This window comes from Pithys albifrons, chromosome 27 (genome assembly GCF_047495875.1).
Source record: "Pithys albifrons albifrons isolate INPA30051 chromosome 27, PitAlb_v1, whole genome shotgun sequence".
Lineage (NCBI taxonomy): Eukaryota > Metazoa > Chordata > Aves > Passeriformes > Thamnophilidae > Pithys > Pithys albifrons.
Window position 1 is genome coordinate 4,854,867 of NC_092484.1, and position 133,521 is coordinate 4,988,387.

General features: G+C 60.7%; 10 protein-coding genes across 19 annotated transcripts in view; 6 read left to right on the forward strand and 4 right to left on the reverse strand.

Annotated features, from left to right (window-relative positions):
* The window catches only part of GIPC3 (GIPC PDZ domain containing family member 3), a 2,429-nt gene extending 759 nt beyond the window's left edge, over window positions 1-1,670 (reverse strand). Inside the window, exons 1-3 of the mRNA XM_071578105.1 lie at window positions 1,413-1,670; window positions 803-988; window positions 318-498 (exon numbers count right to left, since the gene is read on the reverse strand). Coding sequence (XP_071434206.1) covers window positions 318-498; window positions 803-988; window positions 1,413-1,670 — 625 coding nt within the window. The remainder of the gene's footprint in view (window positions 1-317; window positions 499-802; window positions 989-1,412) is intronic.
* A 303-nt stretch (window positions 1,671-1,973) lies between these two features.
* HMG20B (high mobility group 20B) lies at window positions 1,974-10,240 on the reverse strand. Of its 3 annotated transcripts, none has more exons than XM_071577915.1 (10): window positions 10,217-10,240; window positions 8,366-8,438; window positions 6,077-6,182; window positions 5,645-5,848; window positions 5,275-5,395; window positions 5,124-5,170; window positions 4,791-4,866; window positions 4,397-4,612; window positions 3,788-3,920; window positions 1,974-3,174 (listed from the first exon to the last, which is right to left on the reverse strand). In XM_071577915.1, exons 2-10 carry the CDS (start codon window positions 8,401-8,403, stop codon window positions 3,162-3,164), a joined length of 954 nt encoding a protein of 317 aa, XP_071434016.1. In that variant the 5' UTR covers window positions 8,404-8,438; window positions 10,217-10,240; the 3' UTR covers window positions 1,974-3,161. The 3 variants fall into 3 exon arrangements, with proteins under 3 accessions (XP_071434016.1, XP_071434017.1, XP_071434015.1); XM_071577916.1 differs by lacking the exon at window positions 10,217-10,240 and adding an exon at window positions 10,105-10,173; XM_071577914.1 differs by lacking the exon at window positions 10,217-10,240 and adding an exon at window positions 8,966-9,068.
* A 1,961-nt stretch (window positions 10,241-12,201) lies between these two features.
* Window positions 12,202-23,758, forward strand: MFSD12 (major facilitator superfamily domain containing 12). Of its 2 annotated transcripts, none has more exons than XM_071578008.1 (10): window positions 12,202-12,574; window positions 18,144-18,354; window positions 19,208-19,331; window positions 19,540-19,737; window positions 20,000-20,092; window positions 20,177-20,269; window positions 21,230-21,400; window positions 21,683-21,772; window positions 22,426-22,556; window positions 23,161-23,758. In XM_071578008.1, the coding sequence occupies exons 1-10, from the start codon at window positions 12,295-12,297 to the stop codon at window positions 23,222-23,224; spliced, it is 1,455 nt and encodes a 484-aa protein (XP_071434109.1). In that variant the 5' UTR covers window positions 12,202-12,294; the 3' UTR covers window positions 23,225-23,758. The 2 variants fall into 2 exon arrangements, with proteins under 2 accessions (XP_071434109.1, XP_071434108.1); XM_071578007.1 differs by having other exon boundaries at window positions 12,206-12,574; window positions 21,678-21,772.
* A 105-nt stretch (window positions 23,759-23,863) lies between these two features.
* On the forward strand, window positions 23,864-30,553 carry LOC139683084 (GRAM domain-containing protein 2B-like). Its single transcript, XM_071577837.1, has 13 exons — window positions 23,864-24,020; window positions 26,849-27,432; window positions 27,875-28,020; window positions 28,119-28,194; window positions 28,333-28,506; window positions 28,604-28,702; window positions 28,830-28,901; window positions 28,974-29,033; window positions 29,309-29,372; window positions 29,473-29,577; window positions 29,709-29,811; window positions 30,018-30,125; window positions 30,197-30,553. Exons 1-13 carry the CDS (start codon window positions 23,864-23,866, stop codon window positions 30,210-30,212), a joined length of 1,764 nt encoding a protein of 587 aa, XP_071433938.1. The 3' UTR covers window positions 30,213-30,553.
* A 1,324-nt stretch (window positions 30,554-31,877) lies between these two features.
* On the reverse strand, window positions 31,878-56,314 carry FZR1 (fizzy and cell division cycle 20 related 1). The gene is made up of 14 exons (XM_071578297.1): window positions 56,225-56,314; window positions 44,687-44,824; window positions 44,190-44,315; window positions 43,899-43,962; window positions 43,012-43,139; window positions 42,370-42,452; window positions 41,774-41,957; window positions 41,530-41,595; window positions 40,992-41,094; window positions 39,548-39,732; window positions 38,084-38,317; window positions 37,268-37,372; window positions 35,940-36,032; window positions 31,878-34,829 (listed from the first exon to the last, which is right to left on the reverse strand). Exons 2-14 carry the CDS (start codon window positions 44,753-44,755, stop codon window positions 34,788-34,790), a joined length of 1,482 nt encoding a protein of 493 aa, XP_071434398.1. The 5' UTR covers window positions 44,756-44,824; window positions 56,225-56,314; the 3' UTR covers window positions 31,878-34,787.
* Window positions 56,315-60,042: 3,728 nt separating this feature from the next.
* LOC139683301 (uncharacterized) lies at window positions 60,043-63,083 on the forward strand. Its single transcript, XM_071578298.1, has 2 exons — window positions 60,043-60,389; window positions 61,766-63,083. The coding sequence occupies exons 1-2, from the start codon at window positions 60,204-60,206 to the stop codon at window positions 62,882-62,884; spliced, it is 1,305 nt and encodes a 434-aa protein (XP_071434399.1). The 5' UTR covers window positions 60,043-60,203; the 3' UTR covers window positions 62,885-63,083.
* Window positions 63,084-64,133: 1,050 nt separating this feature from the next.
* DOHH (deoxyhypusine hydroxylase) lies at window positions 64,134-68,391 on the forward strand. Of its 2 annotated transcripts, none has more exons than XM_071578300.1 (5): window positions 64,134-64,167; window positions 64,466-64,796; window positions 66,045-66,121; window positions 66,289-66,526; window positions 67,264-68,391. In XM_071578300.1, exons 2-5 carry the CDS (start codon window positions 64,523-64,525, stop codon window positions 67,578-67,580), a joined length of 906 nt encoding a protein of 301 aa, XP_071434401.1. In that variant the 5' UTR covers window positions 64,134-64,167; window positions 64,466-64,522; the 3' UTR covers window positions 67,581-68,391. The 2 variants fall into 2 exon arrangements, with proteins under 2 accessions (XP_071434401.1, XP_071434400.1); XM_071578299.1 differs by having other exon boundaries at window positions 64,142-64,182.
* A 1,634-nt stretch (window positions 68,392-70,025) lies between these two features.
* SMIM44 (small integral membrane protein 44) lies at window positions 70,026-70,853 on the forward strand. The gene is made up of 2 exons (XM_071578304.1): window positions 70,026-70,510; window positions 70,627-70,853. The coding sequence occupies exons 1-2, from the start codon at window positions 70,270-70,272 to the stop codon at window positions 70,842-70,844; spliced, it is 459 nt and encodes a 152-aa protein (XP_071434405.1). The 5' UTR covers window positions 70,026-70,269; the 3' UTR covers window positions 70,845-70,853.
* A 1,275-nt stretch (window positions 70,854-72,128) lies between these two features.
* On the forward strand, window positions 72,129-73,638 carry SMIM24 (small integral membrane protein 24). Of its 2 annotated transcripts, none has more exons than XM_071578301.1 (4): window positions 72,129-72,345; window positions 72,769-72,889; window positions 72,998-73,036; window positions 73,236-73,638. In XM_071578301.1, the coding sequence occupies exons 1-4, from the start codon at window positions 72,129-72,131 to the stop codon at window positions 73,324-73,326; spliced, it is 468 nt and encodes a 155-aa protein (XP_071434402.1). In that variant the 3' UTR covers window positions 73,327-73,638. The 2 variants fall into 2 exon arrangements, with proteins under 2 accessions (XP_071434402.1, XP_071434403.1); XM_071578302.1 differs by having other exon boundaries at window positions 72,772-72,889.
* A 675-nt stretch (window positions 73,639-74,313) lies between these two features.
* On the reverse strand, window positions 74,314-121,042 carry NFIC (nuclear factor I C). 5 transcript variants are annotated; one of them, XM_071578292.1, is made up of 11 exons: window positions 120,464-121,042; window positions 101,391-101,922; window positions 91,370-91,441; window positions 90,812-90,886; window positions 90,553-90,676; window positions 89,869-89,993; window positions 87,874-88,002; window positions 87,579-87,763; window positions 84,507-84,666; window positions 82,834-82,919; window positions 74,314-80,365 (listed from the first exon to the last, which is right to left on the reverse strand). In XM_071578292.1, the coding sequence occupies exons 1-11, from the start codon at window positions 120,464-120,466 to the stop codon at window positions 80,348-80,350; spliced, it is 1,509 nt and encodes a 502-aa protein (XP_071434393.1). In that variant the 5' UTR covers window positions 120,467-121,042; the 3' UTR covers window positions 74,314-80,347. The 5 variants fall into 5 exon arrangements, with proteins under 5 accessions (XP_071434393.1, XP_071434392.1, XP_071434394.1 ...); XM_071578291.1 differs by lacking the exon at window positions 120,464-121,042 and adding an exon at window positions 118,278-119,001; XM_071578293.1 differs by lacking the exons at window positions 82,834-82,919; window positions 120,464-121,042 and adding an exon at window positions 118,278-119,002.
* Between the last annotated feature and the right edge of the window lie 12,479 nt (window positions 121,043-133,521).

Sequence of the window (133,521 nt, forward strand, 5' to 3'; positions counted from 1 at the left end):
TGTGAGGGACACCCAGGGGTACAGGGCTCGTAGGTACAGGATGCTCATGGATGCCCAGGACAGGGCACACAGAGGAACGGGGGTGCCCATGGGGAGTATGGAGCAGGTGTGGGGGACCCCAAGGAGTGTCTACACGGGTGCCATGGTGGGTGCCCCGGGGTACACAGAGGGGTGCAGGTTAGGGGTGTATATGGAGGGGAGTGGACCCTGGGAGGCACTCGGTCCCTGGGGAGGAGGCTGCAGGGCCACAGGGGCTGGGAACAATCCCAGGGGTTCTCCAGTTCCCAGCACAAGAACAGGGGTGCTCCCCGACTCACCAAAGGCCTTCTTGGGCTGCACCAGGCGGAGGGTGAAGGGCTGAGCCCGCGGCAGCTCCCGCAGCATCCGTGCGACCTCGTAGTGCCGGCAGCCCACGATGGTGTGGTCGTTGATGGCCTCGATGCTGTCCCCCACACACACCGTCTGCAGCCGGTTGATGATGCTCCCCTCCTTGATCCTCTGGGGGTGGGGGGACAGGGGCACACAGCAACAAGGTGGCACAGCAGGACAGTCAGGCACAGCCCCCATTCCACCCCCCACACAAACACCTCCGTGGTCCAATGGCCTTTAGTTTCCAGGTCAGGCAGGGAGGGTCCCCCCAAACCTCCCCATGGAAGGGGAGACTCCCAGAGCCAAGATGGACCCAGAGGGGAGTCAGGGAGGAGCCTGGTCCCAGGGAGGGGGTGCAGCAGGGATGTCACCAGCAGGGCCACCGCCCCCAGGGCTGCCCTGGCCCCGGCCCAGCCCCTGGGGGGAGGTTCACCTTGATGAAGGCATAGCCGGCCCCGTTGTCCGTGATGGTGAGGCCAAGTGCATCCTCTGTCTTGGTCACCTCCACCTCCTTGGTCTCGCCCCGGACATGGGCGAAGATGAAATCCTCCAGGCCGATCTGCCCCCCCAGCAGCTTCTGCATGTCCACTTTGTGCGTGTTGAGCGTGCAGAAGAGGATCTGCCCAGGGAACCCCATCAGCAGGGCTGGGGATGCCCCAGCAGGGCAGGGCAGGGCAGAGGGGCCGTGGCAGGAGCCAGCCGTGGCAGGGTACACTCAGGTCTGGGCACAGCTAGAAGGACCAGCCTGCCAAGGGATACCACGCTGCCCCCTCCCCATGCGCTTTCCCACAGCTCCAGGCAGCTGGAATCAACCAGGGAACAGGCAGCCCCAGCTCCCTGCCCAGTTGCAGGAGGAAAACGGAGGCACAGGACCCCCCAGATCCCTCCCCAGAGGAGCCAATAGAGCTCAGAGACTAAAACACTCTTCCAGAACATTTCCAAGCAGCTGGGGACTTGTGGGAGTGCAGGCCACAGACCGTGACGCAGGGCTGGTGTCCCCTCCTTGGGCACAAAGCCCCCTCCCCGGTGCTGCAGCCCCTCACCTCGGTGGGCGAGATGTCGAAGACCTCGGCGATTTTGGCGTAGAGCTCCTTGACGTTGGTGAAGCCCTCGATGCGCCCCGTGGGGCTGCCGTGGGCCAGCTGCGTGTGGAACACCAGCCTGGGGCGGGCCCGGGGCGCCCGGGGGGCCGCGGGACCCTCGGCGGGGGGCGGCTCGTGGGTCCCTGGCTCCTGCCCCACACCGTTCTCCGTGGGGCCCCCCTCGGGGGGCTGCCGGCCGTGCCTGCCCACCCGCTGCATCCCGCCGGCACCGCTGAATTATGGATGGGGCTGGCTCCCCGCCGGCCGTAAGGCGATCCCCGCGCCCGGGAACCTGAGCTGGGGGGGCAGGTCACCCGCGGGGATCGGGTGAGCTCTGCCACGTAGGAAGGGCCCTGGCCAGGGGGCAGGTGGGAGAGCAGAGCCAGTGCCCTCACACCCTCCCTGGCTGGCCCTGGGCTGATGGGCTCAGGGCCGCCACAGTGACCCATTCCTGCACCCCTGGGATTAGATCCAGGATCAGCTCCAGAGTCCCCTTTGAACATAAACACACAGAGGTCAGAGTGGGTTTCTCCCATGTTTATTTGCTCCCATCTCCATCCCAAGCCCAGTGGCACCAGGAGATGGCAAACCAGAGACGCAGCTACAGAGCGCAGGCCTGGCAGGTGAGAGAGGGGGTGAGGCACCCCAGCCCCTCGTTAGACCCAGGGCCAGGCCCATATAGTGCTAAATAAGAAAATAAGACACTCTCTAATTACAGTATGAGATTAGTGACAGGCAGCCCCGGCCCCAGTACAGCATGGCCAGATGTGGCTGCCAGCACAGTGGTCCCACAAGAGCAGCGGGGGCCCAGGCAGGGGGTGGGGGCAGGGGCAAGAGCTGAAACCCAGTGCAGCACACCCAGGGCCCTGCTACAGGAAGGGATCAGTCCCAGCTCCCCAGCAAGGGGGTTGCCACCCCAGGTCGGGGTGGATCCCACCCAGCTCTCCCTTCCCAGGTTCCCTGCCAGGGGAAAGGGTCAGACCCAGCTCCCCCAGCCCAGGGCTCCCCACTGCAGGAAGGGATCGGTCCCAGTTTCCCCCAGCATGAAGCATTTTATTGCCTTCAGGAGCTCCCTGCCTGGTCCCCAGAGGTGGGGGGAAAAGAGAGGGGCCAGGCAGGGTGACAGGGACAGTGGCTAAAGGCACCCAGGGGGACAATCAAATAAAGGCAGAGGTGGGGGGAAAGTGCTGCCCCCTTCCCACTGGTGGATGGGACCAAGGCGTTCCTGGGCTGGCCTGGAGCCAGGAGGCAGCACAAACTCCAGGGGAGTCTCAGTCACCCCCCCTCTGCCTCTCCAGGGACTGCTGGTCACCCCACACTTCCCCACCATCACCACAGCCCCGGGTCACCCTCAAGAGGCTGCTGGCACCATCTCTGCCCCCATCAGGCTCAGGGGAGCTTCTGGCTGAGCAAGGTAGAGCTGGGGGGCTCTGGGGAGAGTAGGGGGTGCTCACCCCTGACCCCTCACCCAGCACTGCACTGGGTGGGCACTCAGCCCTGTCATCACTTGTCTCCCAAAGCTCGAGGTCCCCAGAGCTGGCACAGCCACAGGGTCGGGCACTTGGGGCTGGGGGGTCCTGGCTCACGCCGAAAGGTGCGAGGGGTGGGGGGGGAAGCAGCCAGACTGCGGGCAGAGACTGTCCCTTGCATGAGCTCCAAGGGACAGGGACAGGGTCCAGCCAGCCCCAGGCTCCGGAGGGACTGGTCCTCTCACAAATGTTCACTGAGGAGGGAGGAAAACACAAAATGGTTTGGGTTGGAGGAGACCTCAAAGCTCATCTCATTTCACCCCCGAGCCATGGGCAGGGACACCTTCCACTAGCCCAGGTTGCTCCAAGCCCTGTCCAACCTTGCCTTGGACACTTCCAGGGATGGGGCAGCCACAGCTGCTCTGGGTAAACCTGTGCCAGGGCCTGCCCACCCTCACAGGAAAGAATTCCTTCCCAATATTCCATCTAAGCCTGCCCTTTCGCAGTGGGAAGCCATTTCCCCTTGCCCTGTCCATCCCTTGTCCAAAGTCCCACTCCAGCAATCTTGCAGCCCCTTTAGGCACTGGAAAGGGCTCTAAGTTGTCCCCAGAGCCTTCTCCTCTCCAGGTAAACACCCCCAGCTCTCCCAGCCTGGCTCCAGAGGAGAGGGGCTCCAGCCCTGGGAGCATCTCCGTGGCCTCCTCTGGACTTGCTCCAGCAGCTCCATGTCTTTGAATGAGGGCATACATGCTGACCTCAAGGACTGGGCTTCCCTCTCCCACAGCTCCCCAGAGCTGCTCCAAGCCCCTCCCTGCCCACTCATTCCCCCTGCCCCAGACAGGTCCGTGGTCCCAGCCCTGCGCTCACCTGGCGATCCGGGACAGGATCTCCTTGACGCGCAGCACCAGTGGCTCGTGCTGCAGGGGGTTGCTCTCGATGGCACTGTGCAGTTTGGCCATGTAGAAGTCCAGGGTGCTCAGCGTGGGGGTCTCCCCGGTGCCTGTGAGGTGACAGTCTGGTGAGCAGGTCCCCACCCAGTCCCGGCCATGTGCTGGTGACTGGGGAAGCGACCCCAGCACCAGCTGCCACCTCCTGCCATGGGACAGAGTCTGCACCAGAACCAGTCCAGGAGCAGGTGGATTTGGGCCAATTTGGGGCACAGCTGTGTGTGGTTCTAGAGGAGGATGGCTCCCAGCCTGCCCTTCTCCAGGGAGTCTCCAAGTGCTGCAGGATCCCACCCCAGCATCAGATGGGCACTTGTCCCCACCCTGCTGCCCCACAGTGCCCCTCTGCATGTGATGGGGGACCCCACAGTGCCCCTCCACCTGGGCGGGGGTCCCAGCAGCTGGGGGGGGGGGGGCTATGGTGCCCCTCTGCCCAGGCAGGGATTCCAGCAGCCAGGGAGAGTCCCAGGGTGCCCCACTGCCCCAGCAGAGAGTCCCAGCACTGGGGAGCCCCGTGGTGCCCCCAGCTCACCGGGGATGGGGAGGGAGGAAAAGCTGGTGGTCAGGGCCTGCCGCACGGACTGGAGCTGCTGCTGCAGCGCCAGGGTCTGCCGCTCCTCCTGTGCCAGCTCCTGCTCCAGCTTCTCCTTGGCACAGTTCATGCTCTCCGTGTGCTTCTGCAGGATGGCGTTCTGCTCCTCGAACTCTGTGTTCATCTTCCGCAGGCGCCGCAGCTCGGCCTCCCGCGCTGCCGGGACAGAGCCGTGTCAGCAGGGAGGGACCTCAACTGCCCCTCATCCCAACCCCTTCCCAGGCCCCATCTCTGAGGGGCTCAGTGCCACCAATGCCCACGGTCCAGCCAGGACCTGGTCCCTCCACCCATCCTCACCGGGACCCCCCACAGCCCAGATCTCACAGCCTCTCACCTTTGTTTTGGTCCAAGAACTCCTCAGTGAAAATGGGCACGTCGAAGGTGGAGAAGGTGTCACTGCACTCACCAGCCTGAGGGATAGGAGCGAGGGGTCAGGCAGGGCTGAGGCCCCCAGAGGGGACCCCAACACCTTGGGGCATATGGGGGGCACCAGAATGGAAGTAACAGGTGGCCCTGCCTGGGCACATGGGGAAGGAGGATGGTTACGCTCTGCCTTCACAGCCCCAAGCCCCGCTCTGCCCACCCACCCCTCCAGCCAGCCCAGGTCCCTGGACTGAGCCCAGCAGTGCAAGGTTTCCCCACACAAGTAGACCTGTTAGGGCCTCACCTTGTGCCCATTGAGTAGGGTGTTCACAGCAGCACAGCCCGTGTCCTCTGCAAGGGAGAAGGGGGGGGTCATCCCAGAAGCCAGACCCTGTCCCCAGCAGGCTCCAGCAGTGCCTGGCAGGATCCTGACAGACCCTGTTCCCACAACCCACCTTTTTTGATCTTCTTCTCTTGGATCTTCTCTGTGCACATCTTGTAGGCCTCTGACTGCTGGTATTCCCTCAGCTCCTTCATGTACTGCTGCTTTTCCCGCTCTGCCTCATCCAGGTACCGCTGTGGTGACAGAGGGGCCTCAGCCCAGCCCAGCCCTGGGAGCTGCTGACCCCTCCCAGCCCAGCTCCCGCTGCCCGGCACCGGGACCGGCTCCCGCTGCCCGGCACCGGGACCGGCTCCCGCTGCCCGGCACCGGGGCCGGCTCCCGCTGCCCGGCACCGGGGCCGGCTCCAGCCCTGGAGGGAGCCAAGAGGTTTGGGGCACAGGTTGTGGAGCTCCTCAGCCCAGGGGTCTCTCCTGGGGCTGTACCTGCTTCTCAGAGAGCTGCAGTTTGCTCCACTCCGCTCCCAGCATCTTGGTGATCTCCGGGAAGGGCAGGTCGGGATGCTGCATGCGGATCTGCTCGCGTCGCTCGTTCAGGAAGCGCACGTAGCCCGTCACGGGGGCTTTGGGGCCATTGGGAAGGATCTTCTTCCTCTTCTTGCCCTTGGGCCAGCCCCTCTTCTTCACCGGCTGGCACCCAGGGGTTGGGGACAGAGGGGTCAGAGGACACGGTGCCAGTGGGTCACGGGAGCAGGCCCAGGCCCACCTGGCCCCACTGGCCCTCAAGGGAAGGGCTGGGCCCTTCCTCGGCCCATTTCCCAGGCTGCTGCAGGGCATGTGGACGGACAGGGACAGCCCCACACCTCAAATCCCACTTTCAGGGACCCCACGGGCAGGGACATGGGCTCCAGGGCTCACCTCCTCCTCGCCATGTGGCTTCTCACCGCCCATCCGTGCTGACTCCCCTTTCTCCTGCTTGATGGCCACCAGGAAGTTCCCATGCTGAGCCTTGCCCGTGGCATGTCTGCAGGCAGAGAGCACTGTCAGAGAGGGCTGGGACACCACCAGGACCAATGGTGACACCCCCCACAGCAGCACAGCCTCCTGCCACCAGATCCCCCAGTTTCCCCCACCCAAACATCCCCCAACTCAGCACTGGCCCTGGAGCCCTTGTTCCCATGAGGGGAAGCCACAGCAGAGTGATGGGGTCAGAGCAGAGCCCAGCAGCAGCAGAGCAGGGCAGTCCTGGGCACAATAAAGTTGCCCCAAGATCCAGTGGCAGGATCCTGGGACCTGTCAGGGACATTTGGAAAGGAGCTGAGAGGCGCCAGTGCTGCTCTTAGGAGCAGGTAGCAGTGATGATCATGTCCCTGCCCCTATCCCCGAGGCCTGGGACACACCTCAACGGGAAGCCCCAAGGGGCAGGAACCCACTGATCCTCCTCTGCAAGGGAGGAGGAGCCGCAGGGTTTCGGATCTCAGCTCCAGGAGCACCACCTGGCAGCATCACCCACACCCAAGGAGCCCTGGAGGCAGAGGGTGAGGGCAGGGCATCGGCTCGACCTGCTCTGGCCGGTTCCTGCTGCCTGTGACACCACCCAACATCCCAACGGCTGCACCAGGGGCCCCTCCTGCTCCCCAGGGCTTTAGGGATCCACAGCTGTCCAGGCAGAGCCTCCCTGCCCTGCTGAGCACCCACAGGGCCCACACCAGGGGGACACAGCCTGTCCCACCACAGCATCACCCTGGGGCTCCCCAGACCCTCCATCCCACAGCCCTGTCCACTCACTCCAAGGCAACTCCTGCTCTGTTGGAAACGTCTCCACCATGTCAGGGGAGCCACAAAGGGCTCCAGAGTGGCACCAAAGAGCACCCACTTGGGTTCCATTCAAACCCCCAGACCTGGGAATCAGCACAAGTCCTAGCAAGGACAGTGTGTACCAAAACACAGAGCAATCCTGACCCACTCAGGATGCACCCTGGAATTTCCCTTGTGTTTGTCATACGCTCCATGCCTGGAGTAAACCCAAATTCCCCAGAGATCCCAACCCAATGCTACCCACTTGTCATCTGTCTGAGCCACCCCTGCAGTTAATTTAAGGGGACCCTTCTGTGAGCCCCTGGGACACTGTACCAGTCCTTGGGGACAAAGAGGGGGCCCAGCACGAGTTCCTCCTATTGGGCTCAGAGCTCAACCAGTGTCCTGCACCCCACACTCACACAAAACCCTAGAGGAAGGTGTGAGACCCCCTCTTCTCCCATCTTCTGGGAGAAAAAGAGCCCCCCAGGGCTGTGCAGGGGCACAGCCAGCCTTAAGTTCGAACAGCAAAGTTCCCAGTGATGCCACAGCACCATCGAGCCCAGTCAGGAATGCACCAAGTCCCAGGGCCAGACAGATCCCTGCCCCCCCCTCCCTGTGATATGGATTCTTCTCATGCCTAAGGATGCTTTAAAAAATAAAGTTATTTCAGGCAAGATTCCTCTTGGCCTGGTTTGCTCTGGCATCCACCTCCCTTACCTGTCCCCACCCCAAAGGGCCAAGGCCAGCTCAGGAGAGCACAAACCCCATGGGAATTCAGCCCCTGATCTCCCAAGATGCTTAGAATAACAGAATTCTGGAATATCCTGAGCAGGAAGGGATGCCCAAGGACCATCCAGTCCAAATCCAGGCCCTGCATAGACACCCCAACAAGAGTGTTGTCCAAACACTCCTGGAGCTCTGGCAGCCTTGGGGCTGTGCCCACTGCCCTGGGGAGCCTGGTCAGTGCCCACCACCCTCTGGGGGAAGAACCTTTCCCTGAGATCCATCCCAACCCCCTGGCACAGCTCCAGCCATTCCCTGGGTCCTGTCCCTGCTCCCAGAGCAGAGCTCAGTGCCTGCCCCTCCACCTCCCCTCAGGAGGAGCTGCAGCCCCCGAGGAGTCTCCCATCAGTGTCCTCTGGCCCAGCTGCACAAGCCCAGTGCCCTCAGCTGCTCCTCAGACCCTTCCCCATCTCCATGTCCCTCCTTTAGAACTTTCTGACATTGTGGCCCCCAAGTTGCCCCCAGCACTCGAGGTGAGGCCACCCCAGAGCAGAGCAGGACAATCCACTTCCCAGCACATGCAGACCACCCCCCAAGGCTTGCAAATCAGGGTTCTTCTGCCACTCTTTCACGAGGGACAGCAACACAGGACAAGGGGACAGAGGGCAGCAGGGTGGCACTTACAGCACAGTGGCGGGCGGCTGCTTGGCGCTGTGGGCCATGGGTGGGGGTCTCACTGCTCCCCTCGGTCAGCACCCTGCGGGACAGAGCCCAGCTGGCACCGTGCCATGGGGCTGTGGGTGCTCTGGTGGGGTGGACCAGTGATTCCCATTGGTCTCCCCACTGCTGAAGCTCCCCCTTGGAGAAGTCTCTCCCATGGAGAAAACACAGGACCCTCCCCAGCAAATGGCACCTCCTCGCCAGCCAGCCCCTCACTGCCCTCCCAGGGGAGCCTCCTGACCCCCGGGCCCAGCACTCGCTCCAGCGCCTCCCACTGAACCCACCGCCCTCCTGGGGTTCCACCACAACCCCCTCCCCGCGATTCCCAGCGCCCCCCGGTGCCTCCCCGTACCCAGACCCTTCCGAATGCCCCCCCTTAGTGCGCCCCCCCTGCAGCCCCTCCGTGATCCCCAGAGCTCGCCAGGCCCCCGCAGGGCGCCCTCCCCTCGGGATCCCACCTCAGCCCCCCCAGCGGCTCCCCCACTCCCCGATCCCCTCTCTGGGCCCCTCAGCCCCAACAGATTCAACCCCACAACACCCCGGACTCCCCAGTGCCCCTCTCACCGGAGCCCACACCGCTCCCACCGCAGACCCCCGAGGCTCGCACGCCCACCCCCCTCAGACCCCTCACAGTGCCCCACACACCTCCCAGCCCCTCACAGCCCCACACAGCCCCTCACACACCTCCCAGCCCCTCACAGCCGCTCATAAGCCCCTCACACACCTCCCAGTCCCTCCCAGCCCCTCACAAACCCCTCATAGCCCCACACAGCCCCTCACAGCCGCTCATAAGCCCCTCACAGCCCCTCACACACCTCCCAGTCCCTCCCAGCCCCTCACAAACCCCTCACAGCCCCACACAGCCCCTCACAAACCCCTCACAGCCCCACACAGCCCCTCACACACCTCAAAGCCGCTCATAAGCCCCTCACAGCCCCACACACACCTCCCAGCCCCTCAAAGCCCCTCACAGCCCCACACACACCTCCCAGCCCCTCAAAGCCCCTCACAGCCCCACACACACCTCCCAGCCCCTCAAAGCCCCTCACAGCCCCACACACACCTCCCAGCCCCTCCCAGCCGCTCATAAGCCCCTCACACACCTCACAGTCCCTCCCAGCCCCTCACAAACCCCTCATAGCCCCACACAGCCCCTCACACACCTCACAGCCGCTCACAAACCCCTCATAGCCCCACACAGCCCCTCACACCCTCTGAGAGACCCCTCACAGCCCCACACAGCCCCTCACACACCTCACAGTCCCTCCCAGCCCCTCACAAACCCCTCACAGCCCCACACAGCCCCTCATACACCTCCCAGTCCCTCCCAGCCCCTCACAAACCCCTCATAGCCCCACACAGCCCCTCACACACCTCCCAGTCCCTCCCAGCCCCTCACAGCCCCACACAGCCCCTCACACACCTCCCAGTCCCTCCCAGCCCCTCACAAACCCCTCACAGCCCCTCACACACCTCCCAGTCCCTCCCAGCCCCTCACAAACCCCTCACAGCCCCACACAGCCCCTCACACACCTCACAGCCGCTCACAAACCCCTCATAGCCCCACACAGCCCCTCACACACCTCCCAGCCCCTCCCAGCCGCTCATAAGCCCCTCACAGCCCCACAGAGCCCCTCACACACCTCCCAGCCCCTCCCAGCCGCTCATAAGCCCCTCACAGCCCCACATAGCCCCTCACACACCTCACAGCCGCTCATAAGCCCCTCACAGCCCCACATAGCCCCTCACACAGCCCCCTCATAGCCCCTCACAGACCCCTCACACCCCACCCCTCCCCATCGCCCCCGCCCGGACCCGCCGCCGCTCCTTGGCCACGCCCCTCTATTATTATGCAAATGAGGCCCTGCAGCGCCGCTCTCGATTGGCCGCGCGCCTTCGGCCCGCCCAGCGCTGCCTCTCGCGGATTGGCCGGAGGGCGGTGACGTCTTGGGGAAGCGGCGGTAAAGGGGCGGGGCCGGCCGGCGCGGCGCGCGCGCGCGGCGGGACACTCCTCGACCAATCAGCAACGGGCGTGGAGACAAGGAAGTGTGTGCGGAGGGCGGTGCCTTAAAGGGGCAACGTCGAAGTGCCACTCAGGGCCCACGACCCGCCGTGGACGGCGCCTTAAAGGGGCAACGGCGAGGGGGCGTCCCACCAGCCCCGGCCCCCGACCCTGCCCCAGTGACCCCAGTGTCCTCCCACTGCTCCCAGTAACCCCAGCGCCCACCTGCGAGAGACTGCAGGAAAACTCCCCCACCGCCCCCCACCGCCCCCCACAGCCCCAGTACCCCACGGGTGCTCCCAGTGGTCCCAGCACTCACCTTTGGGGTCCCAGTGGCCCTGAACGCCCCCACCACCACTCTCAGTGACCCCAGTGCCCACCAAGCAGGGGGTGTCCGTGACACCAGTAATCACCCCAGAGTCCCAGTGACCCCCGTACTCCCTCCACACTGCTCCCGGTCACCCCAGTGCAGCCCATACTGGTCCCATCACTCCATTACCTACACAAGAGGAGACGCCAGTCACCCCGGGAGCTCCAGGCTGCTCCCAGTGACGCCCAGTGCTCAACCAGCTGGGCATCCCTATGATGCCTGTAGTCAACCCAGACTCCCAGAGATTCCAGTACTCCTCCCAACAGGGTCCCAGTGACCCCAATACTGCTCATACTGGTCCCAGTCACTCCAATACTTACTCAAGAGGAGGTCTCAGTTGCTCCAGTGTCCCCACACTGCTCCCAGTATTCACCCAAAGGATGGAGTCACACAACTCCAGTAGCTACCCCAGAGTCCCAGTGACCCCAGCACTCCCCCCGCACTGTGCCCAGTCACCTCAGTGCTGCCCATAATGGTCCCAGACACCCCACAACCCAGAAGGTCCCAGTCACCCAAGCACCCCCACACCACTCCCAGTGACCCCAGTATCCACCCAAGCAGGGGGGCCCCATGACATCAGTAGTCAACCCAGCACCCCAGTGACCCCAGTACCCCCCCACTGGTTCCAGTGCCCAGCAGCAGCAGCCCCACAGCCCCTGTACCCTCACCCTTACAGTCTCACATACCCCACTTGGGTGCATAGTGGGATACGGGGATTACTGGGAGCAGTGTGGTGATGCACTGGGGTCACTGGAACTCGGGTATGACTACTGGCATCATGGGGATTACTGGGAGCAGTGGTGATCTACTGGGGTCACTGGAACTCTGGGGTGAATATTGGCATCATAGGGACCCCCTGCTGGGGTAGGTACTGGGATTACTGGGAGCAGTGCAGGGGTACTGGAGTGACTGGGACCTCTCCCTGTGTAGACACTGGAGTGACTGGGATCATTATGGACCATGCTGGGATGACTCAGGCTGGTGTGGTGGTACTGGGGTGACTGGACTGTCACAGGCAGTACTGGGGTCAATGAGAGCAGAGTGGGTGTAGTACTGGGGTCACTGGGACTGCTCTGGGCAGCAGAGGGAGCAGCGTGGGGACAGGACAGGGGGCACTGGGAGCTGTGTGGGGGTCCTGGTGTGACTGGGACTGCCATGGACAGCACTGGTGTGACTGGGAGCAGTGTGGGGGCAGCACTGGTGTGTGGGGATACTGGTGTGACTGGGAGTGTCATGGGCAGCACTGGTGTGACTGGGAGCAGTGTGGGGGTATTGATGTAACTGGGACTGTCACGAGCAGCACTGGTGTGACTGGGAGCGCCCCCGCACCCCCTTCCCCGCCCAGGAGGTGGTGACCTCGCACGCGGCGGGGGGCGGTCACCGTCCCCTCCTTGTCCCTCCCGGTCCCTCCTTGTCCCTCCCATCCCCTCCTTGTCCCTCCCATCCCTCCTGTCCCTCCGCCCCTCCCGCCGCTGCCCAGTCGGTCCCGGGGCCGGTCCGCGCTGTCGGGGCGCTGGGGCCATGGCGGATGCCCCGCAGGGCCCGGCGCTGCCGCTGCCGCTGCGGGCCCGGCTCAGCTTCGCGTGCGGGCACTTCCTGAACGACGCGTGCTCTGCGCTCTGGTTCACGTACCTGCTGCCCTTCCTGCACGCCGTGCTGGGCTACGGGCACGGCGCGGCGGGCGCGCTGCTGCTGGCGGGGCAGGCGGCGGACGGGCTCTGCACGCCCCTGCTCGGCTTCGAGGCAGACCGAGCCCGCGGCTGCGGCCGCTGCGGGCGCAGGAAGGGCTGGCACCTGGCCGGTGGGTGCGGGGGGCACGGGGAATGGGGGGGACAGGGGACACCTGGCTGGGAGATGCGGGGGACAGGGGCGACAGGGGGTATTGGGGTGACAGGGGACACCTGGCCGGTGTTTCGGGGGACACGGAGACACGGGGTGATAGGGGGGACAGGAAGGGACAGGTGACACCAGGCTAGGAGATGCAGGGGACAGGAGGGGACAGGGGATAGGGGGGGACAGGGGACATCTGGCTGGGGGATGCGGCGGACAGGAGGGGACAGGGAGGGACAGGGGACACCTGGCCAAGGGACAGGAGGGGACAGGGGACACCAGGCTAGAAGATGCGGGGGACAGGAGGGGACAGGGAGGGACAGGGGACACCTGGCCAAGGGACAGGAGGGGACAGGGAGGGACAGGGGACATCTGGCTGGGGCATGCGGGGCACCGGGAGTGCAGAGAGGGCAGGGGAGAGAGAATACGCCTGGAGGGGATAGGGAGGACGGGGGAGAGAGGGGACATCTGGCCGGGGTGTGCAGGGAACCGGGGGAAGAAGGGAGAGAGGGGGCACCTGTGTGGAGGGTGCAGAGGACGGGGGGACTGAAGGGAGCAGAGGAGGTGCTGGGTAGAGCAGGGTGAGAGGAACTAGGAGAACCTTTCTGGGGTGGCCAAGGTAGAGGGGCATGATCTGGGAAGCCTTTCTGGGGTGTCTGTGTTGGGTGACATCCAGCAGAGCCTTTCTGGGGTGCTCTGAGTGGGGTTGACCTGGTGGAGCCTTTCTGGAAAGACTCCAAGTCTAAGTGGAAAGGGATGGCCCCAAGGAAGCTTTTGTGGGGTGCCCTGGGTGGAGATGGGTGGCCCTGGGGGAGTGTTTTGGGGTGTCTTTGTTGGGGAACATCCAGCGGTGCCTTTCTGGGATGCTCTGAGTGAAAGGAATGGCCCCAGGGGACCATTCCTGAGATGCTCTGGGTGGAGAGGGATAACGACTGAGGAGGCTTTCTGGGGAGCCTGGGATGGAAATGAGTGGCCCTATGAAGACTTTCTAGGGTGACTGTGTTGGTGGTCACCCAGGTGAGCATTTCTTGGATACTCTTAAGTGGAAAGGAATGGCCTCAGGGGAGCCTTTCTGGGATGCTCTGAGTGAAGAGGGATGGCCCTGGGGTGCTCTGTGGTGGAGGACACCTGGGGGAGTCTTTCTGGGTTGCCCTGGGTGGAGATGTGTGGCCCTAGGGGAGCCTTTTTGGGGTGTCTGAGTTGGGAGACGCCTGAGGGAGCATTTCTGGGATGCTCTAAGTGAAGTGAAATGGCCTCGGGGGAGCCTTTCAGGAGTGCTCCAGGTGTAGATGAGTGGCTCTGGAGGAGCCCTTGTGGGGTGTCAGTGTTGGGAGACATCCAGATGAGCCTTTCTGGGATCCCTCCTAAGTGGAAAGGAATGGAGTCTTTTTGGGGTGCCCTGAGGGAGGTGCACCGAGGGTGCCTATCTAAGGTGTCAGGTGAAAATGGGTAGCACTGGGGTGCTCTGGAACAGGTGTGACCCTGTGTAGGCTTTCTGGGGTGGAGGGGGGTGGCCCTGCAGGGGCTCTGCATGTAGAGGGGAGCTGGGGAGTGCTCTACTGGGGTGGGGGGTCACCCTGCTGGAGTGCCAGGGTTTGGAGAGGGATGGCTTTCTGGGATGCTCTCAGTGGAGAGGGATGTGTCCAGGGGAGGCTTTCTGGGGAGCCTGGGGTGCAGATGGGTGGCCCTGGGAAGGCTGGGGTGCTCTGAGTGGGGTGGGAGACACACAGAGTGCCTTTCTGGCATGCGCTAAGTGGAGAAGGATGGCTCTGGTGGGTGCTTTTTGGGGTGATCTGGGGGGAACTGAGGGTGCTTTTCCTGGGTGCAGATGGGTGGTCCTGGGGGAGCCTTTCTGGAGAAGGGGAACAAGACCCTTTCTGGGGTGCTCTGGGTGAGGGGGATCAGGGGTGCCTGTCTGAGGTGAGGGCTGGGCAGCCCCCTCCCTGGAAGGGGAACAGCCTGTGTCACAGTGAGGTGGGGATGGGGTCCCCCCCAGCTGGAGAGGGACAAGCCCTGGCGGTGAGCGGAATTGGGTGCCCTGGGGTGGAAGGGAGCAGCCTCCACATGGAAGGGGGGCTGCCCTGGGGGTCTTTGGGGTGCCCTGTGTGGAGGGTGAAGGTGCCTTGGTGCAGCAGCAGTGCCCTGGGTGAGAGCTGGGTGCCCTGTGAGGAGGGGCAGCCTGAGAGGTGCCTTTCTGGAGTGCCCACATGAAGGGTGAGGTGGGAATGGGGGTGCTCTGTGTGTAGGGGACAGCAGGATGCTCCGGCATCCCCCAGGCATGGATGACTGAGCCTGGATGGGGAAGGGGCACTGTGGTGTCCCTATCCTGTCTGGGCACTGTCCCAGCCCAGGGGTGGCTGCTGCCTCTGCAGGGCTCCCCAGGGTCCCTTGGTCTGTGTCTGTGTGGGTGGCAGCGAGTTGGGCTCAGAGCCTCGTGCTCAGTGCTCGGAACAAAAACAGGACTGACAGTAAAGTCTGGGCCTTCCCAGGAGCCCAGGTGTTTCCTGGACAGCTCTCAGTGTCCCCAGGGATGACCCTTGGCTGTGCTGGGCTGGGCACTGGGAGTCCAGCCCGCAGGGTGCACAAGAGGCACCAGCTCATGGGAATTGTGAATTGGGAATCGTTTGGCAGGCTCTTGTCTTGCTGGAATCAAAAAAATGCAACAGAGTGCAGGGGCTGGTGAAGACCCATGTGTCAGGGTTTCTCTCTGAGGGGACAGTGTGACCTGGAAGGGGGTCCTTGGTCCCTCTCTGAGGGGACAGCATGGCCTGGAGAGGGGTCTTTGGTGCTGTGACCAGCGCAGGACCCTGTCCTGTCCCTGCTGGGCTGGCACTGGGGACAGGGTAGTTGGTGGAAGGAAAGGCCAGTGATGAAGATCCTCCAGTAACACGTGAGCACTGGCTCGCCCGGAGCAGAGGGAGGACGGTTGTAGTGTGGGTGCTCTTATCTTGATCCCAAATTTATCTTGACCAACTGCTTTGTGCAACCCAACGGGCAGCCTGATAAGGCGGCCGAGCTCCCTGGAGTTCACTTGGCGAGTCAGAGAGGGTGTTTGGGGAGGCAGCTTCATGCCTGCCCCCTGTTAGCTGGATCAGCGCCCTCGATGTAGGGAAGTGGCCGCAGCTCCAGCACCCCGCTCTCCCTCTGGCTGCTGCCCAGCGAGCACACAGGGGAAGTCCTGACTCAGGCCTTGCAGGGGGTGCCGCTGCCCCAGCACCCACTCCTGGGAGCAGAGCACCCTGCCCAGCCCAGGGCAGGCTGGAGCGGGGATGGAAACTGAAAGGAGAGACGGAAAACGAAAGCAGGGATGGAGGCTGGAGCAGGAGTGGAGGCTGATTCCTAGGCCAGAGCGTGGGTTGTTCCCCAGGTGGGGGCTCTGTCCGCCTTGGCTGCCCCCGGGGCGGGCAGACCCGCCGGGACCGGCGGGGCCGGGGCCGCCCGGGTCGGTTCCCTCGGTCACACTGTGGCGGGGAATGCTGTGTGGGAGCGCAGTGTCTCGTCCGGTGGCAAACCCGTGCTCAGATCAGAGGAAATGTTGTGAAACCGCAGTCTCGGGGTGGGGGAGACACCACGAGTTGCTATCGGTGGCATCTCCCCGCGGCGGCCGCGGCGTGGGGTGTCCCTGCCGGAGCCCTGCCCGCTCGGCGGCTCTTTTGTGGGGTCCGGCTTCCTCCCGCAGTGGGCAGGAAGGCCGAGCGGCTCCTTTGCTGCCTGTCTGAGCCGGCCCCAAAATCCCTGCCCCGGGCGCCCGTGGTTGGCATTCCCGTGATGCGGCCCCGGGGGCCGGAGGTGAGAGTCGGGACTTTCTGCCTGTCCGGGGCGCTGCAGGGATGGGCAGGGGCGGCTTGGAGCGCTCCCATGGCCCCTCTTGGGGGAGCAGGGGGTCCCCAGGCTCCTCTGTCTCACAGTACAGCCACAGCTGTTCGAGTGGGGTGCAGCCCATGCCAGAGGGGCACCGCTCTGTGGGGTGACCCAGCCTGCCCGGTGGGGCCATAAAAGAGGAGGGGGTGACACTCCTGTGTGTGTGCTGGTGACAGTGGCTCATGGGTGGGCACGGGAGCTGCCCGTTGGGTTGCAGAAAGCCGTTGGTCAAGATAACAGCCATGGAAGCTGTAGCAGCTGGGGACCCACAGCCTCTGCCCCAGTGCTCCCCTAGGAACATGGACATGGCCCTCACAGCCCTTGAGGGACTGCAGAGTGTGTGTGACCCTGCGAGGCCCTGGAACCCCCATCCCCCAGCTGAGCTTGGCTAAAACCAACAGTCCTGTCCAGTAGCTGGGCTGGTTTGAACTTTCTTGGACTTTCCTATGCCTGTGGCTTTTCTGGGGCAGAGGTACCACATGTGTCCAAGGCCCCCCTCCTTTGGGACCTCCTGGAGCACCAAAGCTGGCTGTGAACACCCAGCAGCCCTCTCGGCCCTTGCTGGGATGGATGGAGCTGGGCTGGGATTGCACTGCTGACCTTGCTTTGTCCTGGCCCTGCATGGCCATGTGGGAGTGAGGAGGAAGAGGAATTGCTCCTCATGGGTGAGAGGAAGAGACGTCACTTGTGACTCATGAGAAAGAGGAGGGTCTTGCAAAGTCCCTTGGAGAGGAGACTCTGGGGACCTGGCAAAGTAGCTACGGGTTTCCCTCCACTGCAGGAACAGGTTCCTGTGGCTCTTCAACAGCACCTGGTGCAGCCAGGGACATGTAGGACAGGGCACAGGGACACGTGGGACAGGGCACAGGGACACGTGGGACAGGGCACAGGGACATGTAGGACAGGGCACAGGGACATGTAGGACAGGGCACAGGGACATGTGGGACAGGCAAAGGGCTGGTTCTGCATCAGTGTCTGGGGGACCACGGAGCCACTTGGCAGATCAGCTCTATAACTTTGGGAAGTGGAGGGAGAGGCCAGGCTGGCCTGTCCCACGCAGCGTCCCCACACGGCGTCCCCACACCGTCCCACTGCAACAAGAGGAGCCTGGCTCTGCTGTCCCTGACTCAGCAGGGCTTTCCCATGGCTCAGAGTCCCCTGTGGTTCCGCGTCACCTGTCACACTGAAGGTGACAGATATCTGTGTGGCTCCCTGTGCTAGCCCCATGGGAGAGGGGAGGTGGGGACAGCTGGGCTGGCTGTGCCCATGGGACACCCAGAGCCCTCCCAGCCCTGGGGGGCCATATCACTGCCAGCAGGCAACAGGGAGGGGTGTCCCTGGGCTGGTTATCTGCACCTAGGGACGGACGGGGAAAGCTCTTGGTGGCTGTGGGTGTGACAGTCAGGGGCTGTCCTGCTGTTCTGAGGGGACACAGTGGGTGCTGTGCGGGGAGTGGGGACCTGTGCTGGGTGTGAGAGGGAAGGACATTCCCTGGTCAGGGTGAGGGGGTGTCTGGGGGTCCACGTGTGTGTCACCTGCCTGGGGGAAGGGGCCCACCTCCCTCCCCAGCTCCAGGATGGAACCTGTCCTGGAGAGGGCTGGCTGTGTCACTCTGGCCTTGTCTGAGCCACTGGGGTTCCAGGGGCAGCTGGACATGTAACCTCTCACTCTCTCCCCAGGCACCACCTGCGTCCTTGTGTCCTTCCCCTTTGTGTTCAGCCCCTGCCTGGCCTGCAGGGAGGGCACTCCACAGTGGGCAGCCTTCATCTACTACCTCCCCTTCATTGTCATCTTCCAGTTCGGCTGGGCGGCCACACAGGTGTCCCACCTGGCCCTCATCCCTGAGCTGGTGAGCAGTGACCATGAGAAGGTGGAGCTCACAGCCTTCAGGTGAGCACAGCCACACCTGGGGGTCCCCTGGGAACCACGTGGCTCACTCCAGGTCGCATCACACTGGGGTGTTCTGGCACATCAGAGCCCTTGGCACGGCAAGATAAGGGCTGGGCATGTGGGTGTCCTGTGGGGTGTGCCATGGGACACTGGTGTCCTGGGTTGTTAGCTCAAGGAGGCACTGTCTTGATGCCAAGGGTGTTGGTGACACAGCCTGTGGGACACTGCCCTGGGCTGGGAACATTGCTCCTTTGGGGCTGGTGCTCACAGGGAAGGGACTGTCACCCCCTGGATGCCCTTGGGGAGAGCTGGGCACAGCTATGGGGGCTGTCCCATAGGTGGGATGTCCCCAGGACCAGGTGGGCAATGCATCTGGCTCCCTGCATGGAGCCACTTCTCTGGCAGGATCAGGATATGGGATGGGGTGTTTATCCCATGGAGCAGATGAGCAAGGAGGATGTGGGGCAGCACTGGGATAACTCTGGGGTCCAGGGGTCTGGCTCTGGGGGCACTGGGTCAGGCAACACGTGGCATCCTTGGGGCAGAGGTGAGCTGTGGCTGGAGAGGAACAGGCTGATCCATAGGGATGTTGGTTTCCTCCCAGTCATGCCCTGAGGGTTGGACTGGCCATGTTGGGAGTGGCACCAGTAAAGCTGATGCCTGGGCAGGTGCTTTGTGCCCTTGGAGGTGTTACCTCAGCCATGGCAGGGACTGTAGCACACCTGGCTGAGAGGGTAGTGATGGACTGAGGTGTCCCACTGTGCTGTCCCCATGCTTATCCCTCCCCATCCCCCCGAGGTGCTGTCCCTGTCCTTGTCCCTCCACATGTCCCTGAGGTTTCCTTCCCCCTCAGGTATGCCTTCACCGTCATGGCCAACATCACTGTGTATGCCCTCACCTGGCTCCTGCTGAACTTCCAGAGGGACCAGCCTGACCATATGGAACACCTGGGCCCCCAGGATGTCCCTGTGTTTCGGGTGAGTGGCCGGGCACAGTCCCTGGGGTTCCCTCTTCCCATTGCTCAGCTGGGGAGGTCCTGCAGGGGGCGAGAGGGCAGTGCCCTGACCTCCCTGACTACACTGGGAAAGGGCCACACTGAGCCCTCCCTGGGATACCCTCCAGCCTGCAGGGGGCTGATGATGGGCCAGCCCCCCCTTGCTATGCTCACCTCCTCTGCCTCACCAGAACCTGGCCCTCATTGTGGTGGGGCTGGGGGCCATGTCCTCCCTCATCTTCCACCTGGGCACCAAGGAGAAGCCATACCCAGCGGGTGTGCTGCCCGAGCCAGAGGAGACCAGTCCCCTGCTGCAGAAGGAGCCCCTGGGCCCCCCACGCCCACTGCTGCTCTGGAAGGACTGGCTGCTGGAGCCCTCCTTCTACCAGGTATGGCTGGGAAGGGCTCACCTGTCCCAGGGCTCACCTGTCCCAGGGTGCTGCCCTGCCTCGGCACCCTGAGCATCCTCCAGCTGTGGGATGTGCCCAGGGGTGGGTGAGGGTGAAGAGAGGGGCTGTACTGGGCACCCACCGTGTCAGAGGGGGGCTGTGCCCTGCTGGGTGGGCACCTGTGCTGTGACAGCTGGGCAGGGGAGGTGCCTCCCCACAGGCTGAGCAGGACTGCCATGTCCCTGTCCCTGTCCCCTCACAGGTGGCAGTGCTCTACATGTTCACCCGCCTCATTGTCAACCTGTCCCAGACCTACATCGCCATGTATTTGACCAACTCACTGCTGCTCTCCAAGGTGGGCACAGGGTGGGTCTGTGGGCACATGGGCAGGGTCCTGGTGGCACAGAGTTCATCTCCTCCCTGTCCTCAATCCTTGCAGAAATTCATCGCCACCATCCCCCTGGTCATGTATGTCAGCGGGTTCCTTTCCTCCTTCCTCATGAAGCCCGTGAACAAGTGCATCGGTCGGAATGTGAGTCTGGGGAGTGTTGGGGAACTCAAGATATTGGAGTTAAACCCCGGGAGAGGCCCAGGGGCAGGATCCTGACTGTGGGCAGAGCACCTGGCACTTCTGAGCTGGAGTGTGGGGACCCCTCATGTACCCTCTGCCAGCAACCCCCACTGCACTGTGGGTCCCTCTGGGTCTGGGGTGGTGGGCAGGTGTGGGGGGATGGGTCCCTCTGGGTCTGGGGATGGTGGGCAGGTGTGGGGGGATGGGTCCCTCTGGATCTAGGGGTGGTGGACGGGCAAGTGTGGGGGGACGGGTCCCTCTGGGTCTGGGGATGGTGGGCAGGTGTGGGGGGATGGGTCCCTCTGGGTCTGGGGTGGTGGGCAGGTGTGGGGGGATGGGTCCCTCTGGGTCTGGGGTGGTGGGCAGGTGTGGGGGGATGGGTCCCTCTGGGTCTGGGGTGGTGGGCAGGTGTGGGGGGATGGGTCCCTCTGGGTCTGGGGTGGTGGGCAGGTGTGGAGGTGAGGGCCTGTCCTGCACATCATGGGGGCTGGGGAAGGCAATGCTGGTCCAGAGTCACCCTGTGCTGTGCAGTCCTGACCAAGCTGGAGAGCACTGTGGTGCCCAGGAGGGGGGACAGAAGGGGTCTGGCTGTGTCACCCTGGGTGAGCACAGGGTCTTCAGTGCCAGCAGGAAGGAGCTGCCCCCACAGTGTCCCCTCCATGCTGTTGGGTGCCAGTGGAGTGTCTCCCTGCCCTCATGAACACCCTGTCCACAGCCCTCCAGCTGCAGAACAGCCTAGAGCACAGCAAAGTGCTGCTTTTGGGGGCTCCTTGTTTAAATCCAGCTGGGACACAGCCAGGGCTGCCCCTTGTGGGTCCTGGGGAGTGCTGGCCCTCGCGCCCTCCCTGCTTGCCCCCCTTGCTGGGTGCCAGCTGAGCTGGAGGCTGAACTCTCTTTTCCCTCTGCCCCTCCCTGTCTCAGCTGACCTACTTTGTGGGCATCCTGGTGGTCCTGGCCTTCGCCTCCTGGGTGGCACTGGACAGGCCGATGGGAGCCAAGATCTATGGCATGGCTGTGCTGCTCGGGGCTGGCTCTGCCACCATCCTGGTCACCTCCCTGTCCATGACAGCAGATCTCATCGGCACTAACACGGTATGGCCACTCCTCCTGGTGGGATGGGCCGGGGTCCATCCCAGCCTACGGGCTGGGGTGGGCACTGGCTCAGGGTCAGGGGATGGAGAAGCTGGGAGGGGGCTCTGCTGTGGGGTGTGGGAGCCGTTTGCCCAAGACCCTGTGCCTGGCTCTGCTGCAGTGTGTGCTCTGCCCAAGAGAGGGCACAAGGCTCCGGCTGACAGTGCCCTCGGGGTTGTGTGGCACAGCATGGCACAGCTCAGCACAGCACCTGATGAGGTTCCCTGTCCTCCTGCAGCACAGCAGTGCATTTGTCTATGGTGCCATGAGCTTCACAGACAAGATGGCCAATGGTGTGGCTGTGATGGTGATCCAGAACCTGCACCCCTGCCCGTAAGTGTCTCTGTGGGGCAGGGACCTCCATTGCCTGGGGGCCAGCTGGAGCAAGAGGCATGGGTGGGAACCAGCTCTGATTTTTAGAATCATAGGATGATTTGGGTTGGAATGGACCTTAAAGCTCATCCAGTTTCACCCCCTGCCATGGGCAGGGACACCTTCCACCAGCCTGGGTTGCTCCAAGCCGTGTCCAACCTGGCCTTGGACACTTCCAGGGATGGGGCAGCCACAGCTGCTCTGGGCAACCTGTACCAGGGCCTGCCCACCCTCACAGGGACAAATTTCTCCCCAATATCCCATGTAACCCTGCCCTCTGGCAGACAGAAGCTGTTCCTCCTTGTCATGTCCCTCCAGGCCCTTATCCAAAGTTCCTCTCCAGCTCTCTTGGAGAGAGAATAGCAGAAGCACCTGAAGGTCTAAGCGCATCCTGGAGCCTTCTCTTCTCCAGTACTCACTTGTCTCAAACCCATCTGCACATCCTCTCCTGGCCCTGGACAGACCCCAGGCCGCACTCTGGGGATCTCAATGTCTGGGTTGCCACCTTCTCTCCTTGCCCCTGGGGCTTTTCCCTCAGGTCCCAGTGTGAGCAAGTCCTGCCTCCCAGGAGGTGGGACTGCTGTCCCCCAGCCCTGTCCCCACTGTCCCCACAGGACCGAGCTGTGCTGCCTGGCCTGCGTTGGCTTCTACCGCTGGGTGATGGTGCTGGTGACCGGCGGCATCGCCGTGGCCGCCGTGGCCACGCTCTGCTGCATCATGGTGTGGCCCATCCGCATCCGCTACCGTGAGTGGGGCCGGGGCCCCGGGGGTCTGGCAGGGGCACTGGGAGCCTCGTGGCCAGTGCCAGCCTGGGCTACAGACAGAGTGTCTTTGCAGATGGCCCCAGTTGTGATCACCCTGTTGTGACCGGGCTGGCTGCGGCCACGCTCGCAGGGGGACCCTCCTGGTAGGACATGGGGCAGGGCCACTGCCCCGCTGCTGCTGCCCCAGAGCGGGGGCTGTGCCTGCTTGCTGTGCCCTCCTCGGGGACAGAACCCCCAGCTCGGCAGGACCCCCCGGCCCGGCCCAGCCATGGCCACGCTGGGCCCCAAGGGGCAGGGGGGGACAGCTCTGCTGCTGGCAGCAAATGTGGGACATGGGGCTGGGGGACCTTTGCCAGGCCAGGGCCCCTGGCACCGGTGATGCTGCCAGCTCTGCCCTGCTGGGTGCCAGTGCCTTGCTCTGGGGTGGGGGGACAGGACAGACCCCTCGTGCTGCTTGAGGACATGCCCCGTCAGGCCACCAGTGCCCCTGGCAGGAGAGTCCAGGGGGCCAGGCCAGCACGTGGCAGGTCACCCTGTGCTGCTGTGGCTCCTGACCTGTGCCTTTCCTCCCGTCTGTCCCTGCAGGCGCTGTCGGGCTGCGGGGGTTGAGCGGGGCCGGGACCCCCGACGGTGGGACCGGGAGCGCTGAGGGAGGAGCCCAGGGCGGCACCGTCAACTGAGTGGGGCCACGTCCTCAGGGCCACCACGTCCTCGACCACCTTGTCCTTGGCCACCACGTCCTCAGGGCCACGTCCTCGGCCACTGCGTCCTTGGCCACTGCCGTGCCACACTCTGAGCCCAGAGGGTGCCCACACTGGGGGGCACCAGGCTCTGGGGAGGGGGGTGACCCCTGCCCTGTCTCCTTGCACTGGACTTGTGTCTCCCACCCTGGACTTGTATTCCCACCCTGGACTCGTGTCCCCACCCCGGTTCCCCGGACCAATGAAGGATGTCTCCAGTGCAGGGTGTCCCCAGTGCAGGGTGTCCCCATTCAGGGTGTCCCCGTGCAGGGTGGCCCCGTGCAGGGTGTCCCCATTCAGGGTGGCCCCGTGCAGGACCCTCCTGTCCCCACACACTGAACACTAGAAGGGCTCGACTGGGCTGGGGCCCGGCGCGAGGTTTTATCCTGCTTTTGTAAGGTCAGTACGTACAATGGCACTTTATAAAGGAGGAAAAAAGGAGAGAAACCTCAACAACAGCAGCGCCGACGCCTCTGGGGGTGGGCTCGGCCCGGGGTGCGGGGCCCCCAGCAGGGGCAGGAGCGGCTTTGGGGTCCGGCCGGTGCGAGATGGCCGCCCTCAACAACCATGGCGGCGCGCCCGCACACAAGATGGCGGCCGCGGAGCGGCGCCGGACACACAGGATTGGCTCCTGTGCGGGCGGCCCGCCCCCCTCGGGGGCAGAACAGCCAATGAGGACCGTCCTTGGGGCGGGGGACGGGGCGTGTGTGTGCCCGTGTGTGTGTTCATGTGTGCCCGTGTGTGTGTTCATGTGTGCCCGTGTGTGTTCATGTGTGCCCGTGTGTGTGTGTTCATGTGTGCCCGTGTGTGTGTGTTCATGTGTGCCCGTGTGTGTGTGTTCATGTGTGCCCGTGTGTGTTCATGTGTGCCCGTGTGTGTTCACGTGTGTGTTCATGTGTGCCCGTGTGTGTGTTCATGTGTGCCCGTGTGTGTGTGTTCATGTGTGCCCGTGTGTGTTCATGTGTGCCCGTGTGTGTGTGTTCATGTGTGTTCGTGTGTGTTCATGTGTGCCCGTGTGTGTGTGCGTGCCCATAAACGTGTCCATGTATGTGTCCATATACGTGTGTGTCTGTCCCTGTATGTGTGTGCCCATGTGTGTGTGTGTGTGCCCATGTATGTGTGTGTGCACATGTGTGTGTGTGCACGTGTGTGTGCCCATGTATGTGTGTGCACATGTGTGTGTGTGCACATGTATGTGTGTGCCCGTGTGTGTGTGCACACATGTATGTGTGTGTGCCCATGTATGTGTGCACATGTACGTGTGTGTGCACATGTATGTGTGTGTGTGCCCATGTGTGTGTGTGCACATGTATGTGTGTGTGCACATGTGTGTGTGTGTGCCCGTGTGTGTGTGTGCACATGTGTGTGTGTGTGCCCGTGTGTGTGTGTGTGCCCATGTGTGTGTGTGTGCGCACATGTATGTGTATGTGTGTGCCCATGTGTGTGTGTGCACGTGTGTGTGTGTGTGCACGTGTGTGTGTGTGTGTGCCCTTACATGTCTGTGTGTCCATTATGTGTGTATGTTCCCGTATCTGTGTTCACATGCCCATACGTGTGTGCAGGGATGTGATGTGTGTGCAAACTGTTGGCAGGGGCTTCTGGGGGGGTCTGTACCCAGATCCCTGTGATTGTTTGTGTTGGAAGGACCTCAAAGCTCATCCAGTGCCACCCCCTGCCATGGACAGGGACACCTTCCACCAGCCCAGGGTGCTCCCAGCCCTGTCCAACCTGGCCTTGGACACTTCCAGGGATGGGGCAGCCACAGCTGCCCTGGGCAATCTGTGCCAGGGCCTGCCCATGCTCCCACCAAAGAATTTCTTCCCAATATCCCATCCTATCCCTGCCCTCTAGAAATGGGAAGCCATTCCCCTTGTCCTGTCCCTCCAGGCTCTTGTCCCAAGTTCCTCTCCAGCTCTCCTGGAGCCCCTTTAGGCACTGGAAGGGGCTCAAAGGACTCCTTGGATCCTTCTCCAGGTGAACACCCCCAGCTCTCTCCACAGCTCAGATTCTCCATGGCCATGTACCAGGGCTGGGTCTGTCATGGAGCCCCTGCCATGAGGGATGGGGGTTGTGTGTGTGGTGGGTGTCAGTGTGTGTGTGTGTGGTGTTGGTGTGTGGTGGGTGTCAGTGTGTGTGTGTGTGTGTGTGGTGTTGGTGTGTGGTGGGTGTCAGTGTGTGTGTGTGTGGTGTTGGTGTGTGTGGGGACTGTCAGTGTGTGTGTGTGTGGTGTTGGTGTGTGGTGGGTGTCAGTGTGTGTGTGTGTGTGGTGTTGGTGTGTGGTGGGTGTGGTGTTGGTGTGTGGTGGGTGTCAGTGTGTGTGTGTGTGTGTGGTGTTGGTGTGTGGTGGGTGTCAGTGTGTGTGTGTGGTGTTGGTGTGTGTGGGGACTGTCAGTGTGTGTGTGGTGTTGGTGTGTGGTGGGTGTCAGTGTGTGTGTGTGGTGTTGGTGTGTGTGGGGACTGTCAGTGTGTGTGTGGTGTTGGTGTGTGGTGGGTGTCACTGTGTGTGTGTGTGTGGTGTTGGTGTGTGTGTGTGTGTGTGGTGTTGGTGTGTGGTGGGTGTCACTGTGTGTGTGTGTGGTGTTGGTGTGTGTGTGTGTGTGTGGTGTTGGTGTGTGGTGGGTGTCAGTGTGTGTGTGTGTGTGTGGTGTTGGTGTGTGGTGGGTGTCAGTGTGTGTGTGTGTGTGTGGTGTTGGTGTGTGGTGGGTGTCAGTGTGTGTGTGTGTGTGTGGTGTTGGTGTGTGGTGGGTGTCAGTGTGTGTGTGTGTGGTGTTGGTGTGTGGTGGGTGTCAGTGTGTGTGTGTGTGGTGTTGGTGTGTGGTGGGTGTCACTGTGTGTGTGTGTGGTGTTGGTGTGTGGTGGGTGTCACTGTGTGCACACCAGGACACGTGTGTGGGTGAGTGGGGGGTGAGCAGTCTGTGCGCAGGGGCTGGGGGGTGACAGGGTGTGTACTGGTGACACACCGTGTGTGGGGCACAGAGCAGGGGCCCGGGGGACAAAAGGGGGTGCGGGGTCAGCCCCCCCGGCCACGCTGTCACCTCCCCCGGCCGTGCCGGGGCCATCCCTGGTTTATGGCAGTTCCCGCAGCCTGCTGGGTTGTGGGAAGGGCGTTTCCAGCCCCGGTCCAGAGAGCAGGGGCTGAGCAGGGCTGGGTCCCACGGCCTTGACATCTGCCCCAGTGCCCGAGGGCAGGGGGTGAGGGGTCTGCTCAGCACCCCCGGCCCCGTCCCACCCCTTCCCACTTTCACGAGGGGTCACCTGTCCCACAGCAGAGATCCCCGGGGCGAGGGGCACACCTGCCCAGCAGCACTGCCTGGGGCTGAGGGTCAGGGAGCGGGCACCGGGTGAGCGATGTGTGGGATGCCACAGGACTGCAGGGTGTCCATAGGATCGCAAAATGCCGTAGGATTGCAGGGTGCCACAGCACTGCCGGCTGTGCTGCACCGACTGTCTGCACTGCCCGGAACGGGGGATGCGTTTGCAGCTCGTTGTGGGTCAGCTGAGACCCTTCCTAAACCCCCCTTGCCTCTCCCAAGGGCTGCGGTCACAGGGATGCCTGCGGAGCTCTCACCCACGGGGTCCCCACTCGGGACACAGGGGACAGCCGGGACACAGGGGACAGACAGTGGACACGGGACAGCCAGCCCGGGGGGAGCTCCCACACCCTCCCCAGCCGGGGTCCTGCCCCGCGCCGCTCCCTGGTCTGGGTACCCCCCGGGTGGGCAAAGCTCCAGCTGCGGGGAGAGAACCCTCAGTGCCCCTTCCCACCTCTCCGGCTGCCCGTGGGGCTGCCACCCACCGCCGGGGGGTCTCCGTGCAGGAGGCCCCGGGGTGCGGGGACAGGCGGACAGGGTGGTGGGCCAGGTCCCGCTGTCCCCCGGGAGCCGGGCTGGGGCTTACCCCGTGCAGCCCCGGGGTGCTCCGGGCTGGGGCTGCCCCGACCGCTCCCTCCGAACCCGCCGCGGCCGCCCGGCCCCGCCCGCTGCCCTTCCTCGGGAGGAGGAGGAGGAGGAGGAGGAGGAGACGGCAGTGGCCGCGGAGCAGGAACAGCGCTGGAAGGAGCGGGAGCGGGACAGCCCCGACGGGACGGGACGGGGGTGCTGGCAGTGCCCACCAGCAGGTACCAAGTGGGGCGGGCACGGGGTGCCCGGGACGGGACTCTGCGGCCGCGCGTGGGTCCGGGACCGGAGTCGTCTGCCCGTCCCCTCCGGAGCCAGCCCGGCCACGCACACCCCGCACTCAGCACCAGCCGTGACCCAGGGCCGGGACCCCCCGTGCCGGGGGTCACAAAACCCTGTCATCTCCCGGTCTAGGGGTGACAACCCCCGGCACAGGTGTCACCATTCCCAGCAGCTCCCGGTCCGGGGGTCACCAACCCCGTCACCCACGGTCCCCGCTGCCCACGCGAGTCGCAGTTGGCACTTGCCACCGTGGAGCGGGCCAGGGGCTCCTGCGACAGGGTGGGCTCTGCTGTCCCGGTCCCAGCAGGGCCTGAGCGCCGTCCCCGTGTCCTCCCCGGCGGAGGGACAGGCTGGTGACACTGGGAGCTGTTGTGTTGCAAGGACCGTCCACAACCTGCCCCTCTGCCCGAGCTCTCGGGCTCGTCCCTCATGCCCGGGAAGCTGCGGCGCAGCGCCCGGGCGGAGAAGCCGTGGCAGAGCCTGGAGGAGAGGGGAAGCTCCCAGCTGGGGCAGCCCAAGCTCACCAGGTGGGTGCCGCACCTCACAGGGTGCACCTGCACCCCAGCCCGCACCTCCCACCAGGGCTGTGCCCTCGGGGTCGCCTCCACCTGCTGCTTCCTTCCAGATCCAGGACCTATGACCCCTCCTGCAAGGACACAGAGCAGGCGGCCACAGGCGGGCAGGGACCCCCGTCCCCCGCGGTGAGTCTCAGGGTGCAGGGGCCGAGGGTGGGCACCCCAGCCCCGGGGCCGTGGTGTCGGCAGGGGTGGTGACAGAGCAGGGGGCTGTGGGATGCCCTTGAGCACCCCGCCATGCCGGCCCTGCCCTCCGACCTGCAGCTGAGCAAGCAGGACAGCAGCTACCGCCGCGCGTTCGGGGAGCTCGCCGAGGGGGACGCGCTGCTGGGCTGCTTCTCCTGCGCCTGGCAGAGAGAGGTGCCCTACCACGGCCGCCTCTACGTGTCCTCCCGCCACGTCTTCTTCCATTCCAGCCTCCTGCTCAAGGACATCAAGGTGGGCTGGGGTTGGGTGCGGGGCTGTGGCGGGAGCACGAGTGACAGCTGGGGACACGATGATACTGGTGACACTGCCTGTCCACCCCCCGGCACAGGCCGTGGTCCCCGTCGCCTCCATCTCAGCCCTCAAAAAGACCAACACGGCGCTGCTGGTGCCCAACGCGCTGAGCATCCGCACGGCCAAGGGGGAGAAGGTGAGAGCGGGGGCCGTGCTGGCGGCAGCTCCGCCCGGGGCTGTTTGGGATGTCCCTGCCCCCCTGGGCTCTGGGCTGGGGCCGAGGGAGCAGCTCCAGTGCAAAGCCCCTTCCCTCTCCTGGGCAGTTCCTTTTCGTGTCACTGCGCCAGCGAGAGACGACGTACCAGCTCTTGAGGTCGGTCTGCAAACACCTACAGGTACGCGGGGCTGGATGGGGGGGAGCTCCATCCATCCACTGCAGGGCACCTCCCTTCATCTCTCTTGTACAGGACAGCGGCCAGAGCCCTCGGGACTCTGTGAGCAGCGAGGAAACCCTTAGGAAGCCTCTGGTAAGGCCAGGGAACTGTGGGCAGGAGGATGCAGCAGAGGGAGGGGTGGTCCTGGCCCCCTGGCTGGGGTGGGCTGGGTGCAGTGGACCCTCAAAAGGCTTTTGGGGACAAACATGGAGTGGCAAAGCTCAGCTCAGGGCAGTGCAGACCCCGGGACCCTCAGGGCTCCCTGCTCATGGGTGTCATAGGTCCCATCAGGTCCTGCCCATGTCCCCATGGCTGTGAGGTGGGTGCCTTGGGGACACACACTATGAGGGGCCTTGGTCCTCTTCCAGATCTCGAGCCAGTTGGACCCAGAGCAGAGCACCCTGGAGCCCAACAGCCTCCATGATTCCCTGGGTGAGTCCCCCGGTGCATCCTCTGTATGGTCACAGCCCTGCATGTGTCCTTGCCCACATCCCACATGGGGCACTCATGAATATCTCCTGGTCACCTACAGATGAGCCGAGCCCAAGGCCAAGGCAAGCAGAGGAGGAGGAGGAGGCCCTGCTGGCTCCCAGCAGCAGTGAAGGGGTGCCCTTGGCAGGGACACGCAGCCTCTGGGGTGGGTCAGGGTGCTCGGGCAGCCTCTGGGGTGGGTCAGGGTGCTCGGGTAGGGAGGTGCTGCTGGGACTTCAGCTCTAGCAGAGCTCACCGTGGGTTCTCGGTGGCACTGACACTGCCTTGTCCTGGCAGGGGGACCCCACACCGCACTCTGGGCCTGGGGCACTGCACTCTGGTCCTGGATGACCCCCGAGCGAAGCCCTCTCAACATCATCATCATCATCTACCTGCTGCTGTGAGTCCCCAGGACATGTTCCCACACCCTGGAGCTTCAGGACACCCCATGTCCTCATCCCCCCTGGCAGCCCAGAGTCCCCCCACTCCCCTCTTGGGCACCATCCCCAGGGCAAGCACACGGGAGCCTGTCTGTGGCACTGCTGGAGCCCTGTGCCCCCTGCAGTGCTGCCCCCCCGCCCCGGGTGACACTGGCCTGTCCCCCAGCTTGGTGGCCCTGCTGGTGTCCTCGGGGTACATCGGGCTGCGCATCGTGGAGCTGGAGCAGCAGTTGGCGTTCACCGTGGCTCGGCCACAACTCAACCTGTCACAGCAGTGAGTGGCAGGGGCTGGGGGGCCACTGTCCTCAGCAGAGACACCCCGCTCACCTGCCTCCCCCTGCCCAGGTACAAGACAACATGAGGCCAGTGAGGACCTGGACATCATGGGGGCCCCACCCAGGGGGCTCAGGGGCTGCTCCGAGCCCTTCCTCGGCCTCTTGGGTGGCTCCAACACCAAGTGCCTTCCAGCCCCCCACGATGCCTGGGAGGCCCACACGGGGTGTGGGGCTCCATCTTGCTCCGCCTGTGCCTCCCACCCTGAGCAGCAGCAGGAGAGACCCAGAGAGCTCCTGGGGGGGGATGAAGAGCAGCATTTGTGACAGTGCTGGGGTCGGCACCCAGCCCACCCCAAGGGGTGGCAGGCAGAGGGGCCTGGGCCCTGGCAATGCAGGGGCAAGGAGAATAAACTACTTTATTAATAAAAATTAATAAACCCTTTATTAATATTTATTATCTGCTGGGCCAGATGCCAAAGAACAAGCATCACTCAGTCCCTGCACCACCCCTGCTCCCCAGAATGGGCCAGGACCAGTGGCTCTGACTGGTGTGGAGAGGCAGCTCCAGGTGTTGCTCTCCCAGGGAGCAGCAGAAGCCCCTGAGCAGCCCCTGGGGGCTCTGGCTGCAGGTGACAATGGGGGACAGAGAAAGGGGGTGGTGCAGGTGCAGCAGGGAGCCCCAGGGCCCTGCAGTCTGCCAGCACCTGACTCTTACGCTGCCTTTTCCCCAGGACAGGGCTCACCTGCCAGAGGAAGGGGCTGCAGCAGGGGCAGTGGGGACAACAGGGGCCCATTGAGCCCCTTCCCACAGGCACTGGGGGTGGGAGCAGAGCTGGGGAGCACAGCAGGACCTGCACCCCACAGCAGGATGCACCAAAGCCCTGGAGCTTGATCCCCTTCTGGGCCAGAAGGCGTCTTGGGCCTTCCCCAAACCACCAGGTGGGCAAAGGTACCAACAGCTCCTCCTCCCACGGTTCTCCTTAGCGTTCCCTGGGCCATCCCCCACCATGCCCCCAGCCCAGCTCCATGCCTGGGGGTACCAGTGGTGAGCGATGCCAAGGACAGGGGTGTGTGCCAGGGGTTCTCCCCTTCTCGTCCTGCTGTGCAGCTCTGCCCCACAGCATCCAGCCCGAGGGGGGTCTGCCTGCAGCAGTGGGACCCAGCCCGGCACTCACCATGTTAAGACACTGATCACTGGGCAGAGGGAGCTGTCAGGGCTTCATGTCCCCCCCAGAGCAGCCCCTCAAGACTGGAGCAGGTCAGGGGACACAGATGGGTGCACAGGGCTGCACCCCACAGGACAGGTGTCCCCTGTCCATAGGGCTCCAGGGCAGGGGGAGGGGGTGCCTGCTCCTCCAGTCGAGGATCCCACCTGCAGAGGCAGCAGAACCCTTGTCTCAATGGTCTACAGGACTGAGGGGCTCTGTGTCCCCAGCCTCCCTGCAGCCACCCCCTGGCAACTGCCTCACACTGAGGGGGGGTCCATGAGGGGCTGTACCAGGGCAGAGGCCCCTTTTCCTTCTTCCTGCCCTGCCAAGAGGCATAAGGCTGCGCAGGGACAGAGGGTGCTGTGCCTCTCCCCTTTCCCAGCAGCAGGAAAACAAACAGGAGTGGGCAGCTGGGAGCAATAAACCCCAGGTGAGAGCTGTGCCGAGGAAGTTGGTACCTGCAGAACTGGGGGCAGCTGTGGAGACCCAGGGACTCACTGCACCCCTCACTGTGGAGAATCAAAGTGGAGCCACAGAGCCCAATCCCAATAAATTCACAACCTGTTTAATGCCAGTTCGATTGCTTTACATGGAAAAGTTACACAGCACTCCATGGGTTTTTTTCCCACCATATGACACCTGGGATACAAAAATGCCACCAGGCTACACACTCTGTCACCAGCTCTGGGAGAACCCTGTGCCCAGGTCAGTGCTCACAGATCACACACTGACACACCACCCTCAGCTCTGCCCTTCTCCCTATTGAACCCTCAGCCAGTGACAGTGTCAGTGTCACCTTGAGACACAGGCACGCACACACCCACCTCCACACAGACACAACTGGGACTCCATCCTGCCCCAGCTGCTGGAGCAGGGCAGGGAAGGCTCTGACAGCCAGGTCAGGGTGAGCAGCCCACTCTCACCGTGCTCTGAGTCCAACACATGTGGGCAGAGAACAGCCCTGCTCTGGGAATCACCAGCCCTCCCTGCCAAGCACACTGAGAGAAGCCACCATGAGCCAACCTGCTCACAAGACAGAGCAAAGTGAGAGGTGGAAGCAAGACATAGTTTTGGAAAGACCTTGGCAAGAGAGGACAGTGTGGGGGACAGAGTGATGAGGGGGTGTCCCTACCCTGCAGCATCCTGGGGCACAGCTGGGAGCACTGGGCAGTGGCTGCAGTGCCCACCTGGAACTGCCCCCCACCCCCAGCAGCTCCTGAGACTACTTAAGGACACTCACACATCATGGGGTGAGAGGCAAAGGAATCTGTGCAGGAGCCCTGGAACACTGGGAAGCCCCACCACAGCCACCCTGTGGTCCAGCTGGGAGTCCAACTCCCTCCTGCTCCAGAACAGGCCCAAACCAGGCTCAGGCCTCGTGTGTGCCCCCATCCCATGCTACTACTCCCTCCCACAGGAGAAAGCAGTGTGTCCTGGGGGTCTGCATAGTGGGATATAGGCAGGGGAATATCCACAAGAGACAGGAAAATCCACAGCACAGCCCACAGCCCCATCTCCCGGTGATGACACCCACTACAGACCACCTCTTGCTGCACGTGGCCATTTGCTTCAAACCCATTCCCCAACTTGATGATCAGACTCAATTTAACACTTCCTGGGTGCTTTGGGATGCTCTTAACCCAGAGTGACATGGAAAAGTGACTGTGAATGCAACAAGCAACACAAGAGAGGCTGGGTGGGGAGACTTCATGCCAAACCCCACATTCCACAGCCAGACCTACACTAAAGCAGTTGTGTTTAAACTGTGTTTCAGAAATTCCATGGAAAATCTATTATGGTGGCAAGTGAGACTAAGATGACCAAGTGGCTTGTGGGCCTGGGAGACTCAGAGCTGCCAGGCTGTATGGAGTGGGGAGTTCCCAGCACACCAGCTCCTCACCAGTGCCTCCTAGTAGCTGCAACATGGGGGCAACACACAGAGCCTGACCCAGGCACTGGTGGGATTGGCATGTGTGGTCAAGGCTGTAGTGAACAGGCTACACCAGCCTTCCAACACCTTGGCTCATCCAGGGGATGCCGGTGGTACCAGGGAGAGGCAATCCTATTCCTATTGCCTGGGTTTAGGAAAAGAAGGAAAGGGAGGAAAACCAACAAAGAGAGAAAAGCATTACCTATGCAATTTACACAGAGAGGGCAAGGTCTATATACACAGCCAGGGAATTCCACATGGGAACAGGAAGCAGTGCTGGGAAAGGGCAGGGCAGGCACAGGCACAGGTCAGACAGCACAGGCTGTGCAGCCTCACAGCTTCTCTTAAATTAAAAACACCACACACACACACACACACACACGAGTGTTTGTGTCACACCCCTCAGCTCCAACACCAGCTGAACTCTCACCCCACACAACCTAAACCCCCAAACTACACACCAAACCCAACAGAAGGGCCCTTGGAGATAATGAAAAGCAACACTGTAGCCTTGCTTTAGGAGAACTCCCCTTCCAGCCAGAAGAGACCCTGCTCACCCCAAAAATGAGAGATCCTCAGGAGCTGTTTTGGCCTCAAACACATCCCAACTGCTTCTGGCCTCAGGGAGACTCTGGAGCAAGGTGTTTGCCCAGTGGCACCAGGGGAAGCTCCACATGCACGGGGGGATTGGGTGGGTTTCTTTATTTTTATAAAGTCCTTGTTTCTCCTCTCTGGTAACTCACAGGATCAGCCCAGAACATGCAACAACAACTGCAGAACTTCCTGAATCTGTTTCCTCGAAGGCAAAGCTTTTCCAAGTCTCCTCCAAAGTTTAGAGCCCCGAAATGTATTTGTTCAGAGGCAGCTGTCAAGTGTGCCACAAAAATCAAGCTGTCTTATGGGAATGTCAAGTACTACAGTACCTGTTTGGGTGGGAAAAAAAAGAAGAAAAGGAAAAATAGGCAGTTCTCCAGTTTCTTCCTGGAATGGGGATGCCAGGCTATGAACAAAGCCCTTCGATGCCCAGCCTGGCGCTGTGTCCCCTCGCACCAGCAGTACTGGCCCAGTCTGGCTGGCTCCTGCCTCCAGAGATGTCACTTGAGGACAGAGGGACCCAGAGCAGCATGTCAAATCCCTTCCCTTCATTGGCAAGGATATGCTCCTCTTCCCCAGGAGGGACACCAGGGCAGTGGGGATGGCCTCAATCCAGTCTCAAAGGTCCATGTCACACAAGTCCTCCCCAGTACGTCCAGAGGGCTGGAGGATGCTGAGTTAACATTTCTCTTGTACCCGTTTCCTTTTATGAAGGATGAATCCACAAACCTTTGGCAGTTCCCTCCCCTCCCCACCCCATCCCAAATACTGCCCAGTGTGGGTCACAAGCACATATTTAATGAGCTGGGTCCTCCTCCAGTCCCACATCACTCTGTCCCCTCGGTGGGCTCCAGGGGTCCATGCACACCGAGGGAGTGGTCTGATCCTGGAATGTCAGGCTGTAGGTTCCTGGGGCACAGGGAGAGGGTTTATCGTATCCTGGTGAAGAGGTTGAGCACAGACACAGATTCCTGAGAAGATAAAGCAGCTGTCACTCCATGTGCCTTTGGCTTGGTTTGTTTTTAATCTGCTGAGGTATCTCTAGCTCAGGGCATGATTCCAGCTCAACATCCAAAGTCCATCACCATAAATATTCCCATGGGTTTCTTCCAACTGATAACAAGGACCATGGCACGAAAGGGTGCCATTCCCACAGTTCTGCAGGTGGCTGTACCCCTGAGCAGGCAGAACTGGGTGTCCCCCAGCAGCAGTGCCAGCTGCCTCCAACCCCATCCTCCAGATCCCTCTGCCAGAAAAGCTCTTGGAGCACTGGGCGCAACCTGCCCTTGGTGCTGGTGAACTGTCATTGGCAGCATCCATGACCTCATTTCCATCCAAGCCCATTTTAAGCAGTTTTGTAAGGAGACAGAGGCTAAGCACCAAACGGTTTGGATTTGGAAGAGACCTTAAAGCTCATCTCATTCAAACCCCCTGCCATGGGCAGGGGCACTTCACTAGCCGAGGCTGCTCCAGGCCTTGTCCCACCTGGCCTTGGACACTTTCAGGGATGGGGCAGCCACAGCTTCTCTGGGCAACCTGTGCCAGGGCCTGCCCACCCTCACAGGAAAGAGTTTTTTCCAAATACCTAATCTAGACCTGCCCTCTGGCAGCAGGAAGCCATCCTCCCTTGTCCTGTCCCTCCAGACCCTTGTCCAGAGTCCCTCTCCAGCTCTCCTGAAACCCCTTTAGGCACTGGAATGGGTTCTAAGGTCTCTCCAGAGCCTTCTCTTATCCAGACTGAACATCCCCAGGTCCCCCAGCCTGCTGTCACGCCCTGAGGGCTCAGTTCACAGCCAGACACCAGCAGGAAGATGGACTCAGGGTGAGCCCCCGGAATGCTGCTCTGCTCAGCAGCCCTGGACCAGCCCAGACAGGGATTTTCTGTCACACTGCCCTGGGCACACAGGGCAACCTTTCACTTTATCTGATGACAAATCCATTAAATCTCAGCAAAGTTTAACCCTCCACTGCCTCCAACCCTTGATCTACAGGACACAGTGGAGGGATCAGAGGGAAGGCAGCAGAGCAGAGCCAGGTGCCTGAGCTGCCCCCCAGCAGCTGCCCCCACAGCGCGGCCTTACCTTTGTCGAGCGAGTTTTGCTGAAGACGTTCCAGAAGCGCAGGGTCTCGTCCCCAGCTCCTGTGACAATGGCCTCCCCGTCAGGGGACATCGCCTGCAGCCAAGACAACAACCTTTTACCATCTGCCACACTTTTGAGGCTGAAAACAAATCTCCATTGGAATGCAGGGGAGAGATTTAACTCTCCTTCCTACTTGGCTGGCAGTGACAAGTCAAACAACTACCTCTGCTCCCACGTGCCTCATCCAGCCTCAGGTGCAATTTGGGCACTTGCACTTTACTGGTGCAGCCATGGAACACAAGGAGGGACTATCATGGAAAGGGTTCTTGTGTTAAGAAATCCAAGCCATGTGTAACTGAGGCTATTCTTCCCATGATTATCAACATGCCTTAAGGGAGGAAGTGTGACATGACTGGATTTGCTGGCTGTATTGGTCTCTCACACTGGAATCCACCTCCCAAAACAGCTTCAGGATTTGTCAGCTCTGCTGTGAACTGCTGAAAGCCCAAAGTAACAGTAAGAGAGCAGGTATGAGATCGGTGAGGATTATCTGCACCAAATGTTTAGTGACAAACTGGGAGGGCTGAAAGCAGCAAATTCTTCCCCTGCTGACAGTCTCCAGTGAAAAGGTGTGAAAGTCTTCAGGGGACAAGGAGAAATGCTTGTGTTTCACAGAGTCATGGAATCCCAGAATGGTCTGGGTTGGAAGAGACCTTAAAGCTCACCTCGTCCCACCCCCTTTCCATGGGCAGTGACACCTCCCACCAGCCCAGGGTGCTCCAAGAGCTGTTCAACCTGGCCTTGGACACTTCCAGGGATGGGGCAGCCACAGCTTCTCTGCCCAGCCTGTGCCAGGGCCTGCCCACTCTCACAGGGATGAATTTTTAACTAATATCTAATCTAGACCTGCCCTCTGGCAGTGGGAAGCCATTCCCCCTTGTCCTGTCCCTCCAGGCCCTTGTCCTAAGTCTCTCTTCAGCACGCCTGGAGCCCCTTTAGGCACTGGAATGGGTTCTAAGCTTTCTCTGGAGCTTCCTCTTCTCCAGGCTCAAAAGAGTTTTCTCACAGAAAAGCTCAGACATTTCCTCTGAAGAGTTTGGCAGGCTCAGCTATCATTAACAAAGCCTCACATTTCCCTAATAGCAAATCAAAGCATCCCTTGCAGGCACAGAAAGCAGCCACAGAGCATTTTCCACTGCTTATGGGCAGTGTTTACATCCTCACACAGACACCAGGCAGCTTATGGTGCCACTGGCACTGCTGCTGTGGGTCCATCTCAGCACACCTGCAGTCAGGTGAGTACCTAGAGAGACGTGGCCATCACTCACCAGATACAGGACTCGGTAGGAGTGCCCCGTGAGCTTTGCTACTTGAGTTAACGAGGGGTATTTCCAGACAAGGATCTGGTTCTGTGAGTATCCATGAGTGCTAACCTGAAAGGGGAGAGGGAAACATGCATCACAGAACCATGGAATCATTTAAGGTTGGAAAATACCTTTAGGATCAAATCCAACCATCAGCTCAGCACCACCACCATGTTCTCCACTAATCCATGTCCCCAAGTGCCGCTTCCACACATTTTTTGAACACTCCGGGGATGGTGACTCCAACACTGCCCTGCAAAGCCTGTGCCAGGGCTGCACAGCCCTTTCTGTGAAAATGTTCTCCCCGATATCCAACCTAAACCTCCCCTGGCACAACTTGAGGCAGTTTCCTCTTGTCTTGTCCCTTGCTCCCTAGGAGCAGAGTCTGACCCCCATCTGGTTCCACTCTCCTGTCAGGGAGTTTGGGAGAGCAAGAAGGACCCCCCTGAGCTTCCTTTACTCCAGGATGAGCCCCACCAGCTCCTTCAGCCACTCCTGGTGCACCAGACCCTTCCCCAGCTCTGTTCCCTTCTGTGGACACCCTCCAGCCCCTCCATGTCTTTCATGTCATGAGGGGCCCAGAACTGACCCCAGGATTTGAGGTGGTGTCTCAGCAGTGCCCAGCACAGGGGGACAGTCACTGCTCTGGTCTACTGGCCACACTGTGGCTGGTACAAGCCAGGTGCCTTTGGCCTTCTTGCCCATATGGGCACACCTGGCTGGTGTTCAGCCACACTGCACAACATGGGACAGCTCAGCAGAAGCACAGGGAAAACTCACCAGCTCGTTGGCGTGTTTGGACCAGGCCAGGTTGCACACCTGGGACCCCGTGTCGATGCACTGCAGGGGCTGCCCCGTGAGCGTGTTCCAGAAGCGGATGCAGCGGTCGGCTGTGCCCCCGCCCGAGGCCAGCAGCCCGTGCTGGTGTGGGGACCAGGCGATGGCTTTGACTGCTGCCAGATGCTCCGTGTATTGTTGGACAGGGCTCAGGCTGGAGTGATTCCAGACGAGGAGCTGGCAGAGAGGAGAGGCGTGATCAAACCTGTGCCTCAGTCATGTGTCCGCAACACCCACAAGCCACGATGGCAGTTGGGAAACAAACTGATTTCCCACAGCTCTGCCCAGGCACGCACAGCTTCACTCTGCACTTCACACACTCACAGGATGGTTTGGATTGGAATGGACCTTAAATCCCATCTCATTCCAACCCCGTGCAATAGGCAGGGACACCTTTCAGTAGACCAGGTTGCTCTGAGCCCTGTCCAGCATTTCCAGGGATTCAGCAGCCACAGGTGCTCCGGGCACCCTGTGCCAGTCCCACCCAGCCACTGCACTCAGCTGAGTAGGGATTCTAGCCCTGGGCCATAAGTCAGGAACAGTCCCTAAGGAAAGCAGATGAAGTCAAAGGCAGCATCACTGACTGGGACCTCAGACCCTTCCCTTGTCTTTCTGAGTGTATCATCCCAGAACACATCTAGAAATCTGCTCAGTTCATTAGGAGTTATTTTGGGAAGGAGGAACTCGGTCCAACCATGCTGTCACACAGGCACTGGGCACACTCCCTACCTAGCAACCCACTCCAAAGGGCTCGCAACACTGCTTCTCTGTGACAGATGCTTCTCCCATATGGTGCTCAGTGAGCTACAAGCCTGTGCTACAGGTAGAAGAACCCACAGAGCTCTGCTTCAGGTTCCTTCTGCACACAAACATTACTGCAACAAACGTGACCATACACTGACTGCCTGAACAAAGTCAGGAAGGGCAGCTTAGCAGTGGCTTTACTGAACTCAACCCCCTGACTCAAGCTAGAGATTTAATTAGCCAAGTACAGAAGCAAAATTAAATTTGCCTTTTTAATTTTATTAGGAGGAGAAGACTGAGTAGAAGCTTAGCATGACTTATGTTGGTCACAGTCCAACAATCAAAACAAAAACCCCTTTCAGAGGTCCAACACTCTTAAAGAATCACAGAACGACTAGGGCTGGAAAAGACCTCTAAGGTAAAGTTCAACCTTTAACCTAATGCCACCATGCCCACTAAACCATATGGCAAAGTGCCACATCCACGCATTTTTGAACATTTCCAGGGACAGTGACTCCACCACTGCTCCAGGCAGCCTGTCCTGATGCTTAACCCCTCTTTCAGTGAAGAAATCTTCCCAACTTGAACCTCCCTTGGTGCAACTTGAGACCATTTCCCCTTGCCCTAAATGGAAAGGGGATCTGACATTGCATGTGACTGTACCTTATTATCATTCCCTCCAGAGGCCAGGAGCTGGTGGTCCGTGGACCACTTGAGCCCACAGACCTCCTGCCTGTGTCCCTGCAGGCGCCGCTCGGACTGCAGGGGCGGGGTGCGGATGTCCCGCTGCAGGATCATCCTGTCCCGGCTGCCCGAGGAGAGCTGGTCCGCGTTCCACGCCAGGGCACCTGCAACGGGAGCACAGCCCCAAAGTGTTGTGGGAGTCATGGAATCACAGGGTCCCTGAGGCTGGAAAAGACCTTTCAGATCATCAGGTCCAGCTGTCAATGAAACACCACCACCACCACCATGTTCACCACTAAACTGTGTCCCCAAGTGCCACATCCACATATTGTTTGAACACTCCAGGGATGGCAACTCCACCACTGCCCTGTGCAGCCTGTGGCAGGGCTGCACAGCCCTTTCCATAAAGAAATTTCCCTAATATTCAACCTGAACATCTCCTGGCACAACTTGAGGTTGTTTCTTCTTGTCCTGTCCCTTGTTCCCTGGGAGCAGGGCCCGACCCCCATCTGATTCCACCCTCCTGTCAGGGACTTTGAGAGAGCAAGAAGGTCTCCCCTGAGCCTCCTTTTCTCCAGGCTGAGCCCCCCCAGCTCCTTCAGCCACTCCTGATGCTCCAGAACCTTTCCCAGCTTTATTTCCTTCCCTGGTCACACTCCAGCCTCTCAATGTCTTTCCTGTCATGAGGGGCCCAGAACTGTCCCCAGGATTTGAGATGTGGCCTCAGCAGTGCCCAGCACAGGGGGACAGTCACTGCCCTGGCCCTGCTGGACACAATACCAAGCCCAACCTTTCAAGCCCTGCAGGAGCAAGTAAGCAGAATGCAGCCACCACAACTGCCAAGGGTTAAAAAACCCCTCCCAAACCAAATGAAATCCTGCCCCAAACCAGTGGTTACAGCCCTCCCTTACATCCAGTCCTAGATCTGTGCACAAAGGAAGATTCAGCTGCACAGTCTGACAGCAGGTATCACCAACCCCATTGCACAGTGCAGTAAAGCACAGGGACAGATCTCACAAGGTGCCTGAAATTTCCCAAATCTCACCCCAGAGTTCAGATTTACAACATCTCTGAGCAAAAAAAACCCAACAGTGCACTCTGAAAAAGGGAACTGGAAATCTCAGTGAGAAGCTGCCTGCAAGGCTGAAACCGGAAGCCAGAGGCAGTGAAAGGATGTTGTAACCAAACCCAAAATGCCTCAGACACAGAGGAAACACCTGCTGCAACATCCAACCACCATCACACCCACATCAGAACACCATTGTTATGGGATTGTAATAGTTTCAAGACTGCTTAAGACACAGCAGGGGATAAATATCAACCCTTGTACTCCAAGTATTTTTATTTCCAGCAGATCCCTGGCTCACAAAGTTAAACCAGGAAGGAAGGACCCCTGTGAAACCTCTGCCTCCCCTCTCCTTACCGACTCTGGCTGTGTGCCCCTCCAGCATGGAGAGCTTCTTTCCTGCAGCTGCATCCCAGATCTGTACAAAGCCCTTGTGAGTGCCAACGGCCACCAAGTTCCCCTGGACAAACAGAGAGCCAGGATCAGTACAGTCAGAAAACAAGCTGGAAGATGAGGAAAAGACTTGAGATAAATCCCACGAGATGAAAAGCATCCAGAGTTCTTCCATCTTACATGTTTTTCCCTACTGAGAGGCCCAAGCAGCCTGGCTGAAATATATTTAACATTTTACTGTCAAGAGCTGGAGAAGCAAACCAGCTCTTTCTCCCTCCCACTCCTCTCAGCCTTGAGAACTTCTAGATACAAGAGATTGTCTTCTAACCCTTCTCTTTAAGCAGAGAAAAACAGCATTGACAGGAAAACACATCTGATTGGTGATGTACACAGGGAGCTTGGGGAATTCAGGAAAATAAGGCAAGGAGTTAATCACAGCTATTAATCACAGTGTCCAAGTGACAAGAGTCTCAGCTGTCCCTGCTGACAGTGCCATACTGACCCGCTCTGACCAGCCCACGGATGTCACGGAATCTCCTTCCACAGAGAGGTCACACAGCCGGGTTACCTTCAGAGAGGACAGAAAGGGGTAAGAAACGTGGTTCTGTCACACAGCACTGCTGGCTGTCTCACAAACCAGTGCCTTGTTTGGGACAGAGTATGATAAGTGCTGAACCCCTCACACAGCACAATCCATAGCTCTGGAAGGCTGGAAAAGCCCTACAGCAACAGTGATGACCATTTACCTGACTTGTACAAGCACTCCACAGGTAAACACAAGTCCCAAGGCCAACGCTGAGGACGTTAAGAGAGGACCAGTCCACCAGGTTCAGGTAGAAATCGTCCTGCAGCTCTGGGGCATCCAGCACTTTGAAAGGAATCTTGGAGATCTTCCGAGTTGGTTTTCGAGGTGATCTTAGCAGCTTCTGACTGTTTACAAAAGCAGATAGAAAAACAACTACAGGATCCTGCACACCACAGCAGATGGGAGGCACAGGTGTATCACTCTTTGCAGCATTGCTATAAAAATGCAGGGACACACAGGCTGCACAATTCCTCCCAGCAGTAAGACTGGAAGGTATTAGGTTCTGCTTCTATGAAGGATCAGAGAGCAAAAAGGTAAACTGATTACTGAGAGTTGTCCCAGACATGTTAAGCACATAGGCAGGTTGGGCACCTGCAGAAATTCTTAGAATTCAACTGTCCCTATTGATTATGTCTCCAGATTTCCAAACCTAGTTCACATTGCAATTTTGGGTGCCTCAGACAAAAGCCCTACAGAAACTCACTGAATTCTCTGTCCCAGCCCCTCCCTTCTCAGTCTGTAGAGGATCAGCGTTACCTTTTGTTGCTGACAGGAGACAGGGAATAGGGTGAGACCTCGTTGCCATCATCGGGGCTGGAGCGTTTTGTGCTTAGCGAGTACTGCACAAAGAAAACACACCTCGTAAGGACCTGGGCACGCCCGAGGCATCACACCCAAGGTGCACTGGTGCCTGGCACCAACTTATCTCTAACACCCAGTCACACTGCCCAGAGTTTTCAGTTCTGCCCCTTCCCAAGTGCTCCAAAGCTGTACAGCCCCCATCACAGAATCACAGACTATTCTGAGTTGGAAGGGACCCACAAGGATCATCGAGTCCAACTCTTAAGTCAATGGCCCACACAGGTGATTGAACCCATGACCTTGGCATTGTTACAACCAAGTTTTAACCAACTGAGCTAATCTCATCATCTCCACTGAAGTCCAAAAGCCTGATTTGGTGATTCACCACACTGTCCAAAAAGCCTGGCCCCACTCAGCCTTCCTGCCAGCACACACAGAGGAGGCACACTGCTTTCTGCACACTCAGGTGCTCTTTGCAGCCACCAAATTTGTATCAACATCTTATCTCGGCCAAGCCCCAACACCAACTCACTTCCCAAGCAGCCCAGCAGAGCTGTGTGTTCTGTTCCTGTGACACACAGTGCAGCCCCCACTTACAGTGAAGAGAGATTTCTTCTCTGGGGTGGATGGCTGCAGCCTCCTGTCCTCCGTCTGAGGGTCCTGCACCTTCTCGATCCCTGCTCCCAAGAGTTCATTCTTCAGCAGGGCAGAGTAGGCCAGGCCATCTGTGAATCCAAATGAGCACTGAGCAGAGAGCTGAGCGCAGCAACAGCTCTGCAGGGAGGGTCAAGATCGTGTCTGTCTGACCTGGAGAGGAGAAGGCTCCAGGGAAAACTTAGAGCCCCTTCTGGTGCCTAAAGGGGCTCCAGAAGAGCTGGAGAGGTACCTGGGACAAAGCCTGGAGGGACAGGACACAGGGAATGGCTTCCCACTGCCAGAGGGCAGGGTTAGATGGGATATTGGAAGAAAATTCTTCCCTCTGAGGGTGGGCAGGCCCTGGCACAGGTTGCCCAGAGCAGCTGTGGCTGCCCCATCCCTTGGAGTGTCCAAGGCCAGGTTGGACAGGGCTTGGAGCAGCCTGGGCTGGTGGGAGGTGTCCCTGCCCATGGCAGGGGGTGGAATAAGATGAGGTTTAAAGTCACTCAACCCAAACCATTCCATGACTTGTACACTCAGAGAGCCTCTTAATAAGCCTGGGCCCCCGACTTAGAACCAAGATTAACAGCAAGCTTTCCCTCCTTTCCCTCCAGCAGGAAGGTGCTACCCTGGCACAATAAATCCAGGGATACAAACAGCCTCTTGACTCCCAGATGCTTGTCAGAAGCAGAGAGCTGGTATTCACTCATGACATGGGCATTTCCAAAAACACCAGCACGAGTTTTGGCATAAGGATGAAAGTGCCAGACTGGCCCTAATTTCCAAACTCCCCATGGTTTGCAGTAAGAGCTCTGGACATGGCCCAAGCAGTAGATGGGGACTCTCACCTTTGCCATTGTCTGATGTGGCATCCTTTGCTTTTCTGTTTTGGCTTGGTGATTTTTCATTTTCCTGAAATGGAGAAACATGCCATCATCACACAGAAACCTCAGGATATATGGCAAAATAGCAAATCCAGAAGGCTCCTGGAGCACAGGCTTTGAGGACACACACTCAGAGGAACCCTCCTGAGGCAGCAGAAGGTGCAGAAGGTATGCAGAGCAATCATGCCAGCCAAACAAAAGGCACCATTTCTGCAGTTCCAAGGGTGAGCTGCAGGGGAAGGGTTCAAAACTTACATTTATTCTGTGGAAGTTGATGCTCCAGTTGGCCCCAGCTCTCGAGGGAATGAATCTGTCACCGTGCTTACTGGGAGAAGACATTGGAGAATTGGAAGGTGTCAGGGTTCTTCTCATCTCTGCTACCTGAATTAAAGAATAAAAGACATTGGACTCACTCTTTTCAAGCCCTGCAGTTGCTTTGTTTATTAGCTTTCAATTTCTTAGGTTACACATGTAGTTACTGAGATTACACAGTAAAAAGGCATTACTGAGCTCCACAAAAATACCTCCACTCCTTTTTGCAACTGAACTGGGGTTATATACTCAAAAGTTTTCTTGAAGTCAAGTTATTTGGGTATTTGTAGAACAGCTCAGGAACTCACACCTGCTCACAGCCCAACAAAAGACTGTGGTTTCCTTTGAAGAGGTCCCAGGTCTTTCAAAAGCTCAAGGAAAACAGTCACAGGCAAGACAGCCAATACTGTAACAGTCAGCCTGAGCCCATCTGTACTCACACAAGGCATTGTGTTCTCATTCTGTATGTTGATTTGGCGTAGGAGACGCCTCTCATAGTCCTGGTCCATGGTGGGAAGTGGTTGGGGAGACCAGTAGTCTCAGGAATTTATGTTTGCAAAGTCCAAGCAGTAATTAATCTGCAGACAGATGGGAGAGAAACACCAAAATGTTACACTTTATGTACAGAAACAGCCTCTTCAGAGTTTCCTAAGACTGTTCTTTGAACTTGAGACCACTTTTCTTATCCAGAGCAAGCACTGATACCAACGTGATACCAAAACCACTTTCCTCAGCAGCCCCATGCTCTGTCACTGCCCTTGGCTGCTGACTCGTGTGCAGGCACCAGCACTGTGTGTCTGACAGGACCTCAGCAGGTCCCACCACACCTGGAGCAGGGAGCACCCCAGGGCCTGCAGCAGCACAGCCTGTCGAGGCTCCGGGACACAGGCAAGGGAATTCCAGGCATCCACAGCCTGTCCTGTCCAGGCCCTGGCACAGGTTGCCCAGAGCAGCTGTGGCTGCCCCATCCCTGGAAGTGTCCAAAGCCAGGTTGGACGGGGCTTGGAGCACGCTGGGCTGGTGGGAGAGGGGTGCAGCTGGAGGAACTGTAAAGGGCCCTCCCAATCCAAAGCATTCCAGGATTCTTTCAAGCCTGTCCCACACGGCAGGCCAGGGGCAGCCGTGCTGAGGGTGGTGTGGTCTCAGCCATAACAGAAGCACTTCAGACTTCTAACACCCCCCACTGCAGGAACACACAGCGAGGGATGAGGCAGCCCCCATGAACATTCCACATCTGAGGTCCATGATGTCCCAAATACTCCTCCTGGCTGGCACAAAGCTCACTCACAGCTACACGATCTGTAAGCAATATTAACATTTTTTAAGCATACATTGTAAGCATACAATTAAGGACAGGGCTGCTTCATAGCTGAGATTTGACAGCTAAACGACAATGTGTATCAATAAAAAATAAATGAGCTGACACTGGTGTGAGGATACAAAGTCACAGCCCTCCCTGAACCCCGAGGGCAGAGAGCAGCAATTTCAGGGCCCCACCTCGCCCCTCACACACCTCGTGCTTTATCCACAGCTGACATGGGCACAAAAACACAAACACCAGAAGAGACAGGCCAGGTTGGTCTTTCAACCCAAGATAAACGTGTCCAAAGGGAAAGGTGGAATCTGACACAAGCAAATCCCCACAACATACAGGCACCTGGAAGCTGAGCAGAACTAGAGGGATTTTCATGCCTGTTATTGCATAAACATTTATGGCATCTGGCTGCAGTCCCGGCTGTGGGAATGGAGTCGCCTGGAGATACAAACTTGTGGCCAAATGCAGGAGGCAAAACACACAAAGGCCGTGGTGGGAGGAGGCTGCCCAGGGAGCAGCTGCAGTGCCACACTCAGGGCCTGCCAGGCACTGCCTCCTGCCCCCTCCTGCCACCAGCACGACCTGCTGCCAAGAGGTGACCTCCAGGAACCAAAAACCTACCTAGGGTTTGTTCTTCAAAACTAGGGGCAAGTTACCAAGCTCAGAGGGCCAGCAGCACATGCTGCAATTCAGCAAGACCTGGTGAAGTGTTTGAGTACCCTTTGAAATCAGCCTGAAAACAAGACAAAGCACACACACCGTGCACTGCAGCTGTCCTGCAGCCTGCAGAGCTGGGGACCTCCTACTTCAAAGGGTTACAGAAAATGGGGTGACATCAGGCTGGTGACCAGGCACCAGTGGGGTTCCACAGGGCTCCAATCTTAGGGCCAGTCTTCTTGAATGTCGTCATAGGTGACTTGGATAAAGGACTGGAAGGTCCCGAGTGGAATTGCTAAGGACACCAAAATGAGAGGAGATGCTGACACCTCAAGGAGAGAGAGGCCCCAAACAGAGACCCTGACAAATATGAGGGTTGGGCAATCCCCAACAATGTGACATTTAACAAGGGCAAGTGCTGGATCCTGCTCCTGGGCTGGAGCATCCCCGGATGCCTGGACAGATGGGAAATGAGAGGCTGGAGAGCAGCACCACAGGAAGGGACCTGGGGGTCCTGGTCACTGACAAGTTGGGTATCAGTCAGCAGAGTGTTCTGGCAGCCCAAAGGGCCATCGTGTCCTGGGGGGCATCAGGCCCAGCATCGCTGGCTGGGTGAGGGAGGGGATTGTCCTGCTCTGCTCTGAGCTGGGGCGGCATCACCTCAAATGCTGGGGCAGCTTGGGGGCCACAATGTAAGAAGGATCTGAAGCTGTTGGAGTGTCCAAAGGAGGGACCCAGAGATGGGGAAGGGTCTGAGGAGCAGCTGAGGGCACTGGGCTTGTGCAGCTGGGACAGAGGACACTGAGGGGAGACTCCTCGGGGGCTGCAGCTCCTCCCAAGGGGAGGTGGAGGGGCAGGCCCTGAGCTCTGCTCTGGGACCAGGGACAGGACCCAGGGAACGGCTGGAGCTGTGCCAGGGGGTTGGGATGGATCTCAGGGAAAGGTTCTTCCCCCAGAGGGTGGTGGGCACTGACCAGGCTCCCCAGGGCAGCCCCAAGGCTGCCAGAGCTCCAGGAGTGTTTGGACAATAGGACAGGGTGGGATTGTTGGGGTGTCTGTGCAGGGCCAGGATGGTCCTTGTGGTCCCTTTCAACTCAGGAGATTCTGTGTTTCTGTGATCTAAGCCATTTGTCAGTACTGAAACTTGGACTTCTTACCAATGCTGAAATGCTTTTCTTCCCTGCTGTTAAGCATGCCAACACTTTTGCAGGAGCAGCCCTGAAGGAGACAGAGCCAAGCTGGTTCTGAGCACACCTGTTCACCTCAGCCACCTCCTCCCCAAGCTTGTTAATACATTTCTCCCATATGTTCTTTCAGAGGCAAAACTGGAGAAAGCTCCTAAATTTAACAGTAATCAGCTTCCACCAAATGAAGCAAAGAGTCAGAATCAGCATTATTGGAGTGAAAAGTCAGGAAGGTCTGATGCTATTAATAAAGGAGGTTAAAAAATCACGATTAGTGCGTGCCATGTCAAACATTCTCCCTCACCACTGTCATCGACCCACGAGCTACCAAATGTGTGTCTCAAACCAAACAGCTCAACAAAGTGCTCCCTCCCTTTTCTTTTTTTAGGATGTTGTTGTTTCAACACCACGAGCTCAGCCTGCAGAACCCACACAGGAGCGTGATCATCTGGGGAACACCACACATTGAAGTGTCCTCCCAGAATGGCTCAGCACAGAATTCCTGAGATCCACATCCAGTTACACAGCAAAGAGACATTTTAAATTCTGCATCTGAAACACATTTGCTTCTCGAGCTTTTGAGTTCCCATCTGCCCAAATTTCAACTACAACTTCCACTCAAACGCAGCACAGAGTGCCCGGCAGAGACGCTGCAGAGGCAGAACACAGAGTGAATGTTCAGCACCTGAATAATGACATGTGTTTACCTTAAACCCTGTGCCACAGGCCCAAGGAAGAGGCAGCACCTGTGGGCAGCTCTTGCAGCTCTACATTTGTCTGTGAGAAGTGAATGGATTCCCCACAAAGCAAGAGAAAGAGGAAGGGCCTGTGGGAGCTGGTTGGCAGTGGCTGAACACGAGCCAGGTGTGCCCATGAGGGCAAGGCCAAGGGCACAGGCCTTGTACCAGCCACAGCGTGGCCAGCACTGTCCCCCTGTGCTGGGCACTGCCAAGGGCACACCTCAAATCCTGGGGACAGCTCTGGGCCCCTCATGACAAGAAAGACACTGAGGGGCTGGAGTGACCAGGGAAGGGAACGGAGCTGGGGAAGGGGCTGGAGCAGCAGGAGTGGCTGAGGAAGCTGGGGGGGCTCAGCCTGGAGAAAAGGAGGCTCAGGGGGGACCTTCTGGCTCTCCCAAACTCCCTGCCAGGAGGGGGCAATCCGGTGGGGGTCGGGCTCTGCTCCAGGGAACAGGGAAAGGACAAGAGGAAATGGCCCTGAGTTGTGCCAGGGCAGGATTATGCCAGATATTAAGGGAAATTTCTTCATGGAAAGGGCTGTCCAGATCTGGCACAGCCTGCACAGGGCAGTGGTGGAGTTGCCATCCCTGGAGTGCTCAAAAACCACGTGGCACTTGGGCTCATGCTTTAGTGGTGGTCTTGGCAGTGCTGGGGGAACAGTTTGGTTTGATCCTAAAGGTTTTTTCCAACCTCAGTGATTCTTTGATTCTGTGACTGGGATATGTGGGCTAGAAGTTCTCTTTAAATTGAAGAAATGAAAGATCTCAAGGAGATATTATTTTTGTACGGTATTTTGTTACTAATTATGCAGCTTATGCTTGGAGAAGAAAGGTGCAGTTGGTGGAAGCTTTTGGATTCCTAGGAAGAATTTGTATTCTGACTTTATTTTCTTCATGCACCTTCTGTCCTGTCTCTGAACAGGCTGGATTGTTTCACAGCCCATTGCTTCAAGAACAATACTTTAGGCAGAGTTATGGTGCTGAACAAAGTGCCTTTTGTTCTTTTTATTGACCCAGCCTTCAAGTATTCAAATACAGGAATGTTTCTCCTTGGAATGGATGTGTTTTTAATAAGCCAGCCTGCAGAATGCCGGGGCTGGCAGGGAACTGAGGGCACTTATCTTGGAAAACCATTCCTGTGGTTTGAGGCAGGTCGGACCTGTTTGGATTCCCCAGCACTGACTGAAGCTGGGGGAGATGCAGGTTGTGCTGGCTCTGTCAGTTCATGTTCTGCTTCAGCAGAGCAGGAGCTGTGTGATCCCTGACCCTTTTTATTCCAGAAACTGTTTGTGGTGTTCTTAAAACTGGGAAGCATTTGGCTGGTAAGTGTAAAACAGAAGAGGTGCTGATGAAACTGAAAGACTCAGAACACCAAAGGCAGGATAAATTTACATGTAGAGCTGAATGTATTTCCTAATTTATACAGGCCCAAAGGGAGTAGATGATGCCTTGGTAATTCAAATATCATTCATGTTATGTTGATGCTTTACTTTGAAGAATCTCAAGTCTGAAAAAGGTTGCCTGGAGCTTTTTTTTACTAACAAGCCCCAAACAGACCCCAAATTTAGAGCCAGCAAGAGACTACCCAAACCTAGAAATGCTGAACTACCCAAACCTAGAAATGCTGAACTACCCAAACCTAGAAATGCTGACTGCTCCTTGGGCCTGTAGTTAATGGCTCAGCCTTTAAGGTAAAAACACGTCATTGTTCAGGTGCTGAGTATTTCCAAGCTCTCTGGAAGAGCCCCACCATTTACCAAGTGAAAAAGTACATAAGTACTTAGTCCTTGAAGTCATGAGCAGCCCGTTTGAAATCAAACCCACATGTCCTGCTTCCCCAAGCCAAAGTTTTCATCTTTTAATGATTTATTTAAAATCAACCACAACACTTGCAAATAAATAAGGTACAGCCCTCAGCTGGCAGCAGAAGTGGCAGTTCCTCCATCCCTGGAGCTCCAGCCCTCACTGACCACTACACACAAACCCCTGGCCTGGCCCCAAAGGGCTGATGTTTTCACATGGGTTAGCAAGAATCACCTCCCCCTCAACCTGGAGTATTGCAGGAGTATTTCCAGTTAGAGATTCTTCTCTTTTACAGACTCTTGAACAAGTTGTAAGGGGGAAGGAAGAAAAAAACCAAAGCAAACCAAAGCTAAACCAAAGGATTTTAGCTGTGTGATACTTCAGACTACAGAGCAGCCACCAACGAGGAGCAGGACACGCTGCACGTGGCCAAGCTGAAGCAAAACTTTTCCACATTTAACCCAGAGGAACAAGTTTATATCTTACACCAATCAAACAAGCCTGTGCAGGAACAGGCCTCCTTTCAAAGCAGCAGCAGGTGAAAAAGCCAGAGCCTTATGTTTTACCAATATTTACTTTTTTAAAGCTAGAAGGATGTAACTTTTGATTTACTTTTGATTAGTATGAAAAGCATTTATAAGATCAGCCGTTGACAAAAGTCACCCCTGTGCAACAGAAGCAGATAAAGCTTCATTTCAAAACAAAATACAACCTTTGTTGCCTTGCCTGTTCACAGCTCTGTACTAGAGATCAGACCAACGGCAGCAGCAAAATTCCTGCAGTGTTGTGCTGTCGGATGCACCCTCGGTCCTCACACTCTGAGTGAGGATTCAACACTCCACCAAAACACCAAGGTGCTGGATTGCTGCAAGAGCATCACCCCTCTGAGGGCATTCCAGAGGCTAAGCTGGAAGTGACTGCTCTGCACTGGAGGTGCTGCAAAATTCCATGCTTTTCTGCCTTTCCAAGCCATGTTTTCCTGCCAACAAGCACGTCCTGCCCAGGGAGCTCACACACCTCTTTAAGCACTGATGAGCCTCCAAAGCCCCTGCTCCAAACGTGCCAATTTTTAGTGACCAGCAATAGGCACAAACTAAACTCCAGCTGGATTTGGAGGCAGGGTGGCCCAAGAGCAGAGCCAAGACACTCCCTGCATCTCCTGCTGCACTCCCCCTCACAGGAGCCAGGGATGCTGCAGCTCCACACTAAGCCTGGGAGACCAGCAGGATGCACAAGGATCCACCTGTGCCTCCTCTCACCTCCCATGGCAGGAAACACCTTCCCTTCCTAAAGGGGGCACGATGGGCTCAAGCTCTGCCAGGGGAAATTGAAGTTGGAGATCAGAAAGAAATTCTTTGCAGAGAGAGTGCTCAGGGATTGGAATGGGCTGCCCAGAGAGGGGGTGGATTCCCCATCCCTGGAGGTTTTTAACCTGAGCTTGGCTGTGGCACTGAGTGCCATGATCTGGTAAAGGGACTGAAGTTGGACCAAGGGCTGGACTTGATGATCTCGGAGGTCTTTTCCAACCCAATCCATTCTGTGATTCTGTTGTTCTAACAGTCAGAAAATATCCCCCCTTCCTCACAGGCACGGGCCCAACTGACTCCAGGCTGCTGGTGACAAGAGTTTGACTTTCTGCACCTCCACCTGTGCTCACAGAGAAGCTCCAAGACTTCCCAAAGCTCTCCAAGACACCTCCAGAGGCTTTGGAAAGGCTTCATGTCCACCAATCCAAAGCAATGCAGAGTCCTACCACGATGACAGAGGAACTCTGAGCAGCAAACCACAAACATTCCAGGCACTGCTGCCCGAGGCTGCAGGAAGGCTGAGGGAGCCAGGACAGGGCGCTCCTGCCACAGAGCTCTGTCTGTGGCCTGGAATGTCACGTGCCAGCGCTGTGAGACCTTCAGGAAACAGCAAATCTCTGTCCTTGGAAATGCCTTTACCGAAGATAAACAGCCTCTCCACTAATCACAGAATGGTTTGGGTTGGAAGGGACCTTAAAGCCCATCTCACTCCACCCCCTGCCATGGGCAGGGACACCTTCCACCAGCCCAGGCTGCTCCCTTGATCCAACCTGGCCTGGGACACTCCCAGGGATGGGGCAGCCACAGCTGCTCTGGGCACCCTGTGCCAGGGCCTGCCCACCCTCACAGCCAAGAATTCTTTCCTAATATCTAATAAATCTTCTCTGTACACCATTAAAAGGCCAGGTTTTCCACAAAGAGTTTCTTACACAAAACGGCTGCCCTCAGACACAAGCCCTGCTCTGAGGGAACTCTCCAGAAAGCCCCCCAGGAACACTCTTCTTGCTGCCTCCCACATGGATGATGCTTCAGGTTTCATTATTGCTTTCAGCACAGATGTTCTTCCTAAATCCCACTTCTCTCCACAGCTGAAGGAAAAGAAGGGAAGCCAACAGTCAAATTTGTTTTCCAAAAAACCAGGATATTTTCAACCGTTCCACTGAAATTCAAACACAAGTGATGGATTACAGAGGTCAGAGCCACCAGCCCCTCAGCCACTGTACCCAGCAGCAGCCACGGCCTTTGCTAAGGAAGTTCCAAATTTGCCTCAGCCACTCGCAGTAAGTCAGGAGAATTGTAGCTTTGTTACTGTGTCTTCACAGGTGACGTTTTCATTCCACACACATCCCACTGCAGGCAGGGTTTATCCAGGCAGGCCCGCACTCAGCAGGGGATTTCTCAGCAAATCACCACCATTAAACCTTTTTTCATTGTCTGCAGGTAGTGATTATTTCACCTTTCTGTCGTGCTGCTCCATAAATAAGAGGGCCATGCCTGTTCCCAGGGAATCCAAAATGAAGACAAACTCTCCAGCCTTGCACTGGGAAACGAAACAACCCCCGGGGTCACCTCAGGGGCACCTCCTGCCTGGGGGCCAAAAGGCCCCTAATTAACAGCAATTCCGATAAGAGGGTTATCTGGCACAAAAGAAAAACAAACAAGAGGCAGCACCTGAAACACTCCGGTTTTAGAGACAGGCAGTTTTTGGCAGAGGCAGGAGGTGAAGCAGCACCTGCACCCCGTGCCGTGCTGGCTGTCACCAGCCTTGGGGACAGCGCTGAGCGCGGGGGGAAGGGGAAGGGCAGGCTCAGCTCTGGCAGGTTGGGCTTGTGAAACCCCGAGCGCTCAGCAAGTTCTGCTGCTCCCATTTGCCAACGGACAGAGCACCGCGGAACCTCAGCCCTTCTACAGCTGCTGGAGGACAATTCCTGCACGTGGGAAGGGGCTGGGGGATTTCCTCGAGGTGATTTCCTCCCTGGCAAAGGGGGGGACATACATGAACCTCACAGACTTCTGCTTTCATCTTCTCCTCAGACCAGGACACGACCTGAGCCAAACGGGTGCTCCTGGATGCTGCTCCCCTTCCTGATTCACGAGGTGGAGAGGGATCAAATCCATCCCTGTTCCCTCCACAGTGCCTGGCCCCTGGATCTCCCCTCGGACTCCTGGAGCTCCTGGCAGTCACTGGGTCCACAAAGGGCAAGTTCAGCCACAGCACTTCTGTTCCCATTGTCACCTGTGGGCGCCTCTCCCGACATAAACACGTTTTGGACAAGCTCAAAAGGAGAAACGCAGGTTCTGCTCTCAGCTGCTCATCAACCAGCACATGATGGAACCCATTTTGGTGATCACCTAAAGACATTTAATTGTTCTGCATAAAATCACAGAGTCATTCAGGCTGGAAAAGGACTCTCTAAGTGCAGCCATTGCCCCAGCATGGCCAAGGCCACCACTAACCCACGTCCCCAAGTGCCACATCCACACTCCTGTTAAACCCTTGCAGGGATGGTGACTCCACTAATCCCCTGCACATCCCAAAGTCTCTCACAGATGGGTCAGGTTGGAAGGGACCATAGAGGGTCATGTGAACCCACTCCCTGCTCCAGCAGAATCATCCCAGACCACATGGCACGGGATTGTGTCCAGACAGATCTGGAATATCTCCAGTGAGGAGCCTCCACACCCTCTCTAGTCTCTGTTCAGTGCTCAGTCACTGCACAGCAAAGAAGCTCTTCCTCACCTTCCTGGGCATCAGTTCCTGCCTGTTCCTCCTGTGCCATAGCTGGGCACCCCCAGCAGAGCCTGGTCCGTGCTCTGTCCCCTCCCTGCAGGCACTGACAGACATGGGCAGGTCCCTCTCAGTGTCCCCTCTGGAGGCTGAACAGCCCCAGCTCCCTCAGCCTTTCCTGCTCCCAGAGCTGTTCCAGCCCTTCAGCATCTCTGCAGCCTCCCCTGGACCTGCTCCAGGAGCTCCACATCCCTCCTGTCCTGAGGAGCCCAGACCTGCTGGCAATGCCCTTCCTCACTGGCCCCTGGGCCACCAGGGCACTCTGCAGGTTGGGGACAGGTCACTGCACACCAAGAGGACGAGAGGACCGACTCAAGAGCAGAGAGAAGGACAAGCAAAGGCTGCAGTCTGCACTTTGTAACATCTCACAGGACCTGCAGGGCTTCTTGTTTGTGTTTAGCAGTTTCTATGCTCTGTCTCAGCACGGCAGTTTGTCATGAAACTACCGACTTTAATACAATTCAGTTTCCCTTCAAACTCCAGAATCCACAGGATACAGCTGCCAGACTGACTGACATTTCCAGGTGGAGCACAGACAGCTGAAAGCAGCAGCTCGAGACAAAAGCTCTGACAAGGCTTCCACTAAAGGAAAAGTTAGAGCACTAAAAGCAAAGATTAAAAATCCCCCCCAGCCCCCTCAGAGCTTTACTGAAAGGTCAGGCATTCAAAACTCTGCTTCATCAGAACACTTCAGCTGCTGAAAATGCAACAGTGCCCCCGGTCAATCCATGAAATAAAGTCACAGAATTTAGAAAACACCCCAGCCTCAGACAACAGCCCTGGAAAATTCTGCTCCTGCATTAATTATAATCATAAAGAAATCAAACTCAGTCTTTAACACAAGATCATGGAGTCATGGCATCCCAGACTGGTTTGGGTTGGAAGGGACCTTAAAAACCCATCTCACTCCACCCCTGCCATGGGCAGGGACACTTCCCACCAGCCCAGGCTGCTCCAAGCCCTGTCCAGCCTGGCCTTGGACACTCCCAGGGATGGGGCAGCCACGGCTGCTCTGCCCAACCTGTGCCAGGGCCTGCCCACCCTCACAACGAGATTTTGTTGCCCCCAGTGGGGCTGCTCTCTGAAGACCCTTCAGCACAAAATCCTGGGGTGGCATCACTGAACACCCTCAGGAAGCATCAGCACTCACAGAGAAACAGGCACAACATCTTCAGGAGCACTACAGACCCAGGGCAAACAATCCTCCACACCACCAACACAACAACCTGCCCGAGGTGACTCCCGTGAACCAACAGCCCCCCTGCCCCAGCAGAGCCCTCTCACCACCCAGACGATGCTCAGCTCAGGGTTTTAAGAGCTCAAGTTCTGACAGTGCATACAAATCCTGCAGACAAAACACCAACAAGACGTTAAAAACACACCAATGAAAGACACAGCAACAAGGAGCTCCACACAGACCCCCGAGCCCCAGGGTGGGCAGGGGCACATCAGCTGGTGCTGCACCCAAACAAGGGACTGCTGGGCAAAGTTTATCCCTAAAGAACTGCCGGGCAGCGGCACAAAGGCCACACCACAAAAAGAAAATCACCTCTACCACCCGCGTTATCACTTTGATCTCTGGCTCCAGGAGGTCACGCTGAGCCAGGCTCGGGCCCTCCGTGCCCCTCCGGGCGGCTCAGGACACACGGACAGGGGGCAGGGGTGACACTGCGACCCTCCCGCCGGCCCTGCAGGTGCGGGAGTGCCCGTTACCAAACACACCGGAGCGTTGGGGGCTCACCGGCCCATCCCGACAGGGTCGACAGCGAGCCGCGACGGGCGACAAACAGCGGCCGCTTCCTGGGGTTTGTCACGAACGGCCGGGAAAGAGAAGCGGCCTGCGGGGCTGTTCGGTGACCGGAGTGCGAGCGGGGACGGGGGCACGAGGGGAAAAGACGGAGGAAAGGAGAGAAGGAGCGTAAAGGAAAGGAGAGAAGGAGCGTAAAGGAAAGGAGAGAAGGAGCGTTAAGGAAAGGAGAGAAGGAGCGTAAAGGAAAGCAGGAAGGAACCCCCAGCCGGGCTCCGCGCCGCGGCCGCCCCAGCCCAACCCCGCCCCGCCCAGCCCCGCCCGGCCCGGCCCGGCCCGGCCCCGCCGCGGCCTACAGGCCCCCGTGCCGACGGGGGAAGGCAGAGGGTCCAGCGTGACGCAGCCCCCCCTGCCTCCGCGGGAATGTCCCGGCCGTACCTGCCCCGGTGCCGGTGCCCGGGCCCGGCCCCGCCGCTCCGCTCCGCCTCCTCCCTCAGCGCCCGCCGCTGCGCAACATGGCGGCGCCCCCGCGCGGGGCACGACGGGAGCGCGCCCCGCCTCGAGCCCGCGCGGCGCCATGGCAACGCCCCGGTGACGTCACCGCCGCCGTCGTGACGTCACGGCCGGGGCTCGGGGTGTGACCCCCCCCCGGTCCCGGGGCCGCCGCTCCCTGAGGGGCCCCCGGAGCCTCACGGGGTCCTGGGGGCTCTGGGGGAGGCGTTCTGGGGCCCCGCGAGTATGTTTGCGTCATCAGGGGGGGTTCCCTTGGTCCCCGGAGGGGCTCATTAGGTCCCCGGGGGGGCTCCTTGGGTCTCCGGGGGGAATCCTCTTGCCCTCAGGGGGGTTCTCGTGGTCCCTGGGGGGCCCTCGGGGCTCCTGGGGGCCTTGTGGGAGTTATGTTGGTCTCTAGGGAGGTCCTTGGGTCCTCAAGAGGGTTCTCTTGGTCCCAGAGACCCCCCTCTGGTCCTTGGGTCTCTGGCAGGGATCCTTTTGTGCTCAGGGGGGTTCTCTTCGTCCCTGTGAGGGGCTCATCAGGTCACTGGGTGCTCCTTGGAGATCAGAACAAAATTCCACAGAGAGTGCTCAGGCATTGGAATGGGCTGCCCAGAGAGGGGGTGGATTCCCCATCCCTGGAGGTTTTTCAACTGAGCTTGGCCGTGGCACTGAGTGCCATGATCTGGTAAAGGGACTGGAGTTGGACCAAGGGTTGGACTTGATGATCTCGGAGGTCTTTTCCAACCCAATGGGGGTGTAAGTTGGAATTTTTGTTTAATTGGCTGGCCATTTGTGTTTTCCCATGTCACTATAGGAGCCCCAATAACTCATTAGTTTTTACTGGCATGAATCACACTCGTACTTGTCACATCTTGGTCCCTGGAGGGGTCTCTGGGGAAGGTTGTTTGGTCCTTAAGGGAGTTCATCAGGTCCCCGGGGGGCCCTCTGGGTCCTGAGGAGGTGGCCCAGGCCCCCCCAGGAGGGTGTGGGACTCCCATGTCCCCCCCCACAGGGTTCGTGGCTTGGTGTGGGACCCCCCCCATGATCCTGAGCAGGGTCCATGGCCCCCCATTTCCATCCTTGCCCCTCATCATTCCCATGTGCCTGCCCGTGCCCATGGATGGGCTGGTGCCAGCGGTCCAGGGTGTTCTCTGGGGGTCACACTGTCCATCTGCAGTGCTCTGGTGACCCAGTACCAGCTTCTCATTGTCACCTGATCAGCACAAAGACCCTGATCCTGCTGCAGCGATGTGGTGAGCAATTCCCTGGCTATTAATCATGGATTGATTCCCTGGTTATTAATCGTGGACTCCCTGGTTGTCAATCATGCAGGTTGGCCTCACATAATAATCAAGTGTCTCTTTAAAGCTCCCTTGTATGTTATTTACAGCAACAAGAAGCAGCTGAGAACAGCTGTCCTGAGAAGGAACAGAAAAATTCATGGAATCCTGGAATATTCTGAACTGAAAAGGACCCACAGGGAACCACAGCCCAGCTCCAGACCCTGCACAGACACCCCAACAATCCCACCCTGATCCCCAGAGCATTGTCCAAACTCTTCTGGAGCTCTGGCAGCCTTGGGGCCATGCCCACTGCCCTGGGGAGCCTGGTCAGTGCCCACCACCCTCTGGGGGAAGAACCTTTCCCTGAGATCCATCCCAACCCCCTGGCACAGCTCCAGCCATTCCCTGGGTCCTGTCCCTGGTCCCAGAGCAGAGCTCAGTGCCTGCCCCTCCACCTCCCCTCGGGAGGAGCTGCAGCCCCCGAGGAGTCTCCCCTCAGTGTCCTCTGCCCCAGCTGAGCAAGCCCAGTGCCCTCAGCTGCTCCTCAGACCCTTCCCCATCTCTGGGTCCCTCCTTTGGACACTCTGGAACAGCTTTAGATCCTTCTGACATTGTGACCCCCAAACTGCCCCAGGACTTGAGGTGATTCCCTTTACCAGACCCTGGCTCAGGCCCAGCAGCTTCTCTGCTGGCATCCCCCCATTCCCTGTTGCCACAGGAGGCCTCAGGATATGGGATATCCCTGCCATGGCACATCCCAAAACACAGCTGGCTTCAGGGAGGGTGGGCACTGCTCCCAGGGCACCACTGGGGCACTGACACTGCCTGCCTGAGGTTGGGGCCTTTTCTTTCTCACACTGGTGCCAGTCCTTGCCCCAGCCAAGGCTGGTGAGCTTTTCCCCATCTTCTCCAGCCTTTTCAAGCCTTCCTGCAAATCCAAGGCACATTTGGGGTTTTGTTGTTGGGGGGTTTCTTATTGTTTCTGTGGTGCCAGTCCTTGCCCAGCCGTGCCCAGTGACCCTTTTCCAGCCAGGCCTGGTGATGGGAAAGGAGCAGGTCAGGGCTGACCTGGGTATGACCCAGTGGTGTGGTGGGGATTGAGATGGGCATGGGGATGGCACTGGGGATGGGGATAGTGGTGAGGATGGGAATGGGAATGATGGTGGGGATGGGAATGGGGTTGGGGATGAGGATGGGAATGGCACTGGGGAGGGGAATGGGGATGGCAGTGGGAATGAGGATGTTGGTGAGAATGGGAATGGGAATGGGGATGAGGATGGGGGATGGTGAAGTGGTTGGGATGGTGGTGGGGATGGGAATGGGGATGGTGAAGTGGTGGGGATGGGAATGGCACTGGGGAGGGGAATAGGGACGGCAGTGGGGATGGGCATGGCTGTACAGTGCTGTTTAGATGAGGGTAAGGATGGCTGTGTGGTGCTGTTCGGATGGGGATGGCAGTGAGGAGGGGGATGAGGACGGGGATGGGGATAGTGTGGGGATGGTTGAGGTATCAGTGGGGATTGGCAGGGGAGCGGGGATAGCAGTGGGGATGGGGCTGAAGATGGTGGCGGGGATGGTGGTAGGGATGGGGATGAGCATGAGGGTGGCGGCGGGGCCGGAGACAGCTGCAGGGTGCCGTTCGCTCGGCGATGGCGGTGGGGACGGGGGGATGGCAGTGGGGATGGGGATGGCAGTGGAGATGGGGAGGGAAGCGGGGACGGCGACGGCGGCGGGGATCAGGACGGCTGCACGGTCCCGTTCGCTCGGCGATGGCGGTGGGGACAGGGGGATGGCAGTGGGGATGGGGCCGGGGATGGCAGTGGGGATGGGGATGGCGGCGGGGCCGGGGATGGCGGCGGGGCCGGGGATGGCAGTCGGGCCGGCGATGGCGGCGGGGCCGGGGATGGCAGTCGGGCCGGGGATAGCGGCGGGGCCGGGGATGGCAGTGGGGATGGGGATGGCGGCGGGGCCGGGGATGGCAGTCGGGCCGGGGATGGCGGCGGGGCCGGGGATGGCAGTGGGGATGGGGATGGCGGCGGGGCCGGGGATGGCAGTCGGGCCGGGGATGGCAGTCGGGCCGGGGATGGCAGTCGGGCCGGGGATGGCGGCGGGGCCGGGGATGGCGGCGGGGCCGGGGATGGCAGTGGGGATGGGGATGGCGGCGGGGCCGGGGATGGCAGTGGGGATGGGGATGGCGGCGGGGATGGGGATGGCAGTCGGGCCGGGGATGACGGCGGGGCCGGGGATGACGGCGGGGCCGGGGATGGCAGTGGGGATGGGGATGGCGGCGGGGCCGGGGATGGCGGCGGGGCCGGGGATGGCAGTGGGGATGGGGATGGCAGTCGGGCCGGGGATGGCAGTCGGGCCGGGGATGGCGGCGGGGCCGGGGATGACGGCGGGGCCGGGGATGGCAGTGGGGATGGGGATGACGGCGGGGCCGGGGATGGCAGTCGGGCCGGGGATGGCGGCGGGGCCGGGGATGGCGGCGGGGCCGGGGATGGCGGTACGGTGCCGTTCGCCGGCCATGGCGGTGTCCGCACGGTGCACAGCTCACCGGGGCCGCCCCGTCCCGCCTCCCGGTGCCGCCGTGACCCCGCGGGCCGATCACTTCCAGGGCGGCGCCGGCTCCCGATTTGAAAATGCGGGAGCGGCTACTGGTGCTGCTGTGCGCGCTGGCGCGGCGGCGGCGGCGGCGGCGCGGGGGAAACATGGCCGGGAACGGCACCGGGAACGGCACCGGGAACGGCATCGGCGGCTGGGACGGGCCGCAACGGCGGGCCTGGCTCCGGCACTACTACAGCCAGCGGCAGAAACGGCTCATGACGGTGACCGGGGCGGGGCCGCCGCCGGCGGGGGCACCGGAGGGGACGTGGGGACACGGCACACGGGGATGCGGAGGATGGAGGGATAAGGGGGACACGAGGAGATCGTGGGGATTCTAAGGATAGGGGGATCACTGGGAACACAGAGGAGGGGGAGGCACGGGGGACATGCAGTGGTCACGGGGACACAAAGGATGGGAGTGACATGGGGGATGCACTGAGGTCACAGGGACACGGAGCATGGGAGGATGTGGGAGACACGCAGTGGTCACAGGGACACAAAGGATGGTGGGATATCTGGGATACACAGTGGTCATGGGGACACAGGATGAAGGGTCACGAGGGACACGCAGTGATCACGGGGACACAAAGGATAGGGGGATATGGGGGACAGTGATCACGGGGACACAAAGAATGGGAGGATATGGGGGACACACAGTGATATCGGGGACACAAAGGATGGAGGTGTCACAGGGGACACACAGTGGTCACAGGGGCACACAGGTCATGGGGATATGGGGGACACACAGAGGTCACGGTGACACAGGATGGGGGATGTGAGACATAGAAGACACAGACAGGAGGGATATGGGGCACAGGGGTACACAGGTCACAGGGGCACAAGAAATGGGGAGCAGGGGTTGCAGGATGCAAAGTACAGGGGTGGGAAAGATGGGGAGCACGGGAGGCCACAAGTGGGACACAAAGGGTGGGGGACATGTGGGACCCAAACCGTGGGATGTGGGACTGAAAGGACACATGGACACAGAGATCAAAAAGGCTGGGGAATGTGGGGGTTCTGTGGGACACAAAGACAGGGACACAGAGGATGGGATGCAGAGGATATGAGGACATGAAAGAGGGGGTGACATCAAAGGTGGGGGACACGAAGGATGTGGGATATGAAAGGCCTAGGGATACAAGGGATATATGGCAGTGAGAACAAGCTTGGGAGGGGGAACACGGGGAACCTTCTGCCCTGAGCAGTGGCCAAGGAAAGCCCTTCCAAATTGGGGCTGAGCCCACAGTTCCCTTGGTTGCAGGAAATCCAGGAATGGTTGTTAAAATATAAGCCCCCAGGGGGAGTAGCCCCCCCAAAAAGGGACTTTTCCAGAAAGCTCCTTGTCTGCAGCATCTGGGCATCTTCTCCAGGATCACAGCTACTGACTGGTGGGTTTGCAGCGGGGTTTCCCGGGAAGAGGAAGGTTTAACCCAGTAGTAGTTCACTTGGGACCATGGGCCAGCTGGCACTGGGTGACTGCCTGCCATGAGCAGGTTTCTTGAGCTGGGTGGTCTTCAGAGGGGGATCCTGGTGGAGTGCAGGGTGGGGATGGGGAGATGCACTCTCACACTGCTCTTGTCTCCCCACCATGCTGCAGCTCCTAATTGCTCACCGGAGAAGAACCAGCTGCTGCTTCTACCCCCGTGCCTGGCCCAGCCTCAGGGGCACGGACTGGTGGGAGCGGGTGGTCCTGAAGGAGTTTGGGCCACAGGACTGGCTGGAGAAGTTCCGGATGTCCAAGGAGACCTTCTTCTATGTCTGCAACCAGCTGCGGCCCGGGCTGGCTCCACACAGCGCCCACTTCCACCCCACGCTGCCCCTGGAGAAGCGGGTGGCCGTGGCGCTGTGGCACTTGGCCACCAACGTGGAGTACCAGACCCTGAGCCCACTCTTGGGCGTGGGGCCCTCCACGGTGCAGAGCTGCGTGCGGGAGGTCAGCTACGCCGTGGTGCTGCTGCTGAAGCCGCTCTACCTGCGGCTGCCCAACGAGAAGGAGCTGGAGAACATGGTGCGCATCTTCCGCACGCGCTGGGGGTTCCCGCACTGCATCGGCGCGCTGGACAGCCTGCACATCCCCATCCACCCGCCCCTGCGCCTCGCCGCCGACTACTGCAATGGCCAGGGCTGGCACTCCATCCTCACACAGGCCACCGTGGACGGGCTGGGGCAGTTCTGGGATGTCTCCACCGCCTTCCCGGGCAGCATGGAGAACAGTGCAGTGCTGGAGAGCTCCAGCCTGTGGGTGCTGGCCAAGGAGGGCCGGCTGTGCCCCAACCCTCCCAAGCACTTCATGGGGAAGGCACAGAAGTACGTGCTGCTGGGCGATGCCACCTACCCCCTGCAGGACTGGATCCTCAAGCCCTACCAGGAGGACGAGAACCTCACCCAGCGCCAGCTGCAGTTCAACTACCGCCTGAAGCGCGCCCACAGCGTCATCGAGAACGCCTTCCTGCGCCTCAAGGCGCGCTGGCAGATCCTCCTCAAGTGCGATGACTGCAGCCTGGAGCTGCTGCCCACCCTGGTCCTTGCCTGCTGCATCCTCCACAACGTCTGCGAGGCCCACGACAACCCCTTCAATGAGGAGTGGCTGGAGGGCGCCGAGCCCACCGAGCTGCCCAAGCCCTGCCAGCCCGCACCCGCTGCCATGGAGGACAACCGCGCTGAGCAGGTGCGGGAGCTGATGTGCCAGTACTTTGAGAGCTGCGGGGAGGGCTGACGGGGCATCCCTGCACATCCCTGCTCCAAGACTTGCCATGGACTCTGGCAGACATCGTCCCAGTGGTGCCAGGACTGCAGCCCAACCACTGCCCAGCTGCACCACGTGGGCCGGAGCGGGGAGAGGCAGCCGTGTCATGCACGTGCTGGGTTTGCTGTGAAGGTTTCAGGCAGTGGAATGTATTTCGTGCCCTTGCACTCTTCCCAGGATCTGGGTGGTCTGGTGGTGTGTTGTGTGCTGTGGGAGTGAGGTGGGATCAGGGCTGGGAGGGAGGGGGGCAATGCCAGAGTCTCCCTCTCCCATGTCCCGAGGCCCCTCCATCAGGCCGAGACCAGCAGGAGCCTTGAAATGAGGCAAAACCCCTTTGAAGGTTCGAAACTTTTTGTGTAAACACACCTGGGAGGGGAAGGGGAGGAAAGGGCAGAGCAATGACTTGCCAAGGGCTGGCACCAGCCTGGAATGAAACTGCATCTGCAAACTGCTGCATGTGCTGCCGTGGGGGGGGTGGGCTGGGCTGCCCACCTTGGCACCTCTGGCTCCTCTTGGGAGGGGTTTGCCCAGCCTAGCACTCCCCAAATCTTCCCTGGAAGGGTTTTTCCCAGCCTGGCACCTGTGGCCCCTCTCCAGAGAGATTTTGCCCACCTTGACACCCTCTGGCCCCACTCGAGGGATTGTGCCCAGCCTGGCACCCCCCGATCCCTCCCTGTGTTTTTCCCAGCCTGGCACTCCCAGGCCCCTTTCCAGAGAGATTTTGCCCAGCCTGGTACACCCCTGGCCATTCTCCAGCGAGGGTCTTTGGCTGAGCCCCGGTTCCCGAGTGTCCCTGCCCGGTTCTCTCCCCGCTCTCTCCGGTGTCCCTGCCCGGTTCTCGCCCGGTTCCCTCCCGAGTGTCCCCGCCCGGTTCTCTCCCGGGTGTCCCTGCCCTGTTCTCGCCAGGTTCCCTCCCGGGTGTCCCTGCCCTGTTCTCGCCCGGTTCCCTCCCGGTGTGTCCCCGCCCGGTTCCCTCCCGGTGTGTCCCCGCCCGGTTTCCTCCCGGGTGTCCCTGCCCTGTTCTCGCCCGGTTCCCTCCCGGTGTGTCCCCGCCCGGTTCCCTCCCGGTGTGTCCCCGCCCGGTTCCCTCCCGGTGTGTCCCCGCCCGGTTCCCGCCCCGCTGGATCCTCATCCCGGGAAATGGCGGCTCCGGGGCCTGCAGCGCCACCTGGCGGCCGGGCGGCGGTTCCCGGCCGGGCGGCGCATGCGCTGTGGGTCTGTCACGTGACGGAGCAGCAACATGGCGGCGCGCGGTGAGTGGAGCATCGGTACGGCCCGACCTTCCCGCGCACCCCCCGGTCTTCTCTGTCACCCCCGGCACCACCCAGGGACACCCTCGGCCCTCCCCGGGCCCTGTCTGTTTCTTCCTGACCCTTCGTGTCTGCCCCCGTTCCCTCGGACCCGGCCCGGCAGCTCCGGAGGCGTCTCGGGTCCGGACACTCGCTGTGGGGTCGGCCCCGGCCTCGGGGTCCCGTTCCCCGCGGCCCTTTCCGCCCCGTCCCTTATGGTGGTGAGGCCCCCCCCGTGACTCCTTGCCTTCCCCGTGCGCAGGGCAGTGACCAAGGAGGCTCCCGGAGCGCCCCGTGTGAGCGGCCCGTGCCCGCCGCGATGGTGACGGAGCAGGAGGTGGAGGCCACCGGCCGCACGCTGCTGGACGCGGCGCAGCCCCTGCCCGCGCGGTTCCGCGCCCTCTTCACCCTGCGGAACGTGGGCGGCCGCGCGGCCGTGGACTGGATCAGCCGCGCCTTCGGGGACGGGTCGGCACTGCTGAAGCACGAGCTGGCCTTCTGCCTGGGCCAGATGCAGGACGAGGCCGCCATCCCAGTTCTCATCCGAGTGCTGGAGGACACGGGCCAGGAGCCCATGGTGAGGCACGAAGCAGGTATGATGGCAGCTCCTGTGGCTCTGGGGGCAGGGAGGAGGCTGACGAGTGGGGCTGGGGGTGCTTCCCCCCCCCGTATGCAACAGGCCCCCCTTGGACTGGCGTGATCCGGCTTGGGTGTCAAACCCTGAGTCATGTAATGCCTCACCATATTCCTTGGACAGGCCTGGCTGGACTGGTTGGCCGAGCCCTCCAGTTCTGCAGGAGGCTCCCTCCTGCTGTGTTTGTTTGGGATTGGTCAGTCAGGCCTGTGTCCACATTTGTCCCATTTGGGATTGGTCAGTCAGGCCTGTGTCCACATTTGTCCCATTTGGGATTGGTCAGTCAGGCCTGTGTCCACATTTATCCCATTTGGGATTGGTCAGTCAGACCTGTGTCCACATTTATCCCATTTGGGATTGGTCAGTCAGACCTGTGTCCACATTTATCCCATTTGGGATTGGTCAGTCAGGCCTGTGTCCACATTTATCCCATTTGGGATTGGTCAGTCAGACCTGTGTCCACATTTATCCCATTTGGGATCGGTCAGTCAGGCCTGTGTCCACATTTGTCCCATTTGGGATTGGTCAGTCAGGCCTGTGTCCACATTTATCCCATTTGGGATTGGTCAGTCAGACCTGTGTCCACATTTATCCCATTTGGGATTGGTCAGTCAGGCCTGTGTCCACATTTGTCCCATCTGGGATTGCTCAGTCAGGCCTGTGTCCATGTTTGTCCCATTTGGGATTGGTCAGTCAGGCCTGTGTCCACATTTGTCCCATCTGGGATCGCTCAGTCAGGCCTGTGTCCATGTTTGTCCCATTTGGGATTGGTCAGTCAGGCCTGTGTCCATGTTTGTCCCATTTGGGATTGGTCAGTCAGGCCTGTGTCCATGTTTGTCCCATTTGGGATTGGTCAGTCAGGCCTGTGTCCATGTTTGTCCCATTTGGGATTGGTCAGTCAGGCCTGTGTCCATGTTTGTCCCATTTGGGATTGGTCAGTCAGGCCTGTGTCCATGTTTGTCCCATTTGGGATTGGTCAGTCAGGCCTGTGTCCATGTTTGTCCCATTTGGGATTGGTCAGTCAGGCCTGTGTCCATGTTTGTCCCATCTGGGATCGCTCAGTCAGGCCCGTGTCCATGTTTGTCCCATCTGGGATGAGTTGTCCATGTTTCAGAGCAGGGCAAGGCTTTGCCAGAGGACACAGCAGGGTCCTCCTCATACAGATACCACAGTAACATCCTGACATGTCCATCCTTCCTTCCTTCAGGTGAAGCCCTGGGTGCTATTGGGAACCCCAAGGTGCTGGATATCCTGAAACGCTATTGTGAGGACCCCGTGGTTGAGGTGAGGGTTCTGGGGGGCCATTTCCCCTGGGATGCAGCACTGCTGGTCTGGGACGGTGAGGCAGGTCCCTGCTGGGCAGCTCCTGGCCCTGGGTGGTGCCATCCTGCTCCATGCTGGGGCCCTCCCAGTGCCAACCCACAGCCAGAGCCGTGTCCCCGTCCCCGCAGGTGGCAGAGACGTGCCAGTTGGCTGTGAGGAGGCTGGAGTGGCTGCAGGAGAACAAGGACAAGCCAGACACCAGCCCCTACCGCTCTGTGGATCCTGCTCCTCCCGCCGAGGAGACGGACGTTGCCAAACTCCGGGAGATCCTCCTGGATGAGTCCCGGGAGCTGTTCGACCGCTACCGGGCCATGTTCGCCCTGCGGAACGTGGGGAACCAGGATGCTGTGCTGGCACTGGCCGAAGGTGAGGGGCTGTCCTTGCTCTGGGTCTGTCCAGGTTAATCTGGGATGAGCCCTGCCCAAATCTGGGGCTGCCAGAGCTGCTCTCACATGTTGGTGTCTAGAGCTGCTGTCCCCCTGGCACATTGCAGAGTTCTGGGTGATGTCTGGTGTTCCAGACTCCCTTGCCACCCTCCAGGGCCCCTTTCCTGAGGGTCTGGGTGGGAGGGCACAGACAGTGATGGTGGCCTGGGACCAGCCTGTCTGACCTGGCCTTGGGGTGTTGGGGTCCTGCTCTCCTGGCCTGGAAAGTTAGAGGCTGCTGGGGTTTGGGAATAGCTCTGGAGAGGGGAGTAAATGTCTTCTGAGTGGGGAAGAGGCAGAGCCCACCCCCTCAAACCAAGGGTAGTGGACAAGGCTCCCCAGGCATCTGGGACCATGCAGGTCTGTGAGATGTTTTCTGCCAGCTCCTGCTCCAGCTGCTTAGAGCCAGAAGCCTGGAGGCCCTGGCCATGCTGCCAGTCCTGCTGGAACACTGTGTGGTGGGACATGGCCTGGTGCTCTGCGGGGGGGTGGGTGCTGCCATCACGGGAGGGCCCTAGAGTAGAACTGGGATCAAGGAGCAGGGTGGGACACCCCTTGCTATTCATGGGGCTGAAGGGGGTGACCCGTGGCCCCAGGTGGGGGCTCCAGCCAGGCACTGGGTACATTTGGGGTGTCCTGTCTCCCTGTCCCACGTGCCCCTCCATCCCCTCTCCACAGGGCTGCGCTGTGGCAGCGCGCTCTTCCGCCACGAGGTGGGCTACGTGCTGGGGCAGCTGCAGGACGAGGCGTGTGTGCCCCAGCTCACGGCCACGCTGTGCCAGCGCTCAGAGAGCCCCATGGTGCGACACGAGTGTGCCGAGGCCCTGGGGGCCATCGCGCGGCCCTCCTGCCTGCGCGCCCTGCGCGCCTTCGCTGCCGACGGGGAGCGCGTGGTGCGCGAGAGCTGCCAGGTGGCCCTGGACATGTACGAGTACGAGAACAGCACCGAGTTCCAGTACGCCGACGGGCTCTGCAAGCTGCAGGCCTCCCCCTGAGCCTGGGCTGGGGGGCACCGCAGCGGGCGTGCTGCCTCCCACGCTCTCCTGCCGCTGATCGGGCCATCGCGGCCACCTCCGCTGGCGTCAGTACATCTGTGCCTTGCTGTGCAGAGGTGGAGGGGGAACTGGATCTGTTCTCTGGCACGATGACAACCACCTTTTCCCTCCAAATCCAGGCTGAGCTGCTACTTGCCTCCCACCAGCCCACATTTCCTGGGTCTGCCCCTGTTTCCCTGCCAGGATCCACGGTGCCTGCCTGCAGCCTGGCTTGGGGCTTGCACCAGGTGGGCTCGGCTCGGCACGTCGGAGCCTGCTGCGGCTCTGCAGGGCTCAGGGCTGCTCTGCCTTGGTGCTGCCACGTTGGCTCATGTGAAACAGCTCTGTTCTTCCCACCTGAGCTTTGCTGGGGGCTAGGATGGGCTTTGGGCACCCGCTCTGTGGGTTGTGATGTTGGGATGCTTCTAAATCGCCCTCGGTGCTGGTGTTGAGCTGGGGCCCTCCTCACCCCTGCGGTGGGTTTGGCTTCTCCTGTTGGGACAGGCCAAGGCTGAGCCTGTGGCAGCCTCTGCCCCAGGATGAGGGTTGCTTCATGGCAAAGTTGGGAAGATTTGGCTGGTTTTAATTTCTGCAGGGAATGGCGCTGCCATTAGGGCAGGCAGGGTGAGGCAGAGCCTGCCTGGGCATCCTCCTGCATTTAACCAGAGCCGGGAGACTGGGGCTGCTGCTGGCACCCAAACCCAAACCCCGTGGCCAGCCCAGCCTGGGCACCTGGCGGGGGCTGGCAGGGAATAAAGCACTGGCACAGGGAGCTGGAGTGAGTCGAGCTGTGATTTACCTTTGCCCAGGTGTGAGGTGCAGCCAGTGCTGTGGGGTTGGGCCCTGGTGGGGAGCTCAGGGGTTGCTGTAACGGAGTCATAGAACTATTGAAGTTGGAAAATACTTTTAAAATTGAGTTCAGCCACGGTGGGAGGAGAGCAGGGAATGGGGTGCCCCAGGATCGCCCTCAAGACTGCCCAGTGAAGGGGCCAGTGGGTCCCACTGCCCTGGAGGGCCTGGCACCTGCTGGGCTTGCCTGGCTTTTCTCCCCTTGTCCAAGAGCTCCCTGTGAATCACTCTCAGACTCAATCCTCTTAGTCTCTGGCCAGCTCAGCATCTCCAGGGCTCTGGTGCTCGGGGACACAGCTGAGGGGCAGCCCTGGCCATGGCCCAGTCTGGCCCAGATCAGGACCCCAGGGAAGGGGCTCTTACTGAAGATGTGACCAGGTTTGATCACCTGTACACACTGGAAATCAGTCCCACGTGCCCAAGTGCTGTGGGTGGGGTCACCTGTGTGTGACATGGAGGGTCAGGGGCTCTGAACCGTCTTTCCCCAGTGCTGGAGACAAACACCTGGTGTTTTCACATTGTTTGGAGTCAGCAGCTGTTTTGGGGCTTCTTGTCCCCCCTCCCTTACCCGCCATAGCCCCTGGGTGGTGGGCAGGACCTGGCTGGCACTTCCAGGCTCTGGGGTGTCCCTGTGCCCATCTCCATCCCCAGGACAGTGGGATGGGCCATTTCCCCTGTGCCACGTTACCATTTCCACCATCCCCTTGTTGGCACACAGATTCTGGCACACTTCGAGCACATTTCCCTGGAGTTTCCCAGTGTGTTTGTTCCCTCTTGTCACCCCGGCTGCCCCAGCCCTTGTTCTCCAGCCTTTCCACAGGTGACTCACTCGGACCGTGCAGGGTTGTTTCCCCATCTTTCTGTGCTGACATTTGCCCCTGGTCCCCCAAATACTTTAAGACCAAACTGGAACAAAATGCATTTCTGAGGCTAAAATCTGGGTAGGGGTGACCTGGAACAGCAGAGCTGGGAGGTGCTGGAGTGGAGCAGGGCCAGACCTTGAGCCCTGACTTGGCACCGAACCTGCCAGCACCTTCACCCCTTCCTGACTAGCCCATGCTGGGAAGAGTTTTGAGTTTTTCCCAAAGCTGTTGCTGGTCATGGCCAAATCCTGCACCCTTCTGGTGTTGGGGAAGTCAGTTTTGAGGGATGCCTGGACCCCATGCACCCCCTCAGGCTGCTCCTCTCAGGGTGGAGGGGTGACATTGGGCACTGGGGTGACACTGGACAGTGGGATGCCACATCTGTCAGCCATCATGAAGCTCTGGGAAGGTGACAGCCCCTCACCGTAAGCTGCTCCACCACCCACTGAAGGGGTTATTGCAGGAGCCCCCTGGTCTGGGGCTGCATCCCCAACCTCTCTGCCCATCACCTCCTGGCTCTGAGGGTGCTGTGTCCTTTTGGATTTCACACCATCTGCTCCGGGGATCCGGGGCTGCTGGCGGATTTAACCCAGCCCGGGGGAGGGAGGAGAGACCTCGGGCATCCCTCCCCATCCCTGCCCTTGGGGCTCTCCACCTGCAGGTGTTTCCTCACTCCCGGGGGGGCAGTGTGGGCCCCGCAGTGCTGCCAGAGGGGCAGGTTTGGGGGACCCTGGCCCGCGTCGGAGCCCAGTGGTCACCCCCCAGGCTGAGGCAGCCAGGCTGTGCCCGGATTAGCGGGCGCTAAGCTCCTCTGCAGCACAGCTCCTGTCGCACGGAGGGCGAGTGGCACCGTCACTGCCCCTGGGGACACTGCTATCCCTGTAAGCCGCTGGCGGAGGCTTCAGTGGCTCGGGGCAGGGGTGTGTGGGGAGCTGGCCATGGCCCTGGCGGGGGGCATCCCGCTCCCTGGCACCGGGGGAGCGTGGGGGCCGCGGCACTTGCTGCAGTCGCCCCCCGAGGAGGACGGGGTGCTGTACGTGGACTACAAGCCCCCGGCCTTGGACAGCATCCGCCTGCCCCGCTACGTCTTGTACCTGATGATGGCAGCGACGCTGGTGCTGGTGGTGGCTTATGCCATCGTGGGGCACCTGATCAAAGACCTGATGCACGACTTCGCTGGTGAGTGCTGCCCAGAGTGGGCTTTGGGGCGGGCAGAGGCCAGGGGGATCCCCTCCAGCCGGAGCCTGAGCCGTGGCCGGGCTGTGCTGCTGACGGCCCCCGCTCTGCCCCCGCAGACTGGGCATTTGGGCCCAAGCCGGAGGAGGAGAGAGCGGTGATGGCCGAGGGCACCGCTGCGGAGGTGGAGTGGTTGGAGGAGGACGAGGTGCTGGCGGAGCGGAAGGTGGAGGGTGAAGGTGCTGGTGCCCTTCCCGGCATGGACATCCCGCTGGGACTGCTGGCCCCACGCAGCTCTGTCTCCTTTGCTGACTCCCCCAAGAAGAGGTTCTTCTAGGGCCAGGGGACCCCTGTGCCACCACTGGGACCCCACAGCCCTGCCCAGCTGTCAGGTCATAGCATAGTCACCGACACTGCCCGGCTTCCTCCTCCCTGCCCACCCCCAGTGCTGCCCTTGGTTCCTCACCCCAATGAAGCCGCCTGCCCCAGCCCTGCCTGCCCCTTGGCCCAGCACAGCACGGGGGTGGCAGGGCTGGGACATCTCAACCTTTGCCTGGAGTGACAGCACCCCTTGGCACAGCTGTGCCACCCCTGGGCATGGGCACGTGGGAGGGCACATGCGTGTGGGTGCACATGCATGGACACACAAGGATGTGTAAAGGTGTGTGCTCAGGAGTGCAAACCCCTGGGGTGGGGGCACAGACACGGGGTGTGCACATGTGCACAAGGAAACATGGATGCAAACACCTCTGGGGGGCCTGTGTCAGTGCAGGCACACAGGGAGGGATGGACAGCTGGACACGGAGGTTATGCCCCCATCTCCCCCTTGGTGCCCTGGCACTGCCAGGCTGTGCCAGGTGGCACCCACAGATGCCCCAAAGCCAGTCTTGGGGGGGGCAAAGCTGTTGCCCTGGGTGAGGGCACGGGATGGGAGCTGTCATATGGACCGACACCCCCTGCCTTAAACCCAGGCTGGGGATGGATTCTCTTTCTCCACACCTGTAGTGGGGCCCCTGTCCTTGTGTCCCCAGGCTCCTTCACCCCTCAGGGAATCGCTGCTGTCAGGGTGGTCCTGCTGAAAGTCCCTGTCCATCCCTGGGGTGCTGCTGCTGCCACCTCAGCCTTGCCTGTGCCCTGGTGGTCTCCCCAATGACACCACTAATATTTAGCTGCTGACAGTATTCAGGCACTCCATGGGACATGATAGGGTCCCATTGGCACCAGGTGGGATCCTCTCTGAGCCAGCTGGCCCGTGAGTGGGGAAGGGCCGGGGGTGGCTGGGCACTGCCCACTCCCTCTGTGCTGCCCCAACCCCCTGGGATCTGCCCCAGCCCTGCCAGTGGGGATGAGGGGTGGCACCCCATAGGCAACGGGGGCAGCAGGCAGGGTGGGCACTCCTCCACCCCACCAGCCACCTCTCTGCCCTTCCCCCTGCACACCCACCCACCTTCCTGTCCACCTGTCCATGTGTCCACTCACCCATCCTGAGGATGGTTCCCCGTCCTGGCCATAGGGGTCCCACTGTGGTTCCCGAGGTGGTGGCCACTAGCTGCCACGGGGGGCTAGTGCCTGGGCCAGGGGACAAGTGCCACCTCCCACCGGTGACAGGAGCCACGTCGCCATGGTGCTTGGTGACACTTGTCCTCATGAGGCCCATAAAGGCGCCCGTTGCCCTGGGTGTGGAGACCCGGCCCGGCAGCGGCGGGGGCAGCAGCTCAGCTCGGGCAGCAGGACTGGCTGTGCCCAGCTCTTCCTTCGCCTGAAGATGCTGCGGCTCTCGCAGCGCCCCTCGCTCCTGCTCCTGCTCGTCCTTGCCGCCACCGCCCGGGGACAGGCCGGTAGGTGCCCTGTGTCCCTCCTGTGCCCCTCCCGTGCTCCTGTGCCCTGGGCTGCCTGCGGGGGTGGCCATGCCCACCTCAAGGCATCAGGTCAGCTCCTGAGAGACTTTTCCAGTGGGAGCAGTCTGGTCCAGCAGCAACCCTTTTGAGGACAGAGCAGAAAGACTTGGGGGCACCCACCTGCTGTCTCCAATGCTCCCCACCCCACCATGCCAGGCACCCCTATGCTCTCATGGGCACAGACAGCACCCAAGGGATGGTGGGAAGAGGGAAATGATGAGTGTTTGCCAGTGTCCCCTTGTGTCCCCAGCAGGCTCGGCACAATTAGGACCCTGTACCATGGGTTGGGGTGTTCCCATCCCTTGCAGAATGGAGCTGTCCCCATCCCCACTTTTGCCATCCCGTTTCTGTTCCTCTGCAAAGCAGGTACCGGCCCAAAGGTGCTGGAGCCCTGGCTGCTGGGCCTCACAGCCGTCGTCGTCTTCCTCTTCATCGTCTTCGTGGTGCTGATCATTAACCGGTTCTGGAATCTCAGGATGCGCAGGTTGGGGGGGGGATCGGGGGCGCTGGTCGGGAGGACCCTGTGGCGGAGTACCCTGGGGTGGGGATGGGCTGTGCCCAGGCACCGCTCAGCCCCTCTTTCCCCTCGCAGGAAGGACAGCGACTACCCGGAGACCACGGGGACTGTCAGGTACCATGGCCCGGGTGGGGCAGGGCGGCGCCGGGACCCCCTCCCGCCCGGGGCTCGGATCCCACCCAGGGTGGCCACGTGCTGGCGGTGCCGTGGTGGCCTCTGTGCCGTGGTGCCTCGCGCGCCCCTGGCACGGCCACGGTGCCGCTGCCATCGGGGCGGCCGTGCCCGGCTGACCGACGTTCACTCCCTCCCCCAGACTAGAGGACGTCGGCCACATCAACCCAGCGGTTGAGGACAGCGACGAGGAGAGCGATGGCAAGAGTCAGAACTACCCTACGGCCCTCTGAACCCCCCGGCCACCGCTGCCCACCTCTGGGCGCCATCGCCGGGCACCGCACCCTCACCCCGTCCGAGGATCCGCGCCGGGTTTCAGCGACAGCCGCGGCCACCGTGGCATCTCCCGCCCCGCCGTCGCTCCGGCTGTGGCCAAGACCCGGCCCGGATATTCCGCCCGCCGGAGCGGAGCGGGGGGAGAGGCGGGCGGGACGGCAGCGGCACCCCCCCGCCCACCCAGAGGTGGGCCGGAGGGAGATCCCAGCCGCGGGGGCACAAGGACAGCCCCTCCTCCCAGCCGTGCCCAGTAAAGGTCCCCAGCCTGCCCCGGGGTCAAGCGTTTGGTGTCACCGTGCTGGGCAGGGGCTGTGCCGCCCCGGGGCAGGGCACAGTGGCGGGTTCCGAGGGGCCAGACCTCAGCGACCCCGGCACGGCGAGAGCCGCTGTCCGGCCACGCCGCTGCCCCGACACCCCCGGGTCGAGGGTGGGCACCGAGGGGTCGAGGGGCACCGGGGAGGAGGCTGGGTGGCCTCGCCCCCGGCTGTCCTGAGCCGCGCTTGGGGGCAGGGACGATGGGGACAAGGGGGTGACTGCGCAGCTTCGGTCAACAGCGCCCTAGAGGTTAGGGCGATGACGTCACGTGCAAGAGGTGTGACGTCGCGTGGCATGGCCTCGATGCAGAGGAGGTGGCAGCAGCTCTGAAGCCTCACGTGAACCCACGGCTGACCCCACCCAGTGTCCCTGTCCCCTTTGTCCCCTCCCTGCCTCTCCGCGGCTCCGCTCGGGGTGGGGGTGTCCCGGCTCGGTCACGCTCCTCACCCGGGGCAAGATCACCCGCGGGTGGGGTCCCTCCTCTGGGGTGATGGATGCCCAGTGCCAGGCAGGGCACTGTTCCGATATCTCCCGGTGTCCCCCCAGTGTCCCCCTCGCCAGGACACCCGGGTTCTCCCCAGCCGTGCCTCAGTTTCACCCGGGACAGCGAAGGAAGGGTGGAGGCGAGCTGGAGTTGAAGCATAGCTTGTTTAATTTTTATACATTTTTTTTTTTAATTTTTTTTTCCTTTTCATTTTTTAAATCTTTTTTTGTGTGTGTCAGTTTTTTCTTTTTTGTTTTTTTCTTCTTTTTTGTCTCTTTTTTTCTCTTTTTTGCATAGGGGGGAAACAACAACAAAAAAAACCAACCCAACGGGAAAAAAAAAACAAAAACAAAACAAAAGAAACAAAACAAAAAAGAAAATCAAAAAAACCCCCAAAAATCCGTATCAGGGTCAGTAAGTGTATGTAGGCAGGAGCGGCGCTATCGGTAATGGCTGCGTACAATGGTATAATCAAATATCGTGAAGCACCAGGGAGGCGAGCGGGGGTCGGGGGGTCATGCGGGGCCGGGGGGCGCGGGGCGGGCACAGCCGGGGGGTCCCGGCCCCGGCTCGCGGCCCTGGTGCGCTCGCGGTGTGTATCGGCTGCGGCAAGCGAAGCGAGAATCCGGCGAACGAGTAAAATATAACTGCGAGGGGAGGGAGGGGGGGAGGGAGGGCCCCCCCCCCGGGGGAGCGGGGACCCCCGAAAAGGCGGGCGGGGCAGCCGGCGGCGCGAGGCACTGCGGAGGGATTTTTGGTTTGGGTGAGAGGCGCGGTCCGGCCGGCTGCCGCCTCGGCGCCTTTTTGGCGGTTTCTCTCCTTTTTGCCGCTCTTTGCTCGGTGGTGGGTTTTTGCCCCCACCCCGGCTCCCCCTCCCGCCTGCCCGCGGGCATCGCGCGGGGCACCCAGTGGGGCGCAGGGGCACCCAGAGAGGCACCCTTGGACCCAGAGGGACACCTGTGGGTCTGCACGGGACACGCAGCGGGGCAGCCACCGCCTGGAGAACCCAGAGGGGCACCCACGGGTGTCTCCCGGGGCACAAAGAGGGGCACGCAGAGGGACACCTGCTGGCATCTCTTGGGGCACCCAGAGGGACACTCGTGGGGATTCCTCGGGGTACCCAGCGCGGCACCTGTGAGCACTGCCTGGGGCATCCAGAGAAGCATCCACGGGCATCACCCGAAGCGTCCAGAGGAGCACCCATCGGGGCACCCGTGGGCATCACCCGAAGCGTCCAGAGGAGCACCCATCGGGGCACCCGTGGGCATCACCCGAAGCGTCCAGAGGAGCACCCATCGGGGCACCCGTGGGCATCACCCGAAGCGTCCAGAGGAGCACCCATCGGGGCACCCGTGGGCATCACCCGGGCCACCCAGAGGGGCATCACCTGGAATACTCAAGAGTGACACCCACAAGCACCGCACAGGAGACCCAGAGGGTCACCCGTGGGCATCTCCCGGGGCCCCCATCACCGAGGGCACCCAGAGGGTCCCCAGCCGGCACTGGGAATCCCCAGGAGGGAGGGGGCAGAAAGCAGCAAATTCCAAACTCCGAGTACAAAAAACCAACCAACCAAAACAAAACGAAACAAACCCAAAATCCAAAAACGAACCCAAACCCCACCAAACAAGACATATATATATATATAGGGGATTTACATATATATATATATATATATATATATATATATATATATATATATATATATATTCCTTTGCGACTTAAAGTACCTTAACTGTGTGTGGGTCCGTGGGCCTGTGCCCCCCCGGCCCTGCAGCCCCATATATATATATGTGGAGATATATATATATATATATATATATGTACAGGTTATCTGTTTTATTTATAGGTCACAAGGACTATTTTTAATTAATTTTTAAGCCGACAAGCCCGACTAAAAACCCTCTAGGAGAGACTGTAGTGCATGAAACCCCTGCGGTGATTGTCGAGCGGAGCCCCCTCGTGTCCCCATCCTGTGGGGGACTCCCCCAGAGCATCCCCAGGGGTGGGGTGTCCCTGCTCCGGCTTTGCGCCCATCCCGACCGCGGCCACGGAGGCCGCCGAGGGATTAAAAAAAAAGGGAGAATGATTAAAAAAATAGAAATAATAAAAATGAGTGGTGCCCCCCGGGGAGGGACCGGGGCAGGGTGTTGCATATTCCCTTTGGGCAGAGCTGGAGGTGCGGCCCCGGAGGGTGTCGGGGGAGCAGTGCAAAGACCCCGGGGGCGCGGGGGGCTCCCCAGCCCCCCAGGGGGAAGCCCCCGGCCCGACCCCCCCGCTGCCACGCTATGGGCTGGGGGGCGTCGAGTTGATTCTTTTTTGCCTTTTTAAAACATGGTTTAAGGTGCTTTTCTTGCCGAGGGCGGGTTTTGGGGGGCTGCGGCCGCAGCCCGGCCGGACGTGCTGCCGGCCCGGGGTGGGAAGGCAGCAGAAGGGGAACAGGAGATCCCCCGGTGGTGTCCCCGTGGGGACGGGGACTCCGGGGGCTTCCTCGGGGCGGGGGTCCCAGGCCCGAGGGGCGCCAGCGCCCCTCACCTCTCCAGGGCTCCCTCCCTTCACTGTCACTGTCACCGCTGAAAAATGCTTTTTTTTTCCTTTTGTTTCTATATTTTTTGCTTTGAGCTGAGCCTTTTCCAGCCTACCCCCCCTCCCATTTTTTTTTATTTTTTCAAATTTTTCTCTCCTTTTTTTTTTTAAATTTTCTCTCTCTATTTTTTTAAAATTTTCTCTATTTTTAGTTCTATTTTTCATTCCTCCCCCGAGCTGGACGCCGGCCCCCCCGCTCCCTCCTTGCATTGTCCTTGCAGAAATCAATACTGCACCTTGCATAAAGAAGCGCCTCCCAAGGCTTTTCCCCTCCCCGGGAGACCACCAAAACAGCCTCACCGGTGGGCGAAACCCGGCGGGACGCGATCCCCTCGCCATCCCCCACTAATACTTTTGGACACCAAAAAAAAAAAATTAAAAAACTGTTGACGACGACGTTTCTTCATGCCCGAGCAGCAGCGACGCCGGTGCCACCCGCCCATCGGTGTCACGACCCGTGTCAGCCTCAAGAGGGATGGAGGGAGGTCTCTCCGCCCGGCGGAACGCTGGAGTTTTAAGGCAAATTCTGGGGGTTTTGGGAGTGTCGGGCCCCACTCGACAGCGGGCACAGCAGGGAGAGGCGGCGAGAGGGCACCTCCTGCCATTCCCTGCTGCGCCAGCCGGACCCCCGGGGATGAAACCGATGGGCATGGGGGGGGAGGCTGTGACCCCCCCGACACCAGCCCGGGTGGGGGGCACAGCTACATTCACACGGTTCCATTCCTGTCACGAGAGCAGCCGGGCTCAGCCCTCCTGGCCCTGCACCCCACTGAAAACCAATTAAAAAGTGGGGGTCCCCTAAGGGGGGGTGGGACGCTGCGGCCCCCTAAGGGTCGGCCATGGGGGTCTCCATCCCTGCTCCTCCCCGCACGGATCCCACCACAGCCCCGTCTGTCCTCCCGCGCCCGGACACTGGGGAGGGTCTGTGTCCCGGGGATCCCGCCGCCTCCCGCCTCGCTGCCTTTGGTTGCTGGAAGCAGAAAAAAACCAAATAAAATCCCCCCAAAAGGGAAGGAAAACAAAGAAAAGAGAGGCAAAGCAAAGGGGTGGCCGCCCCCCCGCAGCTATTGCATATTCCGGTGTGTTGGCGCAGAGGATGCATCGGTATTACCAACTGGAAGACGTTTCTGAGGGGGAAAATCGGTTAAAAAAGAATAATAATAGAGAGAAAAAGGGACTTATCCGGCCGAGAAGAAGCCATGCAGGAGGCGAGGGGGGGGCAGCGGCCCCTGGCCCCCCCGGTCCCCCGGGAGCCCCGGGCATGCAGCGACTCCCTCGCACTGATATCGGGTCCAGTAATACTTAGGCTTCGAAGGCAAGGCACATCATGTGGTATAAAATTTCGTGCAAATTAGGAAAACATGGATTTTTTTCTTGTGTGTTTTTTTACGGCTTTTTTTTTTCTTTTATACAGGTTTTTTTTTGTGGTTTTTTCCTCCTTTTTTTTTTCTCTTTTGCTGAAGGGGAAGGTAGAGCCGGTTAATAGAGTCTGCCATGCACAGCATCAGCCAGCCGCGGCTGGGTTGAGCCAGGTCACCAGATCCTGTTTAAAGCACCATGCAGTTTGTCTTTTTTTTTTTTTGTCTTTTTGTGTTTTTTTTTCATGTGTTTCTTTTCTCAGATCTTTAAAAAAAAACAGGTTTCCCTCTCCGCCAAGCGCTTTTTGTTGTTTTTTTTTCTTGTGGGTTTTCTCCTTTTCTTGTCCTTTTTGATTATTTTTCTGTCTCCCGGGATTTCCTGCGTCAGCCCTTTCCCGATGCCTCGCTGTGCCGTCCCGGGGGGGTGGGAAGCGGGGGTCGTGGGGGGCCGCTGGGATGGGGGATGCGATGCCGGTGGTCCTGGGTGCCAGGGGCGGGGACCAGGCGGGTGGCGGAGGTGGCCTCGGTGACATTCCGAGCTCCTGGACATCCCACGGTGGCTTCTCTCCATCATCACCCGTGGGGTGTCTCTTGGGCGGGGGATCCCTTGGGGACCGGTCTCCTCCGCGGCCGCCATCATCTTGCTGGGGACACCAGGTGCCTTCGCCTTCTTCCTCCTCCTTCTCCTCCTCCCCTCTGCCGTCGCGGGGGTCCCTCTGCTCTAAGGCACTGCCTCGTCCCTGTGTCCCCTTCCCGGCCACACTGCCACCGCGCGGGACGGGGCCGGACGGGGCCTCCTCCGGGGGGGCCGGGACCCCTCCCCGCTGCAGTTCAGGCACTTGACGCGGGGCCGGGGGCTCCGGGGGGCTCCGGGGGGCTGGCTCTGCCCTCACCCTCACTCGGGCTTCTTTGCTCCATCCTTTTGTATCCAAAAAAAAAAAAAAAGCCCCCCAAACCCCAAACCAGCCGTCCCGACAAGCCAGTGCCGGGGGCTCCACCTCCTCCTCATTTTTTGTGATTTCTTTTTTTCTCCTCTTCTTTTTCCTTTTTTTTTTTTTTTGACGATTCCCTCTTAAAAGTGCATTTCCTACAAAATGTGCAACACGAGCGCACCCTCTCCTGCCTCCCACCTGGTACCTGTCCACAGGAATGCATAGCTCAAACACACGGACCGCCCCCGGGTCTGGGGACACGCCGGGGGACACCGGGACACGTGCGAGGACACACGAGGCCGCGGGTGGTGCGGGCTGGGCGAGAAGAGGAAGGCGACCAGCGACACGGCGACCAGTGCCTCGGTGGCCACCCGGGTCCTGCCGGGACCGTGCTGGGACAGTCCTCACGCTGTGTCCCCGCGGGAAGTGGGGTGCCACCACCGCTGTGACAGTCTGGGGCCATGATGGAACAGTCCCCACGCCGTGTCCCGGGGGAAATCGGGGTGTCACCACCACCGCCACGGTTTCTGGCCGCGCCCATGCATCTTCCGCGGCCACAAGCCCCCTCCTCCTGTGACACCCGCTCGTGCCGCTGTGTCACCGCGTCACCGCAGCGCGGTGTCACCCGTCCCCGAGGCGCAGTCACGGCACGGAGCATCACCCGCCCCGCCCGCGAGCGCACCCGGTCCGTGGGGCTCCGGTGGCAGGAGGGTCACCCCAGCCCGCCCCGCCGCTCCCCACCCCAGCCCGGAGCCCCCCGAGAGTGTGCGTGGGGCCGGGGGGAGGGTGGCGGAGGGTTTTTTTGATCTTTTGTACTCACATAGAGGCAAGAACGAGAGTCAAAGCCGTTTGCATATCCAGCGAGCGGCCGGCGGGGGTCGGCACCGCGGCCCTGCGGCCGCTCCGGGAGGCATTGCTGGCACGAGTTGTCAGGTCTCAGCGCGGCGCCGGCCGACGGGGTAAATAATAGTGTTTTTTTCTCGTTTTTTTCTTTTTTTTTTTTTCTGTTTCTTTGTTTCCTGGCGCATCGCCGGGGTAGGGGGGAAGGTCCTCCTGGGATGGGTTGTTGTTTTGTTTGTTTTGTTTTTTGTTTTTTTTTTCCTTTTTAAAACAGTTTGACCCTTTTCCTTCTTCCTTTCCCTCGCTCTTTCCTTCGGGTGTGGGTTTTGCTTGTCGTCGTCGTCGTGAGGCCGCGCTCTCCGTCGTCACCGCAAGGCTGGGCCTGGTGCTCGGGGACGGGGATGTTCCTCTGGGGGTGCCTAAAGCAGAGGAGAAGGGAGGCGAAGGGGCGGCACGGCGGCGGTTATCCCAGGTACCAGGACTGCCGGGAGAGGAGAGAGGCTGGTGTTAGTGCTCTGCCCCGCGGAGCTGCGCTGTCCCCCGGCCAGTCGCCCCCCACCCTGGCACAGCTGTCCCCGCGCTATCCCCTGTTCGCCGCACGGGGCTGGAGTCCCCACTCCTGCACCGAGTTTGCCCGTCCTCAGCACCGAGGCCACTCGCGTAGCTCTCGGTGGCCGGTCCCTCTGCACCTCCACTGCAAAGGCGACGCTCCCCAGGGAATGGTCCTGCCTGGGGACAGGTAGGGGGGTGGCACGGCTGGGGACCCCGCGGGGTGGCCCCCTGCCACCCTCCCATTGTTTCCCCCCCAACCCCAAGTTCAAGTTCATTCTCGATTACCTCATGTCTGGTTTCCGTTGGAAACGAGACAGCTCGGGGCCGCCGCTTCCCTTAACCCTTCCCGGCCCTGTCATTCATGACCAGAGCGCGGCAGGTCTCGGCTGCCCCTCCCGGGCACCACCTCGCTCCCCCGGGCCTCAGTTTCCCCAGGCAGAGCATCCTCCGCGGAGCCCTGGGGAGACTCCTGGAGTGTGACTGGACACCCACACACAGGGACAGGGACACCTTGGAGGTCCTGGGACTGTGAGCGGCCATGACCCCTGGGTCCTGACAGGGACCCTGCCCCCCCCTGCTCTCCCGAGGCGTTCCTGCCACTGCCCCAGGTCTCCTCGTTAGGGATCCAATGCCCCTGGGGTGCCTACCCAACGGTGCTCTGCCCACATATAGGACTGGGGAAACAGGCAGGGCGGGGGGTTGTGGTCAGAGCCAGGTCCCCAGTGTTTGTCCCTTGGAACGGCACAGCACGTTCGAGTGTCCGAGCTCATGGTCCCCAAATATTGCGCCCTGACACGGCACAGCACAGCACCCTCGGGTGCCCTGTGGCACAGCTCACAGTCCCCAGGTGCCCACACTCCAGCACAGCACAGCACTCTGAGTACTCCCCCTCAGCCAGGGCAGCACCTCAGGGTGCCCCATCACAGCACCATCCACATCCCCATCTCGCTGTAACGTCACTCGTGTCACCCACCGGGCAGGGCTGCAGCCACTGCACTGCTGAGGCCAGACCACTCATGTCACAAATGAGAAGCTGGCACCCTTGTCCTGGCACCATGGCATTGCCTGCAGTGCCAAAGCCAGCTCTTGAACCACCAGATAAAAACCACCTGGGACTAATGGGAAGCCCCTGGAAAGGCACACACGACATCCCAGTGCAGCTGGAGGGGCCACAGGCACAGCTGAGAAAGAGCAGGTTCCTGTGCCCACATGGAGAGGGGCACACTGTCCCACTGCTCCTTGTTTGGGGATGCTGTGGACACCTGGGCAGGGTGGTGCCAGGTGGCAGGGCACAACTGGAGCATGGCAGTGACCTCCCTCTAAAGGACTCATGGTGGCCCTGAGCCACCAGCAGTGCCCAAGGCCCCGGCACAGGATGCCCATGGTGGGGATGCCGCAGTGGCAATGCCCATGGCAGCAGGGCCACAGTGGTGATGCCAAGGCAGCAAAGCCCACAGCAGCAGTGCTAGAGCTGCAATGCCAAGGTAGTGATGCCCATGGTGGCGTTGTACAGGGGAAAAATCTCCCTATGGTGATGTCCATGGCAGTGATGCCCACAGAGGCGATGCCCATGGCAGTGATGCCATGGTGGTAATGTCCACAGTGGTGATGTCCACAGGAGCAATATCCATGGCAGTGATGCCACTGCAGCAATGCCATGGCAGGGATGCCATGGTGGGGACACCCACAATAGCAATGCCCACAATGGCTGTGCCAATGGTGGTGATGCCCACAGCAGCGATGCCCACAGAAGTTGCACCTGCAGCAGTGATGCCACAGTGGCAATGCCCACTGTAGTGATGCTGGCAGCAATGCCGACAGCAGCAATGCCCACAGTGGCAATGCCCACTGTAGTGATGCTGGCAGCAATGCCCACAGCAGCAATGCCCACAGTGGCAATGCCCACTGTAGTGATGCTGGCAGCAATACCCACAGCAGCAATGCCCACAGTGGCAATGCCCATGGCAGCAATGCCATGGTAGTGATGCCATGGAAGTGATGCCATGGTGGCAATGCCCACTGTAGTGATGCTGGCAGCAATGCCCACAGCAGCAATGCCCACAGTGGCAATGCCCACTGTAGTGATGCTGGCAGCAATGCCCACAGCAGCAATGCCCACAGTAGCAATACCCATGGCAGCAATGCCATGGTAGTGATGCCATGGAAGTGATGCCATGGTGGCAATGCCCACAGTAGTGATGCCATGGTGGCAATGCCCATGGCACTGGCAGTGATGCCACAGCGGGGATGCCACAGTGGGGATGCCCACGTTAGCAATGTTGTAACAATGACAGCCACGATGGCGATGACTGCACTGGCCATGCCCACGGTGATGCCATGGCGAGGGTGCCCAGGGTGAGGGCAGGAGTGTCCCCCCAGCAGCATCCCCGCTCTCACCTGTGCCTGATAGATACTCCCAGGATCCCTTGGTCCTAATCCCACGAAGGTACGGTTCGCAGGGGGCGTGCCTGGTGCAGAGTAGGCTGGGGAACAAATGAGAGCTCATTAACAGGGCTGCGGGTGGCACTGCCATCGTCCCCCCTCGGGGCCAGGCCCGGCCCTCTCCCTGGTGCTGCTGGGACAGGGGTCCTGAGCACCATCCCTGGCTGTGGCCTGATGGCAGGCGAGCGGAGCCCAGGAGAGCTGTGCCCCAGGATTGCTGTGCCCCAGGGGTGCTGTGCCTGTTTGGTGCTGCCTGTGGTTTCAAGGTGATGGCAGGCTGGCGGGGTGAGGTGCCCCAGGGTGCAGGCACAGATGGGTGCTCCCTGTCATGCCCACGCTGTGGCTTCCTGAGCTGAGCTGCCGTGGGCTGACTGCAATGGGAGCCACCAGCTCCACTCAGACATGTTGCTCCACTGCCACCTCCACCTCCCAGCAGCGGGTCCTACAGTGGGACCCCCAGCCCTTCTGAGCTCCTGGGCTCAGGCCCTTTGGAGACACAGTGCGGCCAGCGGGGGTGTGGGACTTGGAGCCAGCTACAATCCTTGTGTACAGCCACTGTCCTCCAAACACATCCTGCCCTCTGGCACTGCTCCATCCCTCCCTGCAGCTGTGAACCCATCCCCAGCCAGGCCACTCCATGCCATCCCACGATGTCCCCTCCACATTGGCTGGGCTTTGTGTTCTTCACACAAGACCTCCACCCCTGACGTCCAGATGGTGGCACCCTGTTGTGGCCTGTTCCCTGGGGACAGTGGCCTCATGCAGGGCTCAACCCTGCGGGGACATGGCGGGCGCTCAGGGTACCAGCGTCCTATGGGTCCAGCAGGACAGGAACAGGAACAAACCCCTTGCAGAATGCAGTGATGGCACAGTGTCCCACCACTGTGGCACACAGCCCAGTGCCAGTCCAGGGGCAACACCAGCTCCCCTCTGGTCCCTGGGTACTCCAAAATCCTCCTGGCCAAGACACGGATGGTCCCCAAGGTGGAGTGGAGGGCAAAGAGCTCGTCAACCACTTCACTAATGAAGACCCCCCTGTACCACCTGCCAGGGGCTCCAGGGGACACACAACGCAGTCCCTGCATCAGTGCCACTTCACATTCCCAACCAAACCGGGGTCCCCAGCACAGGGACCCCCAGGGCAGTGAGAGGACGACAGTCCACGCCGCGCACCAGGCACACTGTCCGTAGTCCAAGTGCCACCTGCATGCCAGCTGGTCCCGGGCAGCAGGGCCACCACAGCGGTGGGTAACAGCCACGGAGAGGCCACAGACTCCCCAACAGCACTGCCCACACCAGGTGGTTGGGCAGGACACGGATTTGAGGAGCCCCACTGTGGCTCACGCTCCTGCTCAGAGGGAGGTGGGGCTCGGGCTGGTCCCTGGGACCAGCACGAGACCCCCCAGGCTCGGTGGCCACAACAGCCACCTTCCCAAACCCTGCCTGCTCCGACCTGCCTGAGACCCAGCAAACTCATGGCGTACCAGCTGCCGCCCTCTCCCCGGCTGCGGGGAGGCCACCTCCGCCAACATCCCCCCAGCACCGGGACAGGGGGGACACCCTGGGGGGGCTGCGAGAGGAGGGGGCCGGCCGGGCCGGGGAGCGGGGTGGGCGCCGCGGGTGCTTACTGGGTGATGTCGGCGAGGTCGTCCCTCCCTCGGAAGTTGTCGTGGTGGATTTGGTGTCAGGAGAGACGGCCAAGCGGGGCATGCCGGGGGGAGGTGGCGGCGCCAGCATCTGCGTGGGCAGGTAGTGGCTGGGCACTTTCACTTGACCACTTCCATTTAACTGGGGACAACACAAAAAACAAACAGCACAAGCCATTAGGACGCAGGCGCACAGCAGCACGGCCGGGGAGCCCCCGGCACGGGCACGGGGCATCCCTCACTGCGGACATGAGTTTGGTGGGTCTCAGAGCAGCCCTGAACGAATGGTCGGCGCTGGCAGCAGGCGGCAAATCACATCGGGGCAGGAGGGTCTGGGCAGGCTGTGGAGCCCATGCCCTGTGGGGACCGTGCCCCATGGCAGCACATGTCGAAGGTGGAGCGCTGGATCCCCCTCTCTGCAGCGGCAAGGGGGCCTCTGAAGTGCTGTCCGGTGGGGAAGGGGCACCCAAGGGCTTTCAAAGGCTCCAGTGACAGTGCCCTGTCCCCGACTCGACAGTGGCTGCTCCCAGTCCAGCGTCCGTCAGCCCGGCATTGAGCCACTGCATGGGGGAAGAGCGGCCATGCCCCTCATTCTGGCATCAGGCCTTGCTGGTGAGGGGCAACAGGTGGGAGGTGGGCAGAGGTCCGAGGGGCTCCCCAAGAGCTCTGCATCCAGAGGGACAGAGTGGGGCACAGGAGGGCATGGAAGCAAGAATGCAGACAGCCCTGGCCTCCACCTTCAGGTATGAAGGGTGCCCTTCATGGGGTGTGTGGGGTGCTGAGTGTGTGGAGTGATGGCTTGGGGTGCTCCATGCACTGGGTGCTGCATGTGCAAGATGCTGGTTGCATGGGGTGTGGGGTCCTGTGTGTGTAGGGTGCACTGGGTGCTGTATATGGGGAGTGCTGCATGTGTGGGGTGTGGGATGCTTGGGTGCTGTGTGTGTGGGGTGCAGTGGGTGCTGTGTGTGTGGGGTGCTGTGGGTGCTGTGTGTGGGTGCAGTGGGTGCTGTGTGTGTGGGGTGCTGTGGGTGCTGTGTGTGGGGTGCTGTGAGTGCTGGGTTTGTGGGGTGCAGTGGGTGCTGGGTGTGGGTGCAGTGGGTGCTGTGTGTGTGGGGTGCTGTGGGTGCTGTGTGTGGGGTGCAGTGGGTGCTGGGTGTGTGGGGTGCTGTGGGTGCTGTGTGTGGGTGCAGTGGGTGCTGTGCGTGTGGGGTGCTGTGGGTGCTGTGTGTGGGTGCAGTGGGTGCTGTGCGTGTGGGGTGCAGTGGGTGCTGGGTGTGTGGGGTGCTGTGAGTGCTGGGTTTGTGGGGAGTGCTGTGTGTGTAGGGTGTGGGGTGCTGTGTGTGGGATGCTGTGGGTGTTGTGTTTGGGGTGCAGTGGGTGCTGTGTGTGTGGGATGTTGTGGGTGCTGGGTGTGTGGGGAGTGCTGTGTGTGTGGGGTGTGGTGTGCTGTGGGTGCTGTGTGTGTGGGGTGCAGTGGGTGCTGTGTGTGTGGGGTGCTGTGGGTGCTGTGTGTGGGGGGTGCTGTGGGTGCTGTGTGTGTGGGGTGCTGTGGGTGCTGGGTGTGTGGGGTGCTGTGGGTGCTGTGTGGGGGGTGCAGTGGGTGCTGTGCATGTGGGGTGCTGTGGGTGCTGTATGTGGGGGGTGCTGTGGGTGCTGTGTGGGGGGTGCAGTGGGTGCTGTGCATGTGGGGTGCTGTGGGTGCTGTGTGTGGGGGGTGCTGTGGGTGCTGTGTGTGGTGGGTGCTGTGTGTGTGGGGTGTGGGGTGCTGTGTGTGGGATGCTGTGGGTGTTGTGTTTGGGGTGCTGTGGGTGCTGTGTGTGTGGGGTGCTGTGTGTGGGATGTTGTGGGTGCTGGGTGTGTGGGGAGTGCTGTGTGTGTGGGGTGTGGGGTGCTGTGTGTGGGATGCTGTGGGTGTTGTGTTTGGGGTGCTGTGGGTGTTGTGTGTGTGGGGTGCTGTGTGTGGGATGTTGTGGGTGCTGTGTGTGTGGGGAGTGCTGGGTGTGTGGCGTGTGGGGTGCTGTGTGTGCTGTGTGTGGGGTGCAGTGGGTGCTGAGTGTGTGGGGTGCAGTGGGTGCTGGGTGTGTGGGGTGCTGTGTGTGCTGTGTGTGGGGTGCAGTGGGTGCTGGGTGTGTGGGATGCTGTGGGTGCTGTGTGCATGGGGAGTGCTGGGTGTGTGGCGTGTGGGGTGCTGTGTGTGCTGTGTGTGGGGTGCAGTGGGTGCTGTGTGTGTGGGGTGCAGTGGGTGCTGGGTGTGTGGGGTGCTGTGAGTGCTGGGTTTGTGGGAAGTGCTGTGTGTGTAGGGTGTGGGGTGCAGTGGGTGCTGTGTGTGTGGGGAGTGCTGTGTGTGTAGGGTGTGGGGTGCAGTGGGTGCTGAGTGTGTGGGATGCTGTGGGTGCTGTGTGTGTGGGGAGTGCTGGGTGTGTAGCGTGTGGGGTGCTGTGGGTGCTGGGGTGTGGGGTGCTATGTCTGTTGCACGCTGGGTGCATGCAGTGCTGGGTGCGTGGGGCAAGGGAAGGCCCACAGCAGCACAGTGTGGCCCTGCCACCCCCATGGGACACGGGGGACACGGCGCAGTGAGGAGCTGACGGGTCACCCGCGGGCTGCTCAGGTGGTCCAGGGACACCGAGCCTCTTGCTCTCCCAAACCTGCTGGTGGATAGTGGCTCTGGGTGATGGTCACACACTCCTGCCACAGACACACCCTGGTCCCACCAGACACCCCAACTCTGGCTGACGGCTCAGCCCCAGCACCCGAACACCTCTGGTGCCCTGTGCTGAGCTGGGGGACGGCGCCTCCATCACCGGAGAAATGAGACGTGAACACGGAGCAGGTATGACGGCGCTCCCGAACCAACGCACGGCACTGCTGGAGCTCAGCCCCAGTGAACACGCCCCGGTGCCACTGGAGCACCACGACCCCCCGGTGCGGCGGTGGTGATGACGGCGGTGGTGGCAGCCGGTCCAGGGGACCCTCCTTGGGTAGCCTGGCTGGCAGCAGTCTCTGGTGCCCGCGGCGAGGAGAGTGATGGGTGCGGGGACGGAGCTGGGTCCTTACCGGTCCGGGCTGCTGGTTGGACGGGTCGCAGGCCAGCGAGACGAGATCTTTGAGCGGGTCCTGCGGGTTGAGATGAGGCGGGTACCGGATGGCCGTGTGTGGGAAGTACGTGGAGGCCGTCTGGGGGAGGATGGAGGTGGTGGGGAAATGCAGCGCAGATGATGGGTGTGGGCTTCGGGCAATACCTGGAGGTGGCAGAAAAGGGGACACACCTGCGTCACTCACTGGCAGCTGCCCCAGCCCCTGCCCGCTCAGTCCTCGCTCGGTGCCTTGGTTTCCCTGGCAGGACACTCACCACTGTGCACGGCGATGACAGGACGGTGGTGCTGCGTGAAGCTGCTCAGCCGGGGCGAGGAGTCCTGGGGCGATGGGCTGTTGAAGGGGGACTTGTCCATCTCTGTCTTCTTCACGGTGGGGGAGATGCCTGGGGAAAGTGGGTGCAGCGTCAGGACCTGCTGTGTGACCCCAAATCTCGGGGCTGCCGCCAGTACAGCGCAGGGTTGGAGTGCTCATTCCGGGGGCAAGTGACACAGTGGGGTCAGGGTGGGCATGGGGAGGGTGTGTGGTGTGTGTGTGTGTGCTCACACACACCTGTGCACATGCAGGAGTGTGTGCATGTGTGTGAGCATGTCTGTGCATGCAGGAGGGTGTGCTCATGTGTGGTAACCTCTGCGGGGTAACACAGATGCGCAGGTGCACTTGGTGTGTGTGCTCCAGCACATGGGTGTGCATGAGTGTGCACACACACCTGTGTGCATGCATGTGTGTGCATGTGTTCATGATCATGTGTGTGCACCAGCATTGCTGTGTGTGTATCCATGCACATGTGTGCAAGTGTGTGTTCCCGTGTCTGTGTGTGCAAGCACACACACGTGTGCATGTGGGTGCACACAGCTCTGTGTGTGTGTTTGTGTGTGTGGGTGTGCGTGTGCCCATCTCGGGTGCAGCAGTGCCCTGCAGCCCCCACTGGGCACCCCCATCTCCTGGCACACGGCACTGGGGGCCACAGGAGCTCCTGGGGAGGCCAGAAGGTGCCAGCGTGGGGATGACCTCCCCAGGGACCCCTGGCATCGCCGGGTGCCCGAGGCCACCTCGGGGCGCGGGGCCGAGCGGGAGGGTCGGCGGGCGCGTTAATCCCCCGCCGCCGCGCCTTTAGCTCTGGCCATTTGGCCCGGGCCCACTAACGGGTTTAGTCCGTTCTCAGCCGGGCGTTAGGAGGATTTCCCAGAACATCCCGTACAGGATTGCCAAATCCACCCTCCCCCCGCTGCCACAGCTGTGCCCTGCTCCCCGCCCACTGGCCCCCCTTGCCCCTTGCCCAGTTCAGGTCACCTGTGGGGACAGACACCCTGGCACAGCTCCCTCCATTCTCCGTGTACTGCTTTAGGGAAGGGGTTACACTTCTCCCAGGACCCCCTCTGCCCCCACACACCAGCCCCATGGGGCAGGATGGGGCACAGTCCCCGTGCCCCTGGGGCACAGTTCTGGGGCTGGACCTGCATCCCCCCAAACAACCTTCCAACAGGATGGGTGCCTCCAGCCCCCCATCTGGGCACCCCAAGAATTTGCAGGGTGAAGGGGCTGGGGCAGAGCTCACCCCACTGCTGGGGGAGGCAGGAGAAGAGCCAGGGGGAAGGAAGAGGAGCAACTCCTTTGCCTGCACCTTGGGGCGTGGGAGCTGCTGTGTCAGCCCTGCAGCATTGCTTTAATTAGCCCAGCCCCCCCTTTTCTTAATGAACAGCTAATTGGGGCTGTCTAGACAGGAAAGGGAAAAAAGAAGCCAAGCCAGAAAGCTGTCCACAGCAGCATGGGGCTGGGGGAGACAGTGTGGGACCGAGGGAGGCTGGTGTGAGGCTGGGCAAGGCTGGTATGGGGCTGGGGGAGATGGTGTGGGGCTGAGCAAGGCTGGTGTGGGGCTGGAGGCTGAACTGGCCCTATGGCAAGAGCCTGTGACAAAATTGGAGGGTTCTGTAGCAACAGTGCAGGCTCCAAAGAGAGTCTGTGGCCAAAGTGAGGGACTACAGAGACACCTTAGCACCCATGGAGAGCCTATGCCTAAATCAGGGGCCTCTATAGTGACCCCATGGAGAAGCAGGGAAGTTTGGGGAGGCTCCAGGTCAACATCACAGCCCCCACAGCCCCTTGTGACCTGAGGGCTCATAAGGACACTGTGGCATGTGCAGTTCCTGGGTGGTCACAGGGGGCTCTTGCAGCGACACCTGTGGAATGCCAGGAGCAGGGTGGGGTCCCCAGGGCAGCACGGGGGCACCAGTAAGGAGGTGACACCTACCCCCTTCCATGTCTTCTGTCCAGTTGCGGCTGCTGCTGGTGGGGGAGTTGGAGGAGGTGTAGTACTCGCCCCCTGGGCTGGTGTCAATGTCATCCTCCATGGACCCCGACTTGTGCCGTTTGCTCCTGGGGGCAGGGAAGGGTCACAGAATCAAGGAATGGTTTGAGTTAGAAGAGACCTGAAAGCTCATCTCATTGCACCCTCTGCCGTGGGCAGGGACTCCTTCCACCAGCCCAGGTTGCTCCAAACCCTGTCCAACCTGGCATTGGACATTTCCAGGGATGAGGCAGCCACAGCTCCTCTGGGCTGTGCGAGGGCCTCAGTACCCTCAGAGCAAAGAATTTCTTCCAAATATCCCATCTAACCCTCCCCTCTGGCAGTGGGAAGTCATTCCCCCTTGCTCTGTCCCTCCAGGCCCTTGTCCCAAGTCCCTCTCCAGCTCTCTTGAGCCCCTTTGAGGCACTGGAAGGGGCTCTAAGGTCTCCCTGGAGCCTTTTCTTCCCCAGGCTGAACACACCCAGCTGTCCCAGCCTCTCATGGGTCAGCACCACCCTAGGCAGGATGTCTGCCCCTTTCCTTCCCCATGGCTGTGCTCATGCTGGCCCTGGCATTGCCCCAACATTGTCCTGGCATTGTCCCAGCATTGTCCTGGCATCGCCCCGGCACAACCCTGGTGGCACTTACCCGCTGGAGGAGGTGCTGGGCAGCGTCCTCCTCATGCCGGTGCTGGAGGGGTTCAGATCATAGGCCAGGTGGCCCTGCAGCTCCCCCAGGGAGAAGTTTGGCCCCGTGCCTGTCACTACCGGTGCTGTGGGGAGAGAGGAGTCAAGAGGGGGCTGGTGGAGAGGGGTGCCCCAGCCCCACGGTGGGATGGGGGAGCTGTTGGGACACTGCTGTGCCCGGGCAGCTGGGGGGTGGGCTGTGGCATCATGGTGACACTCACTTCGGGACACCTGGATGAGCTCGGTGACACTGAACACCCCTGAGGTGACGAAGCTTTCCTGGAAGTCTGTTGAGTCTGTGCAGGAGAGAGAAGAGAGCGCTGAGGGGGTGACAGGACCACCCCTCCCATCCTACACTGCCTTGTGGCGATGCTTGAGGGCACTCCAATCTGCCCAGATCCCCGCCTGCCCCTGTCCTCAGCCTCCATGCCATTCCTTGCTCTCTGACTGGTCCTCTCTGCCAAGGATACCCTGGAGCTGCTTGATGCCTCAATTTGCCCATGGCTGAGATTGCTGACAGGGCTGGGGGCTGCACCCCCACCACAGGACCCCCATGGCAGCTGCTGTCCCCAAAGAACATGGCCCCAGATGGCTGTGGAACAAGGCTGAGGACATGCCCAGCTCATTCCAGGTCCCAGGCTCCACTGGCTGGGACTGGGGGGCACCACAGTCACAGCATGGGGGCATTACTGCCTGTCAAGTAGCCCCCTCCATGGGAGAGAGACCCTGGGCTGGGGTGTCCCTTATACCCTTGCCCAAGCCCTGCCAGTCCTGCTCACCCAGCGTGATGGGTTTTCTGTCCTCCTGGTCCGAGCCGATGCCTGTCCGGGGGCTGCTGCTCTGCTCTGCATCTGCAAGAGGAAACCCCACTGGTGTGAGTCCCCTGTGCTGGTGTGAATCCCACATGCCAGTGTGAGCCTCCTGTGCTGGTGTGAGCTGGGGTTGCCCACCAGCTGACTGCGCCTTTCTTGGTCTACTGGGGGGAAACTGAGGGATGGGCTGCCCAGAAGCTTCCACCATGCAGTAGGGCCACCACTGAGTTGGCCTGTTCCCAGCACTGGGAAACAGCCACCAAATGACCCCACCTCAGTCTCCCTTCCACAGACAGGAGAAGGGACAGCCCCGTGCGGGCATTGCAGGATCTGGGCATCACTCCCTGCAGGAGGGAAACCCCTAGTGTTCGGCCTGCCCTGGGACAAGGTGATGATGCCTGGCCCCGCTCCTGGCCTCCTGCCTCCCCTCCTCCCTCCAACCACATCTGTGACCCATCATTACCCCGCCAGGCAGTGTCATCACCACGTGGCATCACCTGTGGTACCTCGTTGTGCCTCTGCCAAGCCCCTCAGAGGGCAGCAGGGCTCCAGGGCAGCACCTACTCTGAGCCTTGGAGCCCCATCCAGCACCACTCAATCCTGGCTAAAAATAACCTGGCTCAGACGCTGAGCTCAGCAGCCCCAGCACACCCTGGCACGGCACAGCATGGCACGGCACAGCTGCCACACTCCGGAGCATCCTTCCTCACCTGGCTGCTTCCAAAGCCTTTCCAAAACTTTTGCTGTACATTTTCCTCCTTTCTCCTCCTTCCTTCTGCTCCTCCTCCCACCCCTTGGCCTTCGGCATTTCTCTTTCACAGCCTTGGCAGATGCCAGGAAAGGGCTGAGACAATCCAAAAACACCATCAAAACCACTCTGCCGCTGCTGCCAGCCCGCCTGTGCGTCTTGGGATTTTTCCCTTTCTCCCCCTTTTTCTCCCCCTTTTCCTTTCTTCCCTCAAGCTCTTGTGCTCACACGGCTCCTGGGGTGGTTAGCCTTGACTGTGCAGGTTATCCATGTGGGTAGCAGCACCCTAACCCCCGACCCCAACACCCCTGCATGCTGCCCGCCGGGCAGGTTATCCATGTGGGCAGTGGGACTGTGCTGCTTCCCACCCTGACACCCCCACACACCACCTCCCATCCCGACACTCCCATGTGCCCACAACCCCCCCAAGACTGCTCAGCGCTGATGCCAAACCAGCCATTTTGTCTCCCTGCGCAGCTGCTGCGTTCCCCTCCACCCATCCTGTGCCAGCCTGGCACCCCACTCATGCCGGAAGCCCCGTGGCACCCCAGCACCAGCTCCCCCATGTCTGTCCCACCAGCTCCCTCCAGGCAGCCTTTTTAGGGAGCAGAAACTCCTTAACAGGGACGGGCACAGGGTTTTTTTCATCCCCCCTTCTCTCCATTTTTCCTTTTTCCCCCATTCTGGAGCTGCTGTGTGACTGAGTGCAGGGGAGCAGGCGGCAGGACTGAGTGGGGTATGAACCATCTGGGAATGGGGAGTGGTGGTGGGGACCCCCCGCATGCCCATGGGCACCACGTGGCCGGACACGGCCCCTCCTCGCCTCTAAGAACAACAAATCTGGCGGTGGCTCTGGAAGTGGTTAGTGGTGGAGCCTGGCCAAGGCGCGGGGCGGAGGCCGGCGGTCACAGCCCGAGGCCGGCTCGGCTCCCCACAGCCCCCCACCGCGGCCTCAGGGCTCCCCAGTGCCCCGCTTGCCCCCCAGATGGCACCCACTTGCCCAGTGCCAGGGGCTTGACCTCTGGGCAGCCCCCCAGGCTGTGCCCTCTCCCAGTGGCTCTGAGGTACCCCACATGGCCCTCAGCTCAGCCCAGGGACCCCCACACCGAGATGTCTCACACACACCTTTGCCTCCCCAAACCACCCCAGCCTGGCCCCCGTTCCCCAGAGCACCCAGCTGGGCCATCACTCACCCTGGGTGCCCCCTGAGTGCCCCCCATGCCACCGTACCCCCACACTCTCCCACAGCGTCACCATGACCCAGCACCACTGACGCCACGCCACCCACCCCTACTCCAGGAGGGATACCCCAAGGGCAACCCGCAAACCGAGCCCCCCCAGTCCCACCTGGGGCAGCCCAGGGAGCGCCAGGGCCTTTCCCGAGCTCCGAGGTTTGGCAGCAGGAGCAGCCCCTCCCTGCACTCCCGTGTCGCTGCTGATGGAGCAGCAGGGCCCCGGGCTGGGCACCCCCGGCTGCCGGCGAGCCTCGTGGCTGGGCAGGCGAGCTCGCCAGCAGAGTTCTGGCTGCCTGCTCGGCGCGGGGCGGCCGGGCCAAGCGCTGCTCTCACCGCCATGTGACGGCTGCCTGTGGCTGGCGCGTAAAATGGCGAAGGCAGCCCTGCGCTCCCCCTGCCTCGCTCCCCAAAAGGGGCGTTTTTTGGGGGGGACACCAAATCTGGAATCCAACAAAAGGCTCAGTTGCACCACCAAGGAGAAAGAAGCCTGGGAAGTCTCCCTTTCCCCCCCTCCCCCAGCCACCCCATTGATCCTGAACCCTCCACACCTCGCTGGGGTGGGAGTGGGGGATGGAGCTGGGGGGCCCTGGTGCCACCACTCGGGGAGCCCAGGGGTGGGGGTTCAATGCCAGGGGCCCCCCCCCGGCACGGCAGAGAAGAGCATGGAGTGCCCAAACAGTCGATCCAATCGCTTTCAAAAATGGCCAAGTGTGTGCCCAGGGGGGCGCGGGTGCCTGGGCTCCGGGCCGCGCTGGCAGCCTGGCCCTGTGCCACCCATTGAGTGATGGATCCCGCACACCAGCCCCACTGGCTGGCAGCGTGCCCCCGGCCCCACGGCGGCACCTCGGCGCGTGGGAACGACCCCCAGGCAGCAGGAATGGCCCTGGGGGTGGCACTGCGGGCCGGGTGCCCCCCGGGGCTGGTGCAGCTGCCAGAGAGCTCTGGCTCAGTGCCCGAGCGCTGCCGGTAACAGGCCACGGTGTTACTGGCAGCGACAGGAGCGCAGGCGCACAGGCCGGAGGATGCTGGGGCTGGGGGAGCTGCTGGCGCCATGTGCAGGCCTGGCCCCCTGATGAGGCCAGCAGCCTTGCTTCTCCTCCTCCTCCTCCTTCTCCTCCTCCAGCCCTGCCAGCCAAGGGCAGGAGATGAACCAGAGTTCATCACCGCGGCCTGCAGGCTCCTGCCCAGTGCCTCAGTTTCCCCTGGGGCCGGCTCGGAGGGGAATTGCGCCCTGCCTCGTGCTCGGTGGCCACGCAGCCCCAGTGCCTGCCCAGGTGCTGCTGAGCGCTGGTCCAGCCATGCTCCCCACAGCGGGAATGGGAATCAGCAGGGCCCGCAGGGAGCAGCCTGGTCAGGACCTGCCAGGGAGGGACCCTGTCTGGTCAGGGAGAACCCTGGAGACCCAAGGGAGCCGAGAGTGCCATTGAGCATTGATCCCACTGAAAGGTCTGGACTGAGAGGCACTCTGTGCAGGGTGTGATTTGGGGGTTTCTCCCTGTCAGACCCCCCAGAACCCCCATCCCAATCCCGCAGTGGCCCCTCAGTTCCGAACGGCTCAGCCTGTCTCACTGTGTATCCCGCTGCCGCCAGGCTGGGGTGGCCCTTTTACATAAACCCGGAACAGTCCCGCTTGTGTAACCTCCTTTATATAATACCCTGAACCGCCGCGTGTGCCGGGTAAATCCTGGCTCAGCCGGGCCGGCCGGGGCGCGGGTCCCCTCCCCCCTCCACGCTGCTTATAACGCACCGCTCCCCCCGCACCCCCTGCCCGGGGCGCTGCGGGGCTGTCGGGGCAACACGAGTTTGCTGGTCCTCAGCCACGGCCGCTTGCGGGGGTGGCAGCTCCTGCTCCCCGCGGCGAGCAAAGCCCCGGGGAGGTCCTGGCCGGAGGATCCCCCGAGGAGGTGGCGGGCGGTGCGGGGGGGACGGGCGCGCCCCGCTGCCACGTCCTCCGGCCGCGGCCAGCTGGCCCGGGCGGCACTGGGAGGAGGCAGAGCACGTTGGCTGCGAGCGAGCGGCGCTGGGAGCGAGCGGGGCTGTCCTCGGCCGACCCCGGCCGGCACGGGGAGATGGCAACGGCCGGGGAGAACCCCCCCAGGCGGGCGGCGCGGCCGCCCCCTCGCTCAGCCCTGCCAGGCCTGGGCTCCGTCCAGGACTGCCGGCGCCCGCGGAGGCGAGCGGGGACAGATGGCAGCGGAAAAAGGGATGGGGAGAGTAGGACTGACAAAGGGATGGCTGAGTCCCCTCCTCTCCCTGGGACCCTCCCGCTGCAGGGTGCTATCACCCAGTGCCCGTGCACTGGGCTGGGGGCACCTGGGGGTGCAGCTGCTGGGAGGGGTGAGAGGGAGGAGAGAGAGATGGGAGAGAGAAAGAAGAGAAAGGAAGGAAGGGCGGGAGAAAGAAAAAGGAAGGAAGAGATGAAAGTGGAAAGAAAGGGAAAGGGACAGGGACAGGGAAATGTGCTGCCAGTATCTTGCTGCCCCGCCCACCCTAGCCCCATAGCACAGCCCGACGGCACAGCCAGCCCCCCTCTAGAGTCCCAGGGCCACCCTTGACACCCCGCAACACCACCCCCGCCTCACCACCACGAAGGGCTGTGGGGAGGCAGGTTCAAGGCCTCCCCAAGGCTGGCCAAGATCCCCGTGCAAGGGCCAGTGTGTCAAGGGACCCCAAGGCTCAGCTGGCAATGCCAGCCCCACTCGGGGGTGCAGGGGCACGCTGGGGGCTTGCCGACATCTGTTCCGCCCTCCATGCCCACGGCCGCCGGCGGGAGGGAGCACCGTGGGCATCTGCTGCCCCAGCTGTCCCTTGCCAGCGCAGCACGGAGCCGGGCACCCGGCCAGGATGGCAACTGCGGCCTCGGGGAGGGCACGGCGCTGCCAGCACGGGGGGGACGGTGGGTGGCGAGGGCGGGGGACGGCAGGTGCTCGAGAGACGGCTCGCTCATCTTTTATTCATCGGGTGCCTAGCGGTGCGGGGAACCTCTCTGGGCCCTCGTCCCACCTCCGGCAGCATAGGACGTGGCACTCTGTGCCAGGTCCCCGGCAGGCACCGCTCACGCTGCCGAGGCCGCGGGGCTGAGCACGGGACGAGTCGCTTCAGTGGTGACGCGGGGCCGGGGCTGGCAGCGGGCACTGCGGGGAAGCCGCCCGGCTCCGGCGCACTGCGGGAGAGCGGGGGAAGCCCTGACCTCCCCAAGGTCGCCGGCACATCGATCCGGAGAGCACGAGCACATGGAAACCGCCCCGGCCGTAGCAGCGCCGGGCTCGTAGTGGGGGCGGGCACAGGGGTGGAGGGACGCCGTGCGGTGACGATGACGGGGGTGGCTGGGGGATGACACCTTGGTGAGCCCCCTCCCATCCCCTGTCTGCAGCACACAACTCTGGGGGCAGGAACCCAGCCCCTGCAGATTCTCTGCTGTCTCATACCCTTGTGCCCTTTCCCGGGGGTCTCCCTCTGGACCCACTGCGCTCTGCCTACCTTGCTCCCCTCAATCTCAGCCTCCCTGGATGTTCAGCTGGGAACAGAGTTACCTGGAGCAGGGGGAGAGTTTGCCCATGTGTGCTGGGGGCCTCTCCAGCCCTTCTGTCCGCCAGTGCCCAGCTCTGCGAATGGCAGATTCCAAATATTGTGAACCCCCATCAATCTTCTCACGACCCTGCTGATAAATATTTGCGCGGGGGCTGGCGGAGCGGCGGTGCCCGGGGAAACGCCTGCCCCTCCATCTGGAGGGGCTGAGCAGACGCTTGGCATGGCCGGCCTGGCACGGCCACAGCGCGCCTGGGATGAGAGCCCTGGCACGGACTCCCTGGCAGATTGGTGCCATCTGCCTTGCGCCGCAGCCAGCGGCGAGGCCGGTGGGGGGAGATAAGGGGCTGCCAGGTGGTGGGAGACGCAGATGCTGGCACGGTGTGGGGGTGCCCGCCTCCCCCCGGGTGCTGTCCACTGGCAGCACCACGGCCAGGGCTGCCAGGAGCTGGATGTCACCTTGGGGCCAGCCCTGGGCACCCATCTGCTCCCTCTCCGCTCGGCCTGGGGGGACTCAGCCACTGGGCTGCCAGGGGTAGTTCACTGCTGTGCAGAGCCTCGACCCCTGCCCTGCTGAGCACGGTGGCTGGGGAGGACCCAGAGCACCCCAAAGGGTGTGAGGGGTCAGCACTGACTCTGTCCTGCTTCCTGCCCAGCTTTGAGAGCCTGGCTGGGATGGGAATAGGGGCCAGGGATGCCAGATACCAGGAGAGGGATGCAAGGACAGCGGGGATGGGGATGAAGAGATGGGAATACAGGGATGGAGACACAGTGGTGAGGGCACAGAGAGGGGGTTGGTGGAGCTGGGGAGCACTGAGGGGAGGGTGGAGGGAGAGGGGCTCTGTCTCCCCTAGACTGTCTGCTGCCATCAGGAGCTTCTGGAAGGAATCTCTCTGTAATGCTCCGAAGGTCCTGGCACCATCGGCTGGGGAGATTGATTACCATTTTACTGCAATGCTTTTGACTTTCACCAGCGACCTCCGAGCTTCCCCCCCAGTCCTCCCCCCACCGCTGCACACCCAGCTCTGGGCTGCAGCGCCGTCCCCTCCCCCACTGCGGTGTGCACAGCCCAGCCCTCACCCAGCCCCGCACCCATCACGCACCCATCCTGCATCCAGCCCTGCTCCTACTCTGCATCCATTCTGCACTCAGCCCTGTTCCCATCCTGTATCCATCCAGCATCCAGCTCTGCTCATATCCGCCACTCATCCTGCATCAAACCTTACTCCTATCCCGCATCCATCCTGATCCCACCCCACCCTGAAGGTACTGGCGGCCGTGGGTGCAGGGCTGGGAGCAGAATGGGTGCGGGATGTGCTGGGGCCGGTGCTGCTCTGGGGAGTGGACCCAGGCGCCCAGCAGCTCCTGCACCCCACGGCGACCGCCTGGGCCAGCAGGGCTGGGATGGGGTCTCCCACCAGCCCCGCACTGCTCGTGCCTCAGTTTCCCCACCCAGGGGCAGGGAAAGCCGAGCGGGGCTTCCCGGCAGATGGATGGGGGGAAGAGCCATGGGGCAGAGCTCGCCCTTGGCATCGGTCCGGGGAGGGGGGCCCAGCCGGGCGCTCAGCACCCCCGAGGATGCTTCAGACCGCGGATGGGGAGGGCAGGGCCGGGGGCTCCTCCATTCCCCCCTCCCCGGCGTTGCCAGAGCAGCGGCTGGGAAATTGTGCTGACACCGGCAAAACCGGGCGGCGGGGGCGGGGGAGCGCGGGCGCACGTGCTCGGGTTGATAACGGGGGGCTGCGGGGGCTGCCCGGCCGGGGGGGAGGGGCCTGCGCGGGAGACACCTTCCCCTTTGGCACTGGAGGTGCTGCGGGGGGCTGCAGGGGCAGCGGGCGGGCAGCACAGAGGAAGCTGGAGCGGGCAGGAGGGAGCAGGCAGGAGGGATGAGGCAGGAGGCAGCAGGCAGGAGGCAACAAGCAGGAGGCAGCAGGCAGCACGGAAAAGGCCAGCGAACCTGCAAGGCTGTAGCACAGTGATCCCCAGCACCCCCGAGTGCTGTTACCCAGCCTGGCCATACCATGCAGGGGCCCACTGGGGCAGTGGCTGCCCCCATATTCCCCCTTGCCTCAGTTTCGCCACCGAGGTGTGAGGCCAGAGACCGCCTTGCCGGGCACAGCCTGACAAAATGTGCCCACTGTGAGCTGGAGCTGGGCCATGCTGAGCACCCACAACCCAGCACCGTGCAGCACCCCCAGGACACCGCTCCTGGCCCATCCTGGTCCCCCTTAACCAGGGCCAGAACGACCTTAACAGCGAAAGTGAGAGGCTGCCAGGCCTTATCAGAGAGTATTTACAGCCTGCTGTGTTCCCAATTAGACAGTCAGGTGACTGCGGCTGCTGGGGACCAAGACTCTGAGGTCAAGGTCACGGTGGGGACCTGGGGGTGGCAGAGGGTCAGCCACCTCCCCGGGGACACCAGCTGGCCATGGCATGGCCAGGGAACCTGCTGGCACAGCACCCCAATGTGGCACACCAGGCAGTAATAGGGTATCCCATCGTGGCTGCCACGGGGGTCCTGCTCCCTGCTGTCAGCACGGTCACTGTAGGGCTCCCAGTACAGACCAGCATCAGGGTGCTCCCAGTACAGCCCAGTCCAGGGTACCCCAGCCCAGTGTGACACCATACCTTCAACTGAGCCAGCACGGAGTGCCCCCACAACAGGGTGCCCCCAACACAGCATACAGTACTCCACTTAAGCCCAGTACCCCATGCCAGTTCAGCTCATCATGTCTCAGCCCAGTACAAGGCTCCCCATTCACTGCACAGCACCCACCATTCCCCTGCTGGCAATCAGTGGCACCAGACCCTGCTGGGTCCCATCCTGCCCTGGAGTGGGTGAGCCACGTGTGTGGGCACGGGTGTGTGGCGCTGACAACACACGTGCTCACACGCTGGGAGACACGGCCGGGCAGGCAGGGCCTGGCTGCACACGCATGTGCAACTGCACACGTGCACAGACTACCTGTGCTCTGCACCCACCTGGGGTCCCACCTGGGCTCTGGGGCAGGAGCTGGTCCTGGCTGTTTCCTGCTGGAGGTGTGCCCTGCTTTTCCTCAAAGCCACAAGGGCCTGGTGGTGCCACCAAGCTCCTCCCCTGGGGAGCAGTGTGGGGGGATTCCATGCCTGTCCTGTCTCAGTTTCCCCAGTAACACCCAGCATATCCCACTGCTGGCCAGCCAGGAGCAGAACCTGTGCCCACCATGATTCACAGTGCTGGCATCCCCTTTGCTGGAACTGCTGGCACCATAGTGGCCTCTGTGGTGTCACTGTCTGTCCCTGGGCTCTGGCCAATGCTGGGCAAGGAACCACCAGCCCCACGCTCCCTGCCGTGGCAGTGTTGGTGGGGATGGGCTCATGGGACTGGGGGGCATCACCCAGTGCTGCGGGCATAGACTGGGGTGGCTGCCAGAAGGGGACCAAGGTCCTGGTCTCTGCACACCTGGGCAGCCTGGCCTGGCCATAGGGTGGCCACAAGCCCCTCGATTGTGCTTTGGGGCTGCACGTTGCAGACCCCCCTGGCTCTGAACCATCCCTGTGAAACAGCCTGCGGGTATCACACAGTGTCTCCCCTGGCTCCTCATACACCTCGGTGTGCTGGGGAGTGTGGGGGTCTGTGGGGGTCCCCAGATGCTGGCAGGGTGTTCATGTGAGCACATCACCAGCTGGGGACAGCAAAATATTTACTTATGAGCTTCCCCTTTCCAGCACGTGGGGAGATAATGTGAACTAGAGGTGAGGACGATGGCTCAGGGACCCAATATGGGACCCGCTGCCTGCCCTGCCCACCGTGTCTGTTTCCCCCTTTTGAGCAAGAAGGCTTTGAGAGCAGGTCTGACCCTCCTTGCTGCAGTGAAACCAGCCCAGTTCCCCCAGCAAGTCCATGAGACCCCCGGGCTGGGTGGCAGAATTACCCTTGGGGCACAGCAGGAGCTGCTGGGGTTTGCCCCCACCAGCATTATCACTACTGCCTCTCCAGCTGGCCTTGCCACCCCTGTCCCTGCTCTGTCACTGAGGGGTTGGGACTGCAGCCCACGGGAAAGAGGTACTGCTGGACCCCTCCCAGCTCTAGTCCTCGGGGGATGTGCCAGAAACAGACTGTGCCTTCCCTGCCCACTCTGCCCACCTGCTCTGGCACAGGCAGCCCCTCATGCAGGTGGGGTTACCTCCACAAAACTCTGTGCTGGGGATGCCCAGAGCCAGGGGCATCCTCATGGACCTTTTCCTACTCCCACCCCTGGGCAGCTGGGATCTCCTGTGGGGGAGAGAGGAGCCATGTGGGGGGCACTGACCCAAAAAGCAGTTTGGAGAGAGGGAAGCCCTGCAAGATCTGCAATGGGAAACGTGTCCTGGAGAGGTGTCCCCAAGCTGGAGATGGGGATGGGACAGATGGGGAGGGAAAGCTGAGACACCCCACCCGGAGTCAGCTGTGACAGGGCACAGCCAGGCTCTGCCCCCCAGGCAGACAAACACCCACCTCTCTCGCGGACGAAATACGCCAGGTAGAGGTCGAGCTCCTTGACAGAGACGCTGATGTGGTGGGGCTGGACGCAGAGGATGGGGTTGGTGCACTGGCCCGACTTGACCAGGCGCTCGCCGTCAGTGCTCTCCAGAGGGATCCCTTTGAAGAGGATGACCATGACCAGGTCCAGCCGCCACACCTTGTCCGCCTGCCGCAGGCAGTCGATGCGGCGCATCTTGCCCTTCTGGTCGGGGTTGGAGAGGACACAGCACGAGGGCTTCTTGCCCGTGATGGAGAGCACGAAGTCCTCACGGCACTCGGGCCGGATGTCCTTGCGCAGCTTGGCCAGGAGGCGCGAGGCCCATTTCTGCTTTACTTCCGGCTTCTCGCTCAGCAGCTCGTCCTTCACCGCCCTCTCCTCATCCTTTGTCATCCTCTTCTCGTGCTTCTTGAAGTACTTGCGCTTGCGGGCCTGCAGGTTGAACCACGTGTAGGCAAAGGCCCGGACATGGGGGAGCAGCGCCTCAATGAAGGGGTGGAACTCATCCTGTGGGAGCAGAGGGACAGGGGGTCACTCCTGGCTGACCTCTCCTAAACCCTAAGGATGGCTGGGGAGCCCTGGGGACCTGCCAGGCTCATCCCCACTGGGCTACACTCCAGAACAATCAGGAGGAAAAGCAGTGGCAAAGGCACAGCAGACCCCCATAAATCCCACTGGTTGCACTTCTCCCACCATCAACTTGTGTGGAGTGGTTGGGCCGTACTGGAGCCGATGGTGCTGCAGAGGGAACAAGCATCCGCACTAAATTCACCACCACAGCACCACCTGGACCCTCTACCCTTCCCAACCCCACATGCTGGCATCTGCTCCTGCCAGGCACAGAAATCCCACATGAAACCCCACCTGACATCGTGCCCATCGGAGCTGCTGTGCCGGTGTCAGGCACTGCCAGACCGCAACACCCCAGCGCCGGGTCCCGCACACCCCCAGCATTCCAGGCGCTCCCGCATGAGCTCTGGGTGCCTTGGACCTCTGCACTCCCTCCGGACCAGCGGGAAACTCCCCCAGTTTGCCCCAGTTGCAGCCAGACCGGCGGCTGGCGCATGGCCCGGCACACAAGGCGTGCTCTGACTGCCTTTTTCCATTTGGCAAGCACTGCTGGATGAGTCCAGCCCCAAAAAGAAAACAAGGAAAATGCATCCCCCTCCCTGGCCCCTCCTTCCCACATCCCATTTTTTTCTTTTTTCCAGTTTGGAAAATCAGTGCTTCCTGACTGGGGGGGCTCACAACCTCCCCACAGGATGGAAAGGTGTTGAGAGCCTTCCTTGGGGAGGAGCAGCACAGCCTGGAAAGCAGCAGGGCGAGGGTTGAGCATCCCCGTGCATGGCCAGGGTGGCACCAAGCTGGTTCTTGAAGGCAGGATTTGGCCCTTGGGGTGCCTCACGATGGTGAGGAAGGGGAGGAGGAAGGAGCCCATCTGGAGTCCTGCTGCAGGGTGCCAGGGCTGAGCAGGTGGTGGCTAGTGACAACTGCCACTGCTGTGCCACAACCCTGGTTACCAAGGTTGTGCCTGGGTTTGGGCCACCCTCCAAGGAGGGAAGGTGCTAATGGCAGGCGCTGCTCCAGGGCCAGGAGGTGGCCATGGGCGGGAGCTGGGAAAGGACAGAGCCCTGGCAGTGGGATGGGGTGACCACTCTGGAGCCAGTGGCTGACCCCACTCATCCCAGAGCAGCGATGCCATTCTGGGGCTGAAGCAGCCATGTCCCAGAGTGACCCTGCCCAGAAGGAAGAGTGTCCCCTCTGTGAAGCAGGCCCCCTGCAGTGACTGGCCCGACACCACCCTGCTAATTCCCTCTCGTCCCCAAATCCAGCACAGATCCCATTAACCCCAAACCTGCTCTCCCAGCACAAACTGCCAATGGCCAGTGCAGGTCTCATAGCACAGCCCCGGGTGTCCCCTGGACCATCATCCCCCTCACAGACTTCACTGTGACATGGCAAGACACTCCAGCACAGACTCCACTGTCCCCTAAACCCAGCACAGATGCCACTCACTGCCAGTACGAATCCCCAGGGCAGCCCCACTACCCCCCACAAGTCTCCCCAAGCCAGACCCTTCTGCCCGGCACAGACTCCACCATACACAGGAGCTGCCAGTCCCTCTCTGGACCCAGAGCTGTGACCCCACATGTATCCTCCCCGTGCCCCACAAGGGACAGGGTACTGTTCCCTTACTGGGGAACCCTCTGAGCCCATAGAGACCCAACCCTGCCAGCAAACCCATCCTGACCTGGGCACTCGTCCTTGCCTGGCAGACCTGTCCCTGCCGGCTGTTCCCAGGGCGGCCACAGGGTCTGATTCCCGGTTCCCTCCCCAGCAGCAGCCGCTAATTCAGTGCAGCTGGGCAAGGGCTGGGCATGTGTCTTAAATCAGGGAAGAAGGTCAAAGAAAAGTAAGACAGGAGCTGAAAAAAGCAGCACTGAGTTCCAAAAACAATACTTGGCTGGGGCGGTGGGCGGCCGATCTTCCTTGGTGGCCGGTTATTCAGACAAGCCCAACAAATTGCTGCCATCCCCTGGCCTCGCCACCCTCCCCAGGCAGCCAGCAGCAGGGCCAGCCACAGGGCCGGGGGGACACCATGCCATTGTCCCCATCCCTGCCCTCCCGCTGGGCAGTGCTACCTCAGACACCACTGCAGGGAAGCAGGGCAGGAACCAAGTTACCAGGTTGGGTGAGGCAGCATCCCTTGGGCACTGTTTGTGTTCACTGCAGGAGCCAGAGGGTGCTTGGTGCCCTGCCTTGGGATGGCAGGGATGAGCCCCAGTTTCAGTGCCCCCCACTCGCCACGGTGCTGAGGATGTTCACTTGGACCTGCACCTGAGATGCCCCCAAAAACCTGCTGTGTGCAGAAGCTCCTGTGGCCCTTGGTGCCCCTGAAGCCATCACAGGCCCCCCTTCCTTGGGATTACAGCAGGCTGGGAGCTGCACCCAAAGCCAATCAGCCCCTCGCCAACTTTCCCTCCCGCCTGGCTTATCCCGCGCCGCGATGCCGCGGTTAAGCCGCTTTAGCAGGGCAGGCCAGGGCAGCCGGGGGGCACCGGGACAGACACACAGGACGGCTGCAGTGGGGGCTAAAGGGACACGCTAAAGGCCTGGGGACCATCCCCAACCCTGCATTGCTGGCACTGCAGCCAGTGAGCCCCTCAGCTGGGCACACCATCCTGGCTGGCACTGGCCAGCGTCAGCCTGGCTCCACTTGGGAAGGCACAGGCAGGGCTGCGCTGTCTTTCCATCCCTATCCCCGATTCCCACCAAGTTCCCCTCATGCAGCAGCCGGAGCTCCGGCAAAGGGCTGGTTAAGTGTTTCTCCTGCTGTTTTTCCTTTGCGGGGCTGGGAAGCAGAGACGTGCTGCAATACCCCAGACGAGGCTGCTCCCGGGGCATTTCCGGATGGGAATCTGGCAGCAGAGCCTGCGCTTGGGCCTCATCCAGCCCAGGCTTGTAAAGCCCTGCAACCCAGGCAGGAGCACGCCTGCGTCGGGTGCTGCCGGCCCTGCTCCGGGCCCCCCTGTGCTCCCTTCCAGGGGCTGCTGGAGCGCTGACTTTCCGTGCCAGGCACTGTGAGGGGAAACTGAGGCATGGGTAAAGCCCGGCTCTGTCTGTGGTGGAGCAGGGTGGGGAAGGAGGGATGCTGTGTGTGCAGCTGGGCATGCCACAGAGGATTAACTCCCTGCAGCCCAGGTTTTGGCAGTGCCAGGGAGTGCGAACGGCCTCAGCCGAGGTGCTGCCTTTCCCTGTGCTCTTGCCACCAGCTCCGCCAGCACTGGGGCTCTGCACCCGTGGGACCCTCCTCCCTGGGGACACGGGGGATGCTCTGTGCCACGCAGGAACACAGCACCAGACATGGTTACCACTGCATGAGCTGGCCACCCTCCGAGCATCCTCTGCTCCAGCGCCTTGTCCAAACAGGTCGGGCTCAGTGAAACAGCCCGAATTTTCCAATGAAAAAAACGTTTCCTCAGGAAATTCCCAAGCAGTTTTCACGGGGGAGAGTGGGGGGGTGAGGGGTAGAGGATGAGGAGGGGGGATGGGAGGGGTCAGACACCTCGGCAGTGGGTTTTGCTCCTCACCAGCACGGCCCTGGCTGGCAGGAGCAGGATGCCATCCCCACTGTGGGCAGGGATTGGTGCGGGACACTCTTGCCGCATCCCAGCCCTGCAGGGACCACACAGGGCTTATTTTATGAAAGGATGCTCAGCCTCCCCGCCAGCAGCCACACACCTCCGAACTGCTGCCGGCTCCCACGGTCGCCGCTGCTGCCAGGTCCACTCCCCGCGGCCCGGCGAGCCCAGGCAGGGGCTGGCAAGTCGTGCACTGGGCGCTGTGCCCCCACGGGAAGCCTTGGCGCGGCGGCGGGGGATGATGTGGCTACAGAGATTCGGGTAATCCTGGAAATCTCAAAATCTGAAAGGGGCTCAGCGGGGACTTGCTTTCCCCTCGCCAGAACCTGCAGATGCCCCTGGCACGGACCGTGAAGCCTCCGGTAGCTGCTTATAACTGTTCTCCGAAGCGGCTCTGGGTAATAAGTTAACCTGGTAATGAGACCTGTTGCCGAGACAGATGCAAATGATTGGGAAGTGCTCATTAGAGGGGATGGAAAGAGGCACTTAGGCCCTGAAAGGCACCCAGCCCTTCCCGGGGCCGCCCTGCACCCTATTAGAGCCCATTTTACAATAATTGCTCCAAAGGAGGAAATCTATTTGGACTCATCATAAAGTATTTATTAACAAGAGCTTATTCATAATTTTTGTTGCTTGCCGGCATGGCAGGACCGGGTGTCCCGGCCTGCTCTGCATCGGAACGCGGCTTCCCCGGCCTGGGAGAGTGGCAGTGCTGCACTGGGGGGCAGTGAGAGGGCACGGGGGGCAGCTGAAGCTCCCAGAGCAGGTACGAGCTGTGCTGGCCTTGCCTCTGCACACATCTGGGCCCACAACAGAGCTGCCAGTGGGGCAGAACACGCTGTCATGGCCACATTCCCCGCCAGCTCCTGGCTGATCCAGCTTGCAAATCCCCTCCTGCACCCTACGCCGAGGCACAGACACCCAGTACCCAGGGCACCTGGCTGCCACCACTGCACAGGTGGAGGCAAAGGCAGGACACAGTGCAATCTCCCTGCAGCTCCTCTCCCCAGGTCCTGTGGCTTTGCTGCCCGGCAGAGCCAAAAGCATCCTCCAGCCAACATCCACACATGGCTCAAGACTGTGGATGGGCTGGACTGTACCCACCTTGGGATCTCGGGAGGGTAAGCAGAGATGCGGCAGAGAGGGGCTTCCACCCTCCAGTTACTGCTTCAATGCTCAGCCCCACTCAGGATCAGCCCAGGAGGGGGTGGATGGGGTAATATAGACCCCGGTGCTCACCACATGCCTGGAACCACGGTGTCCCTGCACCCCTCGCTGAGCTGCCCTGGGCTCCCCACACCTGGCACTGCCCAAAAATGCCCCGCTGGGTCCTTCGAGCCACCCTGGAGCAGGCAGGTCCCTGCCGCCCCCGGGTGCCGGGCCGGTGCCCACCTGCCCGCGCCTACGTGCCGGGGCGGGAGTGGTGCCGGCGCTCGCCCTCGCAGGTGCTGCGGCTGCAAGCGGGGGCGCGGGGAGTGCGTTGAGGCCGCGGGTCACGGGAGGCCGCGGCAGCAGAGAACCTGCCAGTTGCTTTGGAAAACAGCAGGAAGAAAAGCAGCTCTCTTGGCAGCCCCGGGCTCGGGTGCCAGCACTGCCTGGGCCCCCGCCAGGCAGCACAGCCCGCCCTGCAGACAGTGGCTGGGGGTGGCCCAGGTGGGATGGAGCCGGAGGGGGCTTCTCCGGCTGCATGGTACGTGCCCTGACACTGTGCCCAGCACTCCGCCTCTGGTCTGCCCACGTGCACCCCCACCCCAGCAACTGGCACTGCTGGTCCCTGGGTTTGCTAAATGCACCCCAAACACCCAGCATGAAATACACGCCGAACTGGGAAGCAGAGTGCCCAGCACGTGGGGAACCCATATGGATTCCCCAGGGATGGTACCCAGCAGCAGCACAGCCAGCACCAATGGCTGGAGGAGCCAAGAGGGTGCTGGCGAGGGGTACCTGATGGTGGGAGAGCCCAGGGTCACTTGCTCCCTTCCTGCAGACTCACTTGGATACCCCACGAGCCTCAGTTTCACCAGGAGCCTCTTTTCCCAGGTGCTGTCTCTGTGCATCCCATTCAGGGTTCGGGAGCTGACGGTTCAGCCACTTCCCCAGGGTGACCCCACCTGCCCCCAGGGTGAGGTGCTGCCTTTCCAAAAATAGGGAAACTGAGGCATGTCACCTGCCAGGCAGAATGCAACAGTGGCTCCTGGGGTGTGGGAAGAAGCCTGTAAGCAGTACAGGAGGAGCACAGATGGGACACAGCCCAAGGCTGAGGAGATGTCCCCTTACCTCGGGAGGCATCCCGTGGCCAGCAGCATCAGAGCCACGTGGCTTCCCAGCTGAAACCCTCTCAGAGCTCCAAGGAGGGAAATGCCTTATGGAACTGGAAAAAAAAAGCTTTGCCAACAGGCCCTGGTGCTGCCAACTCCTCCGCCCAGCCCTGCAACAGTGTGGGGCCCCAGGGATGGCCTGGTGGGGGACTGTGGTGGCCAAGACCCAGCACTTCGTCCATCCCAGATCCCAGGATCCCAGCCTGGGAGCTGCCTGGATGTGAGACAGGCATGGAGGCAGTTTGCACCCTCAGGAGTGCAGAGGGAAGCCAAGGCAGGAGAAGCACCAGGGCTGGCAGCACCATGTTCGCTCTGGGGAGGGAGCACTGTGCCCAGCATGGAGGGCACTGCGGCCAGCAGGGCCCCCCCAGGTCAAGCCCAGGGCTCTGAGCCTGGCTTTGGGCCCTGACACAGGAGGTTTTATTTCCCTCTTAACATATTTTTAGCCCTGCTTGCTCCGTCCTGGCCTTACTGAGAGGGATTATTTCACCCTCATCATCCATCATTAAAGGGGTGCAGAGAGAGGTCCCCATCTCCCTCCTGTGGGTGCCTGGAGGTATCAGTGGGGGGTGGCACTGGGTGTATCTCTGCATTCTCTGATGAGCAGTGATGTGATGGGCTCATAGGGCTCACCCTGCTGAAAATCCATCTCTGGAGCAAGTAATTGGTTAAAAATAGCTCTGGCCTTTTGTCAGGGAGTCAAGGACCTTGCAGGAGGATCAGCTGCCCTCAGACCCTGGAGGTGAAGAGTTCATGGTCCCCCTCAAAGCCCCAGTGCCTCTGCAGTGCCATGGATGTGCTAGAGGCTCAGCCTCTGCTCCAGCATCTCACTGGCTCCCCAGAACAACCTGCCAGGACCTTCCACCTGGGGACTGAGAAACTGAGGTGGTGACAGGCTCTCCCAGAGAGCAAAGGGACATGAGGGGGTCCCCAAAGGGTCAGTCTGGAGCCTGGCCAGGTCCTGCAGTCCAAGCACTGAAGGATGGGACTGGTTTAACGGGGTGGGGGGGGGGGGTGTGGATAAGGAGGGTGTTCATCCTCTTTCGGCAGCTCAGCAGAGCCTTCCTGGGGAGATTCAAAGGCTGAGCCCGGCCGGGTCCTATTTCGGGAGGTTTTTGGATGTCTCCCAAGCAGCAGAAGTGGGTGGGGGCTGACCTGCACAAAGGGACTCTGTTCAGGACGCTGGGCTCTGGCAGTGCCCGGCGCAGAGGCTGGTGGCTGTGGCTGGTCCCCTTGTCCCCCATGTGATGGGTCAGAACCCTGGGCTGGGACAGAGGGCAAGTGTCCCACTCCTGTGCCGGGTGCTGACCCCCACCTGGATGTAAACTGAGGCACGGGGAGGGACTGTCCTTGCCTCCCGGGCTGCCGCTGTAACCGCTAAGTGACACTGCCATACCACGGAGACGGCCGTGCCAACCTGCCTCGTGACGTGGGTTCCAACAGCCACCCGCCCTGGGCTACTTGCCCAGGCTGGCCTCGAGCCATCCCCTGGGGGAGTCCAAGGTCCCTGAGTGGGGCTGGGCTCTCTGGGAGCCAATACCCCAGTCACCAACTCCAAGGCAGAGCAGAAGGAAACCCCCTAACAGGCCAGATCTCACCAGCTTGGCGCACCAGGGTGCCAGTGGAGTGCAGTGCTGACAGCACCACTGGCCCTGGGATCGGGGACCCTCCTGCGTCACCTCACTTCTCCTTACTGCCCATCTCAGGCCCTAGAGAGTTTCAGAAAGCCCTGAGTTCCCCAAACAGTGGTGATATGACCAGCCTGTGCCTGTTTTGTGCTTCCCACCGCACATAATGGTGGGAGCACCCACGGGCACACCCGTGGGCACCGGACATGGGTACCCTGGGACGGGAACTGGGGTCATCACCACAGTGATGCCAGGCGAGCTCCAGCCAGCCGGCTCCTGTTCCTGCCCCTGTTCCCACAGGGGACACAGCGGTGACAGCTTGGCCCCGGCGCTGCTGCTGGCAACTCCCCTCTGCAACCAATTCCCCACCGCAAGGCAAGGAAGCTGGTGAGTGCATCCCGGTTCCCTCCGGCGGTACCTCAGGATGCAATGCAGTCATCCTTAATGCATCTGGACTCATTTACAGGGATGAGAAAATGTTTCCAGGTTTCCCACAAAGTCCCATTAAGATCTCGGTCTCACTCTATTTTTAGTGCCCCCATCAACAACGCCTTCCCCAGTCACCCCGGCGCTCTTGGGCCCTGTGGGGCTGGTGGGGGCACCCTGGGCACATGCTTGGCTTTGTGGGGAGCTGAGTTACACCCAGACCTGGAGTCTGGAGGGGGCAAACTCTGGCCCTGCACTCCTTGACTCAGCAGCTTTGCACCATGGGTGCACCCTGGGGGTGGGGGCGCCCCTGCCCGGCTTTTGCTTGGCAGCAGTGGAAGAAGGAGACATGGTGGGAAGCAACAAAAGTCACCCCAGGTCACCACGTCGGCCGAGGCTGTGGGACCCCCGCTTGTTACCAAGGATGGAGAGGGCATGGCGGCACTGGGTGATGCTCGGTGGGGCTGAAAATCCCTGCAGATGTAGAGCCACACCCTGCAGCAGCAGATTGTCACCTGGTGATGGCCAGCGGCTGCCCAACCCCCCAGCAGCAATTCTCAGAGCCTCGGCAGTGCCTCCCCCAGGCAGTGGGTGCCCACAAGGCTGCCCGTGGAGCTCGCAAGGGCGCGCAGATCCTGCCCTCGGCTCTGCGCCCTCCCGGGCTATCTATAGCCATGACCTCAGCGGGAGCCGGGGCAGGACCCGGCCGCGCATCCTCCCTTCTTGGCAGGGCCACCGCCACAGCCCCCACCCTGCACAGAGCTGCCGCCAAGCCGAGGCTTTTATCCTGTACGTTCGCTAATCCGACAGGATTCGGTGTCAGGGGCTGCCCACGGGAGGCTCACAAAGGCCGTTTCCAGGGGTGCTCAGCCAAGCGATGGAGAACGCCAGCCGGGAAGGGCAGACGGCGGTGCTGGGTGTCACCGCCTTAGGTGACAGGGTCTGACCCCAGGGGCTGGACGAGAGGGAATATGGGTAACCCGGCTGCGAGGAGGTCGAGCAGAAGACGTCCCTGCGTAGGCAGGGGTGACTTGAGGACACCCCGCAGCTGCTCCCCGCAGGCGTCGGGGTCGCAGCCTCCCGCTGAGCCGGGGGTCGCGGGGAGGACCTGCCCGCTCTGCGCCGCTGCCCCGGGGGAAGCGGGGAAGGGGTGGCCCAGAGGAGGGGAATTTCCCCGGCTTTTTTCTCCAACAAACTCCTTGGCTTGTGCAATTAGAGAAATTTGTTTAACAAACTCCCGGGGGAGCGGAGCGGGAAGGTGCGGTGGCGCGCGGCCAGGGCGCTGCTCACACAGGCCCGCGCCCTCCCCGCCCGCGCCTTTGATCAGCGGCGCTGCGCGGGGGGACCGGGAGTCGGTCCCTGAGGCCAGGGCCACGCTGTGCCCCCGCGGCCACGCTGCCCGGGGCAGCCCCCCTGCCACGCACCCCCCTCAGCCGCTGCTTCACAGCCCGCCCTGCTCATCGCCCCCGCGCCATCGCCCTGGTGCTCGCCGGGGTGGCACGACCCCGGCACCCTGCCCTGCCCTGCCCACCTCCCGCCCCGCAGGTGCGCACACGTGTGTGCCCCGCCGTGCCCGTGTGCGCGCCGCCGCCAGGCGCAGGCTCCGGGGGCGCGCTCGGCCGCTCGCTCCCAGCTCCCTTTCTCATGCAATGCCATTTCCATCAAAAACCCTTTACTCGGCACTTTCCCCCTCATTGGTATTCACGGCGCGCTCTCGCTGTCCTGGCGCACAGGTTACTAAAGGAGATTTTGCGGCGCAGCGTGGCGGGGGTCACATTTCAGCCCGCGCCGTCTCGCTTTCCCAAATCGCTGGGCAGCAGCCAGGGGACGGCGGGAGGGGGTGCAGGATCCGGCACATCACAGCTCCCGCCAGGCGACCGTGGGACCAGGCGGCCTCATCGCCTGTCACGACGGGGCGAGGCGGGCTGGCGGCGGGGGCTCCGCAGCGCAGTGATGGGTGGCTCCCTGGGGACAGCCAGCAGGTCACCGGCGCTCACTGTCCTCCCGGCAGCCCCACGTGCCTGCACAAGGTGGGAGCAGCTGGAAAAGGGGCTCTGAGAAGAGAGGGGGGCACACATTTGGCGCTGCCACCACTCTCACTGCCAGTGCCTGGATAAGCCCCTTGGTGACATCCACGGTGTCCCCAGCGGGACTGTGTCCCCAGGATGGAGTCGTGGGGTGAGCAGAGAGCAGCAGTGCCTCTCGTTTCGGGGCTGGTTTGGGAAAAGGGGAAATGTCTGGGTGGAAAATCAACATTTCTCTCTCATGGGCTTTTTTTTTTCTCCTTTGAAAGCAAAAATATTTCTTGGTTTTTCGTGATCAGAAACATGTTGGGGGTTTTTTTTGGACAACAGCCGGTCAAATACCGTTTCCCCGCAAAGGGAATGCAGGGGCCCTTTGCAAGGAGAGCGAAAGTCTTCCTAAAAAACAATCTAAAACCCCCAGGTTTAAAAAAAAATCCACCTGGCTACAGACTTGAGCAAGCTCCCAGGGAAGAGGGGTCAGCAGAAGGGCTGGATCCTGCTGTTCCCGTGCCAGGCAGTGCTGCTGGAGTGGTGGTGGTGGCAGGGAGGGCGATGCCCACGGCAGGCAGCCCAAAGCCCAGACCTGGAGATTTCGCCCAAAATGCTGCTCAGCGCTGGCTGCTGGCCGGGGAAGGAGGATTAATGCACTTTTAGAGCAGTGGCGAGTTAACCAAGAAATCAATCCTTGGCAGAGCCCGGCCCCAGGTCCCCCGGCGCGTGAGCGCTGCCGCACCTGAGCCGCGGGATCCTTTCCCAGTTCCTCTCCAGGACTTGGGAAGCTCCGGGCCTTGGCGGCCGGCACAGGGTGTTGGGTCCCGGCCAAGCTGGCACAGCGCGCCCGGCCGCGGGGGATGCCTGCCCAGGGCCGACGTGACGGATGGCGAGCCCAGCCGCCTGCCTGTGTGCGAGCCAGGCCCCGGGATGCCCGGGGCGACCCTGTGCATCCCCTCCCTGCAGCTGGCACCTCCCGGGGGTCTGCATCATGCGAGGGCGAGGTTTCACATTGCCCAGTTGCCAGGGCAGGGAGAGGGAGGGTGAGCTCAGGCTCTTGCCTGTGCCGATTTGGTGCATCCAAAGGCACTCTGGTACCCAAAACCCCATTAGAATTTGGCACTGGGCGCCTCTGGGCCACCATGAGGCTGTGCCCCTCTTGGACTCAGCTCGCAGTGCGCTGTGGGAACGTCATCAATGACGCTGGCAGGGCTCAGCACCCACTGATGCCCTCATTGCTCCCATTGCCTTTGCCACCCTGCCCCAACCTGCCCGGCACACCCCAAGATTCTGCAGGAGAAATCCTCTCTCCATGGGTCCCCAAGGAGCAGATCCCTGCCACTCCAGGGCCCTGCCTACACTTCCCAGCTTGGGTGAAAGGACCAGAGGGGACAGGAGCCACCCCCACCCCCTCCCATGAGCAGTCAGCCCCCTTGGAGATGCTCAGTGCCAGCACTGTCACCCCTATGCAGAGGAGCCACAGCATGGCCAGGGATGGCAGGCAGTGTTGCTGGCCTGGTAGGGAGGGACTGTTACCTCTCCCACAGCTCTCCTTCTTCCCCTCCAGCATGGGACCCCAGGGACGTTACCCATGACTGCCACCATCCTCAACCCTGCCACCATTCCCACATCCCTGCCACCTGGAGCTCACCTTGTCCCTAGGATGGGTGCAAATGCAACAGGAGTCATGGAGGGGGGAGGTGGGGGGTCAATGGGCATCTCTTGGGCTGCAGGAAAGTGTCCAGGAGCCAGGCACAGGGACAGCTGGCAGAGGCAGCACTGGGCAAAGAAAGCTGGTCAACAGACAGGGCAAGTTGTCCTTGTCCCTGTGACCATTCCCAGAGGGCCCTACCCAAAGACTGAAGACACTGTTCTCCCCTTTCCCTGTGAGTACCAAACCCCCATCCAGGCCATCCCTGCTGTGCACAGCCCCGGGTCAGGATGGATCCCTCAGTGCCATTGTGGCCATTTTCCCTGGGCTCTTGAGCTCCCTGTGCCAGGCCTGCCCAGGGCTCCCGGCAGAGCTGCCTTTCCCGCTCTGCTGGGCCTGGATAAGGAGAACACGTCTGGCTGGGCTGGCCCTTACCACGGCTCCTCTGCCACCAAACCTTGCCACGCCAGCACTGCCCAGCCACGCCGCGCCCACCCCTGCAAGGGGGGAAAACCGCCGGGTCAAAACAGGATCAGGCTACAGCTCCCAGCATCCATTCCCTGCCCACCGGGGCTCAGGGAGATAGAAAAGCACCAAAGGGAGCTATTCCCAATTGCTCCAAGAGCTCTGGGCAGCGCGCTGGGCCCTGGCAGCTGGGCTTTGTTCACCAAAGCTGCAAAAAGGCGTGCACGCGCCTGCAGTGCCGGCCACGCAGTGGGATCGCTCCCTGCCCTGGTATGGAGGGAACCGTGGGCATGAGGGACCTCAACCACAGTCAGGGAGGGAACCGTGGGCAGGGCAGAGCTGCCCAGAAAGGGGAGGAATCAGCGGGCACCTCAGAGAAGGGTGGCTGATTTATTGTGCGAGACCCCAAGTTCAAGGTGATGTGGGGGAGAGTGGCGCAGTGTGAGCACCGTCCAGCAGCCCCTCGTGCAGCTGGGCTTATCCCACCCACCTCCCCATTCCAGCCTCTGATCCGGCTTTGTGAACCTCACTGAAAACAGGATCTGCTTTTCCCGGGCGAGGATTTAAGATGGGATCAGGCAGGAGCAGTGAGTGGCGGGGCAGGGCTCACCAGGGCAGGCGGGCACGGCGGGCGCCGCGGGGAAAGCGAGGATCTCCAGAAGGTTGCATTTAAAGAACAGCCTCATTGTTTTTCCCAAACAATACTCAGCAGATGGGAGAATTGAAAGTGTGTTGCAACCTTCCCTCTCTTCCCCCGCCGTGCCCGGCTTGCTGCTCCCATCCTTTGGCAGCTGATCTGAGCTCCCGGCTGGAAACCAGTTTGCCAGAGCTACTGGTGGAGGGGGTGAGCACCGGTGCTGAAGAGCCCAGGCACTTTTGAGAAGAGGGTTTGGCAAACGATGCCCGATGAGATGTGCCCAGCGGGCAGCTCCCTGCTCCAGCCACGTGCCCACAGCAGTGGTGGCAGCCGGGTGATGTGCAGAGCCCAGAGGTGGCTGGGGAGAGGTGGGATCCCCTCAGATCCCTGGAGATGTGGTTGTGACCACGCCACGTGGCCACAATGCCTCTGGCAGCCCAGCTCCATCCCCCAGCCCCGTGTTGTGCCCTCTTGCTGGCACTGAGGTTTGTGCCAGGCCAGCTTAGCTGGGTGCTCCCTGGCAACCCTTGGATTGGGAGCCACTGGCTATAGCACACATGGGGGTCTGTCTGCTGGCTCTGGGTCAGGCAGTGCAGGTGTATCACCTCTGCCATCCCAAAATCAGACTCTGCAACCCCTGCATGGGGTCTGGGAGAGGGAAGAGGGTCTCTGGTCAGAGCCCACTGGGAAGCTCAGCTCTCACCATTCCATCTGCCTCGGAGCCTGGTACCAATCTCATCTCATTCCCATCCTGTGCGTACCAGGGTGGAGGTCTCAAGGCACATGAGGGGCACTGCCAGGTGCCAGGCACAAGTCAGAGGTTTGTAGGAGCATCACCAGTCCTAAAATTTTGCACATTTTCCCCCACCAAGAGCATTCCAAATCTCCCACCACCGCAGATCCAGGTAGGCCAGGGATAACTGTTACCACTCTGGAAATCCCTTTGGCTCCTCGGCAGCAGGTCCCAGGGGACACACGTGCAGGTCCCTGGCAGGTGCTCAGCTCCAGGGCTATTTTGGAGCCCTGGCAGTCGGACCTCCCCCACCGCTTCCCCATGGGCAGGGTGAGGCCTCGTGTGCGGCGGCGGTTCCGGTGCTGCTTCCCTGCTAATCCGGGCAGCTCCCTCCTGACTTCCCGGCCTGTCCCCGATGGGGGATAGAGGTGAGCCGGGGAAGTGAGAGGAAGTCCCCGAGCAGTGACACAGAGCTGGGGAGGGCACAAAGCCACCCTCCTGCCGGCCGGGAGACTCGGCTGAGGCTGCGGCCAGGAGCATGTCACGGGCGATGCCTTTGCCAGGGCTATTTCGGTGCCGCTGGGCTCTCCAGCTTGGACCTGCTCCGGCTGGGAAAGGCGCTGCCCGAGGGGTCACCGGGGCCCCCGCGGCCGTGCCAGGCTCGAGGGGCTGGCGGTGGGGAGATGCGCAAAGGCCAAGGCAGGGCGGCTCCCGCGCACGTTCCAATGTATCCACATCACCATCCGCAGCTCCCGAGCCCGGGCGAGCCACGCGGGTGGGATGGGAACGGGAACGGGAATGGGAACGGCTGCGCTGGCGCTGGGGGATGATGTCTGCTCGCACCCGAGCCGGGATGGACCGGAGCTGAGGCTATCCCAGGGCCCGGGGGAGGACACCCGAGCCTTCCCCATGCCGAGGCAATGGGGCAGGCGATCTGCGGAGGTAAAACCAGCTCCCTGCCGTCGGCCAGAAGCGCTGGGAACAGCACGGGTTTGTGAGGAGAAAGGCTCCTGCCAGCCCCGGCCCGGCCAGTGACCGCACGGCTTCCCACATCACACCAGCACCGTGAGCTGGCAACAACAGGCGCTGCCAAAGCAGCACCAGCACCAGTTGGAGACTTGGGAGGGTTGGGAGGTGGTGGGATCCCCAGGAGGGATAGAGTCAGGGTGGGAGAGGAGGGATGGAAAGGGAAAGAAAGAGAAATGAAGAAAAAAAGAATAAAGAATAAAAAGGAATAGGAAAAAATCCAATAACAACAATAAAAAAAATAAAACCACAAAGAAGCAAGGGAAAAAGAAATAAAATTAAAAAAGAAAAAATAAAAAGATAAAAAGAAAAATAGAAAAAGAAAGAAAAAAGGAAAGAAAAAATAGAAAGAAAAAGAGAAAAAGAAAGAGAGAGAAGAAAAAAAGCAAGATTGAGGTTTGACTCTTTCCAAGTCAACCACACAACAGGGAGCACCATCCTCAGGGTCATCTGAGCAGCCCCAGCACTGTCCACCCGCACCCCTGCCTGTGCCTGTGTCCATGCCCCCATCAGCCTGGTGCTGCACCCGGGGAGAGCCAGGGCCAGAGCCCCACACTGCCCCCCACACCACACAGGTACCAGGAGGGGACCCCCACGGACCCCACGGGCAGCTGAGCCTCTGAGGTGGAGCCAGAGCCTGCCTGCAGCTCAGGCCCGAGGGATGAGGTCTGGCAGGAGAACCCTGGGCACAGGCAGTGGGGGGTCCCACAGCAGCCCCCCCCCCAAAGCAGAACCCTCAGGGGGTGCAGCACGAGGCCGGGCTCAGAGCGGCTGCGGCTGCTCCCAGCAGGGAAGAGGTTACGAGCCGGGGAAAGCTGCTCAATAATTAAATAAATATCAGCGATCAATAAGCACAGAGCAAAGGCAGAGCCGCAGTGGTTGTGCTGTGGGCAAGAGGGGGGGGTCCCTGAGTCTCTCCCCTGCAGCCATACTGGCTGTTGAGGGGCAGATTTCGGGGACACCCCGCTCATCTGCACCGTGGGCCCTGGCATGGCCACCCTGCCGCGTGCCAACGGACCATGCTGGCGTGGCCTGAGGTGACACCAGTGGCCCCACCACAACTCAGGGCTGCCCCTCGACACCCCGACACGCAGATGGGGGCTGGCATCGTCCCTCGCCTCCGAGACTGAAGGGGTGCCCCTCATATCCTGTCATGCACGACCCCCCCTGCACTCTCGCCCGCCAGCACAGCATGGCACCAATGGGTGCAAATTGTCCCAAACGTGGAGTATTTGGAAGAAAAAGCCTGTGCCCGCCACCCTTATGCCCCACCATGTGCTGCCAGGCTGGAGGGGGGAAGGAAAAAGTTTCACGCTACGCAAGAGGCAGCACGGCCGAGGCCGAACCTGCAGTGCCGAATCCCCCCTGAGCCTCCCCAAACCCACCGGGGGGGGACCCCCTGCACCCCAATGTGTCCCCCCGCACCACCAAAGCCGGCGGCTTCCCCACACCACCCACCTCTGAGCACGGCAAACAAAAAATAAAACCCAAACCACAACGCAACCTCCCAACCCCCCCACGCCCCAAGTGAAAGTGAAGGCTGAAAAACCCCCAAAAGCACCAGAAACACCCAAAAAAACCCTACAAAAGGTGATGGGGGTGGCAAGAGGGCAACGCAGCTCCTGCGAGCAGCCCCGCATGGCCCCAACCCGCCTTTCTCTGTTATGATTATTTTTATGGGGTGTGGGGGGGGAGTTGTTGCTCCTTCTTGCTTTTTCTTTTTTTTTTTTTTTCTAATTTCTTTTTTTGCAATGCAACTGTTAAAAGTCTGTTGCGGCGAAAGGGGCAAATTGGGGAGGACCGCGGGGGGGTCCCGGTTACCTGGGTCAGGCAGAGAGGAGACGAATACATCCCGAGCCGTGCTGGGAAAGTGCCTAATTGCAGGGCTGAGACTCGAGGCGTAAAAGTTACTGAGTCATTTCGGAGGCTGGAGCAGTCCGGGCGTTTTTTCTCTCTCTCTCCTCCGGAGCGGCTCTGCGGGGCCCGGGGGGGGGCGGCCGGGCAGGGGGGGGCGGCCCCGCGGGAGGGGGGGCCGAGGAGGAAATAAAAAGATTCCAACGTCCACCCCCCGCCAAAAAAAAAATTAAAAAAATTAAAAATAAAAAGCAAAATTCTCCCTCCCCTTAGAGAATAAAGCGCTTTTTTGTTGTTGTTGGTTGTTTGTTTGGAGGGGGGAGGTTTAAAAAGGCAGAAGGGTCATCCTCGCCCCGGGGGGGATCGGGGGTCCGCACCCAGCCTGCAGGCACGGGCGGCGGGGAAGTTAGAGAGGAAGCGGCTCCATCCGAGACCCGGGCAGCGGAGAGAGGGAGGAAAGAAAGAATGAGAAAATGAAAAAAAAAAAAAGAAGAAGGAAAAAAAAAGGAGCGAGGAATGAAGTGACGTTATGAAAAAAGCCCATCCCAAAATATTACATCCCATTTAAAGATGTAGGAACCCCCTTTGGCTCGCAGGGCCGAGGCGCTGCGGGGCAGCGGGGCGGGGGAGGGACGGGTCCCCCCAGGGGTGGCGGGTCCCCCCGCGCCCCGTCCCGGCCAGCCCCGAGCGCGCCCGCCTTTGGGTGCTTTGGGGGTTTCATTTTTTATTTTTTTTTTTTCACTAAACGGAGCCAATCCGGCGAGGGGAGAGAAAAAACCCTGCAGATTCATGTGCAACTTCTGGGCAGCGGCCCCGGCGCGGGGCGCGGGGGGTGGTGTTACCCCCGCAGCCAGCCCCGGTGCGGGGTCGCAGCCCCGCCAGCCCCGCGCTGCCTCCGCCGCAATCCGCTCATCCCGCGGAGACGCTCAGTCCGCCCCCCCCCGCGTTATTTAACGATCGGCAGCATCACGGGGGCGGGGGGGGGAAGCACCGCGGGCAGCCCCGCAACCCCCGCTTCGCCCCGGGCAGTCCCGCAACCCCCCCCGCACAAAGACAGAAGGAGATTAAAGAAGCGGAGCCTGCGCCCGGCAAACTCCAAACCGCAAGTTCTCGCTCCGCAACCCCCCCGGCCGCGGCCGATCCGCGGGCGCTAATGACGCTAATTAGAGAGGGCGCGGGGAGCGGAACACAAAGGGGATCCCCGGGCACCTCCTGGGCCAGGGGGGGCTGTGTCCCGCGCCCCTCCCGCACCGGCGGTCACCGCTCCCTGCGGGGACCTGACCAGCAGCGAGGCCGCTCCCGGCGCGGGGCCGCGGCTCCAGCGCTGCCTCGCTCCCCAAAAAGAAGAAAAACGCTTTTTTGGGCTTTTTTCCTCTCCGAAGATGAGCCCCCGCATCGCCTCTCCCCGCGCAACTGATTTTCGCTCTCAACTTCTGGCGGCGCCCACAGCCGATGCCCGCCCGGGGCTGGGGTTCACCCCCGGCCCTGCCCCCGCCGGGGCATCTCCGTTCCCGCGGGATGCAGCGAATCCGCGCAAACTTGGCCGGTCGGGCGCGCATCCCACACCCCGCATCCCGCAACCTCCCGGCGCGGTTCGGGCCTCGTGGACTGGCAGGAGGAGAAGGGGGAAAAGCCCCGCACGGCGGGGCCGGGGGCATGTTTTTATTCTCACACTGAGGATGGTGATTCCCCCCTCCCAACACCTCCTCCCTCCCCGGTGCGGGCAGGGCGGCCCCGCGGAGCGCGGACTTGAGCGCGACCCTCCCGGGCGTCACTTCCAAGTTCAAGTCGGTGCGGCTGGCGGCCTCTCCGCCCCTTTTTTAGCGGCCATTTTCAGCTCCATCCAACCCTCCCTCCGCGGGCTGCGGCCGCTCCCCCCGCGCCGCGACCTCCCCGCCGGGCGGCTCCGCCGCCGCCTCCGCCCCTCCGGTACCGCGGGGCGGGTGGGCCAGGGGAGGAGGGACGGCGGAGCTCCCCCCGCCCGCCCCCGCGCCCCGCGCCCCCCCGCCCCGACACCCTATTAAAGTCGCCCCGCCGCCCCCTCCCCGCAGCAACTTTTGCTCGTGGGGGCCCCGCAAACACACGCACACGGGGAGGGGGGTGGGGGAAGAGGGGGGAAGTAGAAGAGAAAACGAAAGTGTCATGGGACCTACCATCGCCAAGTGCAATTAACGGGCTCCAAGTTGCTGCGAAGCGCAAAGCAAAAGAGGATGGATGGGCTGGTTTGGGATTTTGGTCTGAAACGTATGTTTTCCACCGCGCCGAAAGAGGAAAAAAAACCCCGCTGCCCCGCGAAAGAATTAAAAAATTAAAATCCCCAATAATAACAACAATAATAATAGTAATAATAAAAGCCCCGCCGAGGCCAGCGGCACCGTGTCCCCCCGCGGGCGGTCACCCTCGCTCCGGCTCTGTGGCGCTGCCGGGGGCCATGCTGCGGGCGGGGGGCGCGGGGCGGCGGGGCCGGGCTGCGGGAGCGCGGGGCTGGGGCGGGGGGGTGGCGACGGGGGTGCGATGGATATTTTTGGAAGGGGAAAAAAAATCTGTTTTCTAGAAAATAAAAAAAAATTAAATAAAAATAAAGCCCGGGAGCGGGGCGGGCGGGCGGCGCCTACGGCAGCGCAGCGCGGGCATCCCCCCCGCGCCCCCCCGGCGCAGCCCCACTCCGGCCGGGCACGGCTCCTCCTCGCAGCCCGCAGCGCCCCGGCCCCATCGCCCCCGCCTCCTCCTCCTCCTCCTCCTCCTCCTCCTCCTCCTCTGCCTCCTCCCCTCGCCCGGGGCACCGGCGGCGCTGCGGCGGGGACGCTCCCGGTGCGGGGGCGGGGAGGGAGGAGGAGGAGGAGGAGGAGGAGAAGGTGGAGGAAGAGGAGGAAGGCTCCGGCCCCGCTCGCCCGGCAGCGCGACGGCGGCCCCCGGATGGTGCGGGTAGGTGGCGGGGGCTGCGGCGCGGCCCCCCCGGGGTCGGTTGCCTGCGGGGCCGCCCCCCCGGCCCTGCCTGGCGCGATGGGGGGCGCGGCCCCGGTGCGGAGCTACCGCAGCGCGGGGAGGAGCCGCGGGCAGCGCCGGCCCGCCGCCCGCCCGCGCCCCGGGCACCCCCGGGCACCCCCGGGTAACCCCCGGGCCCCCTCGGCTCCGCTCAGCCATGTCCGCCCGCCCCCAGCCCGAGCAGCCCCCGCACAGCCCCGGCTCCGCACGGCCCCCGCTCCGCGCTGCGGGGTCGCGCTGCCCACCCTCATCCTCCGCGTTGCACGGACACCCGCCACTCCCGGCCCCTGTGGTGCAGACACCCCGACGGCCTCCTCCCCGCACCCCTGGCACCCCCAAGGGACAGACACCCCATGTCACTCCCCAGCCCCCCTTGCCCGGGTGCAGACACAACCCCGGTCACCCTCCACTCCCACCCCTGGGTGCAGACACCCCTCCGGTCACCCTCCACTCCCACCCCTGGGTGCAGACACCCCTCCGGTCACCCTCCACTCCCACCCTTGGGTGCAGACACCCCTCCGGTCACCCTCCACTCCCACCCCTGGGTGCAGACACCCCCCTGGTCACCCTCCACTCCCACCCCTGGGTGCAGACAACCCCTGGTCACCCTCCACTCCCACCCCTGGGTGCAGACAACCCCCGGTCACCCTCCACTCCCACCCCTGGGTGCAGACACCCCCCTGGTCACCCTCCACTTACACCCTTGGGTGCAGACATCCCCTGGTCACACCCCCTACCCCCTCCCCGACTCCGGCCTTGTCTGAGCATCCTCCATGCCTGCCCCCCTCCCCTCGAGGGGGCCCACCCATCGCTGCCCTCCACACTCCGGGTACTCCCCAGCCCCTCCGTTACCCCGCAGGGATCCCCTGTGTCTGCCCCCCCAACTTGTAACGCCACAGGCCACTTTGCAGCCGGGGGAGTGTTCTGGGGTTTTTCTCCCTCTCCAGTCCCACTCCAAAAGTTGGCACGACCCGTGTGCGTGTTTGGTCCGGGGGCAGGGAAGGGCACGAGGAGGGGGGGCAGGTGGGGAGCGATTCCCTCATTTCTATCAACCCCTTTTCTGTCTGGACCTGGATTTTTAACCTTTGTTATGGAGTAATCCTTTAATCTCTTAATCCTTTCAAATAACCATATTTTTCTATAGGAAGGCAACAAAAATTAGATATTTTTTCAGTTTGCCGAGGGCCGAAGTGTGCACCGTGTGCCTGGATTTTTCGGCACGCTCCGTAGTCCTGAACAAACAGGAACATAATCTCCGTCTGCCTTGAGCTTGAATGCTTTCAGTGTGATAAATAATATGCTAAATATTTCATTATATATTTCAAAAATAAAATTAAAACAATCTACTCTGCCATTCCACTAGTTTTATTCCATCATTTTCTCCCTCTTTTTTATCTTTGTTTTTGTTGGGGGGACTGTGAGCCTGATCATTTTTACAAGGGCTCAGCTCAAATTTAACAGGGATTTGGGACACACTGGAGGTTTATTTTATCCATCCCCATATCCCCTTTGCCTGCTAAACCCACCACGTGCATACCAAGATACTGGACATTAATTTGTGCATTCACAGGGTATTATATATTTTATATATTTTTTTTTCTGAGTTATTTGTCAGACACAATTACGGCCATCGGCCTTATGGAAATGAGATCTAATTTTATTGCAGCTCTCTTTAAAAAAAATTGAAAAATGATTTCAAACCTCTAGAACTTTTTTCTTGTGTTGCTTTTTTTTTTTCAATCACCATCTGCTCCCCCCCCCCAAAAAAAAAAGCCACTTCCCTGTTTTAAAGCTGAAAAAAAGAAGCCTGAAATGAGCAATTCCCTCGTCCCAGCTCCAGAAGCCTCGAGGAATGTAAACTCGGCGGTAACTCCGCTCGCAGAGCACAGTTTGCATTTTCTACCCAGCTCCGAGCACGATCCGGCACAAAAATAAACCCTGGGAAAGAATTTGCCAATTTTTAACCACTTCCAAGGCCGCCGTGGTGCCCGCTGGCAGCTCCCTCCCTCCTGCCAGGGTGTTATTCCTCTGGAGGATTCCTCTGCTCCTCCAGATCTGCGTGTTTTGGGGGGCACGTGGATATTTGGGTTCCACCCGGATGCTGTGGGAAATCACCAGGCTGTGCCAGGCTGGCGGTGCCAGGGAGGGTGAGGAGGGAAAACGGGAGAAAAAGCAGGGCTGCGATTTTATTTTCCCTTCCATGAGGCCCTGGGGTGCAGGGTGGTGGGGAAGGGGTTATTTAATTATTCACAATAAAGAATTTATTTATCTATAATAAATAATTATTTATATTTATTTGTAATAAGTAAATATCAGCCATGGTTATTTATTTTTGTAATGCTGTTAAAAGTATTTCCTGGGTGATTCAAAGCTGGGACTGAAGGGCTGCTGGCTTTGGCTCTGAGAAACCCCCACGGTTTCCAGTGGTTCAGGGGCACAGAGTGTGTCCCCCCAAATTAATCCCACAGTGTGTCCCCCCAAATCAATCCCATTTCTCCTCTGTCAGTGTGGGGCCTGGGGACTGATCCTGCACAAACCATAGCAGCAGTGACCCAGGGTGGGGTATTTCAGTGCACCTGTGCCCTGGCACTGGCAGGGCCAGAGGCAGAGGGAAGGGCACCCCTAATCCTGGCACTCCTGGTCTGGGTATGGGAGGGTCACTCAGCCCCGGGGGAGCTGCAGGATTTGGGGCTGCACTGGGTTTGGAGCTGGAGAACTGCCACCAGTCCCTGCAGTGACTGGTGCAACCCCCACTCCCCCCAGCCTGAACCCCAGTTCCTGGTGCAACCCCTAGGCAGAAACCCCCTGAAAATACAAAAATCCCTTTTTTTTTCCAAAAATCCCTTTTTTTTCTCTTATGTTTCCAGGCTGCCTTCAAACAGCTTTTTGAGGACGGGGGTGGAATCCAAACCCACTTTAATTTTCCCAAGCAGGCCATCCCTGCTACCTCAAATAAAGCAAAAAGTGTGTGAAGGGATTTGGGGCTGCAGTTCTGCCTCTCCAAGTGGTTTTCCACAAGGGTTGGAGCCCTGGGCACGGACGCCGAGTTCCCCCAGTTTCGGGGCAGAGACCCAGGGGCTGGATCAGGCCCTTTGTTCATCGCTTGGGTTTTTATCCCAGCCTGTTTGGAGGCTCACGACCCCCTGTCTATAAAACCAGTGCTGGGAACAAGTGGAAATTTGTGTCCCCCACCTCAAAGCTGGATTTTATTTCTAAAGGGCATTTCATGGTTGATTTGTGCTGCTAAGACACCTCGATGCCAACTTTTGGGCTCAGCCAAGGGGGTGCAGATACCCGTGGAGCAGCACAGGGCTGGTCACCCCCCCAGTGCCACAGGAAAACATCCCCCAGACTCATTAACCCTTTTTTGGGCTCATTTTTAGTGTTTTTGCAGGGTTTTTTCCAAGGTCCCATTTTACTGGGTGCAACGGCACGGCTGAGCCACGTCCCTCACTGGAGAGAGGGAGAGAAAGGGAAATAATCCATGTTGGGTTAGTTTTGTTGCTGCCTTTGTTTTTAAAATAACTTTTAAGGAGAATATTCTGGTTTTGACCAGAATTTATTTACTTTATTCCTGCATATGGCTCTTGGCCTGGGTCCCAAACAGGCAGAGGTCTGGCCTGGCTCGATTCAAAGCCAAAATGTGCAATGAAAAGAGATTTTTTTTTCTTTTCTCTTTCTTTCTAAAGCAGGTTTTTAACTGGTGAAATTGTTGCTTACTAGGAGAGGATTTAAATTTAAAAATTGCTAGCAGATTTCAGGGAATTGTTCAGGAGGAATTTCAAGGGGGTTTAGGATTTTTGCTGTGGTTTTTATCATTTTTTTGGCTGCAGGTTAGATGTAAAACAAAAAAATACAAATCTCCAATTTCCCCCCATACTCTGTATTTTTTCCATTGGCTCAAAAATCACCTTTTCCCCCTGGGTTTGCTGGAAAACAGCCCTCAAAGAGCCTGTGCAACCATTTCCCTGCTCTAACACCACTTAGCACCAACCACACCGGGGCAAATCACCCCTAAAATGACCATAAAACTTGTTTTTTATATAAAAAAAAGGATGTTGGGGAGGGTTCCAAATGTCTTCAAACACCACCACAGGCCCATGGTGTCACTGCCTTCCCCACGCTGGGGGCTTGAGCCAGGAGGTTTTGCAGCCATGTGTGGATGGAAGTAGCAGGAATTCCTGCAAACACTGAAATTTCACTCATTAAAAAAAACCTCCAACAACAACCAAACCCAAATGCAACCAGGAAACGTTTCCTCACTCAATTTTTTTTTTTTTGTCCACAGAAAGGCATAAATCAAGTCCGGCCACTCTCCCGGGGCTGGTTTGTCGTGTCAGTGTTGGGGAATTTGGGGAAATTTTTGGAGCGGGAGGAATAGGGAGGAAGATGGTCCTGTCTCTTTGTTTGGGGTGGGTGCATCCAGGTTTGGGTTTTGTCTCCTCCCTGCAGACAGAGGACCTGCCATTGTCCCCGTATCACCATCACATTGGCATAGAAGCCCCTCAGCCCTGGCAGGTTGGTTTTGGGAGAGGGAGCGCCCCAGTGCCATCATCCCAGTGCCATCCTCGGCACAGGGATGTGGCTCTGCTCCCCCACACTGCACCCAGCAGCACCTCAGTGCTGGGAGAGCCCCCAAAATACGGGTGTGCCAAGGGGAGCAGCACCCAGGGGTGGGGGAAGGACAAAACTGCCCCCAAATATGGCTTTGCTGGAGGGGAGGGCGGAGGAGCAGGGAAGCTTTGGGGAGCTGAAAGTGAAAGTGGCTGGTGGTGGGTGCGGTGAGTGTGTCGGGGCTCTGTGCCCCATGTCCCAGCTGGCACCCCGATCCCCTGGGTGGGGGCTCAGCCCCCAGGAGCTGAGCCTGGGAAGGGCAAAAATGGCCAGTAGTGGCATTTTGGAGCACCAACAGAAGCGGGAAGGAATCCTGGGGGAATTTGAATCAGTTGCCAAAGCAAACAGAAGCGTGGGGAGGCAACGAGGTACCTGCGCCCGCCGCTGGATCCAACACCTCCGCTCGCTCCCAGCCCAAGCCCCCCTTCCTGCAGCGTGTGCCAGGGCTCCAGGGCAGTGCCAGGACCCACACGACCTGGCAGCAGCGATGAAAAGCCACCATTGCCCAGTTGCACCAGTTCAACTCTGGGGCCAGGCTCGGGGTTCACCCTCCCAGCACAGCCATGGAGCCCAACGCCGGCCTCGGAGCCTCAGGCAGCCCTTAGATGAGGCCTTTGCTGTGGTAGGAAATGGTTTCTCCAAGGGTTTTGTTTGCCAGAGGAGAAAACTGGGCTGGAATTTGCAAGAAGAAAGTTTGAAGGGAATGGCAAAGAATTACTATATTAGTTTTCCAGAAGGAGCTTCCAGTTGTGCCGGCACACAGCGACGTGTCCCAAAGCGACGCAAATGAGGGGAATGTGCAAAAGGGATGTTGGGTGAAGGGTCCCTTTCCTGGGAAAAGTTTGGCAACTCACAGGCTCAATTGCCAGCCTCCATCTGCAGCTAAACCAATTACTGCAGACAAATTGGCATGGACATTTGCCTTGCCGAGCTCTGGGCCGCACAAAGGGCTCGCTTTCCTTCATCGCTTTCCCTCCTCGCCTTCTCTCCCTTTCCCTCCTCGCTTTCCCTTGTTTTCCCTCCCTTTCCCCATTCCCTGCCACGATTTTACAAGAGAGGAAAATTACTCGGATGCTGAGCGTACTGTAAGTAATAAGGGCTTTGAAAATAGGCTCCTAATTAAAAATGATACCACTGCTCGTTTGTTTTTAAGCACATATTAAACTTTTTTCCCCTTCCCTGCTGCATTCAAATGTTGGGGTTGCTGGCTTGTTGTTTTTTTTTTGGTTTTTTTTTTTTTTTGTGAAAACTGGCTTTCCATGCCGTGATTCTGGTTTGATTTGACTCCCCTCTCCTGCCCCCCCTCTCCAGGGTCTGCTTCGAATTAGCGAAAGCCAAATCCAAGAATCTGGAAAGGGATATTATAGAATTTTCCATGTCTTTATTATTTTTTTTATTAGTGGTACTGGGCAGCTCGGCAGAGTGGGAAGGGAGAATGGGGTTTGTGGTTGGGGGAGCCGTGTGAGGTGCTGGCAGGGGGGCAGCTGCCCCACCTGCAGCTCGTGGACCTTGGGCTGGTGGGTGGGCACGTGGCCCTGAGTGTTTGGCACCAGGAGATGGGATATTCTGACTATGAGGTTTGCAGGGTCACCCCTTCTGCAGCACCCCAGGGGGGTGGCAAGGGAGCCCCAGTGCCGGTGTGGCACCTGCCCTGCGGTGTCCTGGCATGTAGCAGGCAGGGCACATGGAAAGAGGGATACTGTGAGCCTCCCCCAGGAGGCTCCCTGGGGAATGTGATGGCCCTCGGGGGGTGATGTGGGTGCTGACAGATGTGATGATGCCCCAAGGCCTGGGCATTGCCCCGGGGGCAGCTTTGCAGTGGGCGGTGGGTGCTGTGAGACCCCCTGTGGTCAGCGTGTGGTGCCAGGGACACTGTGGGGTGGGGGACCTTGGATAGCCCTGGGCAGGGGTTGCAGGGGGTGTTTCATGGTCCTGGTCCAGCCTTGCCTCGTAAACCCAAAATTATTGCAGGGACAGGGGCTGGGGGCAGCGGGTTAACGAGCCTCGGTTTCCCCAGCCCACCCCATGCCAGGGCAGGGCAATTCAGTGGGTTTGGAGTCCTTCTCTGCCAGTTTTGCACTCGGGGTGCTCGGAGCAGGGCCTGGAGAGTTAACACCAGCCACGCCAGCCCTTGGCCGGCGGCACATGCTCTGCCCGGCCCTGAACTGCCGCCAGCTCCTGCTCCGGCAACAACAGCGCCCATTGTGTGCCAGGCGCCCGCGTCAGCACCCAGCTGCCGCCCGGGCACAGGGTGCAGCGCTGGGCCACAAGTGGACTTTGTCTCCCTGCTTTGGGCTGCTGGGTGGTGCGAGTTTTGGGATTTTTTTTTATAGGAAGCGAGGAAAACAGGGCGTTCGGCTCCCAGCGCTTCTCCCGGCCGCTCTGCAGCAAGCCAGGAGGAAAATATTTTTTTAAAGACAATTGCTTGGCTCTTTTTGCCCTTTATTTTGCCTCTTTTTTTCTTTAATTTTGGGGTTTTTTGCCTTTTATTTTCCTTTTTGCCTTTTATTTTCCTTTTTTTGCCTTTTATTCTCCTTTTTGTCTCTTATTTTCCTTTTCTGCCTTTTATTTTCCTTTTTTTTTCTTACTTCCCCCCTCTTTTTTTGCCTTTCCCCCCCTTTTTGATTTTTTTTCTTTTTTCTCCCCCTTTTTCCTTTTTTTTCTTTTTTCTCCCCCTTTTTTCTTGCTTCTTGGGCCTCTCCCTGCAGTGGCTGTGGATGCCTGGCCTCGGAGGGGCTGTGTTTACCCAAGTGGCACCATGTTTGTCACTGGGGCTGGCTTGCTCCGATGTCTAAATATGTGCTGGGAGGCACGTGACAGCGGGAGCAAACATCCTGCGCTGGCTGTCAGTTCCAGGGCTGTTCCTTCTCCTACAGGATTGAGGCCGAAGCCTTCCAGCTGCTGCACCCAAATGCTGCCTTGGGGCTCAGCCCAACCCTCCAGCTGTTTTGGGCTCTGTGCTCCCCACTCCAGGCTGCCTTCAGGGGCCTCAGGCAGGACCGGTCCCTGCTATTCCATTCCCATGGGGTTGCAGGAGAATCACCATGTCCCTCTGAGATATGATAGGGAAACTGAGGCACAGCTCCAAGCTGGCAGGAGCAGATCAGGCCCACGGGGGAGGATTTTCCTGCTGGATCCTGACTCTTTTTAAACCAATATTTTGGTGTGTTTTGGGGTGAAGGCCGTTGCCGTGGCAGAGATAAGGGGTCTTGCACCCCACTCCTGGTTCCCATGGCACTTTTCCCACAGGTCACGGGGTGCTGCATGGGTGAACCCCATTCCAGGAGCATTCCCTGGCTGAGCACTGGGGGCGGTAGGGAAGGTGCCCAGCCCAGGTGTGCAGGCAGGGAACCGGCAGCTCAGACCCGCCGCAACCCGCAGGCACTCACCGAAATGCCCGCGCTGGCACTCCCCACCTGCCCGGGCATCCTGGCTGTGCTCCCAGAGCGGGAAGGAGGGGGAAGGTGGCGTCACAGGCTGGGAAACTGAGCCAGATCTCAGCCCAGTGATAATGCTGAACATTGATTTCTGTATTTTCCTTCCTCTGTCCTGGCGGGACTGTGGAGTACATGGAGCCAACGGCTCCCATAGCCAGAGCCTCCTTCGTGGGGCATCCTGCATCCATGTGTCCCTGCATCCGTGTGTCCCTGCACTGTGTCCCTGCATCCATGTGTCCCTGCATCCGTGTATCCCTGCACTGTGTCCCTGCATCCGTGTATCCCTGCACTGTGTCCCTGCATCCATGTGTCCCTGCATCCTGCATCCATGTGTCCCTGCATCTCTGTGTCCCTGCATCCATGTATCCCTGCATCCTGGCCAGCCCTGAGGCCTGGACATGCCCAGGGGAGGTTGGAGGCAGAAAGAGCCTCCAAATAAAGGGTCTTTTGGAGGAATGGAGGCACCATTCCTGAATCCAGGGTTTCTTTGGGCCTCTGGGTGCTCTGCTGTAACAGCATGTGCCAAACCATGTCCCAAATCCCAGCCCTGCGTGAGGACTCAGCCAGACCCTCAACATCCCCAACACTTCCAGACCCCCCCACTGCACCTTGAGATGGGAACCGGGCCATGGGGAGCTCAGTGCAATTCCTGGGCCCCAAAATGTCTCAGAAATGAGGGGTTGGGGTTTGCATACCCCAGATCCCTGGGGAGGACCCTGCACCCCCAGCCTCCTGCACAGAGCATCCCTGGCTGTGGGGCTGGGTCTCTCTGGTCTCAGGCACCCCAGACCTGCCAAGGTGCTGGTGCAGGTGCCACCCCAGCACTGGCAGCCTCCGGCAGCGCCGCAGCACCATAAACCCAGCTCCAGCCTCGGAACTGGGAAGTCTGTCTCGAAACCAGTCTGACTAGAATAACTGGGAGGGCAAGTGTGGTTTCTTTTCAGGAAAAAAGAGATCTTGAAAAAGAACTGAAACTGTTTTCATTTGGACAAAAATATTCCTAGACATTTTTCCACATTTTGCCAGCAAGCGAGAGCATTTGCTTTTCATTTTTCAATTGAAATCCAGAGAAAAGTAATTGAAAATGATGTTTTCCCTGAGAATGAAAAAAAAAGGCAATTACAGCTAAAAATCCATTTTGGTAGAAACAAAGCAACTTGGTGAAAGAAAACCCTCCCCAAACCGGGCCTGGCCTGTGCTGACACGGTTCCCCCCCGAGCTCTCGTCCTGCCTGGTGTGCACGCCGTGGGCCGACGTCGCTGGCTGTCCTGGCTCCCTCGGGGCCGGAATGGCTGGGAGCTGGGAATGGCCAGGAGCCAGGGACCAGCCTGACAGCAGGAGTGGGATGCAGCAGGACACCCCCACCACGTCCCACCACGTCCCCACAACCCGCCTGCATTTTGGAGCGGGGTGTGAAGCAAACATGAGACGACCTCAAACACTCGGTCCCATGGTGCTTTTTGGAATAGTGATAATTAAATTCAGACTTTTTTCCTTTCAAAATGCCCTGGAAAAATCCAATCACTTTGCAAATCAAAATAAGCATTTCCAATTAATCCTCTAACTTGAACCACATGGCTTTTAGGGAACGCGGTTGCACTCTGCTGAGACGCTATTTTTAAACCAGTGATGGCTCTGCCGATGTTCCGAGCGTGCTGCAGGCAGGCACAGCACGGCCCAGCCTGCCAGGAGCTGCCCAGGGAGCCCGGGGGCACCTCAGCCCCCTCCTCCAGGTGTGCAGTGTGAGGGCAGGTGGCAACTCTTGCTAGGTGCCCAGCGTTTGCAGGGACACAGGTCAAGGCTTCCTAAGTTCAGGTTTCCTCCTCCACCAGTTGTGGCCACTATTGTGGAGGTGGTGGCCACAACCCACTGTTCCTCCCAGGCAAGGGGTCCCAGTGCCAGCACCCCCAAATAACTCCCCTGGGGGCTGAGGCTGCACAAACTCATCACAGGCCAGCTGGGCACCAGGGCTGTGCCAGGGCAAAGGGTGTTGGTGGGGTGTGAGGACAGTGCCTGTGTCATGGAGGGAGGGTGAGGACATTAAAGCCTCCCCACAAAATCCCCTCCTGTGTTACTGCAAGATCCTACCAGGGGAGAAAAGCCCCACTCTCAAAGTTGCCTTGCCTGGCACTGCTCCCAGCCGTGCCAGTGGAGGAACTGGTGACATAGTGGGCCATCCCTCGCCCTTGACACCTCTCTTGTCCTGGGGACAGGAGTCTCCAGGTGATCCGTGACAGGTGAGGGCAGCTGGATGAGCGATGGAGTCAGCTCCTGTTTGCTGCTCCCTGTCCCTGCCCCCCCAGCGGTGGCATTTCCAGGGCCCCTCAGTGGTGGTGCCAAGGCGGTGCTGAGCGGTGCCAGCTGCCACCCGCCAGGCCCGGGGGGTTATTTTTAGCCCTGGCTGGGGATTTGGGTGCTAAGCAGCCGGCACCTCACAAGCTGATTTGAGCACTAAGCTGAAAAGCTGGGGATGTGGCCAAGGCGGGCGCGGATCCGGCCCTGGCCCCCACCTGCCCCCTGGGCTGGGGAAGGGGCACCTGACCCCCATGGGAAGGGGGCGCTGGGTGAGCCTGGGGTGCTGTAGGGTGGCACCCTCCTGTTCTGATGCCTGTGCCCATCACCCTTCAGCACCCAGAGGTGTCGAGGGACAGTGCCATGGGGGGAGTGCAGGGTTGGATCCCCTCCAGGGTGCTGGGGCTGGCACTGGAAGCGCCGCCGTGGGCAGGGCGAGGCAGGAGCTGGTCCCAGCCAAAGTCAACTCAGCCATCGCCGTTCCCAGGCTCCATGTGCTGACGGGCGCCCTAGAGCCCCAGGCCTGGGCAAGTGGGATGCTATCCACCCCCTCCCAAATCCTCCTCTTCCTCACACATGCGTTCCTGCACGTGTTTTTCCTCTGGGACTGTTTTAGAAGCAGCCAGGAGCCTGCAGCATCCCCTTTCTTCAGGGGCTGAGGCTGGGTTTGGCACTGCTTTGGGTGCTGAGCCAACTCCTACAGACGGGGCCGTGGAGGTGCTTGGGGCCTGGTTCAGCCCACTGTGGGGACTGGAGCACACACATCATCTGTTCAGGGAGAAATTTGGGTGCTGAGCAACTCTGGGAGCTGCAGCAAAGGAGGGATGGTAGAGCCATGCACTGGAGCACTGAGACCAGCCCAGCCTCAGCCCAAGGTGCCCCAATCGTCATGCTGTGCCCCCTCAATCAGCTCCTCACTGCTCTCATCACTCCTGTCCATGCCTTGTCCTCCTGTCTCCCATCCTGTTCCCACTGGGATCCCCACTGGGGTCCCCACTGGCCCAGATGCTGGTTGGGAAGGACCCATTTTCATGGGGACACCCAGCATGGTGACAGGCTGGAGTGGCTCATCACAGTGGGTGAGTGGCAGATGGAATGACCTCGGCTTGTCCCCTCTGTCCCTCCTCACCAGCTCTGCGGTGGTACCCACTGCTCACAGAGCCCACAGCCTCCCCGCCATGCCAGATGGCTGCCAGCCCTACCTGGCACTGGCACCTGCCTGCTCTTGCCTGCACATGCCAGCGGCAGAGCCCAGCCCAGCCCCGATGTGCTCAGCACCTCTGCCAAGGAGGGCAGCCTGACCTTGCTGTGGTGCCAACACCGAGTCTGGCCCCACATGCCACACTTTGCTCTTGCACCAATGACGGGTTTCTTGGCCACAGTGTGGCCCAGGCACCCAGAATCCTGCTGTGCCCGGGGATGGCATCATGGATCCAGCCAGCTCCTCTCCCACTCCTGAGGGAGCCGGCAGCATCTCCGGCTGCGCCTGGGCCGGTGGGTGTTTGGCAGACGGGCGCGGAGGCGGCTCTTGGCACTGAACTGGTGCCAAGCAGGCGGCTCCAAATGGCTGCTGGTGCCAGCGGGGCATGGCTTGAACCCCAGGGGTGCCCGGGGGCTCCCAGCAGAGCCGAGGGGTGGTGAGAACAGGGTACCAGCCCCACCCCTGGGGTAGAAGGGCCCTGCCCTGGGGCTGCCACAGACAGAATTCGGGCTGTTCTGTGGGAGGAAGGAGGCGGCAGCGCCCAGCCCTGCCGTGTGGGCTCCCCAAGCTGCTCGCCGTTCATTTCGGAGCTTATTAAGAGCTGGGCTTTGTCAATAAGGCCCCATGTAAAGCACATTGTTGTCTCTTAGCAACCTGAACTGGTTTAAGAAGAATTTTGTTT

What these genes read in the sequence shown, in the direction of transcription:
- FZR1 (XM_071578297.1), bottom strand. Translation starts at nt 44,755, where the DNA reads ATGGACCAGGACTATGAGAGGCGTCTCCTACGCCAAATCAACATACAG. An exon ending in CACATCAGACAATGGCAAAG is followed by an intron (nt 43,140 to 43,898) that starts GTGAGAGTCCCC and finishes TTGGATTCACAG; the next exon opens with ATGGCCTGGCCTACTCTGCC. An exon ending in AGAAGAAATCTCTCTTCACT is followed by an intron (nt 42,453 to 43,011) that starts GTAAGTGGGGGC and finishes TTCTTTGTGCAG; the next exon opens with TACTCGCTAAGCACAAAACG.
- HMG20B (XM_071577915.1), bottom strand. Translation starts at nt 8,403, where the DNA reads ATGGCCCACAGCGCCAAGCAGCCGCCCGCCACTGTGCT. An exon ending in CCCTACTCAATGGGCACAAG is followed by an intron (nt 4,867 to 5,123) that starts GTGAGGCCCTAA and finishes CCTATCCCTCAG; the next exon opens with GCTGGTGAGTGCAGTGACAC. An exon ending in GTTCTTGGACCAAAACAAAG is followed by an intron (nt 4,613 to 4,790) that starts GTGAGAGGCTGT and finishes CTGTCCCGGCAG; the next exon opens with CGCGGGAGGCCGAGCTGCGG.
- SMIM24 (XM_071578301.1), top strand. Translation starts at nt 72,129, where the DNA reads ATGGTGCTTGGTGACACTTGTCCTCATGAGGCCCATAAAGGCGCCCGT. An exon ending in TGGAATCTCAGGATGCGCAG is followed by an intron (nt 72,890 to 72,997) that starts GTTGGGGGGGGG and finishes TTCCCCTCGCAG; the next exon opens with GAAGGACAGCGACTACCCGG. An exon ending in GAGACCACGGGGACTGTCAG is followed by an intron (nt 73,037 to 73,235) that starts GTACCATGGCCC and finishes TCCCTCCCCCAG; the next exon opens with ACTAGAGGACGTCGGCCACA.
- SMIM44 (XM_071578304.1), top strand. Translation starts at nt 70,270, where the DNA reads ATGGCCCTGGCGGGGGGCATCCCGCTCCCTGGCACCGGGGGAGCGTGG. An exon ending in CCTGATGCACGACTTCGCTG is followed by an intron (nt 70,511 to 70,626) that starts GTGAGTGCTGCC and finishes CTGCCCCCGCAG; the next exon opens with ACTGGGCATTTGGGCCCAAG.
- LOC139683301 (XM_071578298.1), top strand. Translation starts at nt 60,204, where the DNA reads ATGCGGGAGCGGCTACTGGTGCTGCTGTGCGCGCTGGCGCGGCGGCGG. An exon ending in GGCAGAAACGGCTCATGACG is followed by an intron (nt 60,390 to 61,765) that starts GTGACCGGGGCG and finishes ACCATGCTGCAG; the next exon opens with CTCCTAATTGCTCACCGGAG.
- NFIC (XM_071578291.1), bottom strand. Translation starts at nt 118,307, where the DNA reads ATGTATTCGTCTCCTCTCTGCCTGACCCAG. An exon ending in GACAGAAGACATGGAAGGGG is followed by an intron (nt 88,003 to 89,868) that starts GTAGGTGTCACC and finishes CACTTTCCCCAG; the next exon opens with GCATCTCCCCCACCGTGAAG. An exon ending in TGTCATCGCCGTGCACAGTG is followed by an intron (nt 87,764 to 87,873) that starts GTGAGTGTCCTG and finishes TGCCACCTCCAG; the next exon opens with GTATTGCCCGAAGCCCACAC.
- MFSD12 (XM_071578007.1), top strand. Translation starts at nt 12,295, where the DNA reads ATGGCGGATGCCCCGCAGGGCCCGGCGCTGCCGCTGCCGCTGCGGGCC. An exon ending in GAAGGGCTGGCACCTGGCCG is followed by an intron (nt 12,575 to 18,143) that starts GTGGGTGCGGGG and finishes CTCTCTCCCCAG; the next exon opens with GCACCACCTGCGTCCTTGTG. An exon ending in GTGGAGCTCACAGCCTTCAG is followed by an intron (nt 18,355 to 19,207) that starts GTGAGCACAGCC and finishes CTTCCCCCTCAG; the next exon opens with GTATGCCTTCACCGTCATGG.
- LOC139683084 (XM_071577837.1), top strand. Translation starts at nt 23,864, where the DNA reads ATGGCCGCCCTCAACAACCATGGCGGCGCGCCCGCACACAAGATGGCG. An exon ending in TGGGGCGGGGGACGGGGCGT is followed by an intron (nt 24,021 to 26,848) that starts GTGTGTGCCCGT and finishes GCCTCTCCCAAG; the next exon opens with GGCTGCGGTCACAGGGATGC. An exon ending in AGGGACCCCCGTCCCCCGCG is followed by an intron (nt 28,195 to 28,332) that starts GTGAGTCTCAGG and finishes TCCGACCTGCAG; the next exon opens with CTGAGCAAGCAGGACAGCAG.
- DOHH (XM_071578300.1), top strand. Translation starts at nt 64,523, where the DNA reads ATGGTGACGGAGCAGGAGGTGGAGGCCACCGGCCGCACGCTGCTGGAC. An exon ending in CATGGTGAGGCACGAAGCAG is followed by an intron (nt 64,797 to 66,044) that starts GTATGATGGCAG and finishes TCCTTCCTTCAG; the next exon opens with GTGAAGCCCTGGGTGCTATT. An exon ending in TGTGCTGGCACTGGCCGAAG is followed by an intron (nt 66,527 to 67,263) that starts GTGAGGGGCTGT and finishes CCCTCTCCACAG; the next exon opens with GGCTGCGCTGTGGCAGCGCG.